The sequence below is a fragment of the Osmerus mordax genome, chromosome 28 (assembly GCF_038355195.1).
Source record: "Osmerus mordax isolate fOsmMor3 chromosome 28, fOsmMor3.pri, whole genome shotgun sequence".
Taxonomy (NCBI): Eukaryota; Metazoa; Chordata; class Actinopteri; order Osmeriformes; family Osmeridae; genus Osmerus; species Osmerus mordax.
The window spans coordinates 2,545,163-2,667,058 of record NC_090077.1 but is presented as its reverse complement, the minus strand read 5'-3'; the positions used below and the strand labels follow the sequence as shown (position 1 = coordinate 2,667,058).

Here is a 121,896-nt window from a genome sequence, read left to right as displayed (position 1 = left end):
CAGCAGCAACTTCCATAGTTTTAGAAGCTTAACTAATTTTTATGTGTATTTGAGGCAAGATGCCCAACTGTACTGTTTAGGATGTGTCTGTTCATAGTGAGGAAGTGGGGAAACAGAGTAGATTGGCTTCAAAGACCTTTCCTGTCCGACTGCCATTAAATCTTTGTTGTCATTTTCTCAGCAAAGACACTCACTGCTTGCTAAACCCATAAATCCCAGAAACAACATTACTCACACAAAAATGAAAACGTGAATCAGAAGCGGGATGTTTTACGGGACAGTTGGGAGTTGAGCGAATGCTCCATTCTCTATGATGTCTGCGCTGTATGTGCTTGTGTTTTTAGAACAAGGAGTTGGCAATGACTGTGAATGTTGGAGGTGGGACAGAAGATCATCTCTTACTTGATAGGTGTGCCTTCTCACTCTCTCTCTAGCCCCCTTAACAGCCTGTAAAAGCCAGTAATGTTGCAGCTGTGTTGAGTTCTGTGCCAAGCCAAGCATATGTACTGGTCTTCTTTACGGTAATATTATGGGATGTCTGTGTAAAACTCTCTTCACTTCAAATGCATAGTGCGGTGCTCTGCTGCTTGTGAGACTTTCCAACCCCTTCAGGAGGTGAGGCAGGTCTCTGGTTGCAGTTCTCGCTATCTCTACCTCTCCCATGACATCAGGAGGAGAGGAAGAGGAGGGTGGGGGAGGTTTAGGCTGTCCATGGGAGGCGGGGGGTGGAGATCCCAGCTGGAGCAGCTCCACCACACCATCTGTCTGAGACACACACACACACACACACTCAAAACACGTGTGCAACAGTCGTCCTGGGATTCATCCCTGGACAACACTGGATTATTCATTCTTTAATAAGCTACTGTTTCAACACAGCTCTGTGCATGTGTGAAGGCTGAAGCAGTCTTAATGCCAACCGATTAATTTCCCCCTCTAGGTCACAGTTCATGTTGACACAACCGCAAGTGAGACTTATAACCATTAAGAGATACTTTGTAGCCAATTGAGTAAATCCCTCCAAGTATCGGATAACAACACCATAGCTAAATATAACTGAAAATGCCTTTTTCGTTCAGTGAATTAAATCATGTGTGAGGGAGAGGGGACTAGGCCCTGGACATTAAGCTGTGTTTGTTTGCCTTTTATAGAAGGAGTCCATTCAGCATGGCCTGGTCCAACTTTTACAGATCTCTTCTAATGCTCAAAGACCTGCCGTTCTGTGAATTCACAATCAGTCTGTACACAGGCTCAATGTTCCTGGGTGGCAACCACACGATACTTTCACGTTGTCTAGAATCAAGATTTGGCCTGCTGGATGTCTCTGTCACCTGTTTATGGAGTCAAACCTCCAAGCCTTGCCTCTTGTCCCCCATACTCTTCCTGTGTGCCCATGCTATTCCCACGTCTTTGATCAGTTATTCTGTGGAACCCAGGCTGCCAATGTGTGCACCAGAGAGTCTCTTTGTTTGCTTGATTACAGGCCTGGATCTCAGAACCCGTCTGGGGGAACGAGAATCAGCTGCATGGCTCGGCCTCGGTTTCAGTTCCTGCGCTCTTTCAACTGGAACCAACAGCTTGAAAACGCAGCTCGGGCCAAACAAGGCCCCGGTTCAGCGGGCCGCCGGGTTTGGAGATCTTTCCATAACACCAAATCGCCGGCCATGACGTCTTTCGTGAGGTGGGGTTTCAAAGCGGCTGAAGGCATCCTGATGGAGTGTCTAATTTGTGATGAAATCGAGAGCACCTGTGACATCTGGAGCAGCTGAAGCTGAATCCCACATGTGGTGTTCCATCCTCCGGGTGAGATTATACCAGTACAATGATACTGCCTCAGCCAAGACTGGGCCGGCCTATTGTTTTCACTCGACCGAACTATGGCCCAGCACACAACCTGAGAGCTTCGGTGTGATAGTGAGTGAAACATGTAGGTATGCGTGTGTGTGTGTGTTTACATGGATGTTGCGTAACCTACGGCAGATTTGATAAAGCTTCAGACCACAGCTCGGGGATCAGCTCCCTCCCTTCCTGTGATAACCAAAGGTTGCTAACTCCTAGTTTGATTTCCTCTCCACCGCACAGTCAATCAGTTCAAGATGGCGGCCCCTGACATGAGCCTGCGGTAATGCGTGGAGGAGGGTGTCCCTGAGGGAGCGCTTACAGGAAACACCTTCTGCTTTATTATCTTTCCTGCTGTTATCACTGGCTGTGTCTGCACTCCCCCCCCCCCCCCCCCCTCCTCCTTACGACTCCTCCGCCGGCGCAGCCCGCACGCCATCCCAGAACAGCGAAGCTTTCTCAGGGCTTCCCGGCCCCCAAACCCCCACCCACCCACAACACCAGCTTCTTAATACAACAACACTGCTACACGGTCAACCGCAACTTCAGAGCGGGTTTGGCAGGAACCTGAGAGACGTATACAGTGGTTGCTTACATAAATGTTTCAAATCTGGAGGTAAAAAAAAAGTGAGCCAATTAAAACATTGGGATTGGAGTTTGGCAGTATGTGTTCCTGATGCCTCATCTGTCGGGTAGGGTTCCCCTGTGATTAGCTTCTCTCTCATCTGGCCAGGCTGCTATTTATGTCCGCGCCTGATGGAACCTGTACCAGATGATAGACTGTGGTTGGATGTGGGTGTCGACGCTACACACAGGCAATCACTGTGATCAAGGGCCTACAAGTGATTAATAACACCCAAGTAACGCATACCAGTATGAAGGACCAGAACCAAACATGAACTGGGACTTAAAAAGGCCGTCCAGATGTGTTCTAGATTTTATTCACTCCAATCAATGTTGGGTCATATTGTCCCCAAGGAAAGCAAATTCATTTTCTGCGTTTACAAAACCTCCAAATCAAAGGTTGCACAGTTCTTTTCACAATTGTTGTGAATATTTTGGCTCCAACCGGGGTGGGGGATGATCACCTTGACTAAACGGACTGTAAAATCCATCCTTCTGCAGGGCACACAAACACTTCACATAAGAACCAATAATAGTGGAGGGGCACGTCTCAATGAGAGAAGGCGTCCTGCAGCTGAACTAAGGGATCATAGAGGCCCAGCCTGAGAGGGAAGAAAAAAAACACCTCAGTCATGAACTCCATTCTGTAAAAGAAACAGCACATCAACCCTGTATATTTTTCCTAAAATACTCTTGCTGAGGCAGCAGAGCCTGAAACCGTCTAGTTAATCCATTTCTGACTCAGTCTTCTACTGTGGAGCGTCAGTGTTAACAGGTCCCACATCCCCACCTTAGTCCACGCTGCTCTGAACACCCAGCGGTCTCCGAGCCGAAACTTGATCTGTGCTCACATCCCCTCAGCTTACTGTAAATAACACTGGGACTAAAACTCAATCTCTTTCCATGGGAAACAAACCCGCTTTGTGTACCTCGGCCCGTGCATCTACCCTCCCCCGTCCGTCCGTCCTGCGTTCGACGTCTCCACACGTTACTGCGCTCCTGGGCTGGTGTTTTTTAAGAAAGGGGCCCCCATCAACACTGCTGAACATCAAGACGGCTGTTATTTTTATGGGTCTGCTCTGCCCAGAGAGAACACCCTCGAATGCTCAGGTTTCCCCTCATCTGGCTAGTGGAGGATTGAGCTGGGAGGGGGGGGGGGGGGGGGGGGCATACTGTACCTCTGCCCCAGACCGGGCCTCTCAGCTGTCTGATTTAAGAGGAGCCAGAGAGCACCTCTGAGACAGACCCCAGCCTCATTACTCCACATCTCCTCACCCTGCCTGTAGCCTCTCCCAGGCCCTGCATCCCACCCCTCCAGCCCCCCCAGCTCCTTGGGCTGAGCCCACAGCAACCCACCACCACATCCAAGTCGCTAACCAAAACGAAAATCACCTCATCTCATCACAAATGAGCTGGAAAGCCTTGAATTCTGCCAGGGGAAGACTTAACAATTGAGCTACCAGATTACGTAACCATCAACTTGGATTCATATCAGGGCTTTGCAGACGGCGTGCTCGTCAGCGGCCCCTGTTACGACCTGGCACGGGCCAGCAGTCTCGTCTATCTGGCTTCAGCCTCACTGCTGTGGACCATCTCGCGTCAGCCGGACAGGACAGGGTTTAAACGCAACAGACCCGACAAATCATCCAGAGATGACGCGTGTTGAAATCGAATTCAGATGAGGAAAAAAATCGAAAAGCGTGTCTCCGAACATACTTTCACATGGATGTAAAAGGGAATTGAAAACACCAGGCTCAGCCCAGCGTACTCCAAAAACAGGAGAAAAGGCCTGGGGACTGGGGTGGGCGTCTGCGGGCAACAGCCTACTGGAGGAGTGGATGGACTGAGTGCCGAAAGCAACCACTACATCTCATAACAAAAGCACAAACAATAGTACTAGGAAGTTCCCACTGATCTGCAGGAGATGAGACACATCTTCAAGCACGATTCATAATACTGGTGCTGGGCTTGAGGGTCACAGGGGTTGATTGCGATCCACTTCCTGTTTTTACCTCAGACAACAGCAACAGTGAGGACCTACACGTGCCAACTGCACTAACAACCCCAAAATGTGTGGAGTGAATCTGTCCCATATCTCTATCTTAAAAAGGGAAGTTTAATCAAACTATTTTTTCCCTTTTTTTTAGGGGCAATGAAACACATTTGTTGGCAACAATGTACAATACTACCTCAGGTCATTAGTAGTGACCCAAAATAGTGTCTGAGAATGAGCGACTGTGTGGTCTCATCTAACAAGAGAGCACAATGGTTGGTTGAGTGCCTTCCAACACAGAGGACATCCTCTCCATATGGTTGGGGGAGCCCGGCTCCAATTCTAATCTGCTCCCACTGTTTGTAAAATAAACAAGACTCCGAATGCTTGCCCACCGCCTGATCTGTTTCCCCCCTGCCGGCGCCCCCAATAATGCATCTGGTTGACCTTTGAACCCCGGCTGTTTGAACCACACTTCCTGTCCAGCTTACGGTGGATATGACTGATATGAGCATTTCTGTCCTGCCAGTCCTTTTTCACACAGTGGAACAGGAGATTACAGTAGGCTCATGTTGTGGTGACACATGTGGGACTAGGGAAAAAGACAAGGGGGTCGTGATCCAAGCAAACCTATATCCTGGATATGTATCACACAGGAGTCACAAACAGGAGGCATGACGGAGCATAAAAAAAAAAAGAAAAAAAAGAAAAAACTTGACTCATCATTCAAGCTCCATCATTCCACCACCCAACACACACAAACAAATGACCAGGAAACACAGCCAAACAGTCAAGCAGACCGAGACACTGAGAGCTCCAGTCACCCCAGCCCCCCACGACCCACCTCCCTCCCCCAGCAACCTCCCTAGTAGCCCCTGGGCCTGTTTGTCCCACAGGGAGGGAATGAGACTAGATAAGCCAGTGCTCCCCCTCCATCAACACAGCAGCCCTGTTCCAGAGCGTAGAGTTACCCTCCTCTGGAGCTCAGTGGGACAGGGCAGGGACCGGGCGGGGGGGGGGCAGCCTGCTGATGCCCACCATCTGTGTCTGTTACTCAGCACCCTGTGGTCAGGGGGCACCACAGGCACACACACAAGTCAACAAACACCCGGAGAGATCCATTCAACGGTTCAGTCTTTACCTGGGCCTCTTAACTCCTCGTTATCAGTGCCACCAAAGTGTCAGAGGGCAGGAACCCCTTGCAATTAGTGAAGTCTTAAGTGGCAGTGCTAAGAAAACAGAGGTCTAAGTAAAGTGCTAAATCTGTGCCTTCTTCTCCACATGAAATGTATTAGAGGATGAAGCGTCTCCATTAAGGTAATAAGGAATCCCATGATCATCTAAACTGATCTGAATTGAATATCCACCATGTTGATGGTAAAACACTTTATCAGGTTTGCTCGAAGGCTATGTGTTTCGGGAGAATGTATGCAAGGCTGGATCTACCCTATGGGCAATCTGGGCACCTGCCCAGGGTCCCTTGGTCATAAAGGGTCCCTCCATGAACGGATAATTTTGTTATTTATTTTTTCGGCTACATAGAAACAGTCTACACAAGGCTTCCTTGGTCCTCGATCTTGATAATTATCCAATCAGAATAAAATAAAAGTTGTTTTCAAGTATCGTGATTTTCTGTTGTATACAGTTTAATGACTGGACAGGCAATGATTGGGAACAGGCCGCAATGCACTGTATTGGCTGATGATAAAGATGGGTGGGCATAGAGCAGGTGCTTTACATCGTACTGATTCAAGATCAGTTTTTCTGAGAAAGAGTTGCAATTCAAACAGTGGAATTAATTTGTAACTGATCCATGGTTAGATACGTTGCATAGGCGAGTGCTGTGGAACTCGCTTATGCAACGTATGGGAAACCTATGGGAACAAATTTTCATGTAACGTTTCGCAGAAATTGGACAGCGGTAGCGACCAAACGAGAAAGGAAAAAAAGGAAAAAGAAGAGAAAAAAGCGTCTGCAATAATAAAAATCCGCTATTGAGTAACTTTTTCCTAAAAGTTAGAAACGAAGCAAAGGATTTCGAGCTAACTCAGGACAACTGTGCTTCAGAAGAGGCTTTCTGCACTGTCCTTGATGGCCATCGAGTCCAAGCTGATGAGGGAGCTGAACTTGATCTGCGACTTTGCAAAGAAAAAGACAAGAAAGAAGAACTTCAAAAGTAAGTGCTATAATGCTATCTGTGAGTTTTTTTGATATGCTGTTTGCTTAACGGGTGTATTGCATGTGATGCAGCTATAGGCCTGTGTAAGAGTTAGTTTGTCAAGTGCAGTATGTTGTCTTTTGCAGTGTGTTGCCCTACTCACTGTTTTGCTACTTGCACTCATCTGTGTTGTGGTGTGATGGCATTGTTGCATCTTCAGTCAGTCACATTTCAGAATTACTGGCTCAAGACTTTGGCAATATATTGTCCACTGAAAATCACCCAACCAGAAAGCACACCATACACTGCCTTGAGATGCTTTAATTAATTGTATCATTGTCGTGTGATTTGTGAGTGAGATGGCAGTTCTTGGTTTATCGAATTGGGCAGGCATACTTGCTGCTTGCTGAGCTGGACTCATAGACTGTATATAAAGAATGGACGTAGTCATTGTGACGTCACCCATCGGTTTGTGTAAGGCCGTTTTGAAGCCTCGGTTTTTGTCACTTCCTGGTCGCCATCTTGGGTTTTTGGAGCCAGAAGTGACCATAGGGGGGCGGGGGCATGAGCTTCAATGCCCAGGGGCCCTTTGGGGTACTAATCCGGCCTTGAATGTAGGTGTTCCTCATGGTTCATTTACCTGACGAGACTTCACAGACATAATTGAGAATGCCTCTGGCAGTGCTGCGCTGGGGGATGAGGCGGGTTCAGAGGTCAGGGAGGGCAACTAGGTGAGATGAAATGAAGCTCATCCACACTCAAGAGTGTGACGGTGTAGGCTGGGCACACAGGTGTGCAGTACTTACCCCCACATTACCCTCACACACCCATCTCTTTCTGCTGAACGTCCTGTGGGCTTAGCACCAGGCAGGTGATTAGCAGATATTACTACGCCTCACTTAGGCCTCCCCTATTCACCCGCGTGATTGCAGAATCTCCCAGGACGCACAAAGCCTGCTCTCTATACAAGATAAGAACTCAGGCTGAGTTTAAATGATCACTTGACTTTAATTGTCTAATGTCTGCAGCTCCAGGCAGTGGGTCCACTGGGGGTGACTGGAGTAAAGGCTACGATGACATACAAAGTATTTTGTTAAATGTACCCCTGAGCATTCATGCTTGTTATCCCAAGTTAAATTTACCATGTTAGACTTAAGTGTATACTTAGACCGTGGAGGGGAGGATAATAATAACTTGGAAATATAGGACAGGTGCCAACATTACAGCCCCACATGTTTTCAAAAACCTCCATGTGCAGAGACTGTATGGTGTAGTGTTTGAACCCCGCAGGCACTGCCTGAGATTGAAAACATTAACAGACATAATAATAACATTATTAAACAGGAGGCTCCTTTTGGAACGGTTAGAAAATACATGAGCCAGAGCGTGGGGAACATTCAGGAAGGGCACCGGAGACACGCGAGGTCTGGAGACTGAGCCAGCCTGCTCTCAGAGAGGCCAGTGTGTGTGCGGCTTAGGCAAGGTGGTTGCCACATGTGGTCAGCAGTGTTGGACTGTTCATAAAGCAAATAAATCGATTTTTATGGGACACATTGTTATGAGGGAGGTGTGAATCCCTACATAACCATACACACAGTCGACGATTTGGATTCAAAAATAGTTTGGGTTTTCACTTGGACAGGTTGAGATGAGAATGCCACATGGGTCTGCCACGGAGAAGATTCAATTATCAACCTGCTTCAGCCATAAGGATCCCTTTCCTGGCCATGACCTAAGCACGACTGTTACCCCCTGGTGCAATATATAACCTCTTTCCATTTCACCCTTCTTTAAGAAGCTCACCTGCCGAGACTAGGCCCCCAGACATATTCGTTACTTCAGCCTTTTAATTTGACCTGAGCCAACCTGTCACGCCCCATCAAACGTGGGAAGCTGATACCTCAGACAAACACAGGCACCTTTGCTTCGCGTTGTGCCATCCCCCCCATGCCTCGACACACTCGGAGCCTGGGAGCGGAGAAAGACTCGCCCGCATCGCATGAATCAGCCCCTGTGACAGGGGTGGGGGGGAGGGGGGGGTCCGCTAGGCCCCAGGATCACACGGAGGACCACAAGTCTCTCTTTTACCGCTCCTTCTCCCAGCCCCACTGGCTGAGGACGAGAGAGGAGGGATGGGGTTTCTAGAAAGGCGTATATTTCCGTTGACGGAGAGATAAATCAGATCATTTCTTGAGTGAGAGAGAGAGAGGGAGCACAGAGAAGGCCTTCTTGAGGCTTCTCCTTTGAGATGTAAATGGAACGGTGGCACTGACTGAGGACCAGGTGTCCACTGCGGAGAGGGAGAGCGTGACGGTACATGTTTTCCTGGGCTGTTAACTGTTAACATGCCTCTAAGGAACACGAAGATCACAAATAACTAGAGTTGACATAAATGTGAGCAGAAATTATGGTTACATGTTAAGAGTAGGTGACAGGAAGGCCTGTTTTAAAAAATATATAGACATACAAAATATGGGTACAGTCAATTTTGTGGTAAAATGTACCCGTAAGTACTAAGCTTTTCGCAATGAAAAATACAACCGTGAAAACAATATGTAACCTAAGCTGAATTAATGCTCAGGACATTTTTGTAATCACACACTGACCTAAGGCAAAGAAAGGCAAGCCTAGACACTGGTAGTCCACCTGCAATTACCTTGCACAGTGCTGGTTTATTGGGGGAACGAACATAGCAATTTGGGCTGAACTGGTCTTTACCTGAGGGCGTTTTGGTATTTACTTCAATTATTTCCCACCTCGAGGTGGGAAAGGGGGTGTTTGACGGTTAAAAATAATCTAAACACTAAATAAAGAAATCAAAACAACCTGTAATTAACCAAGCGACGTCCGTACCACAAATGACCTCAAACTTACTGATCCCGAGAGGTGAGAGGAGAGGGGGATAGGTCAAACACTACTAGACTTTCTTGAAAACAGTGTTAGACCTTCGGGAGACAGACAAGTCTGAAAATGGCTGCATCTTCTTGACTCCAGTGCTCCCTCTGTTGTGAAAAATGAGCAACCACCTTAGACCTTACATGGTACATAAACCACACACAATTCTAGCCTACTGACATTAAGAAAACACAATCTGATCAGTTGGGTTTGATCAAAGTGGATTTATTGGTATAAACATAGTATACAACATGACCTTTTACATTTCATTTCTGCAAGTTTTGTTGTATGTTTTATCATGATTAAAAATTTTATAAACAGAAGAAAATCCCAAATAATGACATTTAAATGAGCCAGTATTCTGCTAAGCAATTGGGGTTAGCCATTAGTTATCCCCTAGTATGTTGTGCTTAGTAAACTAGTGTCAGGATCGATGAGAGAAAATGTTTTCTGTGATCCCAGGTCATAAACAAAACATCCATCCAACTTCCATAAAAAAAGAGCAAGTGTAACATTATTTTACAAATCAGTTATATCTACATTTAGCGTAGTAGCATTAAATTAAAGAAGATCTGCAAAATGGGAAGTATGTGAAACCGCCCATACATAAACAGCCAGGTTTCTTTGTAACTTGTTATCCATTCAAAATGTATTGCTTTTGCAACCAAGCTATACATGCAATCTGTAGCATAGACATTTTGTGGAATGATACAAATACAGCATATACATAGCTGCATATATATTTGTCGAGCATATATTTATTTTAAAATCCTGTAGTTTCTCAAAGTGACATTATTAAGTGTAACAAGTTCCATTTTCCATGCAATGTATGCAAACCTTCATCTCAGTAAAACTCATTCACTAAAAAGCACAGAAGAATGTGGTTACAAAAAAAAAAAAGATTGTACATGATTTTCACAAAGCACAAGCCTCATGTTCCAAATGGGCCTGGCTTATTCCCAAACCTACAAAACTGTCTTTTAAAAAGAGGAAGACTCCAAATATCCCAAACATAAGGCCTCCCACAAACTCCCTTTCTTCGTAACAGCTGAGAGCAAAGTAAGCATCCAGACTAACAGGTCGTGTTTGTGTGGCTTTGGGTCGCCTAACAAACAGAGAACACTGAGGACTTTGACTAGTGTGGCGATAAGAACAGCGAGGTGGGCACCTGCAAGCCAACCACATGTCGACCAGCAGGGCTGACTATAAGATCATGCACATGTTCCATATGACAGATTAAGCCTTTTCGCAACCAGACTTACTGTACCCCTATTCGCCTATACTTCAGCTGCCCACCTGATGTGAACGATGACTTCTTTGAAGGGATTGGACTTGGCTGGCCGCATGGCACAGTGTGTTACACCTCCCAAAGGCATTCGCTTAAGTTGCATCAGTTACGCATGCTGTTGGGGCGATGAGGGGTTTAAGCACTTGACATATGAGGCACAGGTTATAAAAGGTCAGTTCCGGTCTGACTCGCTTTTCAGTTAAAATGTTTGCATAAAAATAAGGAATAAGACATACAGGTGCTCTCGGACACGACACAGAGCTGCAATTTCATTTTGTGGAATTTACTGTGTATTATTGGCAGTAATCACAAGTTTAGAAGTGAGGGGAAAATATGCCAAGGTTGCCCTCTAGTGGTAAAAGATCGAAAGCTCTTACATAGGATAAATGACGCAATGGCTACCTTTTGTATTTTAAGAGGCATAGGTAGGAGCAATGGTTCACACCTATGCTGAAGCAATGCAGTGAACTGAAGTTGGAATAAGGTGAGCTACATTTGAGCTGTAGAGGGTTAGTATCAAAGCTTTAGAGTAAGCCGCAAAGGAACATGCCACTCCTCACTAGACTTCAAATATGGCCACGATTACCTTTCCAATTCCCGTTTCAAAATGAATCTCCACCTGCACAGAAGGTCAGGTGACACCTACGGGTCAGAATACGCAACTAAGAAAAAGAAACGTGGCAAGAGGCAATACAGTGTCTTTCAAAGCTTGTTAAGAAGAATATGATTGGTTAATGGAAAGGGTCATGGCAAACCTGGACATGATTGGCTGGTGTGTGGCTGGTATTTGTGCTAGTGTCTTGCTGACTGGGAGGGCATTCACATATTCAGTGTGGAGGCGTGTGGATTGTACGTTCTGCAACGCTGTGCTGGTCCCAGCTCAAAGCCCTGTGTGGGTGTTGACCAATCTGGAAGTGGCGTGCAGCTTGCTGGCTAGTTACGTTTCGCTCACTGAGTTACAACCAACTGGCATCTACAGTTTGTATGTGTCTCCACCCCTGCTTTAGGTTACCAAACGTGTCTATCTAACAAAGCTACCTATAGATACCATATCACATTCCCGGTTCCAATTACGCAACAATTCCCGCACACAGCACGAGTTTGTCACTTGTTAACGAGGGCATTAGTGGACGAGTGTCATCGGTAGGGGCATTAGTCAAAGTGAACCGACGGTTAGCGTAACTAAGACAACCATGAGTTTCATAAGGCTGACCGAACTAGGCCCACAACCCCTATTCCCATTAAGCTGCCAGCGAGGATCCAACCAAGAGAATGCGAGTAAAAAAAACAAAAAAAAAACGTAACAATAGATCACGGCCTTTAAAACGTATTTCAACTTTAGAATAAGCTCCTCCCCCAACCACCAATGTTAGACAGTTCCGGAACTCTCCGCCACGCCGCTGCATATGTGAATGCCCGATGAGAAAGAGAGAGAGAGGCTTAATTGGCATGCAGTGGGATACAGAGTGAATCTGCAGAGGCACATTCACCAGCTACTGCCCCCCCTCCCCTCCTCTCATTCCCGTCCTGCTGAGTCTTGGACATGGCGCCCCGGGCTCTGGTCACAGGGACAGTCACAGGTAGGTGTCCTCAGCGCTGTTGAGGCTCTGTGTGGACTGCTGGAAGAGAGACTCTTTGGCTGGGGCCGTGTCTTTAGGAGACGGAGGCTGAGGGGGAGGGTCTGTCACGGCCTGTGGGGGCGGGGTCTGCTCGACGCTGGCGGGCTGGGCTGGTGGGTCTGGTGGCGGGGGCTGAGGGTCGCCCAGTAGAGGGTAGGGGTTGGGGACCTGCACGACGGGGATGGGAGTCTTCCTCATCAGGCTTCCTCTCTTCTTGCTCTTCCTCTCCTCCCTGTTCTTCTTCTCCTCCTTGTTCTTCTTCTCCGCCTTGTGAGCGGCGGCGGCGGAGGGCTGGGCGCCGGGCACGGGGGACTCCACCACGATGGTGGGCAGCTGCCGCAGGTCCTGGCGGCTGTGCGGCTCGGCCGACATGATGGCCCGGGCGCCGTGCATCCTGGGGGGGCACTTGCAGTGCAGCTCGCCGCGGGTCTTCCTCCAGCGCTTCAGCTGAGAGTGGTGCTCGCGCTCCACGTCGCGCTCCGACACGGGGACCTCCAGGACCTGGCACGGGGGGGGGGGGGGGGGCGTTACCGATGGCAACTGTAGGCAAAACACCAAGCGCACACAGACACGGGCTCACAAACGAATACCAATGTGGAGGAAAGTGAGGCTCATTGTCCGGGGCAAACAGCCAGAACAAGTGAAAAGATCTTTCAGTCCCTGCCCATTCCGTTCATAATCCAAACCTAGTTAGCAAATGTCAGTGAGCCCGGGGCGAGGGGCAAGGGGCCGGCCTCGCAGCTAACACACACAGCTAGCGTGGCCGGCTCAATCAGAGAGCCTATTGTCAGTGTGAACAGTCAGTCACACTGGAGCCTCTGGACACTGACTGCCCAGTCCTAACTATAGACCATGCGTCTCTGTGTCACTTCAGTTTCCTCTCCAAGGCTCTTCTGCCCACAGTTCTTTAGAGAACAATTGTTCTTCACAGACGCACAGTCGGACATTCTCACAGCGAGAGACAGCCTGGGAGTGTGTAGAAAGGGGTTCTAGACACTCTGCGTTCCTTACCCAAAAGCGCTCGAGGTCTCTCTTGTGGATGTGTTGCTCAATACCAGGTTGGTGTCAGCCTGCAGGCCTGCAGTACTCACCTCTCGTACGAGGAAGCCCTCCTGCATGTAGCGAGCCTCTATGGCCCGGAGCAGCTCCATGGTCTCGTACTGACCCTGACACGCCTTGAGCTTCTCGCGGGTTCCCAGCATGCTCTTCAGCAGCACCAGGCCCACCCTGAAGATGACCTTCACACCTGTGGGGGGGAGAGGAGCGTGACAGAGGTCACTCAACTCGACATGAGAAGCCCTGATATTCTGTGGTGTTCAGACAAAGCAAACTTGTACCGCCCTTTATCAGATTCACTCTGTGTCCTTATGGGGTTAAAACGCACGCGACGGTGAAAAAGGACGCGTCTCACCATCGCAAAGAAACATGTCCCACACGCGCAGCACGGAGGCCCAGGGCAGGGTCCTAGAGAAGGCACACATGAACCATTCGGTCATGTAGATGATGGGGTCGATCTTGTGCTTCTCCAGGTGACGGTAGCCTAGCGGACAGACTCGGCGCAGCAAGGCAAACAGAATCTCCCCGTCTAACTGGATAGCCTCCTAGGAGAGACGCAGGCACGAGGCCGTCGTTAAACACAGGTGGGAGAAGTCAGGTAGGAAGTACTTTACACGGGGCGGGAGTAGGTGGGAGTTTTACCAGGCCAGCGCTGTAGTAACCAGGAAGGTACTTCTCACAGATTTGGACCAGCCCCCAGAAGGCATCCTGTGGAAAAACACACAGATGATGTTAGAAAGGAAACCGGGAATGGAATCGTTTTGGGAAAAGTGGAAAGTGGGAAACAAAAATAAAACAAGTCACAAGGCAAAAATTCAGCTGAGGCGCAAGGTCCGGTAACCCATAGGACCGACAGACACACGAGGAAGGAAGCTGTCTGAAAGAACTAATCACTAAAGTAAACCTCCAGGGTGTGGGGGGGGGGGGGTCACACTGAGATAGCTGCAGTGGAAGAGGACATATCGTGACGGCACGAGGCTCACCTCGGCGGGCATGTGCATGAGCAGCACGGCGGCGATGGGCGCCTGGGCCTGGCAGTAGCCCTCGTCTGGCCTGTGCAGGGTGTAGGCCTTCAGGACACGGAACAGGTCCTGCTGCCTGGGAGGGAGGGCAAACAACACGGAGAAAAGCATGAGCACACACACACACACACAGGCTGGTCAAACCAGATGAGAAGTCAAAGAGAGCTGAGTCCCTCCATTGTGCGCCACTCAACCCGGAGACAAAGCGGAGGCTCACCCATGTCCTCCTCGCGACACAAACATCTCGTGGAAGGGAAACTGCCGGTGCAGATCCTTCTCTATCACGTCCATCCACTTAGGGTCTCCTGCCTGGCTGTCGAGCTCCTGGGGAAACGAATGAATGTGACATTCATGTCATGGGACATGTAGGTCCCTGATATGGTACTTAACTTTTTATCAACAGATTACAGGATCACACAAAAGGAGGGAGTGTGAAGGAGACTGACCTGGAACTTTCCGTGGTTCTGCTCTCTCTTCACCTTTCCCCCGGACAGGTAGAGCCAAGCACGACCTCGCAGGGACGGAGGGATCCCCTTCTGGCATCGCAGTCTCACCTGAGGCCCGAGAAGAGAGAGACAGGATGAATATACACACAAATAAAGAAATGGCCTTTTAAGGCTTTTTTTCCCACCAACAGTACAGAATATACCCCATCAGTTGGACCACTTTTGTCCAGACATTAGGAATCATTTCACACTAACTGTTGATGAGGCCATGATACTGTTACTCTGAGCTAAAGGCTCTGTATGACTATGAAAGGACAGCTTCAAAGATTAGCAGCGGCAAACTAACCTTCGAAACCAACTATCCCAGCAGTGTGACACACCCTGTTTGAAATAGCTGTTTATTCTTGTAAACGGTCTTATGTCAGATGGCTGAGCGGTTAGGGAGTCGGGCTATTAATCAGAAGGTTGTTGGTTCGATTCCCGGCTGTGCAAAATTACATTGTGTCCTTGGGCAAGGCACTTCACCCTACTTGCCTCGGGGAGAATGTCCCTGTACTTACTGTAAGTCGCTCTGGATAAGAGCGTCTGCCAAATGACTAAATGTATGTGGCTTAGGCGTTTCATGTGGCTTTGCAATCAAATAATCAGATCCGCACGCAGTCACAACAAGCCACACGCTGTCAAAACGCACAAGCCTGCCCTTGTAGCTTCCATGAAGGGACGAGGGCTGTTTTGCTAGTGTGGACCCACCCAGTTTCTGTCACTAGTTCGAGTGACAGAGGGTGACAAGAGCAGACGGGTTGTATCAAGCGTGCTGACTCATGCAAATGCGGTCGACTTGTTAATGAATGTTTAGCATTTCACACGGGCATAACCGGCTGGGTGACTGGAGGTGCAAACTGTTCCAGGCACAGCCCTGGCCTGCAGAGTCTGTTAGCGCGAGTCTAATTTCAGAGTCTTCTTTCCCTTTAATTCGTGAGGACCCTACCAAGAAAGAGTCTTCCCACCGGGCCTCCCTCTGTCAAGATCTTCATACATATTGGTATCGCAACCATAGGGCCTGCCTATGTCGTAAACCGTCTGCCAGACGAATTAAAACGTTGAAACACTGGCATGCCTGGGCAGAAACAGCACGTCTCATGTTTATAACTCCTGTCAAAGAGCAAGTTTCAACTAGACCTTGAAAGCTCAAGTCACCTTCTTTTGTTGAATAATGTTACGCATGCAAGGATGTGAGAATAGTCGGAAGAATACACGAACGGACGGCCAGTCAAACCCCAAAAAAACTTCATTAGCCAACGTGTGCGAGCAGCGACGTTACCTTGTTGTGTCTCTTGGCCATCCACTTGTCCCAGTGGCTGAGCATGTCCAGCCACTTGACCTCCCTCTGTCTCAACACCTCTGGAGGGACATCCTGGGCCCTGGGGAGGGACCACACAGGGAGACAGTGTGAGGTACAGTGTAAAGAACAGCACAGACGGAACATCACAGGTCACCACGGGACATTCCCCTCCAGTCTGGTTCTAAACTTGGCCCGTATGTTCTAGATAAGAGGGCTACTGATTGTTCCATTAAAACAAACCACATTTCTGACATTGAAGACAAATGAGAAAGAGCTATAGTTTATGAATTGGCGGGTTTTATTAAGGGAAAGAGAAAACATTTCAGCGAGTGATATAGAAAAGACAGGTATCTCCTGAAGGCAGGCAGGCAGGGCCTAGTGTAGAACCAGACATGACATGATGTCATTCTATTATGGAACGCTTGGCTTCGACAATAAGAGGGAACTGGGAATGGAACATTCCCACACAGCAAGAGAAGACATATGGCAGCTTGGGTTCATCGACGTGGTTGTGCTGATGGTGTATTTAAGGCCCTTAGTAGAGCCTCAGCTAGGCTATGTAATTATCTGATCGGCATAGCCTTGTAATCATGGGGCAGGAGGAGTCTTCAAAGAACATATAGATGTGTGTGTGTGTGTGTGTGTGTGTGTGTGTGTGTGTGTGTGTGTGTGTGTGTGTGTATGTATGTATGTATGTATGTGTATATATATATATATATATATATATATATATATGCACTTTCCTTTTAGAAGAGAGCTATAATTATGCTGCGTTCGTTGTATAATTTTAGCAGTGTTAAAACCTCTTGTCTCTCTGTGCTACATCCTCTAAACACTGCTGTGTATAACGGGTGTGAGTTTCGTTAGCCTTCTTGAAATGCAAATCAGACTTTCTCTTCTCCATTTCCTATGAAATCCCTGTGCCAGAAGAGGCAGTCCAACCACAGGGGTGGCAGATCTGTGGCGCAAGGCCAGCCAGCCCTACAGAAAACAGGATGCTTCCAGCCAGCTTGTGCTTGGCACAACTTTCCCTCATTCCTTCCACTCTGTGTGTGTAATGCCACAACACTGACGTGCACGAGCACAGGAGACCGGGGGCAGGAGCCTTTGCCTCGCCATCGGAGGTTGATCACAACTACCTGTTTCAAATGCAAAACTCCTGCCTGCCTCTCTGTTTACATACAGTTCTGAAAGACAAAGGAGTCTTTATAGCGATGTACATTGTAGGGTGTTATGTGCAGTGTGGGTGCGTACCTAGGGTACAACACGAGTCACAAGGCCCACTAACAGCACTGTACTGAGTAGGACAAACAAACATGTAGTCCTGTAAACTACATGAAAAAAGAAACTCCTATCACAGATCTTCTCTTAGAGTTAACAATTCTCAGTATCAATGAGGCATGGATTCTGGGACGAAACAAATGGTGGGATGGACAGGAAGCAGATTAGGTTTTGTCAACATTGCCCTTCACACCTAACAGACTATTCTAAGTGAGCCTCCAGAGTATTCTATGCTTATCATTTTATGCTTGACCAACACTGCAAATAAACAAACCATCTTGGGCATGCCCTGAAATTTAGAGCTAATGTGACTGGAGCGGAGGGCTCCGTATCAAGAGGGAGGGGACCTCACAGGCAAGTCACAAGGATATATTGATCACAGACACCAAATACTATTGATGTAGCCAGCAAGTAGGCACTGCAAGGCCTTTAGTTAGTTGACTGTACTGAAACTCGCAAGGTAGGCAGATTCTTTGACAGGGGCATTTGACATTTCATTTCAGACCATTCATTCATATCCAGAGTGTTGTGTGGCTAATATGTCTAGTAGTTAGCTCCAACTTAAACTACAGAACTTACGAGTCTTCAGAATACTGTTGTGCTCCACCGATAAATCCATATTTATCGGGATGCCTGCTGCTGGTGAAGCCGTTGATCTCTGAGTCGGATCCAAGGGAGCTCTCGTCGTCAACATGACTGCCAATACTAGTCCTGATGCTGGTTGTGTCGACTGACTGACGACCATTCTCTATTTGAGCCATAATTACTAGCTAGCTAGATTGCCAGTTATAATTCTGGCACTGTTAAAAGTAACGGCGTACAACGCAAATGTTTCCAAGTCAACAAAACAAATGCCATGTCATATTTAGGGCATCTGGACGGGTGGATAACATTCACTAGCTAGCTTACAAAATAGCTAGAATTAGCTATGATAACTAGTAGTAGTAGCCATCAACTAAGTTTCAAGCAGCATGCTAAGCTAGGATAAATAGGTAGCATATCGTTATAACTATTACTTTTAGCTATCTGGAAATGTTATGTTGGGGGTACATTTTAACTATCTCCACAGAAAGATCAAATGTTACTGTATAGCTTACCTAGCACTAACTTGCTAGCTTTTAGCAAGCGAGGCTAGCTAATCACAACAGCGGCGAACGAAAGCTGGCTACTGTACAGTAACTAGACAACGTTAGCACTAGCTAACTAGTACTAGCTAACAACTAAAAACTAACGTAATCAAAACAAGCTAAATAATTGTATTGAGTAGAACTATAAGAAAAACACAAGTTACATCAATAAGGTAACTTGCATACAAACATCTCACAAATTTTAAGATGTCTTTAGCGAAGTTTTCGTTGTCATTTCTTTTTCCACCCTTCCTCAACTGTCATCCAGGTTCCGACTCTTCGCCATGGAAGGACACACTTCACTGTAATAGGGCGGTCGGCCAAATACATAAAGCAAACGTCTCCCTCTAGTGGCGCATTGTCAAAAACACATTTAAAATCATAATCAATATACACTACCACAATCCCATGACATTGAAAAAATTAAACAAGGTTAATCAAGTTAATACATGAAACAACTGTGACTTAAACGCCTTTATTGGATGAATAAACATGGTCTTCCAAATGTTCCAGTATAAATCAATTTTGTCTTCCCGTGTTGTTGAACCACAACAGCAAGGCTTATTAACCCTATGAGACATACTAACATGACTCCAAAGATATACATTTACATAGGCTAGGCTAGGGAGGATTTCCTTTAAAATGAATCAGTGGCAAGCTGATTTATTAACACAGAAAGCATTCTTGCACAATTGTTTGGTTGCCAAAAGACAGTCGTGTCGACAGTTTTCAAACATCTTATCTGAAAGAGATACTCTACAAATAATTAGCTGCTGCGTAAAATGACTCGGGACAACAACAAAAGAGGCAGAGTAGGACGATGGGCGCGACACCAGCACCCCTTACTTCTTCCTTCCGCCTCTCTCCTTCAATGCCAGGTGAATGACTGAGCCATTGTTCATATTGTAGTAAGCCAAAGAGTTGGAATCTTTGATGAATATTCCCTATGATAGAATAAAAATGAATAATGTTTTCACACATAGCTGATCACATTATATAAAACACGAGAACCAACCCCCCCCCCCCTTCCACAAAAAAGCATTTTTTTTACCTCATACTGCAACTTCTGTTTCCCTGCTGCCATGCCTGTGGCTTCATGGATTTTGACTTTAATGACAGACACCTGAAAAAAGAACAGTTGCTTCTGATGAGGAAAGAGATCACATGATCACAGTGCAGGTGATCACTCTGGCACAGGAGAAGGACATGGGATGGCGTGAGAGAAACATGTACCTGGTCTGTGAGTGGGACGGTGAAATTGAGCACTTGTCCACTAAGCTTCCATTCTGTTTTGTCCTGCATGTTGGGAACTTGTACTTTGACCGCCACTGGACCCTATTGAAAAGACACAAGGAAAACTATGTAAACACACAACTACTGTACAGGAACATCAACCTGGAACCCACGCCACTGACTGGAACTACAACATTCCTAAACATGTTCCAGGAAAACCATACCTTGTTTCTGCGTAGGAACTCATCCTCTGGAATGAGGTTGTCCTCGCTCTTCATTTTCTTGTTGACAGGCTCGTCGTCGTGGGGGGGTGGTGGGTGGGCCGGGGGAGCCGGAGCAGAGGGGGGCTGTGGCACAGGAGGAGCAGGGACAAACGCTGGCAGGAAGAGAGAGGGCAGTTTACTCAAACGGGACAGTGTGATGGCATTAGCAGTCGGGTGGTTAATATCACATCATATCGCTATGTCTATCGGTATTTCAAATGGTACTGCCTCTCACCAGTTGGGACCACCATGGGGGGTGGCCTGGGGGCCATGAGATGAGGCCCAGATGGGGGCATGGGCACCACGTTGATCCGGGGGGCATGGAGCATTGGGGGCATGGGTGTAAGAACCTGCCCAGGGGCCAGGCGGACCATGGGGGGCCTGGGAAGCACCGGCACAGCAGACAGGAGTGTAGTGCGAACTGGAGGTGGCATCTACAACACCAGAGACAAGGACATGAAAAAAAAGTTAGTCCAGTACGACATGTTGTGATGTGTCCTCCCAAACGATGTGAATACTTCCACCAAACTTACAGAGGGAGTAGGCCGGGGCAACAATGTCATGGGTTGGTTGGGTTTGGGCATGAGAGGCGAAGAGGATTGCATAGGAAGATGGGAGATCTCGTGAGGCTTGCTCGGGCCAATCTTCTCTTTGGAGTCGTCCTCCTGCACCAGTCCCTTAGCTTTGTGAATGGCCTCGATCTGCTCCTGCAGGGTGATGTTGGCCTGCGCTGCCTGCTGGGTGCGAGCCATGCTTCCTGAGTGTCCGTCCCAGGTCACCTGGGGACAGAAAAGGCCAGGTGAGACGCCATTTAAAAGCAGCATAAACAAACAAAGTTCCCAGCAACCACAGGCATTTCCTGTATCGAAATCAGTACCCCCCCTCTCTCGTCTCCCCCTACCTTCTCCTCGGGCTTCTGAATCTCCTCTTCTCCGATCTTTTTACCGATGGCCGTCTCCTCCACACCGAAGATATCGGTACGCCTCTCGGCCAGCTGTTTCAGGCTGCTCTCGATGTCCAGGCCGGGGGCATAGACCTCGTCCTCGATCTGCCTCTCTCGGATGCTGCGGTCCCTCTGCTCCAGCCAGCGCGGGTCCAGCAGACCGATGCGCATGTGCTCCTGCATCTTGCTGGCCTGGATCCTCTCCCCCGTGATGGGGGAGATGAGGTACTCGTCTGGAGCGGCGGTTGAAGGCTGGGGCCTGGATGCTGCGGGGGAAGGAGAGGGGTGGTTAAGATTTGCTATGGAAATCGAAATGATTGATTATTGCCGGGTATATGGGGGTCTGGGATGACTGTGGCGTTTCGCTCACCTTTGGGGTCGTAATCCTTGCGGATAATGACCTGGTCTGGGGTAGGGGGCAGAGGGGGTGGCATGGGGTTGTCTGGAGGCAATGGAGCCTTCATGTCATCATCATCATCAGAACCCTGGAAAAGCCATCAAAAATATAGCTGATGAGAACTACACATTTTATTCTTCTTAAAATGATCCATTCCTCTCATTCGCAAAGTAGTAGTAGTGATGGATGATGTCTGTTTTTGTTTACATACCTCATCCATATCCTGCAGCTGCGTGTCCTGATCAGGCTGGGAGGGATGATGACCGTTACCCCGATCATCCCGGTGGTCATCGTCGTCATCCTCGCTCTCCACCTCCATCTCCACCTCCTCGCTCTCGCCAAACTTGTCATAGCGCTCCTGGATGAGGATACGGGCCCCCAGCTCCTCGGGGGTGGTGGGCGGTGGGAAGTGGCCTGGAGGAAGTCAGCCAAAGTCATCACGTCCAGGCCACTGAGGTCCATCAGAACACACCGGCCTACACCTATGGCACGAGTTTACACGCACGAGACATGAGACGTCTGGGTTCAGATGCCGGTTTCCCTACCTTGCTCATTGGGCTGGAAGTCGACCGTCTCCACCACCACGAAATCGTGCCAGTCGATTTGGGCGTAGGCCACACGCTCCTTCTCTCGCTCCTCCTCCTCCTTCTTACGCTCGCGCTCCTGGAACTTGGCCCATTCCACACGGTACCTCACCTGGCGAAGGGGAATGACAATCGGTGGTTATGACTGTCGTCCGTGTACTTAAAATATAACAAACTACTACTACTACCACCACAAGCTTCACTGGTCCAAAGGCACCAAGCGGTCTTGAGGACGGCGCTCACCTGATCCATGACTTCTCTGGGGTTCTCGGCCTCCCTCTTCAGCTTCACCAGCAGTCCTTTAGGAGGGATCAGAATCTGCAGCACAGCGACCAACACGGGTCAGAAACGCCCCACACAAGAGAATCACAGAGGTTCCACGCATCGCGACATGAGCGTCACGCCGTACCTTGGTGTACTGCTCCACCAGCTTGGTGAAATAGTTGAAGAGGCTGTGTTGTGGGCGGAGGAAGTCGAACTGGTAGTTCCTCTGCTCCTTCTGCATGAGCTGAGTGAGGAACTGACGTCCGTTGCGAGCGACAAACTGGGCAGTCAGTTTGACGACATCCAGATCAAAGGCGGAGATGGAAGGAGGGTCTGCAATAAACTCAAACTCGGGTGGTGGTTCCTTGGGCACCACAGCCTCATGAATCACCTGGGACTGCACCTATTGAAATATGATACGTTATATGATACGCTGTTAATGATACATTAACAGTCCTTGAATATCAATGTTAAGGAAAATTGTGGTCCCAAACCTTTTGATTAAGCTGCTGTGACTGCTGCAAGGCTTGCTGCTGCATAACCTTGGGCACAGCTGCAGATGGCTCCTGGCCCTTGCCCTCCTTGAATTCATTGACTTTGTGGCGGTAGTAGGCATGGTATGGGTCATTAGGGTTGAGGAAATTGAATTTTGGGTTGTTAATCTCGTTCTGACGAATCCTTGCCTCAAACTCCGGCCCATTCCTGTGAATTGGTGAAAGGGTTTTTATTATTATCCTATTGAAACCATATCTGCATTAATATGATCTCGTAACGACTATGAAAAACCAACCTGGCTACGAAGCTGGCGGTCTTGTCAACAATGTTTCGGACCTCAGGAGGTGGATAGATAATCCCGACTATAGGTTTAGTAGCCGGTGTTTCCTCTGCCGGCTCATCTACCTATAGACACAAATCAAGTTAGATTTGACGGCTTTTTAATTGTACAAAAATGTATAATCTATTACAGATTCATGAAAATAGCTAATGTGTTGTGTATAGCTATTGGGTTTAGTGATGGATAACTTAAAAATGGTCTAGATCTCGATATAACTAAGAGAAGTCTAGATCTCGATATAACAGAGTGGTTTTTCACATTCACAAAGCGGCGGGTGTGCTAACCAATCTTTACAAGCATTGGACCGGGAATAAAATGGCTACAATCAAGTTTAACTACCTTAACCTGAAACCAAATTTACAACCGTTTTCGGAAAGACAACCCCTGCACACAACGTATCAAATGCATACACACAATATTACATATTTTTGTATTTACATAGACTTAAAGTTTACCTTGTTAGGCTCCGGCTGGACTATTTGAACAGGCCCTGGCGGCATGGCTGCGTTACTTACTTGCTAAGTTAACAAGTCGAAACCAAACCAAAGACCACAAAACGGGTCGTATATTTTATCTTAGCGAATTCAAGTTTTCTTTTTTGGGTAAAAATTCTATGATAATCACAATATCGATTACAATTTTGTAACTTGCGAGTGAGCTACGTTTTCTACATTGACCCGGCCGATAGTCAATGGAGGACTTATACTTCCGGTACCAGATTTTGCACAAAGTATTATGGGTCTTGAAGTTTTAACAGTACTGAGTAGCTATGGTGATGTAGCGTCAACAATGACCTATTCAGGCAGCAATTAACTAGCTATTTACCCTTTCTCTAGCTATGAACAAACACCGAGACATAATAGGCTAGTTACTTCGAAACTTCTCAAAATGGCTCATCTGTTAGGGCGTCAAGATTGTGTGGAAAGTCTACGGAAAGATCTAATAGACCTTCAAGGCACTGTTCTCGATGTCTTTTCCCGAACAGGACCTGTCCGCTTTCCTTCATGGAAGTTCCCTGACAAACTGTCATGTAATCTGGACCTGGTGTCACTACTTGATCAATATGACTTTGTTGATGGCGAGGACGAATTTAATCAGCACGCTCACATTGTTTTGCTGGAGCTGGTGATTGACAGGTAGTACAGTACTTACCAATAATTATATGAGCTGACTCATTATGCTAACGTACAGTCTATCATTTTATTAGCTGACATCCACTTGGCCAAAAGTTACAGTACAGTTCAATAAATCTGTTGACTATAAATCATCATCTTCCCTCTAGGCTGTTGCTCCTTCTGCAGAGTTTTAATGCTCATGCTGAACAGATGAGGATTGGACAGAGGAAAGAACACCTTCAGCAAACGAGCCCATGTGTGTCAATTGGTCTTGTTGTCAGATATTACTGGAACAACTTGATACAGCTTGTCAATCAACAGGTGCTTTGTTTTACAGTTGGGCTCTCTCTGAACCCGATACTAAACTAGATACCTGTTGTCTTAACCAGTTAAGTAACATTAACAGGATCTTTATCCATCTCTTAGGGCATGACCAAAAACAGTCAAAAAGTGTCTAAACCTACAAAACATGAAGAAATAAATCTCTCTGCACCCTCTGTTACAAGCTGTGGGGACCTCAGAGTAGGATCTCCATCTTCTGGGAAAACCGAGAGCGTGCACTGTGTTGGCATGGCACCGAATCAAGTCAGTGGTCAGTCCTCCAGTGCAGCCAGCAGAGCTGCCCTCTCTCACAACACAACTCCAGTATCCTCAGACACTCACAGTGTGAGTTGCCAGACAGTCAAGTCCTCTCTAGTTCCCTGTGATGCCTGTGCCCATGTCCAGTCCAGCCTGAGGGAGACCGGTGATGCTCTTGTGGAGCTGTGTAGGACCGAGGGCCTGCCCTCCTCCCTGCAGCGCCTCCTAGGGGCTGTGGACGACACCTCGACCCAGGGCCGTCTGACAGCGGGCGACCTGGCCCAGTGGTCCACAGAGCAGCGTAGAGACATGGGCCGGCTGGGGAAACACCTACAGGAGGTCCGGGCCACGGTGCAGCCGCTAAGAGAGGGGCTTCAGGCAGCTGAAGGGGAACGGGAGAGGTTCAAGGCTCAGCTGCAAAGAGCACAGGAGGAACTGCAACAGGAAAGGGAGAACCATTCAGCCAGCACACAGCAGCAGCAGCAACAACTGATGGAGGCTCAGACTTCCTGGGTGGAGACTGAGAGACAACTACAGGAAGAACAGGAACAGCTAAGGAGAGGTTCAGTGGCCAGTTCCTTCTGTCTATACTGTTACATAGATTCATTTGTGATACCTCACACTGCTATAGCCCCATGAGAATATATCACAATATATTCTTCCTTCACAGGCACAGTCTCCTTGGAGGACGACAACTCCAAATTAAAAGAAGATATCAGTTTATTACAGGAAAGATTACGTATACTTGGTAGGCATGACTCAGGAGCAGAGAAAACTCCCACTTCCATGTGTTGAGAAACGTACACAAAACCATTCACATTCGTGGTGAATGATCATCAATCGTATCCGTCTTTGGTAGAGTCAGAGAGAAATAAGCTGCATGAAGAGGTGACGACCTCGCGGAAGGAGGAGGACACGAGGCATGAACTGGAGGAGAAGATGCATATGTTAGAGTCTCAACTGTCCAGTACTCAGCTGTTACTTGACAAAGAGAGTGCCAAGTACCAAAGTGCCTGTCGACAACAGGAGGTCTGTAGAACTCGTAGGATTATTAGTGTAACTCTGTAATCGAAGGTCATTGAGATCATTTAATAACGAAACGGGTCTTAAACGCACACGGTTTGAATACCAGACGTTTAATGTGAGCATCTAAAACCGTAGAACCACAAGAGTTTTGTCTGTGCTGTATTGTGTCCAGTCAATGCAGGCCAAGCAGGGCTCTCTGTTGGAGCGGGTGGATGCTCTTGACCAGGAGTGTGAGGAGCTGCAGAACCAGCTGGGCGAGGGAGAAGACAGACAGACTGACCTTCAGGAGAAACTAGAACATATTTCAGAAGAGAGGACAGAAGTGCAGGCCCAGCTCATCCAACAACAGGCAATACTGAATTATATTACGCCCACAGAATTGTTTTTAACCGTTCAATGAACCTATGGTGAGAAATTCCCAGCTGACTTTCCTGGCTTCTCTCCCCCAGGCCTTGTGTTCGGAACTGCAGGAGCAGAAACAAAAACTGGAGGCTTACGTAGGCGATCTGACAGGCAGCGTGACTAAGCTCAGGCTGGAGGTGAAGGAGTTGTCCCAGAGGGAAAGGCTGCTGGTGGCTTTCCCAGAGCTCAGCCCCGTTCCTCAGGGACCACCACAGAGTACGTCCTTCTAGCTTTTACCAGGTCACCCGGTGTGACATTCACATGTCACATGTTAGGTCAACTGCCTAAATGCATCCACGTTTTCCACTGTAACAGTTCAGAAGCCTTCTTCATTACAATACTGTTTGTCTAGCCAACAGGTATGACTGTGTTTACACTGTAAACAGTTCCATCATTTATTTGTTTGTCTGTTCCGCAGGCACAGGGGACGTGCTGAGGGACATGGAACAGCAGCTGCACGCTAACAGTGTCCGGATCAGGGTTCTGGAGAGGGAGAACACCACTCTACACAGCACCCTGATGAAGCTGCGGCCAAGATCCCAACACGGCGCCCCGGAGGTGTGTGAAGATGTACTGTGAAGTTATGAAACGACAATGCTCTTACACTCTATACTAAGGAAACATATCGAGAAAACCTTGACAATCATACTAGAAATGACTACGGACAATACGAAGGACAGTATAGAAGGACAGTATAATTTATAAATTACGAAAACTTCCTCTCCTACTTACAGAGAGCATCTCCTCAGCAGGCAGAGAGCTCAGCTCTGCCTCACACACCTGTGGTGAGCCGGCAGGTTCCCACGCCACATGTACAGCCCAGTCCGTTGTAAGTCTGTAGCACAAAAGAAGCATATGTTGTTAACAGTAAAATGTAATCAACTCTCCTGTGTGTGCATCTAGTATGATAAGATAACCCTTTATGAATCCCCAAGTGGGTACATTTAGCGATAAGTACAAGATGTAAACACTTCCTGTGTTTCCATTCTCTCCACCCCAGGCAGACCACTAGTACTGGGCAGTGGAGGCATGGCCTGTCCGGGAACGGGGCCAGTGAGCCCCCAGCAGAGGTGGCGCCTTGGGACCACGCATCCACGGCAGCCTCCTCTGCCTCGCCCTCCGCCTCGCCCTCTGCCTCGCCCTCCTCCACAGCTCAGCTACGCCCCCAGACGCTCATACTCTCTCCAGACACCAGTGCTGCCAAGACTTACTCCAAAATACGACAAGCCTCCCAAGCTCGCGCCAACGCCATGCACGCAAAGAGGAAGTGAATCAAGATTTGGACGGTCAAATAAAAATATGACGAAGGGCTGGATTTACTGCCCTTCACTTTGGGTGTGTATTACAGTATGCTGAAACTACGGTGGCCCTGAAGTGCAAACCACCACACCCCCTAATATGAGTACATCCCCCAAATGAACACTCCCCCCAAATACAAGTCAACTCCCCCCAAATAGGATGACTTGCTCACCTCCCCCCAATACAAAGACACGCTCCCCCAAATGGGAAACAACATTACATTAATTCAAAACGGAAAGGGTTGGTACTCTGTCCAGTACTTGCTGCATGCTTTGATAGCCAAACAACTGTCCTGGTGCACGTGTAAGGCTATTGCATTTCGTTCTTCTGTCCATCATTTCTTATTCCCTGTTAGTTACTCCGGTTTGAGTTAATGTAATGTACTTTTGAGTTAATGTAATGTCGTTTTCCATTTGGGGGAGCGTGTCTTTGTATTGGGGGAGGTGAGCAAGTCATCCTATTTGACTTGTGTTTTCATTTGGGGGATGCACTCATATTCGGGGTGTGTTTTGCTCTTCAGGGCCACTGTATGAAACCACATGAGTCGCCATTTCAATCTGGTCCACAGGGGGATGCCAAAGGAGAGTCAATCTCATGAAGAATCTCGTGAAGAGAAGGCACAACACACTGGGCTGACCATGTGAGGTTATTAAAATACATTTCCCTGTGTGGATAAGCAAGCTTTATCTGTAATATAATGTTCTATACCTAGTGTGGAAGACAGAGGATCTTGAAACATTAAGTGAGTACTTAGTCCTTACCATGAGCCATGGCAAACAGAATCATTAAAACACATCAATAATTAAAACTCATGAATAATACATTGGGCACAGCATATGTTCATCATTGATGGTGATTACTAAGAGGGTTTGTTTATTTTAAAAGGGATCATACATGTACTGTGCAAAGCATAGAACTGGTAAAGCTGAACCATTCTCTACAATATGGAAATCATAGTGGCAGTTAAGCATGTTTATCTTATTCCTAACTGAGCCAGTTTGGTCGTCTACCGGCTTGAATGCTGCACACAGACAATGCCACAACCACGGACGTCCAATCCTTTACAGAGCACTCTGAAGAGGGAGGGGGGTTCCCATGGCAACGTTCAAGGTGATAAGTGCAGTCGTTGCGTCGACTGCCTCCAATGCTGGTCCAAACTCTTCCCATGAATGAGTATGCAAACAGGATGCACTTTGTTCAATTAAATTGTTCACTGTGTTTTTTTTATGTACTTTAAAATGTACTATTAGTGTGCCCGTGGAACTTATTCGGGCGGAATGTAAAATATATCATAGACACCGTTCATTTACAGTCATAAAGGGTATAATACTTGATGACTCTTCATCAATTAAGTCCCACTCAGGATTTCAGGGAGGCAAAGCTGATACACACGGTAATTAACTTTTAAATGGCATATTCACTAAAACTAACATCCAAATCCCTCCTTTAGGGGCCAAGGGAGTAATAAGATAAGTGAACGTATCATCTCTGTAGACCTGAGTGTTAATCTCTCATTTGAGCTCATTATATCCCAGCTGTGTCACTGGTCAAGCATGTAATTTTCACAGTCAAATTCCTCAGTAATGCTTTGTGAATTGCATGCTTGATTTAGGCTTGACAAAATGATTCAGTGTTGAGGTGGTGTGGAAATGGATAACATGAAGTACTGCAGATATCAAATGCAGTATAAGCTTGTTCATAAAGTCCCATAATTAAATAGTCAGATAACTGCTTCAAAACATTTATTTTTCACTAAATAACACAAGTGCCTCTTGGGCCTTTTACAATGAAAAGACATGTGCTTTAATGATACACTACTCAAAGGTAAGAAAACCTAGCTCACTGTGCTTACAGGCACACATTACAGATACAGTAATTCAGACTGAAATGAGGTGAAAAAATGTATAGCTTGCTTCAAGCACCGGTGTCAACAACACTGCTGAAAAAAAGACAAATGTTGGACACCCAACAACAAGGGCATGTAGTAAACAGCTTTTAAACAGTGTGCAAAGTTGTACAAAAATTCCACAGAATCTTTTTTGGTGCTAATAACATCAAAGAACCCACCTACATTCCGTTATTTAAAAGATTTTGTATCTGAATGTTTCAATCGGTCACTGTTTACTGTGATATCTTGCAAGTGAATATGAAAATTATTTTTATTTTTCTACAATAAAAGTCAAATCATTTAGATTAAGCTTTGGGAATCATTCATTATTGATTAAAACATCTTTAAGGCCATTGGTTACTGTTATATATAGACACAGTGCCAACACAAATGAACACATAATGACAAATAAATATGATCTAAGATTAAATAATTAGGCTTTTGGAGGTACAACACTGAAGTGAGCTACAGAAAGTTGGTGTTGACGTTGGCAGGTAAAGGCTCATGCTTATTCTTCACGATTATGTACTGTTCCCAAACTCAGATCCCGAGATTGATAAATTCTCTGAATTGTGATATATATATATATATATATATATATATATATATATATAGGCTGATTACATCAAGGCAGTGTTATAAGAGCACTGTCATAACAACTATACTGTACTGCAATCCCCTACAGTGACCAAACAGGAAAAGTACTGTACTTTGCCTGTTGTAAAACATCGTTCTTGGGAATGTAATGACATCATACAGGGATTATTTAGGATGCCTTCTGATGTGTCAGCACCGAGAGAGGCGAGGAACAGAGGTTGATAGTGCTCTCTGGAACAGTATAGTCCAGCACTGTGAGTGATAGTGGTGTTCTTCAATGTGCCTGTGTGTTATCTAGGTCAAACTGTGAGGCAGCTGCAGGGACTGCAGCAAATCTGGGATTACTGCACATCCCATTGCAAGCATAGTCTGACAAAACAACTAATCCCTGTTTGTCTATACGATATGTAACCACGGCTACCAACAACACCCTGTTAAAATATGTGCAGTATATTTGTGCTGGCTTTAAAAAATGCAGCAAACTATTTCTAGACGTTCTGCCAAATATCTATAGAACGGAGAATACAATAATCTCAAACAATCCATGTGCTTTTTACTCAAGAAAGGTTATATAATCCATCTAATCCCATATACTAGCAGAGCGGCAGGGAAGGGGGTTCTGTTCTTTGTTCACACAATAACAAAACTCCAAAGAGAACAGGGTCATAAGAGAAGTCAGGTCATGGGATTGGGGTCAACGAATCCAGTTAGGTCAAAACTTAAAGGTGCGTTCACCCCTTATTCTGATAAACACTGCTGTGTTTGTTTATCCAAGGCAAACCTCTGTGAACAGCATTGACATTTATAGGGCAAAAAAAGTTACATAAGTATTTCAATAAGTAAAATAAATAATAAGAAACAAACAAAGCACAAACAAATTTGGATACATGTGTTTTTCAGGTGAGCAGCCATCAGAGACTTTGGGAACTAAGTACTGAAGTTCCATGGTGGGAACAAGCTGGAGACAGAAGGGGTCTGAGGGGGTGTAAGAGGATCCACATGACCCTCCGGCGGAGCCTCGTCTCTCCCCGGGCATGAAAAATGCTTTAGGAGGGAGGGCGGGTGTGAGTGTGTGAGAATACAGGAAGAAACTGAGACAGAAGGTTCTGCTAACATGTTTGTGCATGGATGAGCGATGTATCAGAATCAGATGTACCAGAGCTTAGAATTAGACAGAAACATGCGTCAAAAAAGAAAAAAACACATATGTACATGACCAACTCTATGGACTTCATGCCACAATAATAAACAAAGATGTGAGGTAAGTTCAAACAAGGACCTACTGTATGTAGGATGAGTAAAGGTTGATTTTGTAGGACTGGGCAACGTAACTTTGGTTCCCACTTGCACTGTGCTGTGTAGTGCTGGACAGCAATAATGCTCACTATGTTCCCATTATCAAAGATTTTAAAATATGAGCGAGGGAGAAAGAGCTAAAGAGAGAGATCCATCCTGTGATATGTCTAATGACGCAAAGACACAGAGCCTTGGGGGGTAGTACACATGAAATCAGGCCAGTCACATGGTTTGAGCAGGAAATGAGCTGTGAAAACAGTAACAGACTGTATACACGTTTCTGTGCAGGAGTGGGATTCCCGGAGCAGACCACCGGCCCCCATAATGTCCCCATAATCATCTCTTGGAGTGCTGGTCGTCGGCGGAGGAGCCCGGGGACGAGGCGGGGCGTTGGCCGTCTGCTTGTCCCTCTGGCTGGACAGACTGCACTGTCTCTACCAAGCTGCCGCTGGGCAGGACCACGTACCTGGCCGCCATATCTTTGGGCTGCAGTTCCCTCAACCCCTCCTTGCTGTGCCAGATCCCATAGCCAAAGTACACCAACAGACCTGGGTTGGGGCAATGGATAAATGGATATATGGTGAGTATGTTGGTAAACGGATGGCTTATGCCTGCAAACAACACTCACACATAGAAAAACCTCTTATGTATAGGGGTGTATATAAGGGGGTCGGTATAGATCAGTGGTAGAGAATGTGACCGCAGAAGAACAGGAAGTCGTCCCCCCCCGTCCCCCCCCCGTGTCATTTAGGATAAAAGCTTGAATGCCTTACTATATTATACTGCATGTTTTGTTTCAGAATCCAAATTAATTAGCCATTAATGAATTGAACATGTCTTTTGTTACTGTCTTAAACTGATGTGCTGAGTCCAGCCCCTGTCGGGTCATCATTCCAGTTAACTCTGCAGGAAGACAGGTGTGTTTAAAGGGTTTACTGGTCCATGCGTGAGCTGAGCTCACAGAGCTTATCATGTTTCCAAGCTGATCCTCTTTGCTGACAAAGAACTCTTCAGCCAATTAACGCACTGTCATCGTGGCTGCAAGGTCTGTTAAATAAGGTGTCGGCTAACAATTTCCTTTAAGCTTTAGATTCCTATCATCTTTTTTTTCAGCCATGATGCCGTGTCACGACAGACTAAATATCAGACAACGATTCACTCTACTCTACTGTACACTACTCAACCATTCAATCACTCTACTTACAAATATCAGACAACCTTTCATACAAGATCTGTGTTTGCGGTACTCTGTCATTTATGGTTGGTTGTTCAACTACATGAAAACCACTGCCTATCGCTGCTGTTTGTTTAACCGGGAAGGCCATTAAGTACAAGAGCCACAAGGCCAACGTCCTTTTTGAATGACTGCATAATGTGGTTTGCGAGTCATGTGTTGAGTGATGCTGTACAATTGGATCTGAAAAGGCGGCTGTTGGCAGCCATCTTGGCAGCCATCTCACCTGCAGCCAGCCAAACCACGAAGCGAATCCAGGTGTGTGGGCTGAGCTTCAACATCAGGAAAATATTCACGAGGATGCTGGCACCAGGGACGAACGGGACCAGGGGAACCTAGAAAGAGGACGGCGATGACTAATCCTGAACTGAAACAAGTAGCCAATTACAACCCTCCACCAGTTAACATCTACGATCTGTCGCAGTTAAACGGATTGGCTGTATGACAAGATGTAATACTACTCTAAGCTGTTGCCAGGTGGGGGGAACAGGTCCTGCTTGAGCAAACAGTAACTTCTGCCTTCCTGATGTGAGTCACCGCAACAGCTTTCGTTTAGTGTTTGGGGATGACCAAGCACGAGAGTGACTGTCTGCTGTGACTCAGAGCAGGTTGTTAACGTGGCTGTCTGCCTACTGGGTGTTCAGGCGGACAACTGTATCCGAGGGAAGACTCTCTCGGGCTGTGAAGGACACTGATAAAGAGATCGGAAGGATCAGGACTGCCTGGGATATCCACTTGCAATAGGAAGAACACACTGTGGGTGTTTTTCTCTTCTTCAGGGCTGCATCATGTAACTAATAACCCAGTTTGACTTTTACGATCCTTGCTTCCGTGAATGGTTGTTGTTATCTTATGCACATGACAAACTCAAACAAAGGTTATTGATAGTAGATGATAGGTACTCAAGCTTGAAGACTGATATTTATCATTGTGGACTGACTGGTTTTTCAGACATGTCTTCCATAGTAAATGAACAGCTCACCTGGAAAGTTTTGGTGTTAGATTGAGGTTCGTGGGCCCATATGAGGGCAAGGCTGAGAAGGTACGCGGAGGAGAACATGACCAGAAGCAAGACAAACACCCAGACTGGTAGGTTCAGCTGGTTGTTCCCAAATACGACCACAGATGAGAGGGACAATGAGCTCACCATCAGACCCAGCACTGAGAAGGCCACCACCTCCCCTGGCTCATAGTCCCCCAGCACCCTGCCCAGGTAGGGCTCCCATCGGCCCTTCAGCTGGCCCGGCCCACGCCGCTCGTGGGTCTTCTGCATCTCCACCAGCTGGAGCTTGTCGGAGAAGGACTCGTACTCCTTAAGCTCCCCGCTGTCCGGTGCGATGTTCTGGGACTCCGAGGCAGCGGGGGAGGGCTCTGAGTTGGGGTTGGGGGAGGTGGAGGAGTTGGACTTGGAGCTAGTTTTCTCTGGCTGGAAGCGTAGCACAATAATACTGGCTGCGACAAAAGTGTAAGCCAATAGAGTTCCGATGGACAGGAACTGAACCAGGGCTTCCAGGTCAAAGATCAGAGCCATAGTGGCCATTAGGATACCGGACACTAGGATTGCGTTGACAGGGACTTTGGTTAGAGGGTTGACCCTGGAGAAGAAGGAGAAGAAGAGGCCATCCTCCGCCATGGCATACACGATCCTGGGGAGGGAGAAGAGGTTGCTGAGCAGAACTGTGTTCATGGCTGAGGAGGGAAATAGAGGGTTTTGTGATTATCACAGGAAAGTTTGATCTTATTGACAAGTAACTCACACAAAATCAATATGCATGCCTATATATGGAAGTGCTAAGGCATGACTTTAACAAACTTCTATGTTTGAGTTTTGAAAACATAACATTTCTGTTGTATTTCTAATCCTCATGCAAAAAAAAGGATGCCTGACACTCACCACATATGGAACCAATTGCCACAATGTAACCGGCCCAGGCGTACCCACGGCGGAAAAAGGCGTCGGAGAGGGCAGAGTTGGGGTCGAGGGTGTGCCAGGGCACCATAAGCGTGAGCACGGTGGAAACCAGGATGTAGGCTGTGGCTGCCATGCCTAAGGAAATGGCTGTTGCTATGGGAATGGCCTTCTGGGGATTCCTGGCTTCCTCACTGGAGGCCGCGATCACGTCGAAGCCCACAAACGCATAGAAACAAGTGGCGGTGCCTGCCATCACCCCAGACACGCCAAACGGGGCGAAGCCTCCCTCTTTCAGGCTCCAGTTGGCCGGTTCAGCCAGCATAAAGCCAAACACGAGGATGAAGACTATCACCACCATACTGACAGTGGAGAAGATGTGGTTGAGCCATGAGGAAACTTGTACTCCGAAGGATATGAAGAAGGTGGCTATCACCAGGATCCCCGCGGCCAGCAGGTCAGGGTAGTGTGCGAGGAAGGGCACTTCCCACCTCAAGATGTGTGTTTCTGTGAAGTTCTGGATGGTGTGATTGAACATCGAGTCCAGGTATCCGCTCCACGCCCGGGCTACTGCGGCGCCACCAATCATATACTCCAGGATCACGTTCCAGCCAATGAGAAAGGCCCAAATCTCTCCCACAGAGACATAGGTGAACATGTAGGCCGAGCCCGTTTTAGGGACGCGGGCTCCGAACTCCGCATAGCAGAAGGCAGCCAATAGGGAGGCAAACCCCGCGATGAGGAAGGAGAGGACCACAGCGGGGCCGGCCGTATCCTTGGCCACTGTGCCCGTCAGGACGTACAGTCCAGAGCCCACCATGCCCCCAACCCCCAGCATGGCCAGGTCCACAGTGGAGAGGCAGCGCTTCAAGGAGGTCGACATCATGTCATCGTCAAGCGTCTTGAGTCGGTTCAGCTTCTGGCAGAGACGCACCGCGGGCGCACAGCCACGTGTACAGGCTGCCATGGCTACGGAGTTACACTCTCACACACAGCCACTGGACAGGAAGGGTTTGAGACTCTCAAACTGAATCCATACTCTCTCTGTTGAATGGACCTGGGACAGGAATTGAAAATATATATAATGCTTTCAAAACTGCTTGAGGGATGTTGACAGCTTGAACAAGAGGTAGCCTACACTACACATGGAAACGTCACATCTGTAGACACTTTGAGGGATCCTGTTGGAATGTTGGCAAATGAACTGTTTGTTTCCGTATATTTATTTTTAATTCCGGTAATTATATTCGATATATCAACCAGGTATTTTGTTACTATGGTATCATTTAAAACACTGATAAAGAAACTACGTTATGATCATGCGTTGAGTACAATCAGTTCAGCCTGTCATATTATTAAGTTTATACAAAAAAAGCCTAGAAAATGCGCAACAAACATGTAAAGTCCAGGTTGAACGCCTCTCGCTGCGGTGCCAATTGCTTCCTATACGCCCCTCCTCAGTAGGACAAGCCGAATCTCTCTCCTGGATGCAGGATCGAGATGACTGCGCACGGTGGCCATATGGCGACTTTATGATGCCTCAGTGATTCGAATAAAAATTACGTAATGCTAGAATTTTCTATCATAAATTTATATTTCAACAAAGTGACCTGACCCATTTATCCAAACACCTTCGCGTCTGTTTCGCTGTTTGCAGTCAAATGATGAAGCTTTTGCACAAAAACTGAATGCGTCGGTTTACTAAATTGTTACATTAATTATTTAAAACAAAATGGAAAATAATACATTTATATTGTTGACCAATGCAGTTAATTACTATGTATTCGTGTATGTATTTCACAGTTTTCCGAATCTAATTCTACCATGGAAAGCAAGGTGTTTAATTTTACATTCATACTATAATGAAAAAAACCTCAACTCTATCCGACTATTAGAGCCCGAGTAATTAAAACAAAAAACGTAAATACTATCACATGACAACGCAACTGCATTCACTATTTTACCTTTATTCTTTGATAGCGCCGATAAGTATTTCAGGGCCTCTTGGTATCGCTTCTATTGCATCGACTAACAGGGAAGGTAAGGTTCGGATAGTGAGCTGGGCTCGTAGAGATCTCTCTTCTTAAAGATACAGTAACATTTAATCCGCTACCTTAATACCATGGGATCAAAGCAAGATTGGACATCTAATATTTAAACGCGTTAGAATGGTCGTTTACACGTATTCAGCATCCACACAAACGCCTTAAAACAAATAATTTTATTGAATGAAACCAGATGCTTCCAATGTTGACAATTAAATTAAGTTCATGATCTCAAAGATGGACGTATTGCTTATGAAGCATTGGTCACCCAAAACAAACCAACAACAACATGAACAATCTGTACTACTTGCACAGCATACTTCTGTGAGCTACAATATGTTACATGAATCAGCAGGAACCAGCCTTAAGAATGATGATGATGATGATGATAACCTTTAAACATCATGATTCATGACACAATGCTGCTTCGTGGCTGTCGGGTACCATACCCCCGATGAGAACAAGGCTACCCTCCCAGGAGGTGAAACCCAGAACAGGACAGAGCTCATGACCTCACGGGCGATCTCAGTTTCTGTGCATGAGGTGAAAAAGTGCTTTATGACTGTCATCCCCAGGCCTCAGGAAACACTTCCTGACTGTGACTCTTTCTGTTGAAGTTTCAGGATCAGCTCCAGCAGGTTCATCTGCATTGTTAGCTCCTGAAAGAAAGAAAGGAAACACGGAAGGAAACATAAAACCTTGGAGCCATTACAGTTGGAACATGCACATCGCCACCTGCTGGACGTTTGTCCAAACTGCAGTCCCCTCCCAATATCTGATCATCCAGATGCTGGGAAACGTCTGTTGTGAGGAGCAGTACAGTTTTGTAGCTCGGCTGCCTATCTTAAACTAGTTTTAAACTAGCTTTTGATATGACAGAAATTCATTGCCTAGCCTGAATGGAACTGGTGCTGAGATATATTAGCACAATTGCATGGCACCATCACTTAGAGTCTAAGTCTTTCATGTCTATCATGGACATTCACCTGAGGGTTTGTTGTAATGTAGAAACCAGGGACACCAGCCTTCTCCAGTGTGTTCTGCTGGTCTATCACCTTCTGATCCATCTCAGCTACAATCTTTTCATCCATCATCCTTTGCTCCTCTCGAACTCGAATATCTAGAGCCTGATGGAAACAAAGGACATTGAGAGCATATTGAAATTGTATGAAGCTTCCTTTGAATCTTCAGCACATTCATGGTTGTCAATTCCATACCTCTGTTTCCCCTAGTTGATTTGCTTTCAGAACAGCCATGTTGTGAGACTTGCAAACCTGCAGAGCCTCTTTATGTTTACGTGCCAGATCTTGCTTCAGAGCTAAGCCCAATAGAAAACACAGGTTCAGAAACCAAGTTTACATGGGTTTCGTTGGTCTTTGAATAAAGTGGATTGCGTTGCATCACAATAGCCTATAAACGAGCCAAACCGGATGACCACCAGTAAAGACATCTTTAAACAGGACCGTGCAGGTGACACAGACATACCGCGATGCTCCCCGTGGATCTTCTGTCTCTGGTTGTACAGATTCCTCTCTGTCAGGTGCTGGATATCCAGGAGTCCCTGTACTATCTCATAGACTGTTCCATCTATCAGAGCTAGAGCTAGGTCACTCAGTGTGGTGTAAGACAGGCGTTGTTGGAATGAGCTAGACGTGAAAAAAAGACATACATTTGCAGGTTCAGTACTTGGCGTTGATTTTTTAATATAATAGCATTGTCAATGCTGGTAGCTAACGTTTTACATTTGATAGCTCTAGATACACACCTCGGCAAATCTTTAACAAGAGTTTGCAGTTCAGATAGTAAGAAGTAATGTCTCTCTTGTTGCTTTGTAGAGTCAGTCTGTTCGTCATAGACGCCGGGATAACCGTCCATGTCTACAATATATAGGTAGCCTATGCGGTAGTTACATATTTATAGTTGACGCAAAAGCAGCACGGATAACTCAAAATATGTATTTCTGTACTGGTCGCATCTGTGTCGTAGCGTCGCACACGATGCACCAGAGGACCCTAAACAATGAAACTAGGTGTCTTAAAGATGCCTGTCCGTAATCATCATCAATTGTTTTTTTCACCATCCAGCAGAATATCGCCACCAGATGGCGTCCACTTCCAATATATCACCCGCTGTTTATTTTAGTTGGCCGTGTTACATGGTGAGCAGCTGTTGCGTACAGTTTTACTTTCATAATAAACAATAAAAGCTTACTGGTCGATATAGGTAAATATAGTTTGACCCGTAAGAGATCAAGACAAGTAGGCCTAGGTTCATTATTACATTCTGTTAACTGATTTATAAATGAACCGAAATTGGATTATCTTCAAAAATAGGATTTTGTCACTGCCAAACTTATTTTTACGCCCTATGTGGATGTAAGCCATTAGAATCACATAGATTGATAACCACCAAGACCAGTGAATGATGAGTCTAACACAGTCGGCTACGTAGCCTATTTTATGGGTAGGCTGCACTACGCGTCCTGACGCGCTGAAGGTGCCAGAGATGAGAACAACTCAAGCTGAGGAGGGTACTGTTGTAAGGATCGCGGATGTACAGCTGAAAGGAATTGGAAACATATCATCCTCTTTAAAAAATGGCCAAAAATACTTCTCTATATTTTCGTATTGTAGAGGGCAGAAACCTGTCAGCCAAAGACGTGTAAGTATAATTGACATAAACCACAGACTTGCTCCTCTCTATTAATTATAAAGATTACAAGATATTTCTGTGAGATCTAGCCTAGTGTTGCACATCAGATCACATGCAGCCTAAGAGGCACAGAGCTGTAAATGACAACTGATTCGTATAGCCTAACCGTTTTTATACATTTCTATATTTGGTTGATTTAATTTTTATGAGACTGTTTTCAGGAGTTTTGGCATGCATAGGCTCTAAATCCATAACTACATGTAAAACCTTTACATGTGGTTTTGTAATTTAGAGAAAAACGGAGACAATTTTGTTCTGATCTCATCTTTTTAAGATCGGGGACCAGTGACCCATACTGCATTGTGAAAGTTGACAATGAAGTTGTGGCCAGGTGCGTATGACCATCATTCATCACACTGGACTATAACACGCTAGAATTGTTATGTAAATGCTTTGACAGTATGTGACAGGCACTGTAGTGAAACACTGAATCCTGATCATTTGTTCTCTGACTGATATGCATTGAGTATGGTTTGTCTTTCAGTGCTGCTACTTGTTTTTAAGTCATAATTATAACATTTACTTCATACAATAGAATCCATTTCGATCAGTGAGATCACTGTCTTTTTATGCTGACTTCTGAGGAGAGAGTTAGCTGTTGTGACTGTTGTTCTCCCCAGTCTTGCAACAGGCAAGCCATGCTGGTGTGTAGGTAACCACGGTAGCGATGATCACAGTATGAGAACCTTAAGCACCATAAACCTGATACAGGACTGGCCTTTAAGACACCCGCAGGTAACCATGGAGAGGGGGCATAAATTATTGCAGGGAGCTCCCGTTCTTGGCAGGGAAAATAATGAAAGCCTGGTACATAGTAGGGGGTGATGTTCAAGCTGAGCACCACTCCACATAACAAGTGTAATCTGTTTGTTTTCTTGATAGACATTATTGTTTGGTGATTCGCCCCCGCCATAAAAAGTTAATGGTTTGTGTCAACCTCCAGATTTGTCACCCCGCAAAAACTAACTGGAATCTATTAGCCTCATAATCTGTATGCCATCCTCTTGAAAGGGGTTTAGGTTGTCAGTTCTTCTTATTCTGATATCACAAGTAATCTGCCCAATGGTTGAAAACCACCATAGTATTCCTTTACTGTGTTCAACACAAAGCCCACTCCTTCACATTAAAATATTCACCATGTGAATATACAAACCACTGGGGTATTGTTGTGAATAGGACATCAGCATCTGTTTGAGGATTAGGTAGGGTAGTCAGGTGGCTGAGCGGTGAGGGGGTCGGGCTAGTAATCCGAAGGTCGCCAGTTCGATTCCCGGTCATGCCAACTGACGTTGTGTCCTTGGGCAAGGCACTTCACCCTACTTGCCTCGGGGGAATGTCCCTGTACTTACTGTATGTCGCTCTGGATAAGAGCGTCTGCTAAATGACTAAATGTAAATGTAGGTGGACCTTCACAACGGTACACATTCCACCCTTCACAGGACAGCTACTGTGTGGAAGAACCTCAACCCTTTCTGGGGTGAAGAGTACACACTCCACCTGCCAATGGGGTTCCACACACTCTCCTTCTACGTCATGGATGAAGATACGATTGGGTAAGACCACCCTCCTCGGTCAGGGTGATTTCACCTGTGAGGTAGAGAACGTGTTTAGGAGCGCAAAGAGACATGTTGAAATGTTTTGTGAGAAAGAAACCGAGCAAGTAAACAAGCATCACGAGGCAGATAAATCAATCTGAGTCTCTCTCTCTCTCTCTCTCTCTCTCCCTCTCTCTCTCTCTCTCTCTCTCTCTCTCTCTCTCTCTCTCTCTTTCTCTCTCTCTCTCTCTCTCTCTCTCTCTCTCTCTCTCTCTCTCTCTCTCTCTCTCTCTCTCTCTCTCTCTCTCTCTCTCTCTCTCTCTCTCTTGCAGCCATGATGATGTCATTGGGAAGATATCTCTCAGCAAAGAGGCCGTCGGATCACAAGCTAAAGGTATGACAGATTACCACCAACATGTATTTTGCAATGTACAAATCACTCCCATATTTCCCATATGTTGATGACTGTACTGTGGGTGGCATATGAAAGGGGGTAAGTCAAGGGTTTGGTTTAGGAGACTAAAAGGTGACCAGACCAGCAGATTCCCATGACCCCTAAGAAATGTTTCTCAGGGCACCGTAGGTCACAGTGATTGAAAAGTTGTTGTTTTAAGTTTTCCCTCATAGTAAATCCCCATGTTTACTTTTCTTTCAGCATGGCTACACTCGAAGATGCTTGTCATGTAGACTGGATTTCATATCCATAAACTCTGCAGTGTTCAAATAATGAACGTAATGCTGACCAAATCTCAGTGGAGGACCAAATCTCACTCCAAGGTTTTTTGAAAAGTTGGCAGCCCTGGCACTGTGATTCACTGCAACACGTTGCCAGTGCCACTGAGTCAACCAGTCCCTCATACGAACATGGGAAACTTCTGCGTTGGTTGAAAAAAAACAAATCTCCTTTCAACCTCCTCGTATCTTTCTGAACTATAAACTTTGCTGTTTCAAGGCTATTTGTGTGTGTCTCCTTCTATGTGAGCAGGCCTGGACAGCTGGATGAACCTGATTAGGGTGGACCCTGATGAGGAGGTCCAGGGGGAGATCCACCTGGGTCTAGAGCTGCTGAAAGATGCCCAGAGGATAGGCCTGCGTTGTCACTTTATAGAGGCCAGGTAAAGGACATCACTGCATTGATTCAACTGTATTGATCGATGCTTTCATGGAGCCGGAGAACTGTCGCAACCACGGAGAGCGTATCTGATTAAGCGAGAGAATGCTTCTCCGCTGAGTGATAGATTGTGGGTTTTGTAATTGAATCAGCACATGTCACAATGCTCGCCAGTCGATGTGTGATTGTTGTGGCCTTGAGTTGTAAAGTAAACAGATGTCCACGCCAGCAGACTGCGCCGAATCGCAGGGAGCGGACTTGGAGGAGCTAAGCTAATTTACGGCGAAAAGTGCCACGGAAAGCCATTAAAGAACGAGAGGCAGAGTGCAGGTTTGCCAAGCGGCCATCGGAAACACTCCTCGTTGCTCTGAGAGCATGGCAGCCTTCCAGCCTAACTGCTTCTGTAGGGTTTGAATCAACAGTGTTCAGACCGTCTTGAAGAGGGCCTCCAACCAGATTTGGCCCGCTCTCAACAATGCCATAAGTTTAGGGGATCCAGGGAGATTTCACTCCTAAGATGCTGAACACAGTCCCACCAGTTATGTTGTGCATTTTGTGAGATAAGAAGACAATGAACCACTTCAAACAATCTTGACTTTGTGGCGTAGCAACTTTCTCTTTCATAGTTTGGATTGAAAACAGTGATCTCGAGAACAGGATTTGAGGCATAATGTCTTTAAGACCACTATGGTAAGGCCTTGTCTGTGCTATGTCACCGTAGCGTGGGTCTCTGTGACAGAACTGGTCCCAGTGGATGGGGGCAGTGACGTCACCATGGCCTGCAGGTCTCCTGCCCACGATGACAGCTCTTTACTGAGTCATTTTCACTGTCTCACCTCACACACTCCCCCATCTGCGGCCTGGTCTGTCCTCCCTCTCACTCCCTGGCTTGGTGCTAATGAGCCTGTCAGTCAGGGAATATTCTCCAGTCTGCTCAAAAAGACTGGCTCGAATTCATCTTCAGTCCGATGGAGAATTGGGGTAAAAGCATGGGAAATAAATTAACTACTTGTGTAAATGTGACTGAGGAAAAAAAAACTGCAGTATAAGATATAGCCAGAGCTTATTTTGGTTCCAAGACATGTCTGGTTTGTGTGTGACCCCACAGAGACCTGGCTCCACGAGATATCTCCGGCACCTCTGACCCCTTTGCCAGAATCCTCTTCAACAACCACAGCGCCGAGACCTCTGTGAGTAGCTCGACACAATGTCGAAAGTGAAACATTCTTACGACGATACATACTCTGCTCATGTGAAGGTTTCGTCTGTGTCTGTTTGTGTTTATGAAGATCATCAAGAAGACCCGGTTCCCACACTGGGGGGAGACGCTGGAGCTGGAGCTGGAAACGGAGGAGCTGACCGAGGGAGGGATGGTCACTCTGGAGGTCTGGGACTGGGACATGGTGGGGAAGAACGACTTCCTTGGCAAGGTGACCACTCTGTTATTTGTTCTTAATCTCTCTCCCCGCGCAAAATGTGTGTCAGCATTGCTTGTCGGACTCACAGGCTCTGAAGTTCTGGTCTCAGTTGGATATTGTTCCCCCCACCCCCACCCCCACCCCCCCAAACAGGTGGAAATCCCTTTTGCGTGTCTGCATAAGACACCTTTGCTGCAGGGTTGGTTTCGCCTGCTGCCCCTGGGAAACCACGACGACGATGCCGGGTAAGGACAATGCGTCGACGTGTTTGTGTCTGAAAGACATAGAAAAGAAACAACACAAAGAAAGGGAAAATTGAAGAAAAGGACAAAAGACCTCCTCTTCCTTCTCCTCCTTTCCCTTCTTTCTTGCCTGAGGGGGTTGCAAACCTTCATCTGTTCTCCCACTCCAGAGCTGCACAGTTTAGCAAGGCTTGAACTTACAGCGCAGCCGCACAAACTGATTAGTTAGAAGCCGTGATAGCAGCCCTGGCTCTGTGTGGATGAGGATCTGTACACAGAGGTTCATTAGCGAGTGACTCATAGCTTCAGGATGGTGTTTATGTAGGAGATGAGGCTATACAGTCAGAGAGGAGCTCAGATGTCTGCAATATGGCCGGGGGGGGGGGGGGGGGGGGGGGGGGAGCGCAACGACAGCGTGGGCTTGGCTCACATCACACTCAACGTGTCTCTGTGTGGTGTGGAGCTACTCTGGCCCCATGCAGTGAGGGCACAGCACCGAGAGGGCCAAACGTCAAGCCCTCGACACAAGCACTGGGGCCTGTACCTGACCTGTGTGTGTGTGTGTGTGTGTGTACCTGACCTGTGTGTGTGTACGTGTGTTTGTGTGTGTCTGTGTGTCTGTGTGTGTGTGTGTCCACGACTCAGAGGCAAGCTGGGAGCTCTGCGTCTGAAGGTTCGCCTAGTGGAGGACCGGATCCTGCCCTCCCTGTACTACCAGCCTCTGCTGGACCTGCTGGTAGAGTCAGTGATCTCCCCTGCGGAGGTAAGCGGGTATCCCTGCTCCGGGATGCACTAAAGCTGAGAGAGGTGGTGTGGATCTGCTGTCATGTCTTGTATGTGTTTGAATCCTACTTGGAAGACCAGCACAAAACTGCCCACTCAATGTCTCCTACACAAGCTGCACTGTGCTTCTGAGTCTAATGGTTATTGTTGATCTGTCGTTCGTTAAATGGCAAAGTATGATTCGACTGACACTACATGAAAATTCATTTCTAAGCATTGTGGTAGGGCTGTTGTGTTTCTTAGAATGTGCGCCCTCAGGATCAGACTTCCCGTGTTCACTTCCTGTGTCTGCTTCACATCGCTGCTCCCTGTTTCCTCTTCACCTGTTTTCTGCCACACGTCTGCAGGTGGAGGACCACAGTCCTCTGACCATGCTGGAGGAAGTGACCACGGTGGAGAGCAGGCAGGATGTGGCCATGACTCTGGTGAAGATCTACCTGGGCCAGGGGCTGGTGGTGCCCTTCCTGGACTACCTCAACACTCGCGAGGTCAACCACACCTGTAAGACATGCTGACTAAGACAGTTACAGTGTACGGCTAAGCAAAGCTAAGAAAAAGGCTTGCGTTGCTTTAGAAAAGGAAGTCTTTTTTTAGTGGTCTAGATGAGACTGGATAATTGTCACTGAAACTCTTTGAAACGCTTGTATGCACACGGACGCACACCCACACACACACTCGCACACACACAGCTTGTGTGTTAGTCAGAGTGAAGGAGAGCGCTGAGAGATCACCTGCTGCAGCTCCCCAGTGCTCCTCAGAGGCTTCAGCTAAGCGTTGCTGGTATTTAACTCTGACTTGACGCTTGTTTTCTAAAGGCTGCCGTCCTTGCCTGTGTGGGTGCCGACCGCCCTCAGGCACTATATTTATCCGACGTCCGCCAATTATTCACTCTACCAGTCATTTCACAAGTTCTGTGTTCATAAATTATGTTTTGGTACCCCCCCCCCTTCCCCCCCCCACCCCCACCACCACCCCCTCCCCGAACTAATTCATAGGTAGTTCTGTTGTCTGCGGTGTTTGTTCGTGTGGTTTGAGATAACAAGCAAAGTGCCTAAGTTTCCATAGCAACTCCACACGATCCAAACAGGAGCTGGTTGATCACAAGATCAAAATAGACACTGGGGAGCAGCAAGGCATTAAAGCAGGCCACACAGACCAAGTAGAAACACAAGACAGAGCTACAGTTGACAGTGTTCAGAAGACACTTTGACTTATGTAGTGTTTGTCCTTTACTGTATTCATGGTTTTAGTCCCCTAGTCCCTTCATGAATCCACTCACAGTCGACAACCCCAACAAGAAGGTCATATCGCCATGGTTATATCAGTGTTTTCCCATAAAAGGATTACGGTAGCTGGGTTGGACACAGGGTCACAGAAGAACAGCATAGTGTCAGTTAAAAACGAACATTAGTTATTGGAATACTAACATTAGTACTGACATACTGCTGCCCTGGTTCACCTGCTGTCTCTCCTCTCTCTTGGTGAAGACGTGTAACGTTCTTTAAAACGTTCTTTTTCACCTCATCTTTCACCGCCTCCTTTCAGCGGATCCAAACACCCTGTTTCGTTCCAACTCCCTGGCATCCAAAGCCATGGAGCAGTTTATGAAGGTAACCCGCCGTTTCCCTGAGTGTATTCGCATGCTCTCCTCTTCCACTGGAAGCATCGCAGACGACAGCTCGCTGTGCTCCTTGCAGGCGGTGGGGATGCTGTACCTGCACGAGGTGTTGAAGCCCATCATCAACCGTATCTTCGACGACAAGAAGTACATCGAACTGGACCCGTGTAAGATCGACCTAAACAGAACCAGGTAGATTAACTATGGTTGTCAAAAAAATCGATAATATTACGTTTCCCAGCATACATTGTCTCCTGAATCCCTCCTCTCAGGTCATTTACCACAGCTTAACCACAACCATGCCTCCCTAGGGATCAAATGTGCATCATAAGACAACCCAGTCATCAAAGAGAACACTAATGAGACCATTCTAGAAGACTTTACACTGCAGTTTTGTGTGAGTCAGAGAGACGACATCAACACCAAGAGATGAAAAAGAAACGTAAAAATGGGGGAGAAGATTGTTGCTTGGCAACTAGAGAAACCCCCTGGGACGTCTATATGTGACATGGAGATATTTCTAGGATCCGGCCCCCTCAACTGTGTCTGTGCCTGCCTAGACTTGACCTGTTATCTGGCTGATCGCACGTCTCCCTAGACCACACCTGCCGATCGCCGCACCACCAACGCATGTCAAAGGATTCATCGAATATATGTCTGGTGACACGGCATGTCGTTGCATTGAGCCACCCAGAAAAGGAGCATTGCAGTGCTTAAGATTCTCCAGTATTCTTACACATCGCCTCCAGGAGCCTGAAACCCACAATCCCAAGGGGGAATTCTTAGCTTTGTTCAAAGATCCGAGGGCCTCCTACATGTTCACAATGATGAGATACTCTTCTCCTTTTGTTTCTCCTTAAGGCGGATCTCCTTCAAAGGGGCGGTGTCGGAGGCGGAGGTGCGCGAGAGCAGTGTGGAGATGCTGCAGGGCTACCTGGCCAACATCGTCGAGTCCATCGTCAGCTCTGTGGCTCAGTGTCCCCCGGTCATGAGGGTGGCCTTCAAGCAGCTCCACAAGAGGGTGGAGGAGCAGTTCCCCGAGCCGCGGAACGAGGTGAGCCTCCCCCACAGTCAGACGGGCACAGATGAGTGCTGGAGGAACGGTTTCATAATCACAATCAGCGCTGCAGAATCAGCGGGTTGATTGCTTCTCTGTCTCACGCTGTCTTTGTGTTCCCCCTCTCCTTCAGGATGTGAAATATCTGGCCATCAGCGGCTTCTTCTTCCTGCGTTTCTTTGCCCCCGCCATTCTCACGCCCAAACTCTTCCACCTGAGGGACCAACACGCGGACACTCGCACTAGCAGGACACTGTTACTGTTGGCCAAGGTACGCACACACACACACGCCGACACACACAAGTTTCTGTGTTTGTGACCAGGGAGGGTGTGTGTGCATGTGTGTGTGTGCATACCCTGTTTTTTACCGGTCTGTGTAAGGACACATGGTTCAACAGCCAGTAATCCAGCTTTGTGGAGCTGACTGTTGCTGTCCATGGTGCTGAAGTCCTGTTGCCATGGGTCCTTCACAGAGAACAGCCTATTTTTACCTCTGGTGCCCGTGCGCATGGCCAGGCTGTGGTTCAAAGCAGAGCATCACAGGGGATCCTCTGCACCCAGGTCCAGGTGTGGGCAGGACAAAGAGGGAGCTAGCCTGCCGCGGGGGCCTGTTTGAGCTCACACAGAGGGACAGAGAGAGAGAGAGAGACAGACAGAGAGAGAAAGAAAGAGAGATAGAGATAGAGACAGAGAGCAAGAGAGCGCTCGTGACTGACAGTCTGAGCGTCCAGATACCGAAAGCGCGCGCGGAAATGAATTATACCTTCATTTACCGTGAGGTTAAGCACCTGTCAGTGCAGGGAATGGGGTCTGTGTTGTGTCAGGAACTCGTGTGCACAGAGAGAGCGTGAACGTGCCTGTGCATGTCTGTCAGGCTGTGCAGAGTGTGGGGAACCTGGGCATCCAGCTGGGTCATGGCAAGGAGCAGTGGATGGCACCCCTCCATCCCATCATCCTTTGCAGCGTGGCCTCGGTGAAAGACTTCCTGGACAAGCTCATCGACATCGACCACGACAGCGGTAAGAGGGAATCTTGGTCATCTTGTGTTTATTCTCAAGACCCCTGTTGAAAGCAAGCTAACAGTGACCATTGATACCAGTGATACCCCCCTCTTTATCAGTCTACCTACTGGTGCTAAACAGTGCAGCTTGGCTGGGCTCCTAACTATCCAGGTGCTAACCAGGTGCCAGTGAGGCAGGTCCCAGTCATTACTGGAATCAGTTGGAACAATGGCCTTCTGGTGAAATATTCATAGCCAGCTGGGAGCCGATAGTGGGGGCTACGGGTAGAGCGGAGTTGGCTGGCCGTTGGAGTGTGGAGTCCCCTGCCACCCCCTTCCCGTCACACCCATCACCCACTATGTCCTATCGTCACGTGTCACCTGGCCTGTTGTTGCCATACATATTATCCCTCTGACATATCAGGTTCTAATCTCCATATGTCATCTCACCGACTGGTTCCCCCACTCAAAGGCCAGTTTGACATTTAATGCTCTTCAGAGGGATTTGCACGCAGCATTGGACTCCATGTTCCATCGGTGTGTAGGTGGTCAGAACATGATCAGGGGGATAAGACACCCAGGCACAGCCCACTGTGAGAGGGGGACGTGAGGAGGACATAGTAAAACGGCTCCACGACCAAGTTTACTCCCGACAACAACACCGTTATGGCTCCACCTTGTGTTCACACGAACGAAAAGGACACTTCCCCCCCCCCATGCGTTTGCCTGATCGTCCTCGGGGGGGGGGGGGAGTGGACCCCCTTTGTTTTCCTTCTCTCTCGTCCTTCTCCGCAGTGTCCGAGGCTCCCCAGAGAGCCGTGTTCCTGCCCTCGGTCACGGTGAAGGAGGGCTTCCTGCAGAAGCACAAGGCCGAGGGCCCTCAGCTCCTCTCTCGCTTCGCCTTCAAGAAGCGCTACTTCTGGCTGACCAGCGAGACCCTGTCCTACGCCAAGACTCCCGACTGGCAGGTGGGGACTCGTGACGATTCCTTCCCGCCCTGGTGTCACAGAGAGAGACCGACGTGACGAGCTTAGAGCTCTGCATCCCCCTGACTGGGACTCATTATTAGCAGGCGTTATGCGCTCTGATGAAGAACTGGTTCCTGCGCTGCCTTCAAAGAGTGTTTGATCGTCATCCTGCCTCGTGAAAAGAGGAAGCATTTTAATCATCTCTCAGTCTAATTTATTTGTATTTCACACCATGTGAAAACATCATTAGAGGAGAGGTTATTATCATGTGATGCTAGTCCAGATAATAAGCGTGAGAGAGAGAGAGACAGAGGGAGACAGACAGAGAGACAAAGAGAGAGAAAGAGGGAGAGAGAGTATAGCCTCAGGAAATTAATTGCCACCACCAGGTCCCAGAGCCCAGAGGTAGACAGAGAGAGAGAGACAGTGAGAGAGACAGTGAGAGAGAGACAGAGAGAGAGACACACAGAGAGAGAGGGAGAGAGAGAGAGACAGAGAGAGAGAGAGAGAGAGAGAGAGAGAGAGAGAGAGAGAGAGAGAGAGAGAGAGAGGGGGGATCGAGAGAGGGAGATGAGGAAGGGAGCCAAGGCGGTGAGAGGCTGTCTCTTTGAGCTGGCTCCTTCCTTTGTGTTCTAGGAATAAAGGCCAGGTTAATTGAAAGCAGTGGATATTCATGCTAACATTGCAAATCAGACAGTGGACAATATCCCTGGCCCTCCTCGCCCCTCTCGCTGTGCGTCAGCTCCACGGGCCGAACGGGCCTCCGACAGAAGAGGCTGATTTACACATTAAAGCAGCTTTGCCACCATGTTTCCTCCACCTGCCCTCATGCTTCTCCTCAGCTCCTCTCTCAGGCCTGTCCTTTGCACAAACACTGTCGCACATCAGCATTGGTGCTGTGCTCCTTAAGATTTCAGACAACAGGAGAGATGTGATGACGTTGGCGTTTCCGGAAAGGAGACACTACACCAAATCACTCTCCAGTTTTCAGAAATCCTAATGGAGCATTGCGAGGCGATGGAGAATTGAGCCGTGCTGCGTGTGTTGCAGGTGCGCTCCTCCATCCCCATCCAGCGCGTGGTTGCCGTGGAGAGGGTGGACGAGAACGCCTTCCAGCAGCAGAACGTGATGCAGGTCGTCACCCAGGACAACGACGCCCAGCTGCACCCCATGTACATCCAGTGCAAGGTACAGTCGCTGACCACGCCCCGAGCACAAAGGCACCGCACAGTCACGGACAGTACTTCCCCGTCGTCAGAAACCCCGTTTCGGGCCTGCGGCGGTCGTTCCCTTCTCTGACCTGTTGTTTTTTGCGCGCAGAACGTGAATGAGCTGAACCAGTGGCTGTCGGCCATCAGGAAGGCCAGCATCTACAACGAGCGCATGCTACCCTCCTTCCACCCGGGGGCGCACCGCAGCGGCAAGTGGACCTGCTGCCTCCAGACGGACCGGGCCGGTAACTTCCTGCTCTCCTCCTGGTCTCACCCAATCACATGCCTCCACAGACCGCACAGCTCACACCTGTATGTGTCTAAAAGCACACACCTGTAAACAGTAGTCTACCTGCCACAGCCGTGGCCTCCTTCCAACCTCGCCTCTCCTCGTGGCCCAGCTTTAGGTTGCAGTCGCACCCACTCTGCGGTGACTCTGGGGGACTGGAGCGACCCTCTGGACCCTGACGCGGAGGCCCAGACCATCTACAAACAGCTGCTGCAGGGCCGAGACAAGCTCAGGTCAGTTGGTTCCTTCCTGGGTGGGAGGCTGTGATAAACAACCGTTGACACGCCGCAGTTCTTTCAACAGCCACAAGGGGTCTACATTGCAGCACGGTCCAAGAGGATACTGCTGATTCTGCTTCGTAAACAGAACGTTGACTGTCAACACTTGCTCAATACACACCATTTAGTTGATCATGTTTATACAAAACAATAATGAATCATCTTAGCTGATAGCAAGTCAGTAATTTATTTGATAGTGATGTACATGTTGCTGTGATTTCAGAAAACAGTACCTTGAGATCCCGGCCAGCCAAGCCCCCCTAGAGGAGGATGGAGCAGAGTGCAGTGGGCAGGTCCTCAGGCCCAGCCAGGCCGCTGCTGCCAGGCTGCTGGGGGTGATCCTGGATCTGGAGCAGGCCCACACCACCTTCCAGCGCCGGGAGAAGGAGGAGGACTCTAGCCTAATCCTGACCCCCTGAAGCGGGGATGCCCCAGGAGCCAGCCTTGGGGGGGATAGAGCCTGGGCACCATCCCACCCCAGCCTCAGGGGAGGTCAGGTAAAGGACTCCTGTACTGGAGAGTAAAGGGACCGCAGAAGGCCCCCTGGACTGCTCCACCCCTGCCATGGTTTCAGCATGAATGACCTCCGCCAGAGATGAATTCTTTATGAACGTTGGACAATGGCTACACGCCCTAACAATGCCACTCTTTGACTGGGGTTTTTCACAGTCGCCCCCCTTCCCCCCCCCCCCCCCCCCACACACACACACACACAGACACACACACACACACAGTGTCAGAAATTACGCCCTAACATAGCAAAGGCTAGTTTTGGCAGTTGGAACTTTGACTAGTCAGGGCGCAAAGTGAGCCTGACGCAGGGACAGATTGTGGTTGAGGAGGTTTCGTGTCATCCCCGGGATGCTATGTAATGCATGCCCTGCATCAATCATTGTGAAATGTGAAAAAGCTTTTGGTATTCTCAAGTGTTGTACAGGACCTTATTGGAGGATGATTATGCAATCTGCTTTTAGTGCACTCTACCTGAATGTATGCTATTTTGAAATTGCTTTTATCGATATTTTCTACTCATCTAATTTTATATATATGTATTCGCCACAACAGCAAAAATGTAGCAAGGAGATTATCAGAGGTTTGATATAATTTTCACAGTGGTATAGCCTCTGAAAAGCGTAAGTAAATGCTTTTAAAAAAGTGGCTGACATTCCATTATATGATGCCTCTACTTAAGGCTTGTATTTATTAGGGGAAAAAAATTGTTGCTGTTGTTGCCATGGGCACCTGAGATTTGAGAGCATTTGACAAAGCTTCTGTTCGGTGCTACTGCTCTGTTGACTGTTGTGAAGTGGGAAATATTAAGAGAGATATCTGTGACTTTGCAGCAATGTAATATTTTTAGGTAATGTCATGTTCAGTAAGCATTTGCTCTCAGGTTTGTATCTGAAATTGTTGAGACATCAGCATTTGACTGAGATGTAATTGCTGCCATTATTTTATTCATTGTACTTTGTGCAGTAAAAGGAAATAATACATGTATTGAGAATATCCATGATTATTAACACCAGCTAGCTGTTGTTTTAGTTGCTTTTTAAAATTTTGAAATGGCAACATTTGATTTATTGACTCCTTCCCTCCAGTATCTAACTATTATTGGTGGAATGTTTAGAGCTGTATTAGATGAACATCAGCCCCATTGGGTGAGGACTGATTTGTGAGCTCAGTGCTTTGGGATGTGCCATTGCTATTGCCTAGACGATGAGGGAGAAGTTGCCAAAATGCCTTTTCTGCCATGTCAAACCCTTCTCTTCTCAAGTCTACAGGATACATATTTTATAGTTGACGTGATGTTTTACAAGATGTTTCTTAGAACATACTGTATTTAAAAATATATACTTTTTCTGTGTGGAATGACGCTTTAATGAACTTAGAGTTGTAATAGAAATGTAAAGATGTAACAAGTTATTATATTCAAATGTGTTTCCAACAGTGCGTTTTTTTGCCTTTACTTTTCATTTTGTTTCAGCGTATTGTTTACCTCAGCTGCAATCGACAAACAAACAATCCTGTCAAATTAGCATACTAAGTCTAAACAAGGCATACCCAAAGTAAATTGAAAGCATGTTCTTGAACAATTTGGAGTACATGAGTGCTTGTGGTCTCTTTTGAAAGGTGACACTCCGAAGTTAGGGTTGATTGGGGGGCTTCTTCTTCTGACAAGGTACTGGATGGCTGTTGAAGGCTTTGGACAGGACAGGATAGCTCCTATTGGGTCAAATGAGGTGTCAATCCAAAGGTCAGAGTGCAGTGGACATTTTGAGACCGAGACGTCAGGGATGTTTACATCTGAACTTAAGTTAGAACATAGTTTACATGGAGGACTACAGCGCAAAAGGCCACCACTTTAGAATGATGCAACAAGAGTCCTTTTGGTCTATATATTTGACTTGATTGGATCGTTTGGACCTTTGGAAACTGGACAACGGTGTAACTGGGTGAGTTGTCTCTGTTTTCTTTCGGTTTGTTGACATGTTGGTGGTCGGAAAAGACATTGATTGTACCTGCTGTTGCGACTCGATCTTGAAACGGTTTATATAAATAGAATCACAAGGATCATAGCTTTCCACTGATGGCATGTGTACCAATTAAAAAATATATTTTGTGCATTTCATAGTTTAGTACTTAACAATTCAACAGCCTGCCAGCGGGCGGTGGAACTAAGAGGTAAATGACTATCTGAAGCAAAATTGATTGTTGATTGTGACCTTGTTATTTCATGAAAGAAAGCTGTAATTTTGAAAATGAGCCTCTATTTTGTATTGCTGGCAGAAACTGACTGCATGTTCAGAGTGGATTGTTCCAGAATCAATATCACTGTGAACCTTATTGAACTCTAAACACCTGTGTCATTTTGCTTTTGCTTTTGTGTTCATGATTAGACGATGGATAAACTATTCAGCTCAGGCAGCCAGACAAGGGATACAGTAACTGGAGTTAAAGAGTCAGTTGAGGATCATTCCCTCCTATTTCAGTCCATCTCCATGAAAGACTGGAGGTGAATTGGAAGCCCTGGCTGTGTGTGGTCACAGACGACTTATTCAAAAGACTTGGGATCTCATTATAGTCGTGCCACATTCCACTAGCCTCCTCTGAGTTTCCCTCTCGCCACTGAAAACTAATCTGAGCTCCATGAACAAACCTGAACATCCCTTAGGACTCCGACCAGATAAATCATGTTAAATATGATCCATTCAGAGTGTCCCTGAGAGGCATGGGTTCGTTCCTTTGATATTAGACGAATATTTAAGAAAACGAGTCAAATGTGTTGCGCAGCAGTTTTACTTCCTAACCTTATTAAAATGCTAATGAGACGCACCTGCCTCGGGGGCGGCGGAGACTCCCTCATTAACGCCGTCATTAGCGACGGAGGTGGGCGATGAGGAGAGGAGCGCTTGAGGAGGGGGAGGGGGGAGGGGCAGCCCCGTGACAGACTCTTCACGACAGGCCCCCGATCTGACCCTCTCTCTGGGCCTCGAGAGGAAGGCTGGAGGCCTCGTGTTAGTATGCAGCGCGGCCGCTTGAGAGCAGACCATACCCCCCCATCTCTCCTCACACGGCACCGACATTCAGCAGCCACCGACAGAAAATGACCATAAAGCAAATTTACTGCCGGTGAAAACGGTTTCGGCCGCTCTCCACAGCTCCTGCAAAGCTCGTTTATATCCACGTAACGAGACTCGGGGTGCAGGGATGGTTCAGGATAGGGAGGGCTGGAGGAGCTTGAAGAAGGGCATTGTGGGTAAAGTAAGAAAGGAGAGGAGGAAGAGATACAAGGTCAAACAGACACCCAGTTAAGGGCACATTTATTGTTCACAGGAAACACACAAACATGCAACAAGGTCATCACAATTCAATAAAGACTGATAGATTAAGAAGCCCTTTATAGTTTTAACAATATCTCTCCATATCCTTTCCTTTAGTTTTTAATCTGTTTGCCTCCATTTCTCTTTGTGATTTTTTTTAAAAAGAGCAATATGTATGCTTATGAAGAGAAAATGGACGTTTAAAATGGCCACATGACTTGACACGTTTGCCAGTGGAAAGAATCGCAGTTAAAATGTAAAAGATAGCATGTATTCAAAGAACGAAACTTGAGGAGATGGAAAAGCAGCCAAGCGCTGTCTCACTCTCATCCCTCTAATCCAACTTCTCTCCATCAGGAGAGAAAACATGTCCACAGTGACAGTGAAACCAGGAAACACCTTGATGCCATTCCTATTGACTCAATAACATAGCCACACACCACGTTTTGCATTTTGCATTGTCAGCAGTATTGTTTACAGCACAGGTAGACATCTTGCTAAATATGGACTTCATTGAAGATGTTATTGTGTCGTTAGTGAATGAAAGTCTAAATCTCTCAAGCAGTCATTTTTGCAAAATAGACAAATGGTCCCAATGAGACACAAACGCATCCTCAAACTAAACATAAACACAGAAAATGTTGGAACAGAGTATACAAATTAGTTTAATATGTGGTGTAGCTTACAAGCATTACTGTTAAGTTTGTTTTGTACGTGAAAAGACAACTTGCAACTTTACAAGTCAATCTACCTCATGTCCCTCAGCTTAAAAAAATACAGTGTGTAAAATATGGAAAGTATTGTTTTCTTGATTATCATAATATATCAATGTTATGTGAATGTTTGGTCGAACCCAAACAGAATAGACACCCAAAATATGTCTTCTGTAGATAAAGCCGATGGATTCGTGTTCCCCCCTTGGTCATGACTGTGAGGTAGACACCTCACGCAAAACTACACACCGACACTCACATCCCCAATGGACCTTTCTTGCTACACACAAGTATCTATTAGTTTACTCTGATATATAATTGCATAAACTCCAGTCCTCTTCTTTTTTCTCCAAAAAACAGACAGCAACACCTTGTGTCCTTCTGAAACTCTCCTGAAAGTACACACCTGAAAAGCCAAGATGGTTTGCATCCTGAAGTATTCTATTCCTATCACTGACACACAACATTTCGAATACGTAAGACATGGGGGGGAAAAAGATTGATCAAGCAAGCTGTATCTGTACAACTCAATTCAATATGCCTCACTTAAAATGGAGAAAATATCCCTGATAAAGACTGGAAGCATTTCTTTCCTAAATTCCCATTCAAGAGAGTGACGACAAAAAGCTTGAAAAGAGAAAGTAAACATTCAAATGGAGCAGGCTGAGTTACCTTTGTTTGACTCTCACAAGCTTAGAATAGGACAGAAACAAATGGTGGTTTTCCCCCTTCAGGTTCCCGGGGTCTCTACATGGGGATTGGCCAAAATCATGCTGTTAAATGCCCCCCAGCCAATGAAAAAGAGACACTCACCGTACTTACTGGAATCCCTTTCAGGGGGTCAACTACACAAGTTCTACATCAAGGTAACAACACCTGCAACAATGAGACTACTGGTAATATAAGAACTTCATAACATGGCATACATATTTCAACAGTCCCTGACATCCTGGCAAATTCTTCTTTGCCAGATTTTATGTATTTCATGTTTATCATGTGCCTGTGTTTATAGATATGTGGGCAAGTAGAGTGTGTGTTTATATTTTCCTTATATAGAAGAGTATAAAAATAAATTAAACTTACACCATATGACTCAAAATGAGCTTAAATTTAAAGGTTTCTCACATCTGCAAATGTGGATATAGTATATTTTAAAGCGGTACAAGACAGTTTATAAACATCAACATAAAAAACAGCAGATATTGTAGCCAATACAGTTAAAGACATCTTCCTAAAATGAAAGGATTGATTAAAGAAAACTGCTGCCTCAAAGTGCTACGGAAGACCAGGATTCAGTCCAAAGTTTTCAAAAGCATCCGAAAGATCGATCTCACAGGGGTGGGCAGCTTTTCAACAAACTTCCACACCAACCCCTTCAGGATTACCAGCAACACCTCCGCCCACGAAAATGTACAATATCCGGAGAAGAGAATTAAGCTGCATCACAAACTGTACACGACACAGGACAAGCAACGTCGTAAGATATACCGTCCAACCAGGACCATCGGAAACGGGTAAGCTAACGAGCCTCTGGTCTGATCGGATCCTGTGGGAGGAGAGAGCAGAAAGGAGCCACTGTTCCCAGAGCAACATCATCAGCATCCTGTACTTTGTCAACAACAAACCCAGCTCTCTCAGGCCAGCAAGCTGCTGCTTGGCTGAGGAGGGACAGGCAAGGACTCGTACCTCAAAATCACACCTAGCGCCCTTCAGTGAGGGGGGGGAGGACTGGGATGGCCCTTGAGCAGAGGGTCGCAGCACCAGAGGTGCTCGACAGGGCCGTGCCCGCCTGCTCCAGCCTGCCCAGGGCTCGTAGATCAGAGGACTGTACGCGAGGGCAACTCTGTCCATGATGGATCTCTTAGGAGACGCTTGCTCTCAAAGGAGGATGTGGACGCTCAACTGAGAAACATGTTTGGTTTCTCCGCTCAAGGACTAAGGCAGAGCTTGTTAACGCTACAGCGGGGGCACACGCACACACACACACACGTGTAGGGAGTGTGATGGATCATGCCAGCGTCCCAGCCTCCTCCACAGGGAGGTTAATAAGGCAGGCTTTATTCAGAGAGGTCAGCATCATCAGTGTGTCAACAAAACAAATGGGTTTCACCTTGCAGTGTTACGAGTCCTGTCTGCTTGCCTCAGCTTTAACACTCTCCCGAAGTTTTTAACAAGCATCTGACTGGCCGGTGAGACGCTTGCTTAACCTATTTCACGCCCGCTTTGAACGATACTCTTCAAGGTACCCCATGAAAATAAACGTTTAGGGCAAGACACCATATCTCATCTGTATCTCTCAGTCAGGATCATGCAGTTGAAGCCTTGGTTTGACAGCCTGGCTGAATGCCAGCTGTCTGCTTGCTTTGGGGAGAGCCAATCAGAGGTGCTTGTTCGCTCCTCAGGGTCGCCTTAGAAGTACAGCATGTTGGGATGTATTAAATCATGCCAAAAGGCCTCTCCTTTAAAAAAAGAAAAACACAACCAAATCCTTGAACAACCACAACAAAGACCTGGTTTGGATTGGTGTGAATTTGAGAATCTAAACTCGGCAAAAGCCAACCATTTAAAATTTAAATACTTTCTGCATATTGACAATTTCCTGAAGTTTTCTAAACAATGACCAACCACAAAATACAACACAATTTCTTAATCTTTTAGATGAACATTCCATAAACTAAACTTTGATACGGTTTCAGGATCCCAAACCAACTGTCTTAAAAATGGCAGATACGCGGTCAACATTCAAATCCAACATTTAGGTCAACATGTCACTCCAAAACATGTGACTGTCAAATACATTTCAAAAAGCATTCTCAAATACATCTCCTTCATTGTCCTACGCTCCTCATCAAATCCCATCTCAACACATTTCAACTAAATCTATTTTTTCTATATATACCTTTATCCTATTAGATTGAAAATTTGGCAAGAATAAACCTCCTCAAGGCATGGACAAAGAGACAGCAGTTGACCAGTGTTACCATATTTGGGTATATGCAAAAACAGTGTTACTGAACCATGACAATGATCACAACCGTGTCACTGGCTGTTTTTCTTTTGGTCGTATGCCTACACATCTGTTTGGTTTGAGTGTTTGGGAGTTACAGACAGTTCCCTGTTGGATGACGACCCATCATGCAGACGGCCAGCCCCTTGCTGGGAGGGAGAAGGGGGTTATGGGTAAGGATGCTCCTCTGGGGTGACTCTCCCCACGCCACCCCTCAGTCCTTCAGGTTGTCCTCTCCCACGCCCTGAGCGGAGAGCTCCGTCAGAACGTTGTCCAGGTACTTGGGGTCGGGGTAGCCGTGGCCTGTCAGGTTGGAGCCGAACTCGGTTTTGTGGTGGATCTCGTTCCACACCACCGTGTCTGACTCTCCCGTGGTGCTGGACGTGCCGATGGTGAAGATGAGGCGGCGGTCCCACGCCCTGATCAGGAGCTTCAGGACCTGGTGGGGAGGGAGGGAGGGGGGGGGGAGGAGGGGGAGGGAGGAGGGGAGAGTGAGAGGGAGGGGGGATGAGGGGAGAGTGAGAGGGACGGGTGGCGGAGGGATGAGGGGAGAGTGAGAGGGACGGGGGAAAGGGGTTGGGGGGGAAGGCAGGAGGGAGGAGGGGGTGGGAGAAGGGAAGAGTGAGAGGGAGGGGGAAGGGGGGGAGGGGAGAGTGAGAGCGGTTAGTCATAATCCCGGTTACCTTTCATGTTCGATACATCCAAGTTTGTCTACATTTCACACGCAGACATTTCAGAAGAACGTTTTGGGATTCGACACTTTATTTCACGGAAAATTCGACCAAACAGGTCCAAAAGTAAACACAATCGAAAACTACAATCAGTCTGAACCATTCGTCAAACCGTTTTGGATCGATTGAGTACTTCAGTGGGAATTCCTCATAAATGTCCTTGATTAATATGTTCTTGACTAATCAGAGTAGTGTATCCTAGTCAAAGCGTCCCACATCGATCTTACCTTCCGGCCTTTGTCGTTGTCGGGAAGGTAGCAGTGGCGTGGAAAACCCCGGGCGCTGAACTTCTTCCCTGGGCTGGGGTGCTCGGTGGTCTGAGGAAGAATGGCACACAAACCAAAACACAGTCACAACGCTTCTCTTTCTGTTTCAGTTTGATGGTTGGGAGGGGAGCACTCAAATGTCAACAGCTCCCTACGGACCAGTCCGATTGTTCTGGACTGTGACGTTCTCTCTGTCAAGTATTTATTTGGAGGTTAAGTGCTTCACCGCTCAGCATTCTTTTCTTCTATTTAATCAAATGAGAAACTGAACCTGAATATGCCTGGAGCTATATCAGTTAGATATATTCACTTTTCGAAGCCGAGAGAATTCATGTTTACAGAGAGAACAAGGTAAAGAGAAAGGGAGAGAGTGAAAGAGGGAGGAATAGAGAGAGAGAGAGAGAGAGAGAGAGAGAGAGAGTATGCGGGCTAGGACCCACTGACTGCTCTATGACATGCTGTGCTGCAGCATGGAGTGGACAGACAGAGCCAGCTACTCTCCCCAGGGAGACCTGCTCTGTTCCTCTGGTGTAAAGGTCAGTTTATTGACTCTATTAAAGCTCAGCTCTGCAGTCAAGATGAAATATGCAGCCCTCTCCTGTCTCCTGCCCCCGTCTCCTGCCCCCGTCTCCTGCCCCCGCCTCCTGCCTGCTTGCCTGCCCAGCCCCCCCTCTCCTCTGACACCCACCCCCGCCCCCTTCCCCTGCAAGGAGCTCAAACGTTCTGTAGTTCTGAGTGTGCAGCGCTGTTTTAGAGCCCTCCAGGGGCCTCGGCGACACAAAGCCCTCATCATCAACAACTCTCTCCAGCCAGAGCGTGGCAGGTGGACGTGTCTGACCCTGCGCCACGGCCGGGGGGGGGGGGGGGGGGGGGGGTGCTCATGGGGGCTGCGAAGCGAGGCGGCGCAGACCTGGATGCCAGCAGGAATGTCGTAGACAATGCGGATGGTCGTGGCCTCTGGGTAGCCGGGCAGGCAGTGGGGGATGACGTGGTACTCCATCTTCCCAGGGGGTTGGGTGCCCGTCTTCTCCCCGTAGATGGCCTTACACGTGGGGCACTGCAGGCTGCCGTCCTGGGTGGATGCACACGGAACATCAGTTTAGAATAGCTCTTTGGAGGTTTTTTATCAGGATTCTAATCTGTTAGGTGGCTCGTGTTCTTTGTCACACTTTAAGACTAGAATATTTATAGTTAATATCTGTATTACAAAAGTCTATTTACTAATCTTAAATTGACTCATGACAAAATCCTATTTATGACAAATGATGAGCTAAAACTAAAGTAGGACCCTCCTAGCAATGAACTCATTCCGCAACTAATCTTGCATAATCCAGTCCCAATCCCATCAGATATTCTGGATGAATAGGATGTATAGTTCCGATCTAACAAGCTGCTATTATATCACGGCTCTATAACAAGCTCTGGCATGCACGCGCGTCCTCACCTTATTGCCATTGTTGTACATGGCCACCAGGCACAGCAGATGGTACATGTGGGCACACTTGCCAAGCTTGCCCACCAGCTCTGGCTTGATGCCTTTGTGCTGCAGGACCCCCTCATACCCAGATGACATCACCAGCCTCTCCATGCAGATGGTACAGTCCTAGGGGAGGTGGGGAGGGAGGGGGAGGGGGGGAGGGGGCATACATACGAGAACATGATTCCATATTATTATTGTTCCTACCGCACGCAGATCGTGTGTGCCTGTGTGTGTGTGTCTGTGTGTGTCTGTGTGTCTGTGTGTGTGTGTGTGTGTGTCTGTGCACCCTTTTTTCGTACCTCATCTGGGACTACTTTTATCTTCTCCGTGTATCTCCGCACCACCTCCTCAGGGTTTTTTCCTTGGAATCAAAACACGACGTTGAAGAGAGGGGGATCAAACGCAACGCATGCACACACACATGCACACACATGCACACACACACGCACACACACACGCACACACACATGCACCCGCACACACCAGTAATATTCATGAGGATACGGGGAAACAGTTAATATATGCACACGGTTCTTACGCAATAAAAAAAAATAGGGAGAAAAGGCCGAATCTCTTTTTTTCCCCTCAACACTCCAGTACAAAATCCCCATCTGCAAATGTATCCCGTTGCGGTGCACCTCATTAGAGGGGCTAAGATAATCACAACTCTGGCTCCGGAGCACACTGTGACTGCAGCGTTCCTTGAGACGGATGAGACCAGTCCATAAGAGTGTGTGTGCGTGCAGCGCGCGGCGCTGAGGAGGAGGAGGGTCACCTTCAGACAGACGCACAGAGACCAGCCCTGCACATGGTGCTGATCCCACTGTAGGAGCAGGGCCAGAGAGGACGAGAGCGCCCACAGCTTACACCCCTAATACGCTCGCACACAGCCCACCCCCCCCCCCCCCCCGGCGCCTGTTGTTTGTTCATTTGAGGAAGCGCAAGGGAGAGGCGGTGAGAGGGAGAGGGAGAGGGAGAGAGTCTGGGAGGAAGAGAGGATGATTTGACGAGAGAGGCCGAAGAGACAGAAAGAATAGACAAGTAGAGAGGAGGACTGAATTATGCATTTTCTGCTGTTGCCCTTTGATGGCTACATTAGCTGGATCAAAGGCTCCTCTGGACTGTTTAGGAGGAGCAGGAAGGAAAAGAACGACCCCAGGTCTCTCCTCCTTCCATCACCCCATCCTCCCTTTCTCTCCCTCTCCTCTCCCTCTCTTCCCCTTTTTTTTACAGGCTGCTGTGTCATTGAAAACACATTTGGCAGCAATCCATCTATCAATCTCTCCTGTCCCAGCTCCCTTGTCTGGGTCCGTGTCTGAGTCTCCATGCAGAGGCGGAGGGAGAGGGGGGGCAGGGTGACTGGCTGGAGAAAGCATCCCTGATCAATGACAGCCTAAACTCCCCCTAGGCCCACTATGGTTTCCATGGTATCCATTGACCAGCCGCTATTTCTGCTCCAGCCTCACAGCTCCAGTCAGACACCCCCGTCATCAGCCGGGCTTTGGCTAGCTGTTTTCTCCTGGGCGAAGTGGTTTCGGATCGCCTGGCTTCATCTCAAAGTTGAGCCCGTGCATACGTTGACTTGACTGAATATGTAGAGTCACCCTGTCACATCTGACAGAGGGACGTCTTCTCCTTTCATCTCCACCCATGTTTCTCCTCTTCTCCCCTTCCTCCATCTAAACCCTCCTCTTGTCCCTCCCTCCCTCCAGCCCTCCCTCCCTCCCTCCAGCCCTCCCTCATCCCTCCAGCCCTCCATCCCTCCCTCATCCCTCCCTCCCTCCCTCATCCCTCCAGCCCTCCCTCCCTCCCTCATCCCTCCAGCCCTCCCTCCCTCCAGCCCTCCCTCATCCCTCCAGCCCTCCCTCCCTCCCTCATCCCTCCAGCCCTCCCTCCCTCCCTCATCCCTCCAGCCCTCCCTCATCCCTCCAGCCCTCCCTCATCCCTCCAGCCCTCCCTCCCTCCCTCATCCCTCCAGCCCTCCCTCCCTCCAGCCCTCCCTCATCCCTCCAGCCCTCCCTCCCTCCCTCATCCCTCCAGCCCTCCCTCCCTCCCTCATCCCTCCAGCCCTCCCTACCTCTCCGGAGGTGTTTCTTCTTGGTCTTGCGGCAGATGCCGTTCACCCCTGGTACAGGCTTCATGTCGCTCTTGTTGATGGGCGGGGGGTGCAGGATGGGCTTAGGAGCCCGGGTCAGGCACACAGGCAGACCTGCCGCACACATCAGGATACCTGTCATGCCTGAGCCACGAGGAACACACAAAAACACACACATGAGGAAGGAAAACAGGAATTGAGGATTACAAATAATTGATATTGATGAGGAGAGTGTGGCAATTTAGTTTTTGTTAGTCTTGGACAATTGATATATTGACTGATATATTCGACTAATTTAGTCACTGCAATGATCAGTAGTAATGGGTTTTATGTGTCCAGTGCTGTGAAGAGGCATGGTAATTTCCAGCAGCTACACTGACCAGCTAGTGCAGGGTGAACAGCTCCAGAGCCCGTCAGGTTCTTAACAGGGAGAGCAGGAACCCTGAGGAGAAGACAAGATGAAGAGTTCAGTGTCATACCAGCACGATTCCCATCAAATCCAATGATACAGCAACAACATCCTCTCACGTCTGACAGCAAGCAGAAGAACAATACACAGTAGAATGTCATCAAAAGACAGCCAAGTGCACGGTCACGTGACTCGCAGGCACGCGCGCGCACGCACGCGCACTGACATGCAAAGATGAGATGAGACAAACCGCTTCAGCTGGGCTTGATTTAGAATGACACTTTGAGAGCAGGCACACTCCACACAGAGCACAAAGACACTTGACGTGTTTACACTCAAAGACCTCTACAACAACAGGAAACCAGAGACAGAGAGAGAGAGAGAGCTGCATTTGCACCCTTCACACAGGTCATTATGGTGTGTTGGTCCCTTTTCAAAGAATGAACCTCAGACCCCCCCCCCTCCCTCCACAATATGGCCTGCAGGGCTGCAGAGGAAGGTCAGCTGTCAGGGGAGACAAGGTTAGAGATGGGAGAATGCAGGCTACACTTCTGCAGATACTGCAACACCCACGTGCAAACAGACAGACAGAGAGACAGACAGACAGACAGAGAAACAGACAGACAGACAGACAGAGAGACAGACAGAGAGACAGACAGACAGAGACAGACAGAGAGACAGACAGATAGATAGACACGCTTGCGACACAGAGCGGACGGTTCCAACGTGAGTGTGGCCCGTGACTTTCAGCCGTGCGATTGATTAGCAGAGTTGATAAGACTTGGATAACATAGTGTGAAATAACATTGCATAGGCAGCCAATACCTTCATGGTTTGAAATGCGACTCAGTGTGTGTGTATGTGAGAGTGTGTGCGTGTATGTGAGTGTGTGTGTGTGTATGGGAGAGAGTGTGTGTAAGTGAGTGTGTGTGTGTGTGAGAGAGTGTGTGTGCTCCACTTTAATCAGCGCCATGCCCCTTGTTCTCAGTGACCGGGCAGTGCCTCAGTGAGGCAATGCCTCAGACCAGTAGCTTCTCAGTTCCCTCACAAATCCCCCCCCCACGAGAGACTGCTTTGATAAGCCCTTTGTTTCCGTGCTAGCAGAGCTCCGCACGCGCACCACGGCGACGCGAGTGCTGCCGGTCTGATCCGCCTTATCTCCCCTCTCACGGGAAGTGGCGATACGCGGTCGGTGTGGGGCAGAGGGAGATAGGAGGGAGAGCGCTTTACTGTGGCCAGGGAGAGGCAAGCGGAGGGGCCCGCCGGGCGCTCGTGTGGTCGATGCAGGTCACGCGGGGACAGGGACATGCTCTGTCACTGCGGCGTGACGCCCCCATCTTAGCGGAAGATAACTGACTAAACGGAAACGTATCAGCGTGGCTCATCAGCTTAGGCAGACAAGCAAGTGTGTCTTCATTGGATTCCTCCTTTTATTCAAACATGCTTTTATCTCGAATCAAATCAAGGTCTACATGCCGCTAGTGAGATTAGCGCCTCCCTATTGAAACATGTATAATTCAGGCTTTTCATGGCGGTTGTGCGGGATCCTACAAGTAGTTCCCATCCGGAAAAAACAACACACATCCAGTTTACGCACGCCGCGCCATAAATCCGACCGTGGCCAACGTGTAACATCTCAGAGATTTGCTCGGAAATGCACCCCTCATTGCTATTCATGAGCTGCTTACTTTGTCATTCCCATTCTACAAAGGCCCTCCAGAGCACATCGCACCATATTAGTTCCTGGTGCACACGAGAATCACGCAACCATAAAAGGGCCTCATTTATTGCCACATCACATCACAACCCCCTCCCCCCCAAAAAAAAGAGTACCCGCCAACAAACGTGTTTCTCCACAGTATTACATGCAGAAGGCCTGTTGTGTTGCTTCTCCCCGGTGCTCTGCTAAGCTCTTTATTGTTGACCTGGTTCAGAGCCGTGGCGGTCTCTGGGGCCTGACCACGGACTTCCTGCCGCTGTGCTATCGGCTGGGGCTCATGCATCGGGACGCTGCTCACATCTTCTGACCCACATCTCCGCCGCACACACACACACACACACGCGCACACACACACACACACACGCGCGCGCGCACACACGCGCACACACACAAACGCCCTCTGGCTGCAGCCTGGCTTATTAAGACTATCACTGAGTAACATCTCCACGCAGACTTCTCACTGTCTATCCGACACATTATCTCTTAAGTCATGTACTGTAGGCACTGTACGAGTTGGGGGTATAAATGCACTTGGAATAGGTTTCAGTAAGAACGTATTGTAAGGGAGTAACCGTGCCGCTTGCGGTGTGTGAGAAGTGTGATCGTGGAACCAAGGTGGTTCAAGCTAATTCAATGAGCCAGCATAGACCCAGATGACCTCGTCATCTGTCGCTCTGTCAAACCTGATCACTTTCCTTTTTCTCTGTCCTGTCTCCTCTCTTCTCCCTCCCTCCCTCCCTCCCTCCCTCCCTCCCTCCCTCCCTCCCTCCCTCCCTCCCTCCCTCCCTCCCTCCCTCCCTCCCTCCCTCCCTCCCTCCCTCCCTCCCTCCCTCTCTCTCTCTCTCTCTCTCTCTCTCTCTCTCTCTCTCTCACTCACTCACTCACTCACTCACTCACTCTCTCTCTCTCTTTCTCTCGCCCTGACTGCCTCTCAGGCCTGACTGCCTCTCAGGCCTGACTGGAGAAAGACTTAATCAGGCTGAGAGCAACGTGATTCTCTCCAGATACAGAAACCAAATTAGGCCCCAGTTAGAGAAGTGCTGACGGAGGTCTAATATCTCCTCATCTGTTTATCATGCACCATAAAGACAGGAGCAGATCTAAAGAGAGACAGAGAGAGAGACAGAGACAGAAACAGAGAGAGAGAGAGAGAGGGTGGGGGGGAGCGAGCGAGCGAGAAATTGAGAAAAAGAGGAGCAAAATACAGAAAACTAAAAAAGTGCTTAATCGTATATTTATGCGGGGGGAGAGAACCAGAGCTAGCCCCTGCCCCAGGCTTAGCTAGGGGCGGGAAACAGGGGTAAAGCACTTTGCTAAACTGGCAAAAAATAAAGTAAGCAATAATGACACCAGGCATTTCTAATTTGTGTTAGTTGGGTCCGCACATGTCCTCATGATTTATTCAGTTATCTCTGTTTAATTCTATTTAATGGAAGGCAGAGCGGACTGAAGCTGTAGTCCATACCAGACTCATAATCCCTACTTCCCTTCTCTCACAAGATAGCCCTTGGGTACAAGGATAGGACAGGCTTGCATCTTTAATAATCTCAACCCTTGTTGTTTTAAGGAATACTGACAGCTATTACCTTTGGGTAACTATGACCTCGAGACCAATAGATTTTTCTCTTTTTTTGCTTGACATCAACCAAGTCGATTTCAAGACTGATTTCAAAATCTATAAGTTATTGCTCTTTTCCACATCGAAATTAACATACACATTCAAATTAATAAAGACAAGAGCAGATCTCAATCTAATCTCACCTTTGACCTTGATAGGGAAGGTTCTCAGATGGACAGCGTCTATCATTATAAGACAATAGGCCTTTTGTATTCCCCAAATGTCCATTCATGGGGTCATTTTAGGAAGCTACGTCGGAGGCCATGTGGTACGATCAATGTTTCATATTATTTTCTTAGATTATATTATATATATTCTAGATATGCTTTTGGGTAATTAAGACCCCCGGGACAATAGGAAGGTTATCACAAGGAGACACGCGCATGTAAACAGAGGCTGTGCTGAGGACCTCGGGTGCAGCCCAGCATCCTCTTCACCCTCCTCATAAGTACCATAGAAAGGATCTCTCTTACCCCTCGTCCTCCTCCTCGGGTTCCATCTTCCATTGGTTGTGCAGAGACAGAATAACAGGCGTTTCCTGTCTGCGAGTTGGGATTCTGTGAGTGTCTCTGTGTTCTCGAACGAGGAAGTGTGTGGAGGAAGTAGAGAAGGAGGAAGTGTGTGCAGGAAGTAGAGAGGGCTAGTAATCTGAAGGTTGCCAGTTCGATTCCCGGCTGTGTCAAATTACGTTGTGTCCTTGGGCAAAGCATTTCACCCTACTTGCCTCGGGGGTAATGTCCCTGTACTTACTGTAAGTCGCTCTGGATAAGAGCATATTTACATGACTATGTAAATATGTAGTAGAGAAGGAGGAAGTGTGTGGAGGAAGTAGAGAAGGAGGAAGTGGTTTGGCCTGAAGTGAAAAATGACCAAAAACCCCACTTGACAGCTGCCTCTTTGTCCTTGAACATCCAACTGGCAGCTCAGACCAACTGCAGCCACAGCTTTCAACACTAAATACTCAGAGGGAGCCCACACAGATCACTGGAATTGAAACAGCAAAACAGTGCTTCATGCATATGTGATTTGCGAATAGTACTAATAATGAATACATTAATAAACAAACTACATTTTGACTTGATTTCAAAAGCAGTAGTAAATCAAGAATGATTTGTTGGTTATGCCCCCTACAGTGTGTGGCTAAAGCAAAACGACAGCAGGATGTTGTGTAAACTCCCACCAGCAGGTGGTGCTATGTTGTAATGCCCGGACGCCGAAGCGTTAGTCACAGACCTCACTACCAGAGGGCTGCTAGTGTGAATCCAGAACTAGACCAAAGACCACATCCTGTGATAACCACATTGGGGCGGTAGGTAACAAGGGGTGTGTGGGTGGGAACTGAGACCTAGCAGACCTTATCCACCCACTCTGAGAAAAACAAGGTAATTCTACCGCCTATCTCATTACTGGTTAAGGCAGGTCACGTTGTTGACTGTACATGTACTTACCCTTAAAGTAATTTTTTTCATATTTACTGAGATGTGCTCAGTGTGCTCGTTAAAGATAAATATTGTTTGTGAGGTGTTTATTGTCGATGTAATCAACACTATTGGGTTGTAGATGTGACAAGCAGACTCGCTGGAAATGTTTTCATTCTGCGTGGATTCTGTTGTTTTCTGTCTGCAACGTGCTCGTGGGAATGTGTTGTGTGAGGGTGTGCACGTGTTGGGTCTGTGGCACTGTGTTCATTGGCTTGTGTGTCCTGCTTAAGTTCACCACACTCATCCTGTGTACACAGCCACTCGCCTGGGAACCGCTCTGCGCCTCAACCCCTCTCTTCAGTTCTCTCGAGTCTTTATCTCTCTTTCTCTGTTTCTCTCACGCTCCTCCTCGCCCGCCAGACACGGTGAGACACGGGCGCTCCAGCCCTCGTACCGCAGGGTTTTGTCACGTATAAATCCCCACCTTTTCTCTCAGGTCTACCTCTTCTCACTTTTTCTTTCATGTTCAGCCTCTCTGTTTCTCGCTGTCTCTCTTTCTCACACACACACACACACACAATCACACGCACACACCAGGCTATTGCACACAATGAAGTACACCCAGAGCAAAATCCGGCTGCCATCTATCCAGTGATTGGAACAGTCCAGTGCTACGAGGCGCCCTGCATTCCCTCCCAATCCAACAGAAGTAGGACAGGACAGGCGCGGGCCTCCGCGCTCCACAGTATTATTCAAACATAACTGTGTCTCTCCCCATGAGCAGAGAGAGGGAAATGGAATCAAATCAGATCACCAGAGGGTTTATTTTAGTAAAGAAAAGCAGGATAGGGACCGAGGTGTCGGTTACTGCTCTAGACACTACTTTTCCTCGGGAACGCTATGCTGAAGCTCCCATTTTTCCTTGATTCATTATTCATCTCTCCCCAGTGTATCTCTGCCTCCACGGCAAATGGGTTGCCACAGCTACACGAGAGCACGGCTTTACACGTAAACACACACACACACAAGGGTAGTTCTCTCGCACGCAATATCCCTGAAACGACACCCACCCATCAATCCGCAAGCGAACCACAGCTCAGTGCTGTTGGTATAGAACGACCCATCACATCGCTGCCACAGCCGGGGATTGCTAACCCCCACCGCTAATGAATTCGATAAAAGTACAGTAAAAGCACCATGCAGGGAAACCCGCTATCCGGAGCCTGAACGTAAGCTTCTTATCCAGGCCAGCCGAGGTATGAGACTCAGATATGGAGCAGAGCTCCTCGTCGCAGGGCAGGCAGAGAGCCTGCTGGAGCAGCGGGGCAGCCAGGAACACCCTGCCTCCCTCTGCAGAGTCATTGATCACCCTGTTAACAAGAGGAGCTGTAAATCAGCAGACACACCGAACACAGAGAGAGAGAGAGAGAGAGAGAGAGAGAGAGAGAGAGAGGAGTAGAGAGAGAGGAGTAGAGAGAGAGAGAGAGAGAGAGAGAGAGGAGTAGAGAGAGAGGAGTAGAGAGATAGAGAGAGAATAGAGAGAAGAGAATAGAGAGGGAGAGAGTGAGCTGAAGAGAGAAGAGAACGGAGAGAGTGAAAGAGAGCGAGAGAGAGAGAAGAAAGAAAAGAAAGAGAGAGACAGGAGAGAGATCTGTGATGGAACACAATGCAGCAGACACATATGCAATATGCAAGCTGATGCACAGTGAGGCAAGGTTGTGTCCCAGACAATAGCCTGCTCCCAATAGTCTTTCTTTGTTGCCTCAATCTGGTTCCTTTTCTTACGCCGCAACCATTAAAATACAAACGCTACAAAGCTGCAACACATGACGCACGTGTTGTTATTTGTATTTTCTTTGTACGTAGCGAGTCCTGAAATCAAATAAAACGGCATAATTAAGCTAAACGGCATAATTACCCAGGCGGGATAGCTCCTCTGGCAGAGCCCATGGAAATGCGCTGAGTGCCCGGTCTGTTCAGGTTGTTCTGTCCGTTGATGGTGTGGGCGTGGGAGTGGGCGTGGGCGTGCGGAAGGGAGGGCAGCGCGGGGGAGCAGGGGAAGTTGGCCATGGACAGGGGCAACGGCACCTGCTCGGGCTTGGCGTGGCCTCCCCCCACACTGATGTTGTTGTTGTTGCTCCCCGCCCCGGACGACGGGGCCCAGAGGGACGTCCCGGCGAAGGTGTTGCTCTGCCGCACCACGGCGAGCGTCCCCGGCGCCCCCGACGCCCCCGACGCCCCCCCGTACAGCTTGCGGCGCTGGGACGCTAGGATGGCGTTGGAGGCGGCCCGCGTGCTGTTGACCAGAATGCACTGCTGGCAGGAACAGGGCTGGCCGGAGCTGGCGCCGACCGGCCACGACTGGGACTTGGGGATGGAGCCCATGATGAGGGGGTAGGCCAGGTCCATGCGGCGGCGCAGGCGGCGTTTGCGCTGGCTCTGCCGGTTGGTCTGAGCCATGCAGTTGAAGTCAACGAGGTAGCAGAAGCCCAGCGAGCTGAGGTCCAGCCAGGGGTGCTGCTTCTCGTACGCGTTCTGGATCGTCACGCAGATCTCCATGTCGTACGCCGTCCAGGAGCCGGCGTCGTTCTCCCACTCCCACACCACGCCCTTCCCCGGCGCCGACGACGGCTCGTAGAAGTTCCTGTGGACCGGGCGCATGGTGCCTGGGGGGGGGGGGAGAGAGATCAGAGGGCGAGGAAATCAACATCGGTCACAGATGATTCATCAAAACTCCCAAGAGATTATAAACCTCTTTTATTTAATTCTGTCAAGTCATGTCAAGTTAATGAGATTGAGTAAGCGTCACGACTTCACTATCTCAAGACAGGATGAGTCATTGTCCTCAAAACGTCATATCTGAAGCCAGTAGGACAGTACAGAACTAGCAGTAGTTACAGAAGGCAGATAAGGCAGTCTTCTTTAGTTTTCTCGTCTCCAGGGAGGGGGAGGAGGAGGGGGGGAGGGAGGGAGGGGAGAGATGGAGGGAGATTGAAGGAGAGGGGGAGGGAGATGGAGGGGTGGTTCCTCTGGCTGATGGGCACTCTGCTCCTGCCTCCATTATAACACCATTACAGTGGTCGCATGGGAAATCAGGACACCTCAGCCCATCCATCTCCATCCTGCACTCCACCTCACCCCAGCCAGCCAGCCAGTTTACCATGCAGTCAGCCATTCAGCTGCCCGACTAGCCAGCCACCCAGCCAGATAACAACCAAGTCAACCAGTCAACCAGTCAGCCAGCCAGCCAGTCAGTCTGATGGCCATTAAGTGTACCCCGGGCTCTCTTGTGGGGAACACCCCTCCCTCTGTCCCTCACATTTAATTTAACGGCTAAATGCACATTCCCTTGCCGAGGAGCACCAGGGTGATAATGGAAGGACGTGAGTGTGGTGAGGGATGAAGGGGGGTGGCGGCAGGGGCAACCCTGGAGTCATGCGGCCCGCCTGCACACCCCCCTCTGGCTCCAGCAGAGACAACTCATCAGCAGAATCAGCGGCTCTGACCTTGACTTCCTGCTGCAAACTCTGCTAAAGGACTTGGCTTGGCGGCTAATTTCATTTGGAGCTGGCTGCTAAGAACACACACACACAGACACGTAGACACACGCACACACACCACACACAGCGACAGAACCTGCCTATTGCCCAGAAAACCGTCTGCCTTTCTCACTAACCTCCTCTGTCAGTCATCCCCTCACATATCACCTCAGGCTTTCATCCACTTCCTCTCTGGCTCCCTCTGTCTCGTGTGAGCTCACCCAGCCTCCCTCCTGCCTAGCTGCACTCGCGGCTTCATCTTTTGTCTCTTCTTCACCCTGTCAGTCCTGCATGTCCTGCCTGTAAGGCTCGTCACTGAGACGCCGCTGGGACATGTAGGAGAAGGGGGGACTCGGTAACTGGGAGCTTCACACGGAAACATTTTTTTTTTTTTTTGTGTTTCCTCCTGCGGGACACTTTAGCACGCTACACATTCACACTCTCTTTGAAAGCGCTAGCTCAGTCAACGGCAGTCGGGTTAAACTGTCAAGTAACACTAGTCCTATAAATATTTAATTGTGATGTTTTATTATCTTGGAATCCACTGTGGTTTCCAACGACGGTAAAAAAGAAAGATAAAGAAAGATAAACAGTATCTCTCTCTAAGAGCTAATAGCTTGGTTAATTGTTCTTCGGTCCTGGTGGCACAGAACAAACTCTACTTAAATATATACTATAAGCAGTTAGGCACATAAGTGAATCTGATAAAAAATTTAGTTACTTTGGCACAAGTGCGTTTAGAAGGTGTTTTCCCCCTCCCCCATCCCAGATTGTTGTTAGATGTGAACCAGAGGATATGGCCTTTCAAGAAGAGGGCTGGCCACTTGCAACACCCACATTCCCAGCTAAGTGACCACATCCTGTCCGGTGTTAGTTCATGGAGAGGTCGGTGTGGGGGTCAAGGCGACAGAGCAGGTCATCGACGGGTTGACGAATCACGAAAGGCTCCGAATCAGGAAGTATCTTTCGATCACCTCGTGAAGAACCTCCCTCCTCACAGCCCCTAATACTGAACGACCGTGTGTATAGGACTGGAAGCTCTTCCTAGTACCAGGAAGAGGGCTCTGAGTTCCTGGTACTCTCCTTGTGACCTCTCCCCAGCCCTTCCTAACAGGAAAACCGAGGGAGAGAGTGTTCACTTCCTGTCTGACCGTATGTTCCTCTGGATATGGTCTCACTTTCTCCATCTCCCGTCCTCTGGAAGTGCCCCCCCCCCCCCCTATACCGCCTCGCCCCACATGACATCCTCCAGCTGTCCTTGCCCAACACGGACGCAGTCCCCTCAGGTAACTGGTGGCTGTGTGATGTATCACCATGTCAGGTGTTCACCGTGAGCGCCCGACCTCGTGTCACGCATGTTGAGGTGAGTTCAGGGTGAGCGTGTCTTTGTTTGTCGTCTCTGGATTCGCTTCTCAAAAGGAGGAGGTGCTACGGCGTCCAGCCTGACAGCCACTTGGACAATACAAGGCCCTCCCAAGTGAAAGGAAGGCAGATCCAAATCATAGAACACAGATATTATTTGTACTTATGTCCTAGTGCAGCTTAGCCTGTCTAATGCTATTCTGGTACTACTCATCTCTCGGGCATATGGATTTGCTGATCCTAACAAAAAATGTCAGTTGCATAACCTACTGTTCGGTTAAATCATGGCATAACTCTTGAGTGCACATCTAGCTGACATTAGTCAGAACCAACAGCATTGACACAGACAGTGGAAGAGATTTCTCTGTATGGTGATGGTGATGCTTACTGTAAAAGAAACTCCTTTAACTTTACATGGGTGCTGGTAAATCCTCCCGAGGCTTGTGTGTTTGTGTTACAGTATCGATGCTTCCCTCCGGTGTGTCAGTTGCCAAGATCGAATGTTCTTCAGAACCCCTAACAGAATGATCTGGCCCGGTGCTGACAGAACACCGATATGGCACTCATAAAACTGACTGTGATGAAAACCCCTGAAAAATGCATGAGGTCCAGGCTTTGTTGTCACAGAAACGCAGAGGTAGGATACGTTGTCATGGAAGCCCCCAGTGTATGTGTGTGTTATGGTGGGTAAGTGTGTGTGTGACTGTGTGTGTGCGTGCATGCGTATTTTCCCACTACCACTCTCCCAGAGCAGAGTGCCAACAGGGCAGCCTGCTGCTGTCCTTTCCTCCACTCTCTCATCTCATGTGTGCTGCTGTCCTTTCCTCCACTCTCTCATCTCATGTGTGCTGCTGTCCTTTCCTCCACTCTCTCATCTCATGTGTGCTGCTGTCCTTTCCTCCACTCTCTCATCTCATGTGTGCTGCTGTCCTTTCCTCCACTCTCTCATCTCATGTGTGCTGCTGTCCTTTCTTCCACTCTCTCATCTCATGTGTGCTGCTGTCCTTTCCTCCACTCTCTCATCTCATGTGTGCTGCTGTCCTTTCCTCCACTCTCTCATCTCATGTGTGCTGCTGTCCTTTCCTCCACTCTCTCATCTCATGTGTGCTGCTGTCCTTTCCTCCACTCTCTCATCTCATGTGTGCTGCTGACGCCAGTCTTCCATTACCCCCCCCCCACCCCCCCCACCCCCCCCCCCCACCCCCCCCCCCCACCCCCCCACCCCCCCCCCCCCCACCCCCCCCCCCACCCCCCCCACGCCCCCCCACCCCCCCCACTGGCTTCGCCCCAACGCCGTCTAACTAACACATTTTTCAAATTTTCCCCATCTGTCATTCACTGGTCTGCAACCTGATCTCAGACCACACTCCCGCTCCCCGCGTCTCCTGACACAGAAGGAGATGCCGGCTGGCTGCAGACTGTGGGGGCTCCAGAGAGCCTCCCAGGCAGCTGTGTCCTGGCGTTAGCAGGCGGAGGACAGGCGTCTGATGGGAGCCTTGTTGTGTATCTTGGTAATTGACAAGCGTCTCCAATTTCCCCGGAGGGCACCCAGCGCTTATTAAAACATAGCGCCGTGATTTAGTTTTAAATACAGAGTGAGAAAGGGCAGTCACAGGTCCATAAGCCAGCCTGCTCAGTCCTGCCTGACTGCTGTTTAAAGCTTGGTAATGTAGGTCTAGTCTGGCTCTGCGAACACAGTGGCCGGGGGGAAATATAACAGCTCTCACCAAAGACAAAGCAACGAGTGAAATATGAATCAGCTCGCATCGTTAATTGGATAACTGTAAACAAAGCGGTAATGGTCGTTCAGGATTTACAATGCATCTTGTTTAAGACATCCATGGGTATAGTGTGTGTATTAATATTAATTTCAAATGACCAACCAGCATAAGGACATTTCAGATTGTGCAACTAGGTACTACTTGTTAATGTGGTATATGACTGAAACCTTGTCAGTTCAGGTCCTGCTAATTATGTCTGTACAGTCTGCTGGATGCACTGTCCAACATTTGATAGATCATGGGTCATAGAGAAATCAAAGGAAGCATGCAGGCCCCAAGACATGTTTTAGAATATGATTTAGTTTTCATGCTGAGAGCCTGAATATCAGTTTGAAACGATGTATTTGTAAAATCCTATCCTGTACCGCAAGTACAGTATTCTCTTTGTGAATACGGCATCTGCAGCATATGCAATGCTGTTGTAAGCTTCACAATAAATATTCAATTGAATGCTACAGTATGGGGCAACAAAGTAATTGAAGTGTGTTTGAAGTTTTCCGTAAAGCCCGCAGCACAGCTTGAAAGGAACCTTCTGTTTCATCCCATGAAAAGGGGCCTTCACATACAATCAACCCAGCGCTCCTATAACAGCATGCTGAAAGACGAATAGCGGAGATGGAAATACCGAAACACGGAATCATGGGAGGAAAACATGATCCGAAAGATCTGCTGAATGTGTAGAAAAGTAAAACCAAAAAAAATCAATGTTGGTGCATCAGCACTCGCGATGGAAACTTTCATGACTCATACCAAAGATGCTTGTGAACATGAACTTCTGAGTCATGAGGTGAGGTCTACAGTACAGTAGGAGGCTTGGATTCCTGAGACTGAGTTTCGAGACCTTGACCGCAATGACACACCAGTCTCGTAAAAATACACCCCTGACATCATCAGGAAATAAACATTCCTCTCCCTCTCCAGTTCGGTTCAATCCTCACATCCCTTCACCAAAGCCCTTTTACGGTGCAGTGCTTTATATAACACTGGAAGTTTAGGCAGGTGCATTGACGAGCAACCTAGAAATCCAGTTTGGACAGCTTCTTTCTCAAGGCAGCGTGCAGGAGGAAGAAAGGAGGAGAGTGTACAGGTGGTTGGGGGGGGGGGGGGGGGGGGGGGGGGGGGCGGGGGAAGGTTTTCTGATGAGGAGAGGAGCTTTGCCAGAGCAGAATAAAGGGAGGATGTCTCACTCTCAGCCAAGCGAGCTTACGAAGTGAATACTGCAGCAAATCATCCCCCGCTGTACTGACTCAGTCCTGCTACCAACCTGGGGAGAGAGGATGACTGTGACCCCCCCCCCATCCACACAACTCCACCACCCCCTCCTTCCCCCCCAGGGGGCCTAGCCAGTCGTCATGCACAGTTTGCAGCGACGGCGGTACGGAACAAAAGCCGACGACGAAAAAACAGATTTCTCGAGCGCGTGAGGTTCCTGTTCCGTCGAGCGCTCCTGCCAGACCCAGGAACTAGCTTCCCCGATGGCCTCAGCCACGTCGGCTCTCTGCCACCTCGTCGACAGCTCCTCGGCGCTCGCCCGTGTGTGTGTGTGTGTCACCCCCTCTCCCTCGCTTCCACTTCACACCAGGAGGAGGCCTATGAGCAGGCTCGTTGGCAGGCGCCAACAGGCGGAGCAGACGGCCTCGCTCCTCCCTCCTCGCTCCTCCCTCCCTCACACACACGGACACTGCAAACACGCCCTGTCACATTCAAGTGCAAAAATATGACTTATGAGCATGCTTATGCTTAAAATGATGCTTATGCTTCATTTGGCTGCCAGTCGTTTACTTAAATAAAGTTGCGAGGTAAGTTATTTCAACTTGAAACAAGCCTGGTTCGATTTTATAGATGCGTTTTTGCAGTGTGCCACTGTGTCCTACGAATGTCACAGGCCAGAGCTGTCACCAAGGTGGGTGGACAGGGAAGCAGCCAGGCCCTTTGTTAGCAGGCTCTCTCTCTGGTACAGAGGTGGGGGGGGGGGGGGGGGGCAGGTGTCTGCTGGTGCCATATCTGGAAGCACGGTGCTGCGCTGTGGCTCCGAGGCCTATCTGACAGGTGACCTTGCACGTGAGCAGGCGACATCTCTCCTGCCTTCACTTGCTGCCTGAGAGAGTGACAGGCACATGTCCGCCCCCCACCCCCCTCCGCCCCCCCACTCCCCTCTGCCCCCCACCCCCCTCCACTCACCCCCCCTCCACTCACCCCACCCCCCTCCGCCCCCCACCCCCCTCCGCCCCCCACTCCCCTCTGCCCCCCACCCCCCTCCCCACCCCCCTCCACTCACCCCACCCCACTCCACTCACCCCCCTCCGCTCACCAAACCTCCCTCCGCTCGCCCCACCCCACCCCCCTCCGCTCCCCACCCCCCTCCGCCCCCCTCCACCCCCCTCCGCTCCCCCCACCCCTCGCATGCCTAGAGCAGTATTTATGTGTGTGACAAGACCTTTCATGTCAGACACCAGCCTGTTTAAAACGTTACGCCACATCAGCAGAAAGCCATCGGAAACATGAGGGATAGTCACGTCACAGGCAGAGGAACTGGGTTACAGGAAACACAGACAGTTACATGTAGGCAGGACACATCAAGTGGAGTACCGTCGAAACCCTCGAGATCCACCGTATCTGATCAATAACATCCGGCCACGGCGCCTGCCTGACATCTCTTTCTTTTCAAAACATGAAGGAATGAAGGAAAGACAGCCTCCTTGGCAAGGCACACTGGGAGAAGCCTGCTGAGGACCAGTGTGTGCTTGTTAAGACTAAATGTCACGTTCAGGCTCTAAATCAGGGTCGGGACCCTGTTTCAAAGTTTCCGGAGGAGTTTTCAAACTGTCGAACTTTAGCCCTGATCACAAGCATAGAGGGCTTCATCAAAGGCTCAAAAGGTGTAACAGCATTGCCTGAAGATTGGGTCACAGCCCTTTGGTAAACCCATTTGACAAATCTAAAAGGACCCAACAAGCTCAGCCTCTGTGAGAGCTGTACCAGGGTGGTAAAGAGTAAAGGGGATAGGATGACTGGAAAGCTGATGAAATAGGAATTCCTGGTACCACGAGAGACTACTGAGATTGGTGGAACCCCTGAGGTAGACTCATACTCATTGCTGTATAATGTGTCACGGCCAGAAGTATTCTATTGTGCAGTGTTTCTACTGTTCTGGGAACAGGCATGCTCAACTACTGTGGAAGAAAACCAGAAATAATTCATTGTGTGAAAGACAAAGAAAGAAGTTTTGTAGTCCACAGTTTCCACTGCGATCAAAGCGATCTCATCGTTCACTTGTTCAGATGAGATGGGAACAGACGTAACAAGACAGGGGCGGGAGAGAGAACACGCTGTTACTGATCGTCTGCTCAGCCTTTCATATTCACTAGGAAACCATCTGCAGCCCAAAACGTCAAAGCACAAAACATGTTGCACGGGGGAAAAATCACTTTGCTGTGTCTCCTCCGACACCCTCTCACGCAGACAAACGTCTGACTGACTGGAAGCCCGTCGAGTGAGGGACAGAGATCGGAATTAATGAATACGGCCGTTTCCAAGTCAATGAAAATTCACCTTGAGCCGGTAGTAAGAAAGCCCAGGGGAGGGGGCACGTGGGCTGTCATTATTAATGAGACGTCTGGAAGGTGAAGGCGTGCACTGCGCACGGAGCCTCGTTCAGCGTCGACAGCGCAGGGGGGGTGGGGGGGGGTGGGGGGGTGGTGGTGGAGGGGAGCTCTGCCAAGAGCACCTGGCGAATATTATTCACCTCACAGGCTGCGGCAGGATGCTTCTGAGCCAGTCACAGGACTTGGAGTTAGACCAGAACTGCGATTTAGAAGCACTTACAGGTGACACTGAGGAAGAAGGAGAGCAGGGGAGGTGGGGGGGGGGGGGGGAGGGGGTGGGCGGGGGGGGTATAGAACGCCGGAGATTCACATTGATATTCCGCAGAGTGGCCGTGCTGCAAACAATCAAAATAAGTGATTGTAGTTTGTGGATGTGTGGGTGTGTGTGTGTGTGGGGGGGGGGAAGTGAACCCCAGAGTTATCAGCCAGACGTGAGGTCGTCTCGGGGGTTGTCGCAGTCATTCCCCCTCTCATTTTCATTAGTCTCCAGGACAGCATTTGACTGCTTGGATTGAGGATTCACACACAAGCAGCCCTGGGCCCCACCGCCTTACTCCACAGGGAACCACACAGTCTGCACCAAAAACAAAACACCCACAAGAACACTGTTAATTAAGGGACACTACAACTTTAAGATGCAAAAACAAAATAGCAAATCAATAATCTACTTAAACTATAAAACTACACCAAGTTAAACAGAAGGCTAATGAACTGTTTTCTCACTTACACAATAATGTCAATGTGTGTGCGTGTGAGTTTCAGAACCCCTAATCCGAGAGAGACACACGGCTGCTTTCACCTTTGTGAAGCACAGTGAAGCGTGATTACAGAGCGCCTTGTATGTGAGAAAAGACCCCAACCAAAACAAAATCCCCGTCCTGTGATCTGCACTGCGAGAGATCAAGGCAGCTCTTCCTCGCCTTGCAAAGTGAGCCGTGCGGAAGCTCGCGGCTAAAGCACAGCGAGAGCTTCGATCAAGATTCTTCTCTCAGACGAAACAATGCTCTCTCGTGCGCGTTACAGATTCTTCCGATAAAAACACAACCAGTCAGAAAAGACAGATAGCCGGTTGTCATAGCCTCGTCCCTCGTGCTATGACAACCTAAGTAAGGAATGGTTCGTTCTCAAAGGCTTCAGCGGGCTCTTTCGGCTGAGACAATGCAGCGTCAGCAGCTCTCGTCTCACAGCTGGATTCATTGGACATCTGTTAGCGTTCTTAATTGATTGTCCTTTTCATCAATCATGTTTCCTGACCGCACAGTTCAAACAAACGTCAATGACGTTTTGACAACGAACATATTTGGCCCCGTAAATCTGGTGAATGAGAGACTGTGTGCTGTTTCCATATTGCGGTGGTCTGGTCCTCTCACACACCCATATACATGTCAGTTACACATGCATATCCGCAGGCAAGGTTTTATTATTTGAGTACATTAAAAACCATGGGTTGCTCTTTCATCATAAATCTCTTAGACACGGAAATGTGTACAATCCTCTACTGCTACCAGTTCAATTAGTAATTTAAACATTTGTGGTCACTGTGATATAACTAATGGTTCTTCTGGTGATGAATGGGAAAAGGTTAAGGAGTGAGGATAGTTTCTAGAATATTTCAAAGGAAACCTGAGCTCAGAGCAGTTTAATAGACAAATGATGCCATAACTAAATCAAGCTTGGAGAACGAAACCTACAGATGGAGAATACTGCCACCATCTTACCCCAGTCTGCCTGTGTCTTCAATATCATCATTACTTATGAAGAATTATGACCTATCTCATGACATAATGGTAGTCATAAAGTTAATATATATATTTTTTAAGATAATTGTAATCATTTTCTGAAAGTCCTCGACATGGATTGAGAGTTTGAGATGAAGGGAGTGGGGTTCCTAGCATTGTCACAGAGGACCGGGGGAGGATGGCTATGATCTGAGTGACCTACCACTCTGACTCTGATAAGAGAGCACTGGAGAGTGCCTCTGAGAGCAGCCGGCTCGATGAGATAGAAAGATATCCTCTGTAGAAGTTAAGAGTGGTGACTCACGGGATTAGAGGTTGAAGGGAGACAGAGAGAAGCCGTTAGTGCCTGATGCATGAGGCCCGGCCCTCCCTGCCGGGCGCTGAACATGTGTCCAGGTCTCAGAGGTCCAGGCTCACACACAGTGGGCACTAAGGCCCCATCCATCCCACAGAACTACAAATATGGACAGGGTCAATTTCCTGGTAGAGGGAACTACAAACATGGATAGTTCCCTTTGGGACTGGAGGAGATCCGAGACTGGACAAAGAGCAATGGTACCCCTCTCTGCAGATAGGATAAGGATAAGCAGGCTAGTGCATTTACATGCATATATTTTTCAATCCAAATGGAATATTAACAATGCTATCCTGACATTGCAAAATAACTCATTCTGCAATTTCTAGGTCCGTGGCATGTTGGAATTTAAAGAGAGAGAGAGCGAGTGAGTGAGCGAGTGAGTGAGCGAGAGAGAGAGAGCAAGCGAGTGAGTGAGCGAGCGAGAGAGAGAGAGCAAGCGAGTGAGTGAGTGAGCGAGAGAGAGCGAGAGTGCGAGAGAGCGAGCGAGAGAGAGAGAGAGAGAGAGAGAGAGAGAGAGAGAGAGAGAGAGAGAGAGAGAGAGAGAGAGAGAGAGAGAGAGAGAGAGAGAGAGAGAGAGAGAGAGAGAGAGAGAGAGAGAGAGAGAGAGAGAGAGAGAGAGAGAGAGAGAGAGAGAGAGAGAGAGAGGGTGGGTGGGTGGGGGCAAGCTAGGAGAATTACACCTTCCCTGTGCACAGCTCAATTCCCTCTCTGTGCTTCGGTGTTTATGCCTTCCCTCCACCTCACTGTCACTATACATCAGGTAAACACTCAACCTCTCATTTTCTCTCCGTCTTTCGTCCCTCCTTCCTCTGCCAGCCACATCACTTCCTCTCGAGCTGAAATAACGAGGGGTTTCAATCACTGAAAAGCGCAAACTTAAAGCTGTTGAGGTGGTTAGCCGTGAACTACAGAATGACATCAGAGGTAAGAGTGATGATAGGCAAATGAGGGCAGTCGGTCTAGTCTTATTCTCTGTGGATCCTTGATCTTTATGCAGCCTTATCTAATCTAGAATTAGCTACTTTGCTGCAGCTCAATATAACCCCATTGTGTAATTCAACATCCTACCTGTGTTGTGAAGGACCTACTCTGTCTACCTACACATATAGGGTGGAATTCACTATCAATCCAACACGTAGCTAAAAGAGCAGTTGTGGTCCAGGAGCTAAATGTGCTTTTAGAACGGCAACAATGAACGAACAAGCGTTTGAAAAGCATCCGCTGTTTGGAAAGGTTACTATGACAACTCATATTATGGATACACAGGTCCCACTGTAAAATACAGACTTCTGTTTTCACCGATATGAATAGCTTTGATCTTCTCCTTGGGATTTGAATGCGTCGTACATTCAAGTCAAGATCTCACACCTCTGGGACCAACTCATACATGTACCTGACCTGTAACACGTACATAGCGGGAATCCTTCTCTGCTCTTCCTCCCACACGCACACACACTGCAAAAAACATCCCCCTAGCCACATACTTTAGACACACACGCAAGCAAAGAAACCCGCTCACAGCCTTCCCCTGACACCTGCACACCACACACACCCTCAACAAGCTACTCTCAGCATCTCCAGTAAACCCACACCACAGTCGCTGCCTTCACTGACGCAAGGATGTGTCTATTTTTCCCCTCAGGCTTTTCCCACCATCGCCAACGCTCTCGCCCCTAATTAGTCAACGAGGGCCATATAACCGTAGGGAAAGCGGGTCAGAGGAGAGGGGGTTCTCACGCCTGCAGAACCAAAACAAACAGAGAAGGAGGAACAACACTCGAGGCAGGCCATAGCAACTGTAGCCAGGGGCCACTGATAGTGCTGTGTGTGACTGCACGGATAATCTCTATCAGGCAATGGAACAATCCACAGGGGACTTTTAATCTCACAGAATAGGGAGAGAGAGAGAGCCATCACTGTAGGAGGTTACAAATGTTTTCATAATGGCAAAGAATAACACCATTAAAGATTGTGGTTGCAAAACATATCAACATTAGTCATTAACTGGTTGATGGATAACAATTATTATTTTTTTCCCCAGGATTGGTTTTCCACATATTGTTGGTATCATGTTTTGAATGTAACAGTTTTATTGCTATTTTGATTCTCTGTGCTGAATCTCCATGATCAGGCATGGAAGAGACCAGAGGAAGAGACCAGTGGAAAAACCAGGGTTAAGGTAACAAAGGATAGTGTGAGAGCCATCAGACTGGCCGATCACAGACTGTTAAGCCCTCAGACTGGCCTATCACAGGGTGAGAGCTATCACACTGGCCTATCACAGAGTGAGAGCCATCAGACTCACCTATCACAGCGTGTTGAGATTGGATAGATATGACCGATAAGCCGTAGTTTTAAGCTGTGGGAGTGGGAGGAGTGAAAGGGGATCAGTCCGCAGCAGTGTTTAGAGGTTCAAACACCCCTCTGGGGAGAGAAATGGATCGATCCACTCTGGCCAGGATCCAACCTATCCCCAGCCTTTCACTAGATATCCTTCTACACTAGCCATCCCTCTAAGTCTCCACATACACCCACACACACAGCAATGAATTCAATCCAATTTTTAACACCTTACCACATATTTGAACTAGACCTGACCTCCCCCAACACCAGCTGTGATGGGATCTCTGTTACCCATGTGTGGTGAACAAGCGCATATCTGGGGGTATCTCAAAGGCCCCACTAGTCGGGCTGTGGTGCGTCCTGCCGTCACCATACCCCGATTAGAGGGAAGAGAGAGGTTAAAATAGAGCTGCTGCCTCATTAGGCAGCGCGGGCCCGCTCTGTTTGGCTCGGGATCCCACCTCTGGGTGCCCCGCCTAAGGCACTGAAGACAGGCCTGGGCCCGGAGAGACTGCAGGCAGAGGACGCAAACAAACCCCGGAGGCAGAGCTCTCCACCAATCACACTCAGACAACTCCGCTTCTCCACCAATCACACTCAGACAGCTCCGCTTCTCCACCAATCACACTCAGACAGCTCCGCTTCTCCACCAATCACACTCAGACAGCTTCGCTTCTCCTGGAGTCCGGCCAATACACATGCTTCAGACGAAGAGGCCGTTGGCGTGTGGTCCGTCGGGTTTCCCCCAACGGGGGGGGACGACGGTGGCCAAGCACCAAGTCGATTGATTGCGGTTTTCCCCCGTCTGACTGTCCTACAGAAGTCAAACATCCACTGTACACGGATGTATTGAAAGCAACGAAAAAACAGAGCGGATGCCTTCCATGCAAATCGCACATGCATCGATATCCCTTGTATTCCAACACCTCATCCCCCGATGTCTGTGATTAGGCCTCGTTGCAGGACAGAAACGGGTTGATAGGAGTGGGGTTGCCGGGGGCCTGTCTGTGTTTGGGGACACGGCTGGCGCGGAGAAGTAGGAGGAGGAAGAGGAGGAAGAGGAGGCAGGGACAGTGGGTGTCCGGGGGCCGTTTTTCAGCCCCTCGCCGTGACAGTTTTATCCCAACTGAGGGGGAAGGTAACACAGGCAACGGCACAAGGAGGAGCCATAAACGTCGGGCTCGCGCCACGGTGCCATGGTAATGGCTGACAAACGGCTGGCTGGCTCATGTCACAGCCGGCAGAGCCAGACACATGTGCAGTTCTATGTCCTCCTCTATCAGGGTGAGGCGACAGGGACGGCAGAAATCACCCTGGGCTCCTCTGTAAGCGTCACACAGAGTGACGGTTACAGGGACAAACTGCTTCAGACACATTCACACCAGCTAGAATATTGTCGCCGTAAAGAGCTGGCTGTACAGACCGAAAATATAGTCAATTGCCAAAAGCCCATAAATTCAGTTCTAAACAATTACTTTTAGCCAGGGGAATGCACCTCTAATAGTGAATGAGAGTTGATTTGATTAAACCAAACACACATGCTGGCTAAAACAGCTCAGTGAGACAAGCTGTCTCTCTCCAAACATGGTGATCCGCTTGAGTCTTGAGATTCCCAGCAGCATCAGCATTAGCAGGACACCAGTGGTGACTGGTCTAGCTGATGTGGCCGGACAAGACCCTTAGGGTAGGTCAGGGACATCTGGCAGAAATGTCAACAGAGATGCAGCTTGGAAAATAAAAACAGTAACATGAAAATACTGCAGCTGATCCCTGCCTAGATGGATGATAGTTGAATATGACGCAATAATATTTGGAATAAATGAAACTCCAGCAACCCACATCTTCTCCCCTAGAAACTGGGACAGGGAGAGTAGATAAGAGGAGTTTAAACTCATGGAGAAGAGTCTGGATTATCTGGTGACACGACAATGTGTCCTTCCTCTCCGAACGTGCCTCTCTCAGCAGTGTAACGCAACTCTAAACAAGCAAGCAGATGACCGTGATAGATTTTCTAAAGCTGGGGAAACTGGGGAAAACAAAAGCCTTATGTCTTATTGATTGTGACCTTTCATCTTTAACACGCAGAATATCAACCAGACATCCACACACCCAGTGCTTTGCATCGTCTCTATCAACTGGGCCGGGGAATGCCATTCTGCTGCCATTTTACACAACATGAAAGATTGATTGAGTCCTCTCCACAAAGCTGGGTATGGCTGTGCCGTGGAGAGGCACAATAAGAAAAAAAAAAATTGCTTCCAATCGCAACGATCTTTACGGTCCTATTTTATTCATGTAATTGAATAAACCTGGGGCGAGTACAGTATGAACTGATGAGTACAGGGCATGCTGACTTGATAAATGCACAGCTGCCTCAGTGCCTGCGACCTTTGGCAAGGTCATGACATCACAGCTGCTGCGTTAAAGACCACTGAATGATTTAGATGGCCCTAACTCATCTTTTTCATCCACAACCACTGATATTCCCTTGAGTGCTTTGTCTTCTGTTAGGGGAGTGACGCCCACTTCAACCTGTGGCTCGTCAGGGTTCCCGAAATCACTTTATCCCAGTACAGCTACCTCAGTCTTGCACAGTAGCTGGCAAAAGAACAGGTAAGATCTAACCACAATTCAACCTGAATTAATTTCTGTTCCCTTACAGATCCATTAAAATGTATAATTGAAAATAATCCACACACTTTAGATATAGTTGCCCATTTTTTACATTTCTGTTCAGAGTGCACAGAGATGAAGGGAATCTATCCTCTTCTTTTGTCATCGTATACTCACCTCTCGTTTCCCTCTAACTTAAAAAAAAAAAGAACGACAGTAAGCTATACCTACTTTTCCAGTTCCCTCTAAACCACTATTGACATGCAGGTGTTCTTACCTGTGTCCTGTCTGAACTGGTGCATGGACTGCAGGTCGATGACGTAAGGAGCAAGTTGGGCGTCCACCTGTCCCAGCACCACCGTCCCCCTGGCGTCCCCCTTCAGCACGTTCTCAATGTGGTGGCACACGGCCGCACTGTACGGCCTCCAGCGTCCATGTTCGTTCAGCCACTCCCAGACCACCACTCTGGCCAGGTTCTGAGGGGGGTACCCGAGCCCGTTGACCGACACCAGCACCCCAGAACCTGGACGAGCCATCTGCCCTCAGTGGTGCCTGCTGGTTTTAGCTGTCGCAAGTGCTGTGCCAGAGGTCCACGACTACCCGGAGGGTCAACAAAGTGGCCGAAACATCGTCGAGAGAGAAGAAACGGCGTGTCAGCAGTCGCTTATGTACTCGTTGGTCATGTGGACTTTGGGGAAACGGGAGTCATCTGGGTCGTCCGACTGGGTATCCTCCCCCAGGTCCTTCCTGGAGTGCGGTTTCTCTGTCTTTGATCAGCGTCTTCTGAAATGTCGAAGGCAGGATCGTTCCTCTTGTGGCTGGTGATGTTTGAAGTGGCAGATGATGAGCTTTGCAGTGGAAAGCTTCTGTGGGAGCCAGACTCCGACTTCTGTAGAACGCTCACCAAATACGAGATACTCTGAGTAAGAGAAAAGTACAGTCATTTGAGTTTGAAATGAAGAAAAAAAAAATACATCACGACCGTTAAGTCACGAGAGGAGCCATCAATAAAAACAATGCTTTAATCTAATGGATAGGTCTAAGAAACCAGTCTATTGTATATGTGCGTAAATGTCCAAGTGTTAAGATATGAGACCAGCCAATAGTTTCAACGGCCAAGGCCAAAAACCTTTCTGAAGAATTATCTGCACAAAATATGAACATTTAAAACGACATCTTGAGATCTAAGATAGCCATGGGCTTCAACAACCCCCCGTTTAAAAACTCATGACGGGTTATTCTTGAACATTATCTACGGTTTTAGTTCATACAACAACAAAAAATTACATTTGTTATAATACGGTTATCCAACAAATGCGTTAATTGCGTTGACCATGATGATAAAGACGCATATAGGCTACTGTACAGTACGTTACACATCAAAACAGATACATTCCGCGATCCCGTTTTACCTGTTAAATACTGTTTATAGTAGCCTATAATTTATTCGCATAGGCTACGAACCCATAAAATGGTACGAACATCAAATAAAATGTATTTACCAGATATATTTTACGCTCTGCGGCGCGATATGGACATGGAGGTTATTGTTCTAGATCAGCCAAGCTTGCATTGATTCCTTGATGTTGGTCGTCATACAGACCTGTGGGTTGCGATGTCTGTCAGGTAAAGGTAGCATATGTCCCCGAACTTGCCGTGCAATAAAAACAAGGCGCAAATAATGCAAGCTTTCGTCCGATGTTCACTCACTGCAGTAGGAGAAACTGTTGAAATTATATGTTATATCTGCAAATCTTCGTGACAGAAATCCTCTTCGACTCTACAGATCCTTAGATGAAGAATACATGAGATTTTGGAGATGGTATCCTAAACAATCAAGACAATCCTCCGCTCTTTGTCCAAGAAAAGGTTGTTATAGGCTACTTCCGTGCCTCGGTTTATCCTAACTCTGCTATGTATAAACAGTCAATTGCATGCCCTAATTACAATTTCCCGAACGTGAACTGCAGGGCCACCTTGAGGTAGGCTAGGCTTTATTATTTCCCCTTTAGAATCTGTCTTACTTTCATGCGCTCATATTATAAATAACCGATGTAACCGCAAAACTGGTCCAAAATTACGCACAAAGGTTCATGGACACATGTCTCGCTGAACGTGAAAATCTTAACCGTTCCCTTGGCTACAGACGCAGGCAACTAGAACGTCGAGACAGAAAATGAGAATAGTGAGTAGGCTACCTTAAAGAGAGACCGGGTCGGGGACCCATTCCAAATAGACCACAGAAGATAGACGATATTGTGGGCAATGTTCAAATCAGCCAGTTGATTAGAACTAATGCTGCACAGTGAAGCAAAGTTAATTAAATACATTTATACGGACATATGGGTCCAGGGTGCCCATGGCGTCTTAAGTTGTCATTAGAGCGCTTTCTAAGGGAGTAGGTTTATATGCTGGTGTTGTGCTCCCAGATGCACCCCCGCCCTGAAAAGCACCTCCTCGCGGGAGTGCGCACAAACACTCGAATCAAAAAGTGAAATATTGTCTCGATATCGCAAACAAACGGAGGGGAGACAGCTGTCTCGCATAGTAGTTTTTTGTTTAGAGAATAAAAGAGAATGACGTTGGTTATTTGTGTTCTTCTGGTGTTCTTCTTTACACAAAATCCTTAAAACTCGTAATTCAAAACGTATAATGATGAAGGCAAACCAATACTATTCTTGTTCTTAGATTTCTTGTTCTTGCATTTCAGGACAGGCCTTGTTTTTCATTTGATGTAAATGCACTGCACCCCCTGCTAACTCTGACTAGGAAAGTGACACATGCATGAAACTTACTCTGGTTACTCATACTAGTCCCCCCCAGTGTACAGTAAGAATAATTGATTCTGGGATATACAGAACTTACAATAGAGGGGGTGCATTTCAGGGCAGGTCTGTGTTGGGCCTTGCCACGAAATGTGAGGGGGTGCTTTTCAAAGTGGGGGTGCATCTGGGGGCCCAACACTTGTTAATGGTAAAATGATGCACATTTACCACATTTTAGTAAACATACTGGTATTAACGGGACTGCCAATGTAAAACACACATATTTGAAGATCACAAACATGCTCACTCAGGTGGCTACTATGTCCAAGCTGGATCATTTAATAAAGACAGACTTTGACCACAACTTGTGCTAACAGATAGCATTATACGCTGTCTTATTGTGCGTCTGTCATAGCCTATATGCTTTAGCGCCCCGCGAACCGCTTAAGTGCGAGAGGGCACGCGATGGATTGCTAGTGATGTCATGATGTTGGAAATGCTACCAGAAGAGGGCAGCACGCATCCATTAATCAACAGCCTCAAACTACTTAAAAAACGTCCTGGCCAGTATTGTGAGAACATAATTGCTAAATGCGAACATTCAGGGTACATGGTAGTCAATTGTTTTAAAAGTTTTAAAAACAAAACGAACAAAGGGAATAGGTTATAGGCCTACTTGTGGTCTTTACTTGTGGTGTTTATTATTCGCTGCAGTGTCACTTGAGAAAATCTTCACCGGTTCTGTTGCCCAAGGTGGACACCTAGTGGCTTCCAAACGAACTTCAAATACAAAACAGGAGGATGAAGTTTTGAAAGTGACTGTGACGTGTACAAAGTTTGATAACATGTTGATTATTTTATGATTATTTTGTTCTATGGAGGATGGTGAAATACACAAATGGACGACACTCAACTGCCATGCTGAACAGGGAAAACAATTGGTGAGTGAAACATCCATAAGCAGTCATCAGAAATCAGATAAGAATGTTGGATTAACCTGTTTGTTTTTGAGTGTAGACCACTCTCTACTTTATAGGCCTTGTAGTGTTGTGTAGACCGCCGTGTCTCTTATGTTTGAGTAGACCGCTGTGTCTATTTTGTGTTTGAATTGGCCTTGTAGTGTTGCAGACCGCTGTGTCTGTATTTGAAGAGGCATTGAATTATTGTAGAACATTTGAGGGCATTGCTTTCACTTAGCATAAGCACATTTTCGGACAGATGAGCAGAGCTGAGTAGCCTAACAACGCTGGCACCGTTGATTGAATCAGCTTGTTTCAACTGGTGAATGAATGACATGCTGGATAGCTAACCTGCAGGTTAGCTGTTTTGACAATATAAAGTGGATACTTTATTTTCAGCAAAGATGCACTGAATTGTCTACATGGTAATGACTTAAAGTATTGTTTACAGATAAGCCATGTGTAGGGCTGTCCGCAGTTCTGAATTTTATTTATTACTTTATCAGAAGGGGCCCCTCGAGAATGCTCCGCTCTTTGTTGTAGTCTAGCTCCGCCTCTGATTGATCCATTGACAACACCTGCGTGCTATCAGGGGACAGGCACGCAACCCGAGTACTGCTGTACTTACCTGTACTAATTCAATTTCCAACATTCAAACATTGAAGAGTTGAGTTTCTCAACACATTATACAGGAGTAAGAAATTGCTTGCTTTATTGTAACATAGTCTTCAAGGACCAGTATGTGAGGTGAAAAGCATGTGGTTATAATGCAACTCATTTGACGTAACATTTCTATATCAAAACAAACAATAAATAAAAATCCTTTACCATTTAAAATATATAATTAAGAACAGATCATATCATAAGTGATTGTGACCGTGATGTTTTTGTAAATGCCCATGTCACAGCATTGTAACCTCATAAAGCTTTTGGTCTCACAAACTCCATGCAGTCTCACACAATCGCACTTTCTCTCTCACTCACTCACTCACTCACTCACTCACTCACTCACTCACTCACTCAACACACACACACACACACCTCTCTCTCTTACTGCATTTGAACCATTTGATAACTGCAAATCAGTTGCCAGGCAGCAACAATTAGAGCTCCTTCCTCCTTGAAACTTGCCCCCAAAGCCCAATGCATAAATAACCGGCAAAGTACCACCAGTTACAATTACAATAGCACATTAATATTCTTTCCTAGCGTGTTATTCATGTATTTACATTACAAGAAGATTGGATTATATTACTTGTTGATATGACTGGGCAGTATTGCTGACCAGATGAAATATGAAGGGAATTTCCAGTAGTAACCGTGGCTAGATGTATATGAATCACCAGATTAGCAGGCAATAAAGCAGATGTTTGGCAGGTGGAAGTAGTGCACCATGTTAGACGGAGTGAAGAGAGAGACAGAGAGAGAAAAGACAGGATATGTAAGTCACATGGGGTTTAAAACAAAACGTTTGGCATGCTCATAGTAGTCCCATTTCTACTTATGGAAAAAAAAAGTACTCAAACAAAGTGGATTTCTCTTTTTTTGTCCATTTTCCATTTTACTTTCTTTGTTGCGGTGTTGCATAAAAAGCAGCCGGGTACACAGTAGGTGAAGCTTGCCTGTCGCCCTCCAGGGTGTGAGCGCTTAAACTGTTCTGTCCGTCCCGGAGCGCTTCCTCACCACCTTGCCCCCGTTGACCTGGTCCACAGCCAGCGTCTCCAGCTCAGCCTGGGGCGGGGCCAGGGGCGGGGTGTTGTGAGGGATGCGGTGGGCCACGCCCACATGGGCCCGATGCTGGCGGTCCCGGGCCGGGCTGTGGCGGGGGCTGGACGAGGCGCCCATGGAGGAGCGCTCGGAGGCGATGGGCGGGATGACGGCGGGGCGCTCCCGTAGCACGTGCGGCTCCGGCGTATCCCTGGCGGCCTGCAGGAAGGGGGTGGGGTCGGGCATGGCGTCCACCGCGTCGCGGAGGGCCACGCGCCTCCCGTCGGCCCCCAGGCGGTACAGCTCCGTCAGCTCCGAGTGCAGCGGCTGCGACAGGCTCTTTTTCATGCGTCGGCGGGGGGTCTCGGGCTGGCGGTCCTTGGCGGGGGGAGGGGTGGGCTTGTAGGAGCTCACGGGGCTCACGTTGGGGCTGCCCTCCGAGGAGCTCCCTGCCAGCAGCTTCTTCTTGGTGGCGTGGAGCTGAGAGGTGAGGTACGCGATGGTGCTGGCTCTCTGCTCCAGCTCCCCCGACAGCACGGCCAGCTTGTGGCTCTTCATCCTCAGCTCCTCCAGGTACTTCTTCTCCCGCTCCTTGATGGTGTTCTCCAGGACGGAGATCATGGCGTTCTTCTGCTCCAGGTCCCTCAGAAGCTCCGAGTTCTCCTCCTGCTTCAGCTTCAGCTGAGCCTCCAGCTCCTCACACTTCTCGTGCAGCTCTCTGCATCGGGCCTCGCTGTTGTCTGTGCACACAGCAACACACAAGGTCACACATACTAAGGTTTAGTATAATTAGACTTTGAACTTGCACCACTCATTTAAGATGTATTCCTATATGTTGAATGTATGCACCTTCCTGCCAAAGTCAATGCCTTGTTTGTGCAAGCTTTCATGGCGATTAAAACCCTTTCTGATTCTGATTACTAGGTACAGTAGGGTTCACACAAACACAGATATAAGGTATACAGAGGCAGCCAAGACAAAGGCAATTAGGCGAACACACGCACACATTTATTTGTCATTAGTCCGTTGAGTGCCAGCACTAATCATGGATTGAGCCAGTCAGCTGAGATCAGTCGGTGGGGGGGAGAGAGAGCGAGAGAGAGTCTGGGCTGTGGAGACCTATTTGCAGTGGAGCAGAGAGCTCCCTGTCTCATATTGCAGCTCTGGTCGATAGCAGGGCACGGCTCTCTTCTGACCTTCATCATCCCTACTACCCTTAGTTTGTACTAATACTGCTCCCCCCCCACCCCTCCCCAACATCACCCCACTCCGCCCTCTGGCAGCCATGGCAACTCCCTCACAGAGCTAAGATGCAGGCCTATCTGTCTCATCCAGGTGATGCTACATTATAACCCTGGATCACATTGCCATTGATCATATAGAGAAATCGAATGAAATCTCAGCCACCCCACCCCTGGATTTCGGGGAAAAACTACAATTACCATGCAGCCTTTATACAGCAGGACTTAGCCCAGGCTATCCCAGGCATAGGGAGCTTTTCTGGTTCCATTATCTCTGATAGACAGAATCCCTTCCTGAGCTGCAGTGTGTGTGTGTGTGTGTGTGTGTGTGTGTGTGGGGGGGGTTACTGGTGCCTCTACCCCAGTAAAAGGGGGTTGTTGTCTCTGTACTGGGCCCCAGCTGGAACTGCCCTGCTGCACTAAGTAGGTTGCCGGCCGTGCATTAGCACTGCCAGACCTAATCTAATTTCCTGCACTGCAATCTGCGTGTTGTCCCACACAAACCTAATACTGTCTCTCACCACTGTCTCCACAGCACTGCTCAGAACAGGGCCAGACACAGTTCTCTGTCAGTGAGGATGGCAGTGTGGCCACACTGGGATTATTTGGGAAGCTGGTGACCCCTTCAGTGTTTCAGCAGTCTTAGAGACAGAAAATCAAAGATCAAGGCTTAATTTCTGGTTAATATAGGTCATCTTAGCTTAACCCTGAGGTCAGAGATCAGCAACTGCTTGTCAAGCCATTCTATTTGGCTTCTTTGGGTTACGATATTGAATGTGTTGGTAGAATATAGATCTTATATCCTATAGGTAAGGGATGTCAAATATAATCCTGTGTCCCATTCTATAATTAGGAATGTGACATGGAATACAACTGGACCCTTGTCTGATTCTGCTTTACAGTCAGGGCACAGTGTACAGGGTTCTGCGGATGGTTCCACGGCGTGACCGCGGACCGTTCTGCCGAGTGACCATGGACCGTTCCGCTGGTTGACCACGGATGGTTCTACTGCGGCTCTGAATCAGGCCTCTGTTGTGACTCTGGCATGTTCTGGGTAACGGGGGGAGGGGTGGCGAGCCTGGCGGTGAGCAGTCAGGGGTGGGGGGAGGGGCCCCCTGAAACGGCAGGGGTCCTGCAGCGCTTCCTGGGTGGGAGCGTGTTACCAGGATACAGCCGGTGGTTTCTGCAGTCTCCCTGGGCATGGGCTCCACAGAGAGAGGGGGCTCTGTTCTGCTGCTGCCTTATTTATAGCCTGGCTGCTTTTGAAGGGCCTGGTCCTCGTGGCACTTTTACTATTTCTAATCGCTGAGGAGAAAGCATGCTACAACTGATTCGATGCATGTGCTATTCTTAAGTCAGACATGTGCTATTCTTAAGTCAATGTGTGTTATATATTTTTGGGCAAATGCCGATCCTATGCCAAACTAACCATTTGAACAGATCATTTATACAAAAGAGGATTTGTGGTTGGTGGGGATGGCTACAGTATTAAATCAGAAACAAAAGGTGTGCAAACACTGTTGGCTTGGTGTAGTAAGTACATTGGCTGGAATGCAGACACTGGTATATCTTAGGCTAGCCATACAAAAGGAGAATTGAAAGAATGACCGTTAACTTAGCATTCAGCGCCCACTCTCACTACAGCTCACACTGCAACGAAGGACCAGAGCGGCCTCTAATCCAAGCAACGCCAGGGGCACAACAGGTGAACCTGATATGTGCGCTGGGTGTGTGTGTGTGAACCTGTGCTTGTGTGGCGGAGGCAAGGGAAGGTCTCACCTGATGGATCAGAGCTCCTCAACGTCAGCTCGTATGTCAGGTCTGTAAACAGAGCAGAGGGTCACATGACACCATGAGATCAGGGTGTGACGGGTTCGTCTGGGACGGTGGGCGGCTCCGTCAAGGAGCAGGCCGGATCAGGACAGACGGACGGGGCAGCAAGCAGCATTTGGTCAGAAGCACAACAACAACAACAACAACAGCAGCTAGCTCATCCAGATGGGTGGCTAGCATCTCACCGACCCCAGGATTAGTGAGAGTTCCAGGGCCAGCTTAGCACCAGCAGGTCACACAGGGTTATGGGACTGTCGGGGCTAAAGCATAGTGAAACATGTATAATAATAATCAGCTTTCCAGCGTGACTTTGGTCTACTGCTCGGACTGTCGATGCTGCTGCTAAGGAAGCAGATGCATGTCCAGTTGCAGAGCTGCTCTAGAGGAGTGTCGTGTCGGCGTGTCGTTCAGGGCGGGGGATGTTTACCTGTGCAGTGCTGCTGTAGCCGTCTGATCTCTGAGTGGAGGCCCTTCAGAGTGTTGGCGTGGTCCTGCTGCAGGAAGAGGAGGTTTTTCTGGGCGCTGTGCAGTTGATTCTCCATTGTAACGTTGGCAGATGCCATCGGTCGACACTACTTAGACACCCAGCAGCCCTCGACACCTGACACACAGGCGGCAGAAGGACAACATCATCACTCTGGTCCCCTACTGGATTGCTTCCCCATCTCAGATATTTGGGATGGGCTCTGGCAGAACGGTGTCACTGGCCAACCAATTCTAATCCTTTTTGGGTGATACTCTGAACAATCTCTACATGGCAACACCATCAAATCCATTAACAGCATTGACTATTAGTCATACAGTCGGAGAATCTAGGAAGGAAAGAGTAGCTACAACAGTGAAAATAAGTTAGCTTAGAAAAGGCTACATCAGATAGCTATAATGGAGCTTTTAAGATACAACTTCCCTTGCTTTGTTTGCTTACTCTAATAGGCAAAAAATGCTGATGTTGACCTATTGATTTTATAATAAGAGTGGGCAGTCTTGGCTTCCATATCTCTAGGGACATACAGTATCTTATCGTTTGTAATAGCTTTACTAGCACTGAACCTAAACAAAAGCTTGCTGTTTGCCTCCGCATATATACTCCCCAAAAACTGTGCTAAGGTGTCCTACCTGATGTTAAGCCATTTTCAATTCCCACAATCTCTTGTATTTGAAAGAAGTTTTTATCAACAGGTATTCAAAAAAGACTAGGCAAATTTCTAGGCAGCCCAAAAAAAGAAAAAAGACATCTCCATCCTTGCCCAGATAACACACAGACGTTGAGAGAGAAGTAACCCACGTTTTCACAAATCCTCAGAACACGGAAGACGTCACAGGGACACAGGGTGCGGCATAAGGCAGCCCCCCCCCCCCCCCCCGCGGCCCCCCTCCCTCTGCCCCCTCTCCCTCCTTGGACGCCCTTGCTTCCAGAGAGAGAGAGAGGGCCATCCCTCAGTCACAGCAGCTCCATTGTCTCCACCCTCTCCCCAACAACACCACTGGGATCAGGGGGGGGGGGGGGAGGGGGGGGGGGGGGGGGCACATTGATTCACCCTCCCTGAGTGCCGAAACACAGAAAAAGCTTTCCCCTTGCATACATTAGAGAGCTTCAATAAAACATCTTTCGGCTTCTTCCTCTTACATCATCTGCTCACCAACATGAATAAAACATTCACTATCACCTCATATGGAATCCCAGCACATGCTCCTTACTAGTCAGACTCAGGTGAAAATCCGTCTGTGTATCAGTCATATATGACCTCCAGTACAGTTGAGTCATACACACAAACGGTGATGTCATACAGAGTTAATCTATAATAGATGCGTAATCCCAAGTGCTTCCTGTACACCTCGCATCGCAAGCACAGTCTCGTGCATCACACCCCCTTTTCCTGGAACAGACCGGATGCTGATAGCTTCAGTTTGATCATCGGGGTCCTGATCCTCAATTTAAAAACAGAATACATTCCTATGACCATGGCTGAGGTCACCGTACGAAAACCATACTAGCTACAGGAAAAGCGATCACAAACCTTTACAAATGACATCACATTAGACTACATCCCTGTTACAGTCACAGCCAACTGTCTTCCTTCTAATGAATACAAATCAAATGACAACAATGAAACCATGACAACAATGTGCCACCTACTAGTATCTCTGAATGCTCTCCTCCCCTTTCCCCAATACAATAACCATCATTTCCTCACACTGAATACACAGACATAAATAATCAATGAACTGCAGCACTAAACACAACTGTGGCTCCCATCCTCTTTAACGTATTGTAAATACACCACATGTGATATGGATCTCATTCTTTTTCACTCTTTTCATTCTCTATGTACTTTGGTTTGAGTACTGCCTTCCTTTGAATAACGTGAAGCACTTTATTTGTTGATAAAAAAAAAATTTGCAGGCAGTTAGAGAAAATTAACAGCCTGAATTGTAGTATAAAGTATTTGGCAAACGTTAGATAACTGGGGCTAACGTTTATACAGGCAAGATATCTAGCCAGCTAATTCCACATTTCCCAGGCACTTTCCTATTTCAGCACCTGCATTGCGGACAGCACCCGATACGACTTTCATACACTGCATCTGAAGGACTTTGATGGTGACCAAATTTGTCAACAAACAGCTAAGGTCATTAGCATGCTAGTAACTAACCAAAGACCACACATCCATCAGTGATAAATTCATGGATAAGATAAGCTGGGTAGTACTGTACATTCATTCTGATTGTGTGGCTGTACACACAGCAGCACCGCGCATGCCTCATTTGCTAATTTAGCATGTCATTAACGTTATACCACAGAACTATTCGTGTTAGAGCTAGCTAACGTTACTTGCCAATGAAGCTATTTAAAGCCAATGAACTTGATAATACTATAGCATCCAGCAGCAGGTGTAATTACGGGGCTAACGATACTAGCTGTCAATGAAATCAGCTAGCTACCCTAACGTAAACAGACAACCTATAATGGTACCTACCGGCTAAACGTGACAAAATAGTTGGATACTCTCTATAAGTAGAATTGTTTCAGCAGAAGCTAGCCTTTCTGGCTAAGCCGGTTATGCCATGTTCTGCATTGTGTTGATGATGTCAAGTGATCCTCTGTCGGTCGGCAGCTAGACAGAAAGCTGTGTCAGATTTCTCTCATCTCCCTGAGCTACAACAAAATACAGCGATGCATCATGGGAAGTCAGAAAAAAAAATCACTATATTTACCAGTCCTATTTAGAGGACCAAAGTAGTCCAAATTAAATTAATAATTAAATATTAGTTAATTAGTTTAAAAGCATTGATAACATAATAAATAACGTGTAAATAGTTTCTTATGTTCTTTTTTTGAGGGGGTGGACGGGAGGGCTAGTTTTCTCAGCCTCACTAAATGTAGTAGGGTCCAGTGACACCATTTTTATAATAATCCCAGAGAATAGCCTATTATCACACCTGCCTCCCACACCAGCACACAGACGATAAAGGAATATAAAATATTTCTGATTCTGATTCCTCTCACCCACCAGAATAAGATTCACTCTCATTGATACAAGGTACATTGACTTTCTATTAAAGCAATAATGAGTTATATTTTACATTTGTGAATTTGCACTTTTGGACATGCTTAGTTACTTATTTTACAGCGTACAGTGATACTTATAGCTCTAGAGCTATGATTCTTTAAATCTTTTTTTAAGAACCAGACTGATATTTTTTAATCGTAATTAACGTAAATCTCTCGAAACAATGTATCTCTAGCTCTATTAGCTACGTTGACTACTGTACATTGACTACTGTACAGTAGTTTCTTAGTTCCTCCATAAAAAAAATCTAGTTAGTCTACCTTGATTGTTACTTAAATTGGTTGTTCACCACCAATGTAGCCATGTCCAGTTAGAAAGTTAACTACGAGCGTCATCTCCATAGCAACAGATTCCTGAGCCTTACATGTTTTCAGATCCAATGCACTTGAGCCATCTCGTGGTCGGAAGAGGAACTTGCAAACATCAGTGACAGCCCACGCTACACTTTTTGAGGCATATCTCAGAGAGCATACCTTTAAAAGATGAAAGATTATTTAGTGCATTAAGGAAATATGAATTATTATATCTAAATGCATACGCGTTTTTCGAATCCTGTTCATTTGCATTCAGTAATGAGACTTGATCTTTATGCAAGTTTCTGAGATAGGAGGCACACTGGAAAATCTCCAGTTTTTTTTACTATCTTGGCTTAGTTCAGTCAGTTATGGTTTTGACGTTATACTGGTCGTTCCCTTTTTTGTCAGTCCTATTCCTTTAATATATTTCTTGACCGACAAAGGAATTCTTTATTTGTTCTGGGTAGACATTTTTTCTGCTTGTCTAGTAGGCATACAGTAAACTCAAACTGATAAACCCAGCCTGCATATTGAATACTTTTGTGTGTTTTCTTATGGGTTTCTCTGCAGATTTCGTAGCATTACAGTAGTGTTGCTTCTTACTTTTCTCTGTTGAGGTATATTGTGAAAACAGTGGACTTTTCATCTGGGCCAGAATGTCACCCTGTGCTCTCCACCACAGTCTGACTTAACTACCTTAAATTGTCTCTGGCAAGAGGAATTCCACAGCAGCACTGCTACCGCGTAAAATGATATGAACCAAAAACAAAAAAATCTATTTCACAACCAACCTAAGCAAGTGTCTCAAATGTAATAAAAAATATATGAAAAAAAGAGAAAGAGAAAAAAGTCTCACGGAATAAATGGGATTATTGTCTCCTTCCTGAAATGTTATTTTACGGAAGCAGCCTTTAATCTCTCTCTTTGGCTTTGGTATGTTTTTGACAAGGATTAAATTCTTCTCATATCTTTAGTTTTACTGATTCTGGCACAGAGCCCAGAACCTTATAGACCAACCAGTACTGTAGTGGTAACATATCCTCCCCCAGCATCCTTTCCAAAGCATAAAAAAATTAAATAAAAATCGGAAATAAAAAAACTGGTACGGTATATTCCTCAATTTTCAAGACTTACAGTACCCTTCTAGTAATTAGTTATACTTATAGGCTGTTAGTGTTCATCATCCGGTATCATGACAGGTAGTAAAATGACTAAATGAAGGGAGACTAACCAAATGAAACAGGAAGTGCTGCCATCATAAACTCCTATTGAAGCATTAAATCATGTGTGCTGGGGAAAGTGTCATGTTGTGTGTCACTTGGATAGACTCACTCACCAAACTGTAGAAACCCAGCAGTCTTGTGGAGATTCTGGATTTTCTATAACATTGTATTACGAGTTAAAAGTTAAAACAACCGTATTTCTATCATGCTTTCTGTCACAGTCATTCTGGAGTATAGGTTGCGTAACCATAGACACAAGTTATGTGTGGAATGTTGTGTCTCTCGTTTCCTTTCTGCAACCATTAGAAATAATGTCCTTTTTCTAACCCCCTTAATTCTGTACTTACGGACTATTATGTCAAAGGTGAAGAATGGTGTCTTTTGGTGTTACCCCCAATATATATTTCTGATTGGGTCCATCTGAGAAGCTTCCCCCAGCCACAAGCTTACCTCCATCCCTGAGCCGTTGACTGTCTGTGATTTCCTTTAACAAGCTGGCAGGTCCCATAAATGTGCTGGTGATTTACTGCCCTCTAGGCCTATAGATTGAAATTCTTTTTTATGACAAACTCTAGGAAATACATTCTTTCAAACGGCACTAAAGTCGACATTTGTGTTCAGAAATGTTCCAAGTGATGCCTAACAGACGGTTGTAAGGCAGTTGGACTTGGGCCCAAATGACCAAAGGGGGCCAAGGCCATACTGCCGGCAAAGCAATTAGAACGAACTAATAAGCGTTTGAAACGGCAGACAGTCAATCAAGGACACTGTGGACAGCCAGCAAGGGAAATGGTTAAACGGACCTGAATCCGGCATTGGGCACAAAGCTCAGCAGCTCTTGGGTGAGAAGATACTAAGAACACCATGTGTCAAATGCCATGAAATGCCACTGAAACCCAATCACATGGCTCTTGCAGCCCAGAATTCAATGCGGCAAAGTTTTTATTGCCTCCACTCTGACCAACTGCCAATACCAACACTTTTCAGGTTGTAATAGTTTTACAGTTATTATATTGAGGTTGGCAAGGCTAAATGCCCTGAAACTCTGAAAACCTAATTAAATTTTCCAAGAGTTTTTACGTGTGCAGGCAGACATAATCACTCCAATACTGAATTCAATGTGTCATTTATTTGATCAGATCAAAGAAACCAAGTCTGCCACTTCATTTACAGTAACTGAATGAAATGATTTATTTCAATTAATTCATTTCATTACAGAATGCTATTTACAGTCACATTTGGTTGTTCTGTCACTCTGCTAACACAAACTCTGAAAGTACTCTGAAAATAGCTTACCTGTGACTCTAGTACACAGGATTTGCAACAGAAAACTGTCAAGTTAGTCACAGAGGGTCTGTGTAAAGGTTTACTATGGACTCTTGCTCTACTGTGTGACTTATATTTTTGTAATGAGGCTGGACTAGCAGAGAGCATACTTTCAGAACAACTCATTTTCACAGTCCAGGGAAAGTAATGGAGCCTATGCAATTCAAAGCGACACTTTAATTACCAGTGGTTAATGGAGCACTACCACCAGGCTTAGAAGTGGTTGTAACTCTAGGTGACCACACAACCAGCCTGGATGGGGAAAATGCACCGCATCGTTACAGTATAATGAATCCTTCAACACGCAAAGGAGACGCTGTGATAAGACTTGGTGCCCTAGTGAAATGACATAGGATGGAAAAACATTGGGATTCCAAGGAGATAACAAAGCAGAGAGGGGATGATAAAAAGGTTTTAAGAACTGAGAGTTGTGTCTGAGAATCCAAGCATTCTGTCCTCCACAAACAAATATAGTTGGCAGTAGCTAAAGATTAACAAGCAGTAAACCTTCAGGAAAACATTCAAATCTAGGAAGGAAATCACAATGATCTCACCCCTGAAGGCTCTCCACCTAATTTGGTAATAAGATCTTAAGATGACCTTCCACATGCCTGTTATATTTAAAAGGTGGCTTCATTGCCATGGACACAATGTGCCACTGGATGTTCCCCAGTGGTGCAGCAGAAACAGACCTGCCTTTCTTGGCCTCAGAGCAGAGTACAGCCCAAACCTTCCAGGCTCTCGTTACAACCACCCCAACCACCTCTGCCTTGCCACCATAATCACAGCTCGCAGATAGAGCTCAGAGATTCTTTGTTTTTCCACCAAAGAAGCAGCCCCAACTGCTGTTTTTCTTCACTGTTTCCAATAGAAATATTTGATCCCGGTGTCTAGTCATAACAGTAAAGAAGATTCTGCTGACTCGTAGTATTTTAGCTGTTAGTTGTTCCACACCGGAGGAAGGAGCAGTCTATTTCAACTTCCCAGTCATCCTCAGGATAGAATGATTCTCTAACTGCAACGGTTTTTGAATTACATTGAAAGTTGAAGGTGGTGATGTTATTGGCTTAGTTTATACTACTATATATTGTACTTTAGAAGTATGTGCATTTTTTGCAAAGAAGACATTAATATTTTGGTGCGCTGCAGCAGTGAACTATGAACATAAGGTGTTGAAATGCAGAGTAGATGTTCAAGACTTTCCAGCGTGATGATTTCTTACTGGGTCGAGGCCGTCCAGGCTTCTGTGTGCCGCTACGGGGCCGGGCCGGGCTGGGGCAGGGCAGGGCAGGACTGTGTCAGGCCCCCTGTTGTGATTGGGCTGCAGACCTCCCTGTCTTTAGCGCTGCTCTGAGACTACAGGAATCTGACATATTTGCTTGCTGGTCCTCACAGGCCCAATTGAACCCTCAGAGTGATGGAAGCCCTTAAAGCACACATCATTAAACACTCCCACTGGCCCAGCCCAGGGTGAGGAGAGTCCAGGGGTCCACACCGGGCTCTGGGACTGGGCCGCAGGCCCCGGTACTGCCCCTGTACGTCACGTTTATTTATGGGTGTTAGTAGAACCCAACGTCCGGATTGTGGACAGGGGACTGAGGTCACACGAACCCTACAGATTATTTCTGACTGTACAGACATACATGTACATACTTCACATATAGATTCAAGTGAAATACCAAACTTTTGTTTTAAAACACTTTTTTTCAGATGTTTAGGTTTAAAGATGTGAAACGGGCCGTCAGAGAACATAACATGAGATTGATGGAGGCAGAACTCGTTCTCGTGCAGCACTGCACACCATTACCCAGTGCAGGAATGTTGAGCCTGTGCTCCTCTCTCTTTCCGGTGTGGAACTAGCAAGCATGAGCTACATGCTAAGGGATCATAAGCCGTAAATAAACACTAGCTGCTGTTTATACATCTCACATATGGATTTTAGTGCCTGTGTGATCTCCAAAGGCCTTGGGCCCGCTCCAGGAGAGCAGGGCTACTCATCCTTTAACAGAGGCCTCCAAATAAAACAGGGCTGTCCAGCCAAGCACAACGAGCTTCAGAGCTATTTTCCACCATCTGTGTGGCCAGGCAAAATACAAGGAAACCATTTGAAACCTCTGAAACCTTCTCCCGATTGAGAAAACTGTAGATCAGCGAGATTGATGAAAAGGCCAAGTCAACGCACTGTCAAAGCTTTTCCTGAACTTACGTTTTGCACTGCAGGGTGGGGGAAAAGAATAGTCTACCGCCTCTCCCAGCAGTGTTTGAAGCTACACACTCCTCCTCTCTGTCACTATGCCACCCTCCCAGACTAATACCTTTCTATCCACCAGCCCAGGTTAATCCCCTGTACATCCGTCACACAAGGCTGATTCTAGATCCCTTGGCAAATCCAACTTGGAAGTTCCACACATTCCAGGGTCTAATGGGAACACCTCCTCATCCTCTGTCTCCTGTTGAAGGCTTCAGGGCCCACCTGCCCCCCCCCCCCAGCCCAGGGCTGCACAGCTGCTCTCTGCAGGCTTGGCGACCAGCAGCGACCAGGGTGGGAGAGCTCTCTCAGCTGTAGGGTCCAAGGGGCCTCGCGGAGGTACCCGGCTTCACGATCCTCTTTCAAAGGGAACAAGAAGGGACCACAGCCATTCCCCTCCCACCCCCTACCCCCAACCCCCATCCTCTCCCCGGAGCCCAGCTGCCTCGAGGGGAACCCAACACCCAGCTGGGCCTCCGTGTGAAACCAGCCAGCACAGGAAAGCCATGGATTACGGCCACCTTTTTCTACCCCATCTTCGTTGACGCCCCCTGTCGTCCTTGGCAGCCACCACCTCCATCTCCGCTCCTCTGCTCCTCTGCAGAACTGCGATCGAGGCCCTGTGCCTGACACAACTCTTCACGTGGACGTCATTTGACTTGCCAGGGGGGAAAATCTTGAACCAATTGTCTGAGAGGACAACGTTGTTATATTTTAGTTGATAAAACTTTCTTTTTCAACCATGCAGTGTAACAGCGGTGTTAGCTTTGGCTGATTCTGATTGATGGGTCACCAAAGCACAACACCGAAAAGGAAAACCACATTAATTAACAACAGATCATTTCTTCAGAATATGTCCTCATGGACAGCCCCAGTGTTACTCTGTTTGAGTATTACTCTATACGCTGTTTAGAGGCAAATCAGATCGAGTTTCAATTCAGGAAATTCTTCCCGTGTTGTATTTTCTTTCGGTCAGGGGAGGCTTGTGCCTTGCGGCTGGGCCGGGCCGCACAGCCAACTCAGAACGCTCCATGAAAAGAGGCTTTATCTGCCAGTCATTCACTCTCATTACCCCGAACAACACCTTGCCAGAAACACTTACACTTTACATTCATCAAAAAGGCCCCATTAATGATCTGCAATTGAAATGAGTGTGTAGCTGCTGGTTTGACAGAACACATGGCATGTCCAGTATACACAAACCAAAAATAAAGTCTAAACTTTCCCAGGGAGCTTTTCTATTACTGAAAAGGATTTTGGTGGGGGAAACAATTAAAGCCTTTGTGATAAGAAATAGTTTTGTTTATGTCATGTGCTACCATCGACATAAAGATTTTATAACCCTGTTTGGTGCCCTTGGATAATCCAGTAACAAGCACAAACAGTGGCATAAATCACCCTCAGGCTGCGTTTCACCCCTCCGGCAAAGATCTTTTGCTGAATCAAGTGTTTGGCAGAGAAAACAAACCCCTAGCTTTAACAACTCTATAACTGCAACATCAGGTGACGGTTACAACGTTCTGACTTGCACCATTGACGGCGTGCAGCGGGACAGAATCAGCTTTGGGGCGGGCCACCACACAGGCCCGTGCAGAGCCATCACGTCTGTAGATCATTAACGGAGGCGCTGATCTCTAAATGAACTTGACAGTCTGACAGAATGGAAGGCGAGGCGAGCATAATGGTTGTTGCCTCTGTGTTACATTTACATTTAGTCATTTAGCAGACCCAGAGCGACTCACAGTAAGTACAGGGACATTCCCCCCGGGGGGGCAGGAGTACGTGAGAGACAGAGAGGAGACAGCGAGAGAGAGAGACAGCCAGAGGAGTAGGTGAGAGACAGAGAGGAGACAGCGAGAGAGAGAGACAGCCAGAGGAGTAGGTGAGAGACAGAGAGGAGACAGCGAGAGAGAGACAGCCAGAGGAGTAGGTGAGAGACAGAGAGGAGACAGCGAGAGAGAGAGACAGCCAGAGGAGTACGTGAGAGACAGAGAGGAGACAGCGAGAGAGAGACAGCCAGAGGAGTAGGTGAGAGACAGAGAGGAGACAGCGAGAGAGAGAGACAGCCAGAGGAGTAGGTGAGAGACAGAGAGGAGACAGCGAGAGAGAGAGACAGCCAGAGGAGTAGGTGAGAGACAGAGAGGAGACAGCGAGAGAGAGACAGCCAGAGGAGTAGGTGAGAGACAGAGAGGAGACAGCCAGAGAGAGAGACAGCCAGAGGAGTAGGTGAGAGACAGAGAGGAGACAGCGAGAGAGAGACAGCGAGAGGAGTAGGTGAGAGACAGAGAGGAGACAGCCAGAGGAGTAGGTGAGAGACAGAGAGGAGACAGCCAGAGGAGTACGTGAGAGACAGAGAGGAGACAGCGAGAGAGAGACAGCCAGAGGAGTAGGTGAGAGACAGAGAGGAGACAGCGAGAGAGAGACAGCGAGAGGAGTAGGTGAGAGACAGAGAGGAGACAGCCAGAGGAGTACGTGAGAGACTGAGAGGAGACAGCGAGAGAGAGAGACAGCCAGAGGAGTAGGTGAGAGACAGAGAGGAGACAGCCAGAGGAGTACGTGAGAGACTGAGAGGAGACAGCGAGAGAGAGAGACAGCCAGAGGAGTACGTGAGAGACAGAGAGGAGACAGCGAGAGAGAGACAGCCAGAGGAGTAGGTGAGAGACAGAGAGGAGACAGCGAGAGAGAGACAGCCAGAGGAGTAGGTGAGAGACAGAGAGGAGACAGCGAGAGAGAGACAGCCAGAGGAGTAGGTGAGAGACAGAGAGGAGACAGCCAGAGGAGTACGTGAGAGACTGAGAGGAGACAGCGAGAGAGAGAGACAGCCAGAGGAGTAGGTGAGAGACAGAGAGGAGACAGCGAGAGAGAGACAGCCAGAGGAGTAGGTGAGAGACAGAGAGGAGACAGCCAGAGGAGTACGTGAGAGACTGAGAGGAGACAGCGAGAGAGAGAGACAGCCAGAGGAGTAGGTGAGAGACAGAGAGGAGACAGCCAGAGGAGTACGTGAGAGACTGAGAGGAGACAGCGAGAGAGAGAGACAGCCAGAGGAGTACGTGAGAGACAGAGAGGAGACAGCGAGAGAGAGACAGCCAGAGGAGTAGGTGAGAGACAGAGAGGAGACAGCGAGAGAGAGACAGCCAGAGGAGTAGGTGAGAGACAGAGAGGAGACAGCGAGAGAGAGAGACAGCCAGAGGAGTAGGTGAGAGACAGAGAGGAGACAGCGAGAGAGAGAGACAGCCAGAGGAGTAGGTGAGAGACAGAGAGGAGACAGCGAGAGAGAGACAGCCAGAGGAGTAGGTGAGAGACAGAGAGGAGACAGCGAGAGAGAGACAGCCAGAGGAGTAGGTGAGAGACAGAGAGGAGACAGCGAGAGAGAGAGACAGCCAGAGGAGTAGGTGAGAGACAGAGAGGAGACAGCGAGAGAGAGAGACAGCCAGAGGAGTAGGTGAGAGACAGAGAGGAGACAGCGAGAGAGAGAGACAGCCAGAGGAGTAGGTGAGAGACAGAGAGGAGACAGCGAGAGAGAGACAGCCAGAGGAGTAGGTGAGAGACAGAGAGGAGACAGCGAGAGAGAGACAGCCAGAGGAGTAGGTGAGAGACAGAGAGGAGACAGCGAGAGAGAGAGACAGCCAGAGGAGTAGGTGAGAGACAGAGAGGAGACAGCGAGAGAGAGAGACAGCCAGAGGAGTAGGTGAGAGACAGAGAGGAGACAGCGAGAGAGAGACAGCCAGAGGAGTAGGTGAGAGACAGAGAGGAGACAGCGAGAGAGAGACAGCCAGAGGAGTAGGTGAGAGACAGAGAGGAGACAGCGAGAGAGAGAGACAGCCAGAGGAGTAGGTGAGAGACAGAGAGGAGACAGCGAGAGAGAGACAGCCAGAGGAGTAGGTGAGAGACAGAGAGGAGACAGCGAGAGAGAGAGACAGCCAGAGGAGTAGGTGAGAGACAGAGAGGAGACAGCGAGAGAGAGAGACAGCCAGAGGAGTAGGTGAGAGAGAGAAGAGAGAGAGAGAGAGAGAGAGAGAGAGAGAGAGAGAGAGAGAGAGAGAGAGAGAGAGAGAGAGCGACTGTACCAGCAGAGTGCAGATGACAGAGAGGGCGATGCATCGCGCGTTCCCGGAAGCCGCGGCTCCAGTTGGCAGGTTGTCCTCCAGACCCGTTAGCCCTCCCAGGTCCACGTGTTTAGCTCTTCGGTTTCCCTTTCTCTCCCACCCTCTCTCAATATTTTCTAATGCCACTGAAGAATGTTCTAATGTTGTTTAAGTAGTGGAGCAGCCACATCCAATGAGTATAGCACTGCTGTTATTCTTTCACCTGATACTGAGAAGGACTGTGGAGGGGGCTGTGCCCAGCAAATACCTCTGAGTCCTTCCTCTTCTCCTCAGATCACTGACAACAACCTGCTCCATGAAGATTCACCAGAGAGCTAGGAATACCGAAACCTACTGTACTAATCACACAAGCCTCGCGGAGAGGAAGACTGTACTGTCGCAATGATAGTTCCCTGATTAAGTATCCTTTTCACAGTAGGCTCTCTATCAGTCAGTTTCATATGCCGTATATACTGTTGCTTCTAAGCTATAACGGGTACAGTAAGGTACAGCACATTGAACATTTAAATAGAGAATAATGAAAAATAAACCCGAAAACTTTGAATTTTGAATGCCTCTTTGTCTGAAACATAGCAGTAACCTAAGCAGCTCTTCTGTGGGGCCAGGATGGTGGGCCAGGCTGGTGGGCTCCGACAGAGCTGCTCTGCTCTGGACCGTAGATCTTCCTCAGGATTTATACATCAATAAACAGAGAGCCCACAGCCTGGCCACCGCCATGGCAGGGAAGGTGTAAACTACGAAACCGCAAGACGGGGTCCGTGCCACACAGGGCTCTGGCACACCACTGAGCTCCGGCTGCAGAGACAGGGAGCCCCTCTGTAAAGTCTGACCCGGCGTTGTAGACTATATAACCTCTATCCTGCTGTCTGCTAAGGTAATCATTCCTGCTGTTGTCACCCTGGTCCCTCAGTAGCATTCAACTGTAGCTGCCCAATGAGCGTGTAACACACTCCGGCGTCGCCGTGACACCCAGAGACTCACCCAGAGGTCTTCGGGTCCAGTGATAAAGTGAAGTGTCCATGGTAACTAATGATAAGGTAGAGAGACCAGAACCGGTCCAGAACAGTCGTTCGCTTGGGCCTGTGTTTGTTTTAACGGACAGTGAGGCATAGTGAATACAGCCATGCTTGGCACATCTGTCTCCTGGCTCTCCTAGGGCTGGGTCCTGGCACTGTGTGTGTGTGTGTGTGTGTGTGTGTGTTTGTCGTGACTGCCAAGGACGGGCCAGGCCGCAGTGAACAGTAACACTGTGTGACTGTGTGAAATGTGTCCCTTGGGCTGAGGCACAGTAGGGACATTAGAGCCCTTTGAAAAAGGGGCTTAATGGCTAACAGAGCTGCTTCACTGCACACGCTCAGCAAATCTCACCAGTTAGTTGCCAAACCACGCTTGACAGAATGGAACGCGGATCGAACATTGCCGTTGCGACGTGCGTTGCGCAAGGACATACAACAGTGGGGGAAAGGTGGATCACATGGGGTAAAAAAAAAAGGGAAGTACCAGGTCAATTCTTTCAACTATGTACAGTAAATATAACTTCTTCTTCTTCTTCTGAGGCCCTCTCCGTTCCCACAGTGTGCCTGTCTTCTCTGCAGGGCTGTAGGTGGCGAGGGCACATCTGGTGCACTGCTGGAGACGCACAGCTGATGATTATTGCAGGTAAACTAGCTTATTACCCGTTTGAAAATGAGGGGCCAAGGACGCCAACAGGGACAGCCGTATTTCACCTTAATGCACACCAGGTTTCAACACCTTTGACACGGAAGAAAGAAAAAAAGATCTGTCACTAACTCGACTGTAGCTGTAGATATTCAAGAGGATAAAAATATACTTTGCTCATATTTTGCCTCAATGTGTCAAGGTGTGCTGTCCTGTGGCTCTGTTTGAAGGGTGATGTCATAGTGTGTGTAGTTGGTACACACATATACATATTTATTTAAGTTATTTAAAGAAAAATCCACGTGACAGATTTCTCGTTTCTGCTGGTGAACAGATCAAGGATTGTGTGCCCGGTTTGGGCTCTGGGATCTCTCTAAGTTGCAGCCAACGATCTTCAGAATGGGATGTTTACTTTTCACTGTGGTTCCAACGCCAGCCAAAGGAGCCCTGGAATCAGGAGAGACCTGCAGCCAGAACGGAGCTAGAACTAACAGCAGCCTGTTTGTTCAGCAGCTGTTTAGACAGGTGAACCCCTCCTCCTTCAGGCCTGTTTCTGCTTACTCAGAGGATTACAGGTAACATTATAGAACTGTCAGACCTTTAAAACTCACGGTTTTGACTTAACAACTCCAACCACCAAAAATAGGCATTGAAAGGAAAACGGGGCTCTCAAAATGTTGTAGTAGAAATATTGCGTTACTCTACATTGAGCCTATACCGGATCCTACAATATTTCTAATATAGTTTGTGAATATTCCATAATATTGATCATTTTAAATAATGCAAAAGCATCTAAGCTGTGAAGCGATGCAGTGTTGGTATAGGATAATCATCCCTATTTTTGCAATGAAAGCTCCTTAATCAGGTCCTGGTCGTGAAACGCTTTAATGAACCACTTTACTAGGATTTGTCTTTACAAGCTTCCCGTGATGAGAAGAAAACGTTGAGACCGGCCCTGTACGCCACAGCATTGGAAAAAAATCCGACCTAACCCTAAAGAAGAAGTTTAATGAGAACAAGTAGATTCATAACAGGGCAAGCTGTCAGGGACATTTTCCACTGTAAACATCAGCCGAGGAGGAAAGCGCAAATGAGCAACGAAGCAGCTGTTAAACTTTACAAGGCTGCAGCAATTTATTCATACATTAAACGAGTAAAACTTCATAGATGTTGTTTACTTGAGGTCATACATGACAGGCTGTGTTCTGAGGGCATGGAGGCAGGGGGGGCAGACACCGAGACCCCCCCCCCCCCCTCTGGCATCCCATCCTTCGTTCTGTTTGTCAGACATGTTCAGACAATGTGAGTAAACTTGTAAAAAAATTTACACACTGAGGTAAAGTTGTTAAATCCACAACAAACCAACGTCAATCAAGCTTCTGGCACACAATAATACACTTGTTCGGTGGGCCTCTTTACACAGGACTGTAGGACTGTGCCATTTTAGTTACAGCATGCTATCCTATAATAGAAGTTAAATGCATTGACCTTTATAATGGTAACTTAAATAGCGAGTTTGAATGATTGGGGCCAGTCACCCTGCGAGTGGTGCCCATACCCCCAGGAGCCAAGGAAGGGATGTGAGATGATCTGAACCCGTGCTTAGAAGGAGACCTCTCCACATGTCTGATGCTGTCCAGGCCTGGTCAGCCTGTCACATGACTGACCTGTGGCCACCAGCGTTTGTTATTATTCCTGTCACATGCCTGGAAATGTATCCATCTGTAGGCCTCCGACCCCAACATCTCTATCACGACACGGCATGTATCATTACATAAACAACAAGCCAAGTCAACAAAGATATCTTATTCACAACTGTGTTTTGTGCCATCTCGTTGATTACAGTGGGTGCTGAACGGATGTTGCACCTTCCAAGAATCGTTCAGTTCACCGTTAATATGAAACGTCTAAAACAACTGCCTGTTACAACAGCCAACAATTTCAGACAAGCTGCAACAGACTCATATTTACAGCACATAGCCCAGAGCACAAGCTTGTGTCTGCATTCTAGACTAGAGAACTGGATGTCTAGTATGGCTACCAGTAACTGCTGAGTCAGTAAAGTAACATGCTTAAAAAAAGGGAGGCCTTCTGTATAAGGTACCTCTGTATGCAAATCATAGTCCTAGGTTTGTTGTGACTCGCAGGAAAAACAATACATTTACATTTAGCCATTTAGCAGACGCTCTTATCCAGAGCGACTTACATTTACACAGATTTATTCATCAGACGCTTTCATCCAAAACATACCAAAAATTCAGTGCAGCCCGATAATCAAAGACTGATACAAACCTATCAAGGTATTTTACGGATCTTCATGTAGACATGATAAAGCTGGCGCCTCTTGAGGCAGCAGTGACCACCTGCTTCAGTCCACCTCTGTTGTGATGCGCACACTGGAGACAGATCCTTCTATTGAGCAGGAACGAAAGCTGGAACATAGAGAGAGCGTATTTTCGGTGGGTGAAAAGCTATTTCAATTGCTGTCCAGGTTTGAAGGGTGACGGCATGCCAGCTCTACTCTGCTCCCTCCCCCCCCCCCCTCCGTGTGTGTGTGTGTGTGTTTGTACAGGTGCACGCGTGATGCATGTGTTACAGCCACTGTGTGACTGAGCACTGACCCACTTCCAGGGGTTTGGCACCGGCGCACTGAAACCTCTGCCCTCAGCGGAGAGGCCGCGGGCCACGCTAACAAACAGTCCTCTGTCACGGGCCGGGCTGGGCCCCGCTGGACTCCACTCACGTCGGACACATCGGACCCTCGGTGTTACTGAATATCAATTATCTCCAGCTGAACGTTGGAGGGGTTAGATAAACGGATCTGGCGAGACATCTCAATTCACCATGCCCCACATCCCCACATGGAGTGTGTGTTTTCCCTAATGTGCGTGCACCCGTACTGCTTACGTACCTAGGCACACACACACACACACAGCACCCCACGTGATTTACGGGGAAAGCATGCACGGGAGTGCACATAAATTCCTCCCGTCAAGCACATTGTCTGCGAGAGCCCTGTAGGGAAGGGCTGGCATGTGCCGCTGTTGCTGCCGCTGCCGCTGTCATACCTCATGCCTCGGTGCTGCCTGGACCTAGCACCACCTCTAACCAAGCATGTAACTGCTTGAAAGATGGCCAAACAGGGCCTGAGTCAGAGGTGGCAGAAACAATCAGCATGGCAACAGTCGTGGAGAGAGTTTTAAGGTATGAGGGGAAGGGAGGGGGGGGGGGTCCGTATAACCTGTCAGAAATGTAAATTAAATACGAACCATAGGCTTACCTAACTGTCATTCACGTGCCAATTTAAACATATTAAAAGCCTGCGTGTCAGCAGGTCTCCACGTCTCCACATGGTTATTTCCATTATTCTAGGCCCTGCCTCGCACGGACCAGGGCCTGCCGCCCCCGCACCCCGCGGGACTGGGGCACCACGTCCAACACTCACTGGTCTACGACATTGACACACATCATAAGGTCGAAACAATAACATTATCATTCACATTCTGGGATGTCAACACAGCAACAAGCCCAGAAACAGTTGGCGCGTTGGGGTGGGGTTGGGTATGGGCCCACAGCTGGTCGTCATGGCAGCCTGTCAGTGTCGGTAAACTGCACGCAGACCCCCTGCCTGGAGGGTACGGTAAACACCCTGTCTCGTGTGGACACGTCTCTCTTAACCAGACCTGCAGAGAGAGGGGAGAGAGAGGGGAGAGAGAGGGGAGAGAAGGAGAGAGAAGGAGAGAGAAGGAGAGAGAAGGAGAGAGGAAATCATTTACAGACCAAAAATCTCATACATTTTTTATATTTGACAACAAAGTCCGGGATATAGCAGAATCACAACTGTGTTCAAGGAGGCCACTAGATGTCTCACTGCTTCCTCAGTGCTGCTAAACAGTGCCTCCACACAACAGCACACAGCCTCTGTGCCAGGCCCCAGCCCTGCAGCACACCTACCTACAGCTGCAGAAAGACCACTAGCTATGCATGCAGTGCAAACGGCACCCTACACTACAGCCCTACACATTGGAAATCCAGCCCCAGCAGATTCCACTACTCCTTCCCGTAGGTGGGTATTATTTACCAGAACTTTTCAGTCGGATTATTCTGTTCGGTTGGTCTGTGTGAGATTGAACTGGTCATGGAAAGGCACCAGCTGCCAATCTCAGAGAAGGCAGGCGGTGCAGGGTCTGGGCTGAGGAGGGCCTGTTTTAGGGCCCGTGGAGCAGGTTTTATGAACCTTTAGACTACAAAGCCAGTCAGACAGAGCCACTTCTGGCAGCCCCTGAGGCCCAGTACCAGCTTCCCAGTGCCATACTGCACACACAGCGCTGGAACGTACACAGAAGGCCAAACGTCATTGATGCCTTGTGGCTTTCACAGACAAGGAATTGCCCAGTGGGAGAGCGGATGAGTTCTGTCTAGCCGGTGGGTCTAACCGACCCAAAGTCCGGGAAGCCCTACGCAGTCCAGGAGCTGGCTACTAGCGGGTCCTGCATGAGTGAACCTGTCTCCATGCTAGCTCCCTGCACGGGAACTGCCAGACCTCTGCTCTGCGTCTCCGGCCTCTAAATTACAGTGCTGTGTGTTTGATGGCTGCTTGGCACTGACGCGTTCCCACACCTGAGAGCAGCTCAACGGAGCCAGCCTGATTATAGCACTGCTGCTGCTGCTGTTGGACTGGGAACCGGCACTTTGGCCTTCCAGTGATGTTCAAGATCCAGACCCCCTCCCGGTGAATGGTCGAGCATATGTGCGCGCGTGTGTGTGTGTGTGTGTGTGTTTTTTTTCATGGTGTTGGAAAACTGCATCCTGACAGCCCTTTCCAAAACAAGTGAGTCTGTGACATTAGGGGGGTTTGAGGGGGACTGGGTCTGGAGCTTGCCTCCCCCCGACCTCAAACTGGAGCATGATGGGAAGACATACGAATCTGGGAGTTGACGACGACTTGTCAAAGTGACTGTGACACTGTGGTGAGGAGCGAGCTTGTGGTAAACACACAGCCAAATGCCAAAGGCTAATGGAAGAAAACAAGAAAATATGGACGTGAGACAGACTAGACTGGCCCCTCCCTCGCTGGTAAACACAGTGTGCAATTGAGAGCAATCTTCTCATGAGATGTTGTGTTTTTAAAGAACTGCCGTCCCTTAACACACAACTCAACACAAACCATCTGGTGTCGATCTGAAGCAAGGTGCTGCCCACCACTGACTCTGTCAGCTTCCCACCTTGAGCTGACCCCTTCCACAGACCTCTCCTCTTCCCTGGGCCTTCATACAGCCACCAGCACAAGCCAGAGAGAAAGCTGCAAACCGAATTCCTGATCTGCATGTGGTTATCAGCGCGGCGACCAAAACCTCTACTGGCCCTGCATCAGATGAAGGTCTGGCATTCAGAGTTTGTTGGAGCATGAGAGAGGCGCGATCCAAAAGCCGCTCAGTCAAATTGGTGTCAGCTGTGAAGTGAGATCTCCCTGGACCGGAGGAGCCCATCTGAGAAAGGGTTGGAGATGTGGAGATCTCTCGGAGGCTGGGAGGAGCCACAACTTGGCTCGGTTCACACGATCAGATGAAGTTGTCTGGATTTTCTGGGGAATGATAAGGGGCACTGAAGTCTGTGGTTTGTGGCTGGAGTGTAATGTGTGCTTAGGATGAAGCAGCATGGAGTGTCTGTGGTAGCAGAGAGGGACCAAGGGAAGCAGGGCTGGAGGGCTGGAGGGTAAAGTGGGGGAGGAGACCTGAGGCTGGTGCCGGGGCCGACGCTGAAGCACGCGTTGTGATCGGGGCTTAGAGTGCGGCTCCTTCCTGTCTCAGACAGGATGTGGGGTATCCTGTCTGGCTGCGGGAGAGGAGGACGGCTTCAAAGGAGGGAGGAAGTGGGCAGGGGATGGGGAGCGGTGGGCAGGGGACGGGGAGCGGTGGGCAGGGGATGGGGAGCGGTGGGCAGGGGACGGAGAGCGGTGGGCAGGGGATGGGGAGCGGTGGGCAGGGGACGGGGAGCGGTGGGCAGGGAGGAAGAGGAGGGCTACAGCACACACAATGGACTCCTCAGTCTGTCCTGAATCCCAGCACAGGGCTCTCTTCATGAGGACAGGTAGACAGAAAGCAAAGCACTTTATTTTCAGACAAGGATGTTATTCTGTTGTTCCAGCTCATTGGAGGAGGACATAGGTCACCTGTTTCTCCTCAAAACACTCATGATGGACACACTGTAGAAACCCTTCAAGTTTATGAATGGAATATTAAAATGGGATGAATATCATTCCCACTGAGAGACTTACTGTAAGTACTTCAATAAAAAGGCCAGAGTTTCTCTACGGCTCCATGATGTTGGTGAGGCCATCTAAAAGAGTTTGACATATTCTGACTTCAGAAATATGTGCAGTTGGCACAGAGAGAAGGTCTCTATTCCCCTGGCATCTGAGTCATCCAATAGATGCCTAACATACTGCACAGACACACAACACACCAACACCAACACACACACACACACACACACAAACACATGTGAGTGCAGGGGGAAAGGAAGAGAGAGAGAAAGACATAGAAAGAGATTCCTTAATAAGCCCTTTCACAGAAATAAGTGGGCTGACAAATGCATTACAATGCTTGTCTTGTGAACTGACATACAGTAGATCAAAGCACAGCAGTGAGAAAAGCAGCGTTAGGATAGGGTAATTAGCACTTAGGAGATGAAACATCTTGGCTCTCCTTCACTGTAAAACTTCATGCCTCCACATGTGTGAGCCATTATTTCCCCCATGACCCCAGTGTGCAGGCCTGCACGGTACACAGCCTGACTGGATCAGTGGGCGGACTCGGCTTTCAGCAACCCTGGGCACAGGAACCACTATTTTTAGGTCCTAGTCACACTACAAGCTGCTGCTAATAAGACAGGTTAACCATGGAGCAGGCCTCACACCCACACAAGCAGGAAGAAAACACCAGAGAGAGCTGTGTTCTCTCTGGCCAGGCCACTAGAATGTTCCGAGAAATGTCAATTGATGGCAGTACTTTGATTACAATTAAAATGAAAATGGGTTTCTGAGGTTGGGTATAAAAACGTAGGTATAAATGATAACATATTGTTATTAGCATGGATCTCCTTTGATGGTTTGGTCATAAAAATAAAAAATAAACCTTGTTCCTGATTCTGGAGCTACAAGATATTCTTACAGTATGTCCCAGGCAACATGCTGTCCCTGGACTGGGCTCTCTCCCTGGCAGTGAGAGGACAGGGAACACCGCGTTTACGACCTCTGTCTGTTGGCCTGGCTCTTACATACTGTACTCATGACTGTCTGTCACCTCAGCAAAACCAGTAAAGCCATGGAAGGGTTGCAGATACTGCACATATTGGACCCCAAGCGACCTCACGGCGATTGTGTTTCTGGAAAAGCGTTAACAGAGGGAATGGCAGCAGGTGGGATTACGAGTTTCTGAGATTAGTTGTATTGTTCTTGGTTGGATTATGGAAGATTAGTCGTACAGAAGCAGTCTTCATACTCGGGCACACACACACACACACACGGAATGCTCCTGATACCAAAACCTGCTCATTAATCTTGTCAGGTTGTCAAAAGGCCCAGGGGACGTTCTGATCTCCACGCAGCCCTGAGTTTGTGTATGTGTACGTGTGTGTGTGTGTGGTGAGTTTGTGTATGTGTACATGCATGTGTGTGTGTGTGTGTGGTGAGTTTGTGTATGTGTACATGTGTGTGTGTGTGTGTGGTCAGTTTGTGTATGCGTACATGCGTGTGTGCATCCTTGGCTGGCAAGCTACATTTGAGCTACCAAAATTAGCTAGTACAGAAACCAGGCCAAAAACTTCTCGAACACTGGACAAGTTCAAAACTAATCCTGAATGAGCAGACATATTAGTTGCTAGAACAATAATGGCTTGTGGTTTTCTGGATCCCGGGGGAAATAGGCTGCTGTGATCTCCAGACTTACGAGGCTGCAGCTGCCTCTCTCAGCAGCAGAGCTCCCTTCCTGCCCACGAGGTGCCCGCGCCCCAGCCAGACCCTGCCTCTCACTGGGGACAGATGCAGGGGCCAGGCCCGTGGTCTGGCCCCTGCCTCTCACTGGGGACAGATGCAGGGGCCAGGCCCCTGCATCTGTCCCCAGCCAGCCCCTGCCTCTCACTGGGGACAGATGCAGGGGCCAGGCCCGTGGTCTGGTAATCCCTTCGGGCCCAGGGGCTCAGTCACAGTAGTTCTGAAGAGGAGGTGTGTGTGTGTGTGTGTGTGTGTGTGTGTGTGTGTGTGTGTGTGTGTGTGTGTGTGTGTGTGTGTGTGTGTGAACCTGTGTGTGTGTGAGCCTGTGTGTGTGTGTGTGTGTGTGTGTGAGCCTGTGTGTGTGTGTGTGTGTGTGTGTGTGTGTGTGTGTGTGTGTGTGTGTGTGTGAGCCTGTGTGTGTGTGTGTGTGTGTGTGTGTGTGTGTGTGTGTGAGCCTGTGTGTGTGTGAACCTGTGTGTGTGTGAGCCTGTGTGTGTGTGTGTGTGTGTGTGTGTGTGTGTGAGCCTGTGTGTGTGTGAACCTGTGTGTGTGTGAGCCTGTGTGTGTGTGTGTGTGTGTGTGTGTGTGTGTGTGTGTGTGTGTGTGAGCCTGTGTGTGTGTGTGTGTGTGTGTGTGAGTGTCCCACTTGAGTACCTACAGCACATTGTCTCCTATCTCCTTGAGGGTGATTTCAATCAGAGCTACAAGGGGACAGGGTCAGGGGGGGTTTGTAACAAGGGGAAATACAGTAACCGGCGTGAAGGATGCCGCTCTTTACAAAGGGCGATTCACAAGGCTGCAGGAACATGTGTGGAACACATGGCAACCCTGTAGGAGAAGACCCCAGAAGAGCTAGAGAGAGAGAGAGAGAGAGAGAGAGAGGGAGAGAGGGAGAGAGGGAGAGAGAGAGAGAGAGAGAGAGACAGAGAGAGAGAGAGAGAGAGAGAGAGAGAGGGTCACGGAGAGACTACACATTGTACTGCCAGTCACCAGAGAGCACACACACAGACGGTGTTATGTTGGGAGACACCAGTAAAGACCAGTCAGTGACATGCTGTACACAGTCCTGACACCCAAAAAAAGTTTTCTCAGTATTTCCTCAATCTCAGATGTAATATAGCTGTGCATTTCTGTATGTGTGTGTGCGTGTGTGTGTCTGTGTGTGATGTGGTGAGGGGGGATGTCCGGTGAGATGCCAGTGTGTGAAAGTGGTGTCTTGGAACACCCAAAGAGCTGAGAGAGCTGATTACAGCTAATTGCCCCAGATGAAACCCAACAGCTGGAGCCTCCCGCCCCCAGGGCCTTCGCCCCCGCCCCGCCCCACACCGCCCCCCTCCCTAACACCGCTGACCCCCTTTCTCTGGAATTGGGGCAGAACTGGCTGCCTTTCTGCACCCCTCCCCTCAACACACACTGGAGAGACTCAAAACTTTTGGCAGGCTTCGATCTGGTTGTTGTAAAAAAAATATTTAAAAAAAGAAGAAAGAAATCGGCTTTCAAAATTGGAGAGGCGTAGAGAAGCCGTAGCAAGGAGAGGCGTAGTGAAGCCGTAGCAAGGAGAGGCGTAGTGAAGCCGTAGAAAGGAGAGGCGTAGTGAAGCCGTAGCAAGGAGAGGCGTAGTGAAGCCGTAGCAAGGAGAGGCGTAGTGAAGCCGTAGCAAGGAGAGGCGTAGTGAAGCCGTAGCAAGGAGAGGCGTAGTGAAGCCGTAGCAAGGAGAGGCGTAGTGAAGCCGTAGCAAGGAGAGGCGTAGTGAAGCCGTAGCAAGGAGAGGCGTAGTGAAGCCGTAGCAAGGAGAGGCGTAGTGAAGCCGTAGCAAGGAGAGGCGTAGTGAAGGCTGCTGATGTGAGCTGGGCTGAGGCGTACTCATGCTGATGTTGCTCTTTCAGATGTGTGTTTTCCTCCCTCTTCTCCCGGGGGATCAGGAATCCTAATGATCCTCTGTGTTCCCGCGGCCGTGAGGCGTTCCTCCAAAACGTCCGGGGGGGGGCAACACAGCGTTGCCAGGACAACATCCAGACGAGAGGCTGGTTTACCGCACAGCCGCACAAACATCCTTGCAACCTCACTGTGCTTAGTCAGCACACACACTGGTGCTCCCCTTCATCATCAACAACATCCTCTTCCTTCCATCTGGTAAAACAACAACAGACAGGGAACAACTTATTTCACAACATCGGGAGGAAAAGCTGATGTCAGCATGAACACCATGTGAAATAGTCCCCAGAACAGTTTAACAAGTCCCATTCTGGGTGTGTTTTGAGGTACAGAACACTACAGCCCTTCCATATTATGGATGCGCTCACCTAGACTTTGACTACAGCTCAAAGTAGAATTGCCCTGCTTGAGGCGCCAAAAGATTTTTTCTACGGAAACAAAACGAATCTGTCGACCGTACGTTCCAGTGGAACTAAAGCCTTTTCTTGGATGCATCGGGGAGGAAAATCGTCGGATCGTCTAAACGTACACAAAGACCCCTCAGGAGATTGAAACCGCACCTTTGTTCAAGATTAGAGTAGAGTCCTCGTTGTGATGGAGGAGGCAGAACAGAACCAGCCGAGGTGATCAGTCAGGCGGAGACCCCCAGACAGAGGCCTTGGCAGGTGAGCCATGCATCACATTCCCGCGGCCTCGCTGTCTCCCGGCCCGGCTCTGCGCCCGTGGATCTCCCGGGGGACGTCCGGGGTGGACAGGAAGTGCGGCCTCCTCCGGGTTTCGAGCCCATCAGCGGCGTGTTTATTATGCTAACCTCTGCGAATTAGCATGTGAGACATCAAGCACAAAGTCAAGGGCATCAGGGCTGGTGGAGCACAGGGGAGAGAGAGGAAGGAAAAACAGGCCCAGACTCTGCTGTATATTTGTCTTGTGCAGTGTGTGTGCGTGTGTGTGCGCGTGTGTGTGCATGTGTGCGTGTGTGTGTGTGGCTAGGGGGGAGATCTAACAGCAGGGGTGTGTGGGGGTCAGAGGAGGGGGGCAGCCACACACCCAGTCCTCCAGTTGTGCCCTGGGCACCTCCACAGGCCGACCTGCTCTCTAACTCCTCCGACGCTTCAACCTTTCGGGGATGAGAAACCCGGACTTCACTGTTTTTGTGTCCTGTGTAAGGTCATTATTGCAGAGCAAGGGCATCTGTGAATGTTCAAGTCCTCACTAGCATGTGTGTAATTGTCTGTGCACAGTGCCAAGGTAAAGGCCGTCGTATAGCGCTTTTCTCGTTTGGCTACTTCGGGGCAGTAAAAGGGGAGGTTAACGACTGAAACTGTGTGTTCCTCCTCTGTAAAATCCCACTGTTAAAGCCCCTTCTGCTCCACAGCAGAGAGAGAGAGACAACAAGACTGAGAGAGAAAGAGAGAGAGAGAGGGGGGGGGGGGGAAAGAGGCATACAGAAATGGAGAGATAAAAAGAGAGAAAGATATATGGAGAGAGAGAAGGAAAGACAGGGAAAGAGAAAAAAATAGGGAGAGAGAACAGGAAAGAGGGAAAGAGAGACAAAGAGAAAGAGAGACAGAAAGAGAGAGGGAAACACCATCCAAAAGCAGCTTTTGTTCCTTTGCACAGACACAGAGGAAGCTTTCATGATGGCAACTGGGGAGATTAAAGTTTCTGCTGTCAGTACTGAGGAACAAACAGTCCTGTGCTCCTCTGACAAAACTCAGAGGAGCTCAGCTCTGAGGTGTACAAGGGTACACCTCAGAGCTCTGTGGTTTTAACGAAAATGTGTGCGTGATTTTTCTGATGCAAAACCATTTTTTATGTACTGTACTTAAGTATATACCATGCTGTATACAGTAGAGCACTGTGCAACATATTCATATACGACAGGAAACCAAGCAAAAAGGAGACTTAGCTGCACAACTCATGGTGCCCACTCTCAAAGGGGCTCCACAGTGAAAACTGATTCCCATGGTTCATAGTATCATTAAATGTTAAAGCAGGAAACCAAGGTGGCTTGGTTATAAAGAATAACCATATTGAGTGAAAGCCAGAAAATCGTTTGTGTCATTAGGAGAAAGCGAAAAAAGCCGTTTGGGTCGGTGCCGTAACGTTCGACAGGCGCTGAGAGTTTTGGAGGCTGCTCTGGGACTGCCTCTCTGCTCTGGGACTCCCTCTCTGCTCTGGGACTGCCTCTCTGCTCTGGGACTCCCTCTCTGCTCTGGGACTCCCTCTCTACTCTGGGACTGCCTCTCTGCTCTGGGACTCCCTCTCTGCTCTGGGATGAATGGCCTCCATTCTGCTCCTGGCAGAGAGAAGGAGCAAAGCCAGAACGCCACAGAGATTAGTTACGCTGCGAGCCACCAGAAAATGGGCATTAATAAGGCAATTTCACCCGCCAAAAACGAAGGGGATTACTAATAAAATAAATGGAGTAATGACTTGGTTGTTTCTGTAATAGATTTGTCACATTGGTTTAAGAAAAAGAGAGGAGAGAGTAGGATAATTGATCACGTGACATTTTTCAAGGTGTGTTTCAGTACACGGACGTTGCTAAGAGGACGTTGCTAAGAGGACTGATTCTTCGGGTGTTAGTTTGCGTTATTTTCTTCTGGATTTCAGAGCAGAAGCGAACACCTACATGCATAAATCTTTCAGGGCAGGTCGGGCCCGGGGCCAGCCCAGACGCTACACACAGTGTCACGCTTAGGCCTCTGAAGAGAGAGAGAGAGAGAGAGAGAGAGAGAGAGAGAGAGAGGGAGAGGGGGAGAGGGGGAGAGGGGGGGGGAGGGGGAGGGGGGAGGGAGGGAGGGAGGAAAAAAAAAAACGTCCCTCTGCTCAAGTTTAATGAAACTCAGAGAGAGTGAGTCAACACACGCCGTGACATTGGTGGAGACTTGATTAAAGAGGATTAGACTTGGAGTTGTTTTCCTGCTGCTCTGCTCTCGGGGAAGGTTGGCCATGCATGACAGGCCCTATACATGTAGGCTAAGTGGCGGAGACCAGAAGGGGTTTGGGTTTATAGGGGCTAGAGCTGGCACTGTCAACCAGAGGGAAATCTCTGTCATTTCATAGACTTAGACGCGAGTCAGGGAAAAAAAAAACTCCCAGAGAACTAATGATGAAACCGCAGAAGTTCTGGAAGAGCTTGAGTCAAAAGCAACCCTGGGTAAGGTAGGCAGTGTTCTCTCTGACAGAGATGGATATGTATTGGCTGAACTGGTTGTGGAACACAGGCCTGAATACAGATATGTGTAGCAGATGATAAACTGCAGAAAGAAAAGATACCAGTATTAGAACGTGTGTATGTTTCTGTCTGTGGGGATATGTGCGTGTTTGCTGTGTGTTTATGTGTGTGTGCACAGTGTGTGTTTCTGTTTGTGGGGGTATGTGTGTGTTTGCTCGTGTGTGTGTTTGTGTGCACAGTATGTGTTCCTGTGTGTGTGTGTGTGTGTGTGTGTGTACTCCAGCTGTCCTGCCACCCGCAGATGTCTCTGTGAATTGGGGCCAGTGCAGAGGAATGCTTTCATGTTCCTGCCTTGGCACTGGAAGGGCAGAGTTGGAGAATACACAACATGCCCCCCTAATTTATTAGCA

The 121,896-nt window shown here is 48.1% G+C and overlaps 9 protein-coding genes across 13 annotated transcripts; 3 read left to right on the top strand and 6 right to left on the bottom strand.

Annotated features, from left to right (window-relative positions):
- Positions 1 to 9,718: 9,718 nt before the first annotated feature.
- LOC136937931 (TBC1 domain family member 10A-like) lies at positions 9,719 to 18,958 on the bottom strand. The gene is made up of 9 exons (XM_067231086.1): positions 18,143 to 18,958; positions 16,262 to 16,361; positions 14,941 to 15,048; positions 14,712 to 14,818; positions 14,456 to 14,570; positions 14,115 to 14,180; positions 13,828 to 14,017; positions 13,508 to 13,662; positions 9,719 to 12,917 (listed from the first exon to the last, which is right to left on the bottom strand). Exons 1-9 carry the CDS (start codon positions 18,322 to 18,324, stop codon positions 12,372 to 12,374), a joined length of 1,569 nt encoding a protein of 522 aa, XP_067087187.1. The 5' UTR covers positions 18,325 to 18,958; the 3' UTR covers positions 9,719 to 12,371.
- Positions 18,959 to 19,132: 174 nt separating this feature from the next.
- Positions 19,133 to 23,889, bottom strand: sf3a1 (splicing factor 3a, subunit 1). The gene is made up of 15 exons (XM_067231085.1): positions 23,665 to 23,889; positions 23,165 to 23,274; positions 22,869 to 23,076; positions 22,520 to 22,777; positions 22,354 to 22,428; positions 22,072 to 22,222; positions 21,738 to 21,940; positions 21,500 to 21,614; positions 21,088 to 21,395; positions 20,720 to 20,965; positions 20,422 to 20,620; positions 20,148 to 20,299; positions 19,924 to 20,025; positions 19,742 to 19,813; positions 19,133 to 19,634 (listed from the first exon to the last, which is right to left on the bottom strand). The coding sequence occupies exons 1-15, from the start codon at positions 23,707 to 23,709 to the stop codon at positions 19,533 to 19,535; spliced, it is 2,346 nt and encodes a 781-aa protein (XP_067087186.1). The 5' UTR covers positions 23,710 to 23,889; the 3' UTR covers positions 19,133 to 19,532.
- Positions 23,890 to 24,097: 208 nt separating this feature from the next.
- LOC136938266 (coiled-coil domain-containing protein 157-like) lies at positions 24,098 to 24,349 on the top strand. The gene has a single exon (XM_067231570.1). The coding sequence runs from the start codon at positions 24,098 to 24,100 to the stop codon at positions 24,347 to 24,349; it is 252 nt and encodes an 83-aa protein (XP_067087671.1).
- Positions 24,350 to 24,894: 545 nt separating this feature from the next.
- Positions 24,895 to 27,602, top strand: LOC136937824 (coiled-coil domain-containing protein 157-like). Its single transcript, XM_067230941.1, has 7 exons — positions 24,895 to 24,909; positions 25,051 to 25,465; positions 25,763 to 25,932; positions 26,102 to 26,278; positions 26,379 to 26,547; positions 26,750 to 26,906; positions 27,332 to 27,602. The coding sequence occupies exons 1-7, from the start codon at positions 24,895 to 24,897 to the stop codon at positions 27,600 to 27,602; spliced, it is 1,374 nt and encodes a 457-aa protein (XP_067087042.1).
- Positions 27,603 to 29,357: 1,755 nt separating this feature from the next.
- On the bottom strand, positions 29,358 to 36,581 carry slc7a4 (solute carrier family 7 member 4). 2 transcript variants are annotated; one of them, XM_067231317.1, is made up of 5 exons: positions 36,519 to 36,579; positions 34,540 to 35,611; positions 33,628 to 34,334; positions 32,872 to 32,980; positions 29,358 to 31,959 (listed from the first exon to the last, which is right to left on the bottom strand). In XM_067231317.1, exons 2-5 carry the CDS (start codon positions 35,519 to 35,521, stop codon positions 31,748 to 31,750), a joined length of 2,010 nt encoding a protein of 669 aa, XP_067087418.1. In that variant the 5' UTR covers positions 35,522 to 35,611; positions 36,519 to 36,579; the 3' UTR covers positions 29,358 to 31,747. The 2 variants fall into 2 exon arrangements, with proteins under 2 accessions (XP_067087418.1, XP_067087419.1); XM_067231318.1 differs by lacking the exon at positions 32,872 to 32,980 and having other exon boundaries at positions 31,760 to 31,959; positions 36,519 to 36,581.
- A 195-nt stretch (positions 36,582 to 36,776) lies between these two features.
- On the bottom strand, positions 36,777 to 38,562 carry dgcr6 (DiGeorge syndrome critical region gene 6). Its single transcript, XM_067231319.1, is given in 5 exon segments — positions 36,777 to 37,258; positions 37,586 to 37,726; positions 37,817 to 37,917; positions 38,085 to 38,245; positions 38,365 to 38,562. Coding segments are annotated over 5 exon segments (777 nt in total). The 5' UTR covers positions 38,475 to 38,562; the 3' UTR covers positions 36,777 to 36,994.
- A 596-nt stretch (positions 38,563 to 39,158) lies between these two features.
- On the top strand, positions 39,159 to 51,289 carry LOC136938046 (rasGAP-activating-like protein 1). Of its 2 annotated transcripts, none has more exons than XM_067231260.1 (20): positions 39,159 to 39,260; positions 39,586 to 39,642; positions 40,751 to 40,864; positions 41,179 to 41,240; positions 41,832 to 41,961; positions 43,066 to 43,147; positions 43,247 to 43,387; positions 43,529 to 43,620; positions 44,263 to 44,380; positions 44,748 to 44,901; positions 45,946 to 46,010; positions 46,098 to 46,210; positions 46,880 to 47,072; positions 47,209 to 47,346; positions 47,950 to 48,091; positions 48,871 to 49,043; positions 50,094 to 50,231; positions 50,364 to 50,499; positions 50,656 to 50,776; positions 51,045 to 51,289. In XM_067231260.1, exons 1-20 carry the CDS (start codon positions 39,196 to 39,198, stop codon positions 51,238 to 51,240), a joined length of 2,430 nt encoding a protein of 809 aa, XP_067087361.1. In that variant the 5' UTR covers positions 39,159 to 39,195; the 3' UTR covers positions 51,241 to 51,289. The 2 variants fall into 2 exon arrangements, with proteins under 2 accessions (XP_067087361.1, XP_067087360.1); XM_067231259.1 differs by having other exon boundaries at positions 47,950 to 48,094.
- A 3,327-nt stretch (positions 51,290 to 54,616) lies between these two features.
- dtx1 (deltex 1, E3 ubiquitin ligase) lies at positions 54,617 to 87,702 on the bottom strand. 2 transcript variants are annotated; one of them, XM_067231263.1, is made up of 10 exons: positions 87,641 to 87,702; positions 85,720 to 86,361; positions 70,021 to 70,768; positions 63,315 to 63,376; positions 62,917 to 63,078; positions 61,139 to 61,200; positions 60,804 to 60,962; positions 60,270 to 60,431; positions 59,321 to 59,410; positions 54,617 to 58,801 (listed from the first exon to the last, which is right to left on the bottom strand). In XM_067231263.1, exons 2-10 carry the CDS (start codon positions 85,976 to 85,978, stop codon positions 58,577 to 58,579), a joined length of 1,929 nt encoding a protein of 642 aa, XP_067087364.1. In that variant the 5' UTR covers positions 85,979 to 86,361; positions 87,641 to 87,702; the 3' UTR covers positions 54,617 to 58,576. The 2 variants fall into 2 exon arrangements, with proteins under 2 accessions (XP_067087364.1, XP_067087363.1); XM_067231262.1 differs by lacking the exon at positions 87,641 to 87,702 and adding an exon at positions 86,945 to 87,290.
- A 2,159-nt stretch (positions 87,703 to 89,861) lies between these two features.
- On the bottom strand, positions 89,862 to 97,048 carry ccdc92 (coiled-coil domain containing 92). 2 transcript variants are annotated; one of them, XM_067231265.1, is made up of 4 exons: positions 96,926 to 97,048; positions 94,375 to 94,548; positions 93,894 to 93,935; positions 89,862 to 91,613 (listed from the first exon to the last, which is right to left on the bottom strand). In XM_067231265.1, the coding sequence occupies exons 2-4, from the start codon at positions 94,508 to 94,510 to the stop codon at positions 90,814 to 90,816; spliced, it is 978 nt and encodes a 325-aa protein (XP_067087366.1). In that variant the 5' UTR covers positions 94,511 to 94,548; positions 96,926 to 97,048; the 3' UTR covers positions 89,862 to 90,813. The 2 variants fall into 2 exon arrangements, with proteins under 2 accessions (XP_067087366.1, XP_067087365.1); XM_067231264.1 differs by lacking the exon at positions 96,926 to 97,048 and adding an exon at positions 95,064 to 95,242.
- Positions 97,049 to 121,896: the final 24,848 nt, after the last annotated feature.

Excerpts from the sequence above, each read along its gene's own strand:
- LOC136938266 (XM_067231570.1), top strand. The coding sequence starts at position 24,098 with ATGGCTCATCTGTTAGGGCGTCAAGATTGTGTGGAAAGTCTACGGAAA.
- LOC136937931 (XM_067231086.1), bottom strand. The coding sequence starts at position 18,324 with ATGGCTCAAATAGAGAATGGTCGTCAGTCAGTCGACACAACCAGCATC. Across the intron at positions 14,181-14,455 it reads TCATGCACATGCCCGCCGAG|GATGCCTTCTGGGGGCTGGT; the intron begins GTGAGCCTCGTG and ends GTTTTTCCACAG. Across the intron at positions 13,663-13,827 it reads GGACATGTTTCTTTGCGATG|GTGTGAAGGTCATCTTCAGG; the intron begins GTGAGACGCGTC and ends TCCCCCCCACAG.
- ccdc92 (XM_067231265.1), bottom strand. The coding sequence starts at position 94,510 with ATGGCATCTGCCAACGTTACAATGGAGAATCAACTGCACAGCGCCCAG. Across the intron at positions 93,936-94,374 it reads GCTACAGCAGCACTGCACAG|ACCTGACATACGAGCTGACG; the intron begins GTAAACATCCCC and ends CTCTGTTTACAG. Across the intron at positions 91,614-93,893 it reads GAGGAGCTCTGATCCATCAG|ACAACAGCGAGGCCCGATGC; the intron begins GTGAGACCTTCC and ends CTGTGTGCACAG.
- LOC136937824 (XM_067230941.1), top strand. Across the intron at positions 26,279-26,378 it reads CCCAGCTCATCCAACAACAG|GCCTTGTGTTCGGAACTGCA; the intron begins GCAATACTGAAT and ends TCTCTCCCCCAG. Across the intron at positions 26,907-27,331 it reads GAGGTGTGTGAAGATGTACT|GCAGACCACTAGTACTGGGC; the intron begins GTGAAGTTATGA and ends TCTCCACCCCAG.
- dtx1 (XM_067231263.1), bottom strand. The coding sequence starts at position 85,978 with ATGGCTCGTCCAGGTTCTGGGGTGCTGGTGTCGGTCAACGGGCTCGGG. Across the intron at positions 63,377-70,020 it reads AGAGGAGCTATCCCGCCTGG|GGTTCCTGCTCTCCCTGTTA; the intron begins GTAATTATGCCG and ends TCTTCTCCTCAG. Across the intron at positions 61,201-62,916 it reads GAAGAAACACCTCCGGAGAG|GAAAAAACCCTGAGGAGGTG; the intron begins GTAGGGAGGGCT and ends TTTGATTCCAAG.
- LOC136938046 (XM_067231259.1), top strand. The coding sequence starts at position 39,196 with ATGGCCAAAAATACTTCTCTATATTTTCGTATTGTAGAGGGCAGAAAC. Across the intron at positions 41,962-43,065 it reads TGTCACTTTATAGAGGCCAG|AGACCTGGCTCCACGAGATA; the intron begins GTAAAGGACATC and ends GTGACCCCACAG. Across the intron at positions 50,777-51,044 it reads CAGGGCCGAGACAAGCTCAG|AAAACAGTACCTTGAGATCC; the intron begins GTCAGTTGGTTC and ends CTGTGATTTCAG.
- slc7a4 (XM_067231317.1), bottom strand. The coding sequence starts at position 35,521 with ATGGCAGCCTGTACACGTGGCTGTGCGCCCGCGGTGCGTCTCTGCCAG. Across the intron at positions 34,335-34,539 it reads GGCAATTGGTTCCATATGTG|CCATGAACACAGTTCTGCTC; the intron begins GTGAGTGTCAGG and ends TTCCCTCCTCAG. Across the intron at positions 31,960-32,871 it reads CGTGGTTTGGCTGGCTGCAG|GTCTGTTGGTGTACTTTGGC; the intron begins GTGAGATGGCTG and ends GCCCCAACCCAG.
- sf3a1 (XM_067231085.1), bottom strand. The coding sequence starts at position 23,709 with ATGCCGCCAGGGCCTGTTCAAATAGTCCAGCCGGAGCCTAACAAG. Across the intron at positions 22,429-22,519 it reads TGGTGGAGCAGTACACCAAG|ATTCTGATCCCTCCTAAAGG; the intron begins GTACGGCGTGAC and ends GCTGTGCTGCAG. Across the intron at positions 21,615-21,737 it reads AGCTGCAGGATATGGATGAG|GGTTCTGATGATGATGATGA; the intron begins GTATGTAAACAA and ends TGGCTTTTCCAG.